The sequence below is a fragment of the Amia ocellicauda genome, chromosome 7, assembly GCF_036373705.1.
Source record: "Amia ocellicauda isolate fAmiCal2 chromosome 7, fAmiCal2.hap1, whole genome shotgun sequence".
NCBI lineage: Eukaryota > Metazoa > Chordata > Actinopteri > Amiiformes > Amiidae > Amia > Amia ocellicauda.
The window spans coordinates 14895355-15016082 of NC_089856.1; the positions used below are offsets into that span (position 1 = coordinate 14895355).

General features: G+C 45.3%; 4 protein-coding genes across 6 annotated transcripts; 1 reads left to right on the forward strand and 3 right to left on the reverse strand.

Moving 5' to 3' along the window:
• Positions 1-15808: 15808 nt before the first annotated feature.
• Positions 15809-71427, reverse strand: LOC136752928 (electroneutral sodium bicarbonate exchanger 1). The gene is made up of 24 exons (XM_066708657.1): positions 71077-71427; positions 60812-60893; positions 57945-58091; positions 37433-37568; positions 37158-37318; positions 32929-33117; positions 32475-32563; positions 31743-31900; positions 31177-31264; positions 30841-30987; positions 27528-27628; positions 27040-27214; positions 26631-26764; positions 26202-26447; positions 25966-26071; positions 25524-25685; positions 25299-25412; positions 24972-25133; positions 24570-24821; positions 24398-24466; positions 23583-23756; positions 21606-21743; positions 21325-21425; positions 15809-19844 (listed from the first exon to the last, which is right to left on the reverse strand). Exons 1-24 carry the CDS (start codon positions 71119-71121, stop codon positions 19829-19831), a joined length of 3192 nt encoding a protein of 1063 aa, XP_066564754.1. The 5' UTR covers positions 71122-71427; the 3' UTR covers positions 15809-19828.
• Positions 71428-76138: 4711 nt separating this feature from the next.
• On the forward strand, positions 76139-101024 carry stat6 (signal transducer and activator of transcription 6, interleukin-4 induced). Of its 3 annotated transcripts, none has more exons than XM_066708658.1 (21): positions 76139-76241; positions 89237-89367; positions 89643-89787; positions 89891-89974; positions 90927-91209; positions 91392-91498; positions 91584-91732; positions 92965-93096; positions 93302-93478; positions 93806-93893; positions 94048-94170; positions 94262-94354; positions 94611-94814; positions 94937-95031; positions 95234-95367; positions 95623-95769; positions 97470-97530; positions 97654-97806; positions 98018-98083; positions 98305-98415; positions 99188-101024. In XM_066708658.1, exons 1-21 carry the CDS (start codon positions 76239-76241, stop codon positions 99264-99266), a joined length of 2565 nt encoding a protein of 854 aa, XP_066564755.1. In that variant the 5' UTR covers positions 76139-76238; the 3' UTR covers positions 99267-101024. The 3 variants fall into 3 exon arrangements, with proteins under 3 accessions (XP_066564755.1, XP_066564757.1, XP_066564756.1); XM_066708659.1 differs by lacking the exon at positions 76139-76241 and adding an exon at positions 78475-78826; XM_066708660.1 differs by lacking the exon at positions 97654-97806.
• A 1130-nt stretch (positions 101025-102154) lies between these two features.
• Positions 102155-111497, reverse strand: mipa (major intrinsic protein of lens fiber a). Its single transcript, XM_066708661.1, has 4 exons — positions 110683-111497; positions 108093-108257; positions 107896-107976; positions 102155-104714 (listed from the first exon to the last, which is right to left on the reverse strand). The coding sequence occupies exons 1-4, from the start codon at positions 111040-111042 to the stop codon at positions 104529-104531; spliced, it is 792 nt and encodes a 263-aa protein (XP_066564758.1). The 5' UTR covers positions 111043-111497; the 3' UTR covers positions 102155-104528.
• A 2548-nt stretch (positions 111498-114045) lies between these two features.
• Positions 114046-119603, reverse strand: LOC136754049 (aquaporin AQPAe.a). The gene is made up of 5 exons (XM_066710397.1): positions 119592-119603; positions 116756-117121; positions 116276-116440; positions 115839-115919; positions 114046-115404 (listed from the first exon to the last, which is right to left on the reverse strand). Exons 1-5 carry the CDS (start codon positions 119601-119603, stop codon positions 115189-115191), a joined length of 840 nt encoding a protein of 279 aa, XP_066566494.1. The 3' UTR covers positions 114046-115188.
• Between the last annotated feature and the right edge of the window lie 1125 nt (positions 119604-120728).

The window sequence follows — 120728 nt, forward strand, 5'->3', positions numbered from 1 at the left end:
AAACACAACAATATCGCACACAAACTACACCTCACCATAAAGACACAAAAGCAAAATGCACGGTTCATCATTATACTGTTTATTTGAAAGTGCAAATCTTTGTAAATAATGTAAGTCACATTTGTGTTGTTTAGCACAGATAAACCAGACATGTCTACATCAATAATGTTACCTACTACTTGCTGAAAGCTGCCGGTTGCAAAAACCTCAACGCTAAACACTGCAGTTTCAAACGTGTGGGTCTGAATGACTGTGCTCCGATGTTGGTCCCACTAAAGGATCAATAATGTCTATGAGGTTTAATATGCTTCATGGTGTTAATCTGTAACGCTTTCATACACCTTCCTCACCAACAACCTCTAAAGCAGTGATTCCCAACCTGTGGGCCGTAGAGGTACCGCAGGTGGGCCACAAACATATATTTTTAAATCCTGTTAAAATAGGAATATGGGGTTTATGAAGGGAAGCAGAAACTGGGAAGGCAGGTGCAGGGCCAATGAGAGCAGAGGAAAGGAACAGAAGTGCACAAGGGTGTGGAGGAATGTTAATTGGAAGAGTAACTGATGAGAACAGTGAAGGGAGAAAGAAAAGGCAGGGTAAAATTGGCGGCCTCTAGTGGGGATAGAGGGTAATGGATAGGGAACCCTGACAATGCGGTTTCAAATACAGCCTTTGACTTCAGATGTCACTCGTAGTCTATCTACATTAAAATATTTGATTTGTATAATGCCCATTACTTAAATAAAGGTTGTGGAATTAACAAAGTTAAAAACCGTTGTGTCAGCAGGTATTGGACCAGATTAAATTTAAACAATGTATTTTGAAAATGTACGATTACACTGATAATTTAACTATTTTTTTTCTTCTGAAAGAGTACTATCTATCAGCATGCATGTGGATCACTGTGTTATTCTGCATTATTGTTTCTTTATCTGCTACCGTGCAAAATGTTGTGCAATATAATGCAGATGTAAAAAAACTAAACAAATGTCTCGGAAAACATCTGCTGTTTGGGATTTTTTGCTAAATGCACAGAAGACACCCGATTAGTTGAATGTAAGCTGTGCAACTGAAAAGTGGTATATCACAGAGAAACCAATCTCCGGGATCATTTAATCAATGTAAATTTAAATTAGTATGCATAATTTATTAGGATTAATGGGTCAATTGCAAACTAACTGAAAGAAGCCACTAACTGGAGATGATCGCATGGTTAGTAAGCAGCTCTGTACTCCGTACAAGTTCATTGAAATTTACCCATTATTATTATTATTATTATTATTATATAATATAATAATAATAATAATAATAATAATAATAATAATAATATTATATACTGAAAAATATATAATGTTGACACAAACTGTAGAACATAAGAACATAAGAAAGTTTACAAACGAGAGGAGGCCATTCGACCCATAGTGCTCGTTTGGTGTCCATTAATAACTAAGTGATCCAAGGATCCTATCCAGTCTATTTTTAAATGTTCCCAAATTTTCAGCATCTACCACATCGCTGGGGAGTTTGTTCCAGATTGTGACGACTCTCTGTGTGAAGAATTGTCTCCTGTTTTCTGTCTTGAATGCCTTGAAGCCCAATTTCCATTTGTGTCCCCGGGTGCGTGTGTCCCTGCTGATCTGGAAAAGCTCCTCTGGTTTGATGTGGTTGATGCCTTTCATGATTTTGAAGACTTGGATCAAGTCCCCACGTAGTCTCTTCTGTTCCAGGGTGAAAAGGTTCAGTTCCTCAGTCTCTCAGTAGGACATTCCCTTCAGACCTGGAATAAGTCTGGTTGCTCTCCTCTGAACTGTCTCTAGAGCAGCGATATCTTTCTTGAAGTGTGGAGCCCAGAACTGTACACAGTATCCAGATGAGCTCTAACTAGTGCAGTACAGTCTGAACATTACTGCCCTTGTTTTAAATTCTACACTTTTGACAATATACCCTAGCATTCTGTTTGCCTTTTTTATTGCTTCCCCACATTGTTTGGATGGAGAAAGTGAGGAGTCCACGTAGACTCCTAGGTCTTTCTCATGCGATACTTCATCTAGATCTATTCCCCACATAGTGTAATTATAGTGGACATTTTTGTTACGTGCATGTAATACCTTGCACTTGTCCACATTGAATTTAATCTGCCAGGTGTCGGCCCACAACTGAATGTTATCCAAGTCCCTTTGAATAGCCTGTGCTGCCGAGATTGTATCTGCTGAGCCACCTATTTTAGTATCATCGGCAAATTTGACAAGTTTGCTAACTATCCCAGAGTCCAGATCATTAATATAGATTAGAAAAAGCAAAGGCCCTAGTACTGATCCCTGTGGAACTCCACTAACAACCTCACTCCAGTTAGAAGCAACTCCTCTAATTGACACCCTCTGTTTCCTATACCTCAACCAGTTCATAATCCATCTACTTACATTACCCTGAATGCCTACAGCTTCCAATTTGAGGATCAGTCTTTAGTGTGGAACCTTATCAAAAGCTTTCTGAAAATCTAATTATATCATATCATTTGCTTTCACATGATCTATAGCTGCAGTTGTGTGTTGAAAAAATTATAATAAATTAGTAAGACATGATCTGCCTCATCTAAACCCATGTTGACTATCTCCAAGAATATGGTTTTCATTAAGATGCTCCTCTATTTTCTAATATTTTCTAATAATATATGTCTAATATTTTTTTCCTACATTTTACAGGTGATGCAGGTGAGACTGATTGGTCTGTAATTTCCTGGCTCAGTTTTGTCCCCTTTCTTGTGGATTGGTATGACAGTTGCTGTCTTCCAGTCAGTTGGCACATCCCCTGTTCTAAGTGTCATTTGGAATATTTGAGTTAGCGGCCTATAAATAATTTCCCTAATTTCTTTAAGTACTGTTGGAAATATACCATCTGGCCCAGGTGATTTGTTTGTTTTTAATTCTGCTAGTCCCTTTAGTACCTCCTCCTCATTTATCCTGATCTCTCTTAGGATTTGCCTGGACTGATTGTTAACCTGTGGCATGTTATCTGTCTTTTCTTTTGTAAAAACCTCTGTGAAATACTCATTTAGAATATTTGCCACATCTTGTTCGTTTTCCAAGATACCTCCATTTTTGCCCTTTATCTGTTTCACCTCCTCCTTTATTGACCACTTGCTGTTGTAATATTGAAAAAAGCTCTTTGCATTGGTTTTAGCTCCAAGAGCTATGTTTCTTTCTATTTCCCTCTTTGATTTCCTGATCCCTTTCTTAAGGTCTCTTTGCAGCTCAACATATTCTACATGTATTTTGTTTCGTCACCATCCCTTTTGTATGCACTATACAACATTTTCTTTCTCTTGATATTTTTTTGCATACCTCTATTAAACCATTTTGGCCAGTGTTTTTTGGTCCTCAATTTGCTAAGTTTTGGTACAAATTGCTGCTGAGCCTCAAGTAGTATATTCCTAAAATATACCCATCCATTTTCAACTGACTCTGTATCCAATGTGCTCCAGTCTACCTCTTCTAAGTGCCATCTCATAACTTCAAGGTTTGCTTTTCTAAAACTGTAGACCATTGATTTAGACTTGGACCTTGTTTTTTGAAAGAATGCCTCAAAGCTAACCATATTGTGATCACAATTTGCCATTGTTTCTCTAACTACTGTCCCCCTGACTATCTTGGTCATTTGACCAAACTGGGATGGTTTTTTGTTTTGTTTTGTTTTCTTGGACACATTGTCTAAAATCCGTTTACTGTAAAATATGTTGTCGACTTGCACATATCCAAACTACAATCATAATAATCATAAACATATAATATTACTATTATAATTATAATTAGCCCTACTGTTATAATGATGATGATAATAATATTATTGTAGCGTTCCTTGCTGGCGGGTGTCTGTATGTGCTCGCATGAGAAAGGTACCATGAAAAGTCCCTGCCAGGACTTGGACATCAGCTCATTCTGATTCTCCGTGAGGAATTGAATTACTATTGGCTCTCATTCCCACCCTGCTATTGGCTGCTTGAATCACCACCTGTTTTAAATGTTTTTGGTGATTCTACTAAATCATTAGACTGCTAGCGGGTAGATGAAGATTATAAATGGCCGTTTTAGACAAAAGTGCTTAATTATATTAAGCGCTCAAGTCGACGCAGCTAAGTATCGCTTTTTCTCTCGCGTTTCCTCGTTTAGTTAAGTTACATAGACTGTTTACGTGGTTTGTTGTTTAACTACGAATTGTATATCTTGCACCTGTTTTGTAGGAAGAGCTGCAACTGTTTGTTAGTGAATTTAGCCAGTAACTTGGCCCACTCAACACGCCCTGTCTGCAATCAGAAGCGTTACACTGTAGGCTGTGATTATTTAGCATTTGTTTAACATTACTACGAGCTGTTGTTCAATGTAACTGCATGTGTCTGGCACTGTCTTTGTCTGTATTCACATATTAAGTGGCCATTAATTGTGCTATTAGCAGTCCTGCGTGGGAGGGAGGGCCATCCTGACCAGCCTTGTGTCATTCAACTCAACACAGGTGTTTCTGTCCTAATTAGTTACAGGTGTCGTTTTAACCGTCCTCCACACCTCTGTGCCAGCAGTCTTCAGTGCCCCACTTACAAAGGGCAGGGACTCTAGCTGCGGGTACTCCAGCGAGGAGAAGACTGCGAGGAGACGGCACACAGCAACAGCAACAACAGGCAACCATGACGATCTCTCCGATTCCTTTCCTGCTCTCTCCTTCCTCTCGGCATGCACCTGCGCGTCATTGTTTCCCTAATCCCTCCAACCTCATCTCTCTGCCTCTCCCCTCCTTCTCCCTCCCCGCTACTCCACTCTCTGGGGGCCTGTGGAACTGCCACTCAGCTTCCAACAAAGCCGACTTCATCTCCGCCTTCGCCTCCCACCAGTCTCTGGATTTCCTCGCTCTCACCGAGACATGGATCTCCCCGAACAACTCTACCACCCCTGCTGCCTTATCCTCTCTCTTTGTCCTGTTGCACTCCCCTCGTCTTACCAGGCGGGGAGGAGGAACAGGGCTCCTGCTCTCCCCTTCTCTCCTCTTCTCTGTCCCCCCCTCTCTCTCCTCTATCTCAACCCACAGCTTTGAATTCCATGCAGTGGAAATCACCTCTCCCTCTCACCTCTTCCTTCTAGTTCTCTATCGTCCTCCTGGTCACTCACCTCCTTCCTGGATGAACCTGACTTTCTTCTCTCCTCTCTCCCCTCGCTGTCCTCACCTACCATCCTCCTGGGAGACTTCAACATCCACCTCTCCAGCCCTTCCCACTGTGCCGGATTTCTTCCTCTCCTTCACTCCTTTAACTTCTCTCTCTCCCCATCTCCCCCCACTTGCAGGGCTGGCCGCCAGCTAGACCTCATCTTCTCTAGAGGCTGCTCCCCTTCAACACTCTCCGTGACACCCATGGACATCTTGGACCACCACTTCATTTCCTTCTCCCTTTCCCTCCCCTCCCTCCCCACTCCACCCACTCCCTCTGTCACCTTCCGCCATAATCTCCACTCTGTTTCCCCCTCCACCCTTGCCTCCACTGCCCTCACTCTCTTACCTTCCATTGACTGTTTTTCCCATCTATCTGTCAACTGTGCTACCTCCTCTTTGTTCTCCTCCCTCACCTCCTCCCTTGACTGTCCTCTCACGTCTCGTCCTGCCCGTCCTCAGCCTTGGCTCTCTCCTGTTCTCAGTTCAACCCGAACTAGTCTGCGTGCCGCCGAACAGAAGTGGAAAAGGACCAAACTCCTAGCTGCCCTCGAACTCTACCACTCTCTACTGTCCACATTGTCGTCCTCTCTCACCTCAGCCAAGAAGTCTTACTTCCAATCTCTCTTTGAATCCACTGTCAACAACCCCCGCAAACTCTTCTCCTCCCTCCTTGCCCCCCCTCCCCCTCCTCCTCCCCCATCTCTCACTGCTGATGATTTTGCCTCCTTCTTCTCCTCCAAGATTGCAGACATCCGCAGGCTCTTCAATACTCCACCCTCATCTCCCATCACACCGAAACCTCCCACCGATCAAGCTTCCTTTTCTTCATTCTCACCTCTCTCAGATGCTGAAGTTTCTGCTCTCCTCCTATGTCACAAACCCACAACGTGTGTCCTGGACCCTCTCCCTTCTCGCCTCTTCCAAGCAACCACTCCTGATCTTCTCCCCTTCATCTCCTCCCTCCTCAACTCCTCACTCCTCTCTGGCTGTTTCCCCTCATTAAACAAGCTGCTGTCATCCCACTGCTCAAGAAACCAACCCTTGATGCCACCTCTCAGAACTACCGCCTTGTCTCCCTACTCCCCTTCCTCTCCAAGACTTTCGAGCAGGCGGTCCACCATCAGCTCTCGGACTTTCTGTCCCAACACTCACTCCTTGATCCTCTGCAATCCGGCTTCCGCACAGCTCACTCCACTGAGACAGTTCTCCTGGCTGTCACTGACTCCCTCAGCCGTGTTCGGGCGGCCTCCCTCTCCTCAGTCCTCATCCTCCTTGACCTCTCCACAGCATTTGACACCGTTGATCACTCCATCCTCATCTCCTGCCTCGCTGACCTCGGGATCTCTGGGACTGCTCTCACCTGGTTCTCCTCCTACCTCAGCGAACGGACCTACCAAGTGACATGGCGAGGCTCCTCATCCACCCCCCAACCTCTCCTCACAGGCGTTCCCCAAGGCTCCATCCTGGGCCTGCTCCTGTTCTCTCTCTACACTCGCTCCCTGGGCCCCATCATCGCTTCCCATGGTTTCTCCTACCACTTCTACGCTGATGATGCCCAGATCTTCCTGTCTTTTCCCTCTTCTGACCCTCTCATCCCCTCTCGCATCTCTTCCTGCTTGTCTGCTATTTCCGCCTGGATGCACTCGCACCACCTCAAGCTCAACCTCTCCAAATCGGATCTCTTGTTTTTCCCCCACTCTTCCTCACCTTCTGCTGACCTCCCCATCTCGATCCCCTTGGAATCCACCACACTCTCTCCTTCTTCCGCTAAAAATCTAGGAGTCACCCTCGATCCTGCGCTCTCCTACACCCAGCACATCACCACGCTGACACGCACCTGTAGATTCTTCCTGAGCAACACACGCCGGATCCGTCCCTTCCTCACCGACTACTCGACTCAGCTGCTCGTCCAGTCAGTGGTCCTCTCCCACCTGGACTACTGCAACTCCCTCCTGGCCGGCCTGCCTGCATCTACTACCAGTCGCTCCAGCTCATCCAGAACTCTGCGGCTCGTCTGATATTCTCTCTGCCACGATTCGCACACACTGCTCCGCTCCCTCCACTGGCACCCGATACCGGCACGCATTCAGTTCAAGACTTTGACCCTCACCTACCGGTGTCTCGACCACACTGCACCGAGTAACCTTCAGACCACTGCACTCCTCCAGTGCCAGAAGACTAACTCTGCCTCCTCTCCACTCTCCTTCCTCCAGAGCCGCTCCTTCTCATCCCTGGCCCCTAAATAGTGGAAAGACCCGCCCACCGAAGTCAAAACAGCAGAGTCCTTGACCTCATTCCGGCGCTTACTCAAGACGCATCTTTTCCGACAGTACTTGTAATATTAGTTCTCTATCCCTGCTAGATAGCACTTCACAGTTCATATTATGCTTCTCGCGTTCTTGATTGTTTTCCTCCTTGCTCCCTTTCCCGTAGCCCCTGACTGTGACCCTACATCTTGACAGCACTTAGCTTTCACCGTCCAGGATGTAGGAAGTCACTTACTGTACTTGTGTAAATTGTAAATTGGAATTTGTAAAATGTATTATTTTGAATTGCTGTTTTAGCTAAATTGAATTTGTAATGATTGATGCCTTGTACTTCTCTGTATTTTTGCACTTTGTTTGCACTTATGTTGTAAGTCGCCCTGGATAAGGGCATCTGCCAAGAAATAAAAATACTACTAATAATAGTATACATTTGTAATCATGCTAAAATCACTAGCATGATTACACACAGTAACATCCACTTTGTATATTATCCTTCATTAAACTACATCGAATATTACTGCTTTAATACTGAATGCAAAATTAATTTGAAGTGGGTTAAAATATCCCTGTCAGGACAAGATGTGTTACAATATCCCTGTCAGGACAAGGTGGGTTACAGATATAGACGTGTGTGTACATGATACACACACATACACATATTGTGAATATGGTGTTAATATCTGATTTAGTATTGCACATTTACATTGTCCAGCTGCTTTGAACAGTGTGAGGAAAACGGACGAACGGGTGAAAACACAGGGAGAACATGCAGACTCCACACAGACATGTACAAGTCATGTTAAACACACGGAATAGCAGTTCACAACATTAGGTATCGGTTACTTTCCAAAAGACCTGCAGAAAATATTGCAAACTGCAAGTTGTTGTTTCTTGTTAAAAGCTCTGGTTGAAAGCTTCCATCCGAAACAAGTCAAAATTATATTATAATTAATCTGAGAAATTTTGGATGTTACATTCCCCAGATGATAGCTAATCGCTGTTTATTTTTAGCAGTAATATTCAATGTAGTTTAATGAACGATAATATACAAAGTGTATGTTGTTGTGTGTAATCATGCTAATTTTAGCATGATTACAAATATATATAATTACGCACTTTTGTCTAAAACAGCCATTTATAATCTTCATCTACCCGCTATCAGTCTAATGATGTAGCAGAATCACCAAAAACATTTTTAACAGGAGGTGATTCAATCAGCCAATAGCAGAGCGGGAATGAGAGCCAATAGTAATTCAATTCCTCACGGCCAATCAGAATGAGCTGATGTCCGAGTCCTGGCAGGGACTTTTCATGGTACCTTTCTCATGCAAGCTGTGTACGTGCCAGTAGGGCAGCCCAAAGGTGGGGGGAGGATGTAAAAGTGTGTATGCAGGGTGGGTGGGTGTGTCAGGTCGTGGAACCTGTCTGTGTGTGTGTGAGAGAGTTTGAATGAGTGTTATATGTGGGGTGTTATTGTGTTGGGTTAAGGAGGGATGTTTGTGGATGTTTGTGTCTGTGTGGCTTCCCCCGTCTCCGGGTGGTACAGCCGAGAGCGGTGATTGGACGGGAGGGAGTCCCAGATAGGGGAATATATAAGGGCGTGGTGACGCACCGGGAGTCGTGTTGGACTTAATGTGAAGCATAGGTATGTGTGGCTTTTACGCGAGGGGGAGTGGACAGTTGTGGCGGGGAAGAGGAGAAGGATGGAGAAGAGGAGCATGGGTGGGGGGGGTGCGAAGAGCAAGAGGTTCAATTCTGCTGGCTCTCCCCCCCCCGCCAGCTCCCCCCCCGCTGCAGAGACCTCCCCCTCTCAGTTTTACACGCCCCACTCCGAGTCCGGAGCGGAGAGTTGTGGGCCTTCTCCACCCCCCCCCAGTGGGCAGCCTGGTGGAGGACAGGCCCCAAAATAGTAACATCCCTCCAGCCCCACAACCGAGACTCTCTCAGGGGAGGGGACAGGTATGCCCTCCCGGCAGTAGTGGGAGAGCCGCAGGTCCTCAGGAGAGGAGAGTCGTGCTGACTCTCCTCTCCAGTGTCTTCTGCCAAGAAGACCTCAGGGCCGCAATGGCAGAGTCACTGGCGCTGAGGGAGGAGGCCTGCGGCAACAGAAAACCACCCCCTCCCCCACCCTTAGTTAAAAGAACGACTAGTGGGGTCTATCCAGTCCTCTCCTCAGTCGCACACAAGGCCTCTGCCCTGCCATCTGGTCGTCGGGCCTCGGCTACAAGGGAACCATTGAGAACCTCCAGCACCGCGGGCCCTGAGCCCAGTGGAGTTTCGCCAGCCTTACCGGGTGGTGGGAGCTGAGCCCCCCACATAGTCTTCCTAGAGGATCAAGCGGTGAGGCAAATGGTTGAAATTATGGGTGCGAGCGAAGGAGGGTTTCTTTACATGATTGTTACGGAGCGGGTAATTGCCCTCAATGCCATTATGGCTTTAACAATTATATCTATAAATGTGAGGTGAAAAAGAGGGCCGATGTTTTAAGCTCTCTGGCTGGAATGAAAGCAGACATCATCTGTTTACAGGAGTCCGGCATCCCGTTCCAAAAAGAATATAAAGATCTCCGGGACACTTGGACCCTAGGTGATTCCTTCTGGTCGGGGTCCAATGTGTCCCGAGCGGACGGGATTGCCGTACTCCTGAAAAACCCATTCATAGAAGTTAAAAAATTTAGGGTGATAGAGGCAGGCAGGTTGGCCAGCCTCGACCTTAAATACAAGGGGGCTGTATTGAGGCTGGTCATGGCTGGTATTGAGAGAGTCCTCTTTCTCCCTCAGCTACGCCCGCTCCTGATCGGCACCTTACCGGTTATCATTTCAGGTGATTTCAACTGTGCTCTGAGGGATGTAGACCGGAGTAAGCCCCGCAACGATAGATCCAGACCTGGCTGCGTTCGTGGAGGACTTTGAACTCTGCGACGCAGGTCGGGACCTAGTCCCCTTGTTCACCTGGGTGAGTTCTTCTGGCTCCTCCTTCTCCAGGATAGATCTCGTCCTCCTCAGTAAGCCACTGGAGAGGACCGCCATGTCTTCGGAGGCGGTCTTCTTTTCAGACCACAGGCTCCTGACGACAGAGGTGCTCATTCCGAGCACACGGGAGTCGGGGCCTGGGGTCTGGAAGCTCAACACCTCTCTGCTCGATGACCCTCGTATTATTAAGACCTTTAGCAGACGCCTCGAGGAGTGGAGGACCCTGAAGGACCTTTTTGATTCTCCCATAGAGTGGTGGGAGATGGTGAAGAAAAGGACCAAGGGCTACTTCATTCAGCTGGGGAAACGGAAAGCTCGCGAGAGGCGGGCGAGATATTCCCACCTAAACGCTGCCTCCAGCGCCTGAGTCTTTTACAACTCAGAGGCTTCGACCTAGCTGAGGAGGTGACCCGGGTCAAACTGAGTCTCTCCGCCCTCTATCGGGAGGAGCAAGAAAAGATCAAGGTCCTTTCCAGGGTCCGCATCATGGAGGATGACGAGAAGTGCAGCCACTTCTTCTTCAAGAAAACGAAGGAGAGGCGGCCTGCAATGTCCTCCATGATCGACTCCTCGGGGCAGGAGGTGGAGGGCAGAGAGGCTGTTGAGACAGTGGTGCGGGACTTCTACAGGGAGTTGTACGATCAGAAGGTGGTGGATCAAAATCTGATCCATCACTTTCTGTCCCTGTTGGAGTCCCGCAACGAGGGGAACGAGGAGGATCCAGAGATCACCACCACTGAACTCTCCCAGGTGATAAAGAGTCTTAACTCTGGAAGGACACCGGGTCCCGATGGGATCCCTGCTGAATTCTATAAGATCTTTTAGGAGGTGCTTAAGGAAGATCTGGCTCAGGTCTTGGGATCGATGTACAGAGAGGGTAGACTGGCCCCTTCTATGAAGAGGAGTATCCTCTCTCTTCTTCATAAGAAGGGAGATCCATAGGATCTGAGGAACTGGCGGCCGGTCAGCCTCCTGTGCACCGACTACAAGATACTGGCCAAAGCACTGACGCTCCGTCTGCAGCGGCCACTCCCTCAAGTTGTGGGTCCCGACCAGGTCTGCGGTGCCCGGGGGAGATCGGCGGCCGACAACACCATGCTGCTCAGGGATGTCTTGGCCTACTCGAACGAGAGAGGGCTTCCCCTGGTCCTAATCAGCCTGGACCAGGAGAAAGCCTTCGACAGAGTGGGCCACGAATACCTGCAGCTCGTTATGGAGAGGATGGGACCAGTAAGGTGCTGGTCGTAAAGGCCATCCTCTTCCCGATACTCCTCTACGTAGGAATGATCTTCCCCCCAGACAAGGTCGTCGCAAAACTAGTGACCAGGATTATATTTCGGTTTGTCTGGGGGAGCAAAATGGAGAGGCTGAAGAGAGTGCAAATGGTGAAGGGTACCCTGGATGGAGGCAGGGGGGTCCCGGACGTTGTGCGGCTGATAAAGGCGCAGGGGCTAGCCTACATGGTCAAGAACATCCAGGCTGCTGGCAAGAAAGTGAGTTTTATGAACCGCTTCTACTTTGCCAGCAGCCTGAGACCATTCGGCCTCTGCGCCATGGACAACACCAGGCCGCACTCGTGGGATCCCCCGCCGTTCTACAGGGCGCTCCGAGCCTTTGCGCTCGAAGTAGGCCTCCATAAAGTCATGCTGGCCTCCTGGGATTATAAGACCATCTGTAGCCAGATGAGATCTACCCAGGAGACCAGCCGGATAGAAAATTTCCCTCCCGAAACCTGCCGGTTTATCTGAGCTAACGCTACGCACGTTTGCCTCACAAATACGCAGAAAGATGTCTCCTGGATGGCTGTGAGTCGGTGTCTCCCCACCCGAGTGTTCATGCACAGAAGGGGCCTAGCCCCATATGACATCTGCCCCTATAAGGGTTGCCTGGGGAAGGAGACGGAGGCTCACATCTTTAGAGATTGCCCCTCCGCCTGCAGGGTCTGGCTCCTGTTTTCTCCGTTCCTCCACAGGTTTGCCATTCCTGCACGGGCGACCGCCCAGCAGATCTTATATGGTCCAGCCAGGGGATTAACATCTTCCAACCTGAGGTGCTGGTGGCGTGTCGTCTGCGCAGTGAAGCAGGCCCTGTGGGAGGGACGGAATATCTGTCTATTCAATAAGCAGGAGCTGGACCTGATTGTCATCGCGCGGAGGGGTATGGTACTCGTGAGGGACTATATCAATCTGGAGGTCCATCAGAGGGGCAAGGAGGAAGCCTATAAGAACTGGCATATACAAGATCTGGGGGAGCTCAGGATCCCATGATGGGACCCACCTCCGGGGACGGTCATCTCCCCCTGCTGGAGCCCGAGTCCAAGATCTTTTAACTATTTTATGAATGATTGTCTTTTAAAATGACTTTTAAAAATGAATTTTAACTGTTTTTAAAGATTTAGTTGTTTTTAAAACACTAGTTGTTGTTTTTTTTTTTTTTGGTTTAGTTTTGTTCTATTTATTTGTCAAATATATTGACCGTTTTGGATTAATTTTAAATGCATTGGACCGTTTTTGTTTGTTTTTTATTTTTACCATTTTAATTGTTTCTTTATTTTGTCCGGTGCATTTTCAGTTATTTTCAATGTATTTGACTTTTATGTTGGTAGCAGTTTGCTTTAATCACGTTTGTTTTGTTGTTTTGTGCACTTATTTATTTGAAGTTCATTTATTTTGTTTACGTTAAATCACAAAGATTTAAAAAATTTTAAGTGATTTTAAGAATTGATTTTTAAAATTTTAATCACAAGTATTAAAATTTGTAATGATTGTTTTTTAATTTGAAATGTAAAATACTTCACCAAATAAAACAGTATTTTATGCGAATCTTAGCGCGAAAGGGGGAAGTGGATGTACCTCTTTGAAAAGATCAATAAACACCACTTTTGTTTTGGACCACTTCTGCTTCTTTTGCTTTTATTTCAAAAGCGACCATTAAAAGGTTAGGTCGCTACAATAATAATGTGTTTACTGTTATAACGGGAAAGGGATTAGGTATGCTAACCACTAAGTAGCCTATATAGGTATGTCTTATAAAATAAATAATAATAATAATAATAATAATAATAAAACAGATAAACAAAATCAAAAAGTGCTCGTTTGCACAGTTCCGCTGTGCACCGGACCTCGGCCTGCTCGAGTGTGACGCGTGATTGACGATCGTCACACTTCAGTCACTGGACTGCCGCATTGTCCACCTTCGTGCTGAACAGCAGCTCGTTTGTAGCCGCTCGCTGATTTTTGATTTTTTGATCTTATGTATCAGACAATTGCAGGTAGCTGTGCTAAGTTACATGGCGCAAACTTCGTCATTCTGAATGAAATTATTCAAGTTATTAATTTCTGCTCATTATGTTTGAAGAGAAAATAATGCTTAGACACTAATCTTTAATTTAATGTCAGCCTATTTGCACGTGGTCTGTTCGCGCTCTGCAAATACATCTTTTTCCAACTTTTTTTTTGTTATTGTCGCCTAAACCATATCTTCCTTATTTTATCACTGTGAGATCTAGTAACATTAAAAACAAACATATGTTGTTTTGTTTATGTATGGTTGTAATTGTAACATTGTAATAGTTGTTATTTTAAAGAGAGATTATAAGATATTTATTAATGTATTTATGCCAGTAGTCTTTTCTTGACGGATAATGTCATTAGGAAGAAGATAAAATCCCCCCCAGGATTACGGGACCCCCCATAAAATCTAACCCCATTCGAACAGTCTAGAACCGCCACTGCATTTGTGAAACAACTATAGGGGAGTACTTCTATCTTTATTAGGTTCATAATATCTTACAAAAAACATTTTGATTAGGATTATATATATGGATATTTAGAGTTAGGGTTACTTTAAGATTCTTAAAACATCACTAACCCCAACATTCATATATAAACTTTATATTATGAATTATATGTTTCAAAATAAACGCGAATGGGATGTGAAGAGCCGATGCCCGCGAATAGAAACGGGGGCACTTGAGCATTTTAAAGACGGTGCGGGTATTAATGCTACAACACTCAACAAATGCAAATACAAATATTTCCTTCAGTTTAGGGTGGAGAGGAATTGTCAGCGACAGGATATCTGTCACCATACAGTGGAAATGAACCCCCTGCCAATCTCTGAGCGCATCACAGACACGTCACAGGCTTTTATGATTTATTTATTTTTAAGTTTAATTATTCTGAAAGTCTGGTGCTCTACATTTTATTACTTTCGTTTCAATTATGTACTGTACCACATTATAATATACTAGTACATAATATATTAGACAATACAAAAACCTTTAGATAAAGATAGATAGGTATTGTCTCCATATATCCCGACACAGTGTTACGTAGCCAGTCCCTCCCAGCTGCTCAGCAGTTTTGAGGAAGGTTCTCGAAGTTAATTATAGTTGAGCTGTATTCTTACTGAATTAATTCTCGTAGTTTGTCTATTGTATTATTCATCCAAAAGCTCAACAGTTTTACGCCAGTGCTTCTAAATCAACACACAGCCTACCTTTCCCGTCAGGTCTCGGTCTCATATCGCCCCCTCGTGGCGTAAATGCTGATTCACACGCAAAATATCTTCCTCCTGGACTATAATAATAATAATAATAATAATAATAATAATAATAATAATAATAATAATAATAACAACAACAACAACCTTGAAGATACTTCGTCTGAATGTGACAATGTGATATTGGATAGGTTCATCAGTGATAGTTTGTCATCGAATAATTAGTACTAGCATAATTTAGGTTATGAGTAGTATGCATCATTATTAGTATGTAAAAGTAAGTAGGTTTGTAGCTGAAGTATAACAGCAGGTGTGTTCATGTTCATAGTAGCATGTCAGTAAGTATAAGTATATGTTAACATTATTAATAATATTATTATTATTGCTCATAAAATGGAAATAGCCCCACGAGTAAAAGCTGTTTTTAGGGAAAGACAAAGTTTTAGAAGGCAGCTTAAATGTGTCATAAGGGAAAAAGAAATGTCATATGGGCCCATGGGTGAAATATGAGGCTGTGACACTTTTGACCCATATATAATTATATATTAAAATATATTGAAATAAACACATTTGCGATCATTCATTTTGTATCATTGCAGTCTGATGTCAGCACAGATTGTGGTCACTAAGGGATCTTAAGCAGAGAAGAAGCCGTTTAAAGGCGGAAATGAGAACCAGAATGATCCGATAATGACACAATACAATTTGACATAATGTGACGCAGACATAATAATATCAGCTAACGCCATACTTTCTGAATAAAGTTATTATAAAATTATTATTTAATTTGAATTAAAACCATTTGAAAACAGTTTGCAATCCTTCAACAAAAAAAAGGTGGATAAACTGAATTGAATCATAAAAATGTAGTAATTCAGTTTTATACATTTTAATTTAACATTTTTTCACATTTGTATAATCAAAAATTACAATATGCCTATAAATAAGACGTATTAATTTAATTAAAAGTCAGTTAAAGAGACAAGTCATTTTCTGTTCATCGGCTTTTCTGCTTGTAGTGATTGTGTAGTTCACAAATGTGTCACTCAGCAGTTTCTTGCCTTGGCTGGGGTCCACACACACTCTGGAGCCTGTGGTCACACAGAGGGAGCCAGAGAAGCAGGCCTGGCTGAGGAACAGGAGGCAGACCCACACCGGCCTGCTCCTATAGCCAGAATCTTTAATTAAACCAATCCATAACTTAATTGGCCATGATTTATAATCCATGGCTGGATGGACATGGGATGGTTGAACATATACCCAGAGTCCCACAGAATGCAAAGCTGTGCCGTGACAATCGAGAGTGTATAAACTGCCCGTGTTAGCCATGGAACACTATGCACTGTGCACTGCAACACAACTAATACACACCGTTACACAATAACGTCTTGATTAATGTAATCCAATTGCAGAGGTCTGCAGAGGCCCAGGCTGCTCCCTGCTCTGCCACAGCTGGGAGAGTGTGGGCCAAGCCCAAAAGAGAGCCAAGGCCCCTGGTTGGCCTGCGAGGACCACAGCCACTACAACCTGCACTGCCGATAGACAGCACCTGCACTGTGACGTCAACACTGATGCACTGATTAATGGTAATAAAATGACTCTGGCACAAACACAGTCATGTCTGACACCCCTCAGGCTTTCAAAACAAACAAACAAACAAATAAATAAATAAATGACCTTGTCCCTTTAATCACAGACACAAACATTGAGCTGACATTGTTTCACAGTGGAATATAGACTGCTCAACATTCAGTATCACCTGTGCACTGCAGGAAATTCAAAATTGAAATACTGCTACAGAGAGAAAAAGAGAGAGAGAGAGAGAGAGAGAGAGAGAGAGAGAGAGAGAGAGAGAACTAAAAGGACCTGATATATATAGTCATATACATGTATAGGTATATTATGTAGTGACAGTTGTGTGTCAGGGTGGCTGTTTCCACAGACATGCTGTGACAGCGCCCCACAGTGGGGGACTGCTATAAGACACATCGAATAAAAAGTGTGCTATACAGAGCATTGGCAGAAACCAAACTCCAGACTGTGTGACATCATGTTTGTCTCTATGAACCAGGTTTGCCCAAACATGGTCCTAAAGAGCCCCTATCAGTAAGGATTGTCAGTCACACTAAAACTGCTAATTTCAAAAGACTGGGAACGTTATTGATCAAGTAAGCACATAACTTGTTCAATAAAGTGAACTCTGGTCATCGAGGCCTGAAAGGGGTCGTGAATTGTCTATATCAAATGATCTTTAAAAAAATTAATTTAACAAATCACCTGCTCAATTGATTAGAATTATGTTTTTCCAGGTGTTAAGAAATTGATGATTAAAGGTTAATTATTAAACCTACTGGAGAGGGGCTCTTGAGGACTAGGTTTGGACAGCACTATGATAAAGCACATAAAACCAATTACATGAACAGGTCAGGTATTAAATCAGTAAATAAATGATTGGCAGGGTGATGTCTGGGAGTTCCAGCAGTATTTCCACTGGAGTTGAATCTGCTGCTGTCACATGGTCACAGAAAGATCACGATTCACTGCACACACTCACATGGCACCAGGAACACGCCACGCCAAAACACGCACACTATACAAGACAGCCCACCCGCAACACACAGGATAAACTCAGGTTTTAAATGAGAATCAGATTCTCATTTACATCCATTAAACATTGCTTATTTGTTTATTGATTTGTGTCTGTGTGTGTTTATTGGAGAGGTGTACATGTCGTATTCGTTTAATTCCTCCCACCTCTCTGCCGACACCTGTTAATTCAGAGCTTAAGTAACTTAATTTCTGGAGTTAGAGATCAGTTGACCAATGTGTGTAATGTGTCAGTGAGGGGAGCTGGGAGAGCATGGTGCTCTGTGCCTGGGAATGTTCAATTAGCACATGTTACATAAATATTATTCATATTAAAATGATTACAACAACTCCCTCAGACAGGCTGAACCCAGCCTGGACAGAGTCTGAAAGCAGACAGGGCAGGTGTGTGTGAGTGGCAGCTAAATGCATTCTGGGTAATGTATTCTGGGATTGTAAATATGTACATCTGCTTTAACAATAAAATAAATCGATATCTACATATTTTATTATAGGTGTATTTATATATATATTTTATTCTCTTAAAAAAATAAAATAATATAGTCTACACATAACACAACTACAAATGCATCTCTCCATCAGAAAAATGTGCCAGCACTTTTCCTTGCCTCTCAGCTAAAGCTGTGAGCGCTGTAGAGTGGTACAGCGGTACAGTAATATGATCTATTGTCTCAGGGTGTAGCTGTACTGCAGTGACGTGCTGTGTGAGAGTGATTACAGTACACAGCAGAAAGTCACTTTGATTTTACTAATCAAACTATTTCTGGAGGCAAAGGTCAAGCCACAGTGGGAAGTCTGACCCCTCCAAAAAACAATGCGCAGCAAGAGACGCATCTCAATATCTGTGTTATTCATCAGAGGTAATTATCGCATCTTCCAATTTATTGATCACCTGGTCAAGGGTCTTTGGAGCGAAGTGAAGCCCCATAAGCCAGTTCCATTTCAGAGTGATGACATGACAGTAAACTGTTCAACAGTTTACTTATTGCTTTGCTAATATCTTCTAGCTGGAGAGCCTTCCCTGTCTCCTGAGTCCTCCCCAGGCCCAGTCCCAGAGGGACAGGAGACTTGGGCTCAAAACAGATGTAATGTAATGGGCATGGGTTCAGCGACCTTGAACCTGCCAGCCCAGAGCTGCCATCCAACCAGGGTCTTATTTACTTAATAGGTTCATAATTGCTTAATTAGCCCTGCTGCAGATTGTTACTGAAAATCATTAAGGATAAACTGGAACACCACCTGGCAATGGAACAGAAAGGAGCGGAACACAAGATGCAAGGTGAATTATTTTGCCGTGAAACCTGTTCTAATGCCAGCAACATTTCACCTAAGAACAAGACTCTGCTGAAGGTGCCAAATTTGACGTCTTAAATGTATAATATTAAAAATAAAGAGAATGGTTCACTCTTGAACAGAGAATTCGCTTTTCCTATTTTGGTTTTACCACACAGTATATAACACACACAGCCTAGGTTACATTACTGGTTTACATTTCAGAAAACTGACAACATTGATTGTTAAATCCCATGGTAAATATTACAACATTTCTTTAGATATTCTATTCTATTCTATTCTATTATTTGTTTATTTCATGTATTACTGATTTTGTTTGAAAAATGAAACACTTTAAATAAAATAAATAAAAACAACTCACCAACCATTAACTCACTAACAATGACCACAATGACAAGAAATAATAATAATAAATCAATCAATCAATCATCATCATCATATTAATAACAAGTTGTCTTCTTAAAAAATAAAGATCAGTTACTACTAATAATAAATATAAATATATATTTATATTTCAAAAACAAGACACATAATTCCTGGACGGTCATACCTCTTCTCTCCCTTTCTTTTGCTCATGATCAGAGTGGCTCTTCCTGTGTGCAGATGAAGCTGTAGTTGTAGATGCTGTAGCTGTTCTTGTTGTAGTTGTTGTGTTGTTGCCATGTGAAGAGCTAGGGGACAGCGCGAAGTGCCTGTCCTGGTGTCCGGCTCCGTGATCAAAGGTCAGGGAGGATCAGGGTGCACTCCCACTTGGAGGTTCCGACTGAGAGAGTGGAGCGGCTGGGTAGGTCTTTAGGGGGTTGTAGGGTAAGTGGGTAGTTGTTGGGGCGCAGCTGGGGGAGGCAGAGGGGTAGCTGTGGTTGTGGGCTGTGGCTATGGGGCAGTCTGGGGGATAGGTGCCACCCATGCAGTTGAGCAGTTGGATGAGACCGCCTGAGCTGAGCTCTTGTCCCTGAGACCCCAAGACTGGCGGGGGATCCTTCACAACTCCGCTCAGTTACTGTCATTCCTGCAGAGAGACACAGAGACACACGCAGACGCATACAGAGACACACGCAGACGCACACAGAGACACACGCAGACGCACACAGAGACACACGCAGACGCACACAAAAGTTCACAGACATGGACATACACACACACAGATGCACACAAATGCACGCATGGACAAACAGGGACACAGGGACATACACAAGCACATACAGACACACACACACACACACATAGAGTTAATACACCATCTGAGAGATCAAACATTAGGAAAACTAAAGAATCCCTCACAGAAGGTGATGTTTCTTTAGCCTTCGGCAGGCTATGTGAATGGTTGTAGGAGTGACTGTGCTCTGTGTGTCAGAGGGTCTCAGCACAGTGTGAGGGCCTGAGCCACTCATGCACTAACAGTCTCATAGTCTGTCCATATAAGTTCATAATGTAATGATTTCATCTGCACTGAATATTTTCTGTACCTGTGTGTCCAGAAGAGTCGGTGAAGCTGCTCATCGCTGTAATACTTTGATTTCACTTTACCTGTGACCAGAGCTTAGCTCATTCACTGCCCAACTGCTTTAAAACACCATAAATGAGCTTAAGGAAGCACACACTTGTGTATAAAGCAGAAAGCTGGAAACAGCTGGGACATTTACCATGTCTGTGTATGTCTGTGCATGTTTGCGTGCATGCATATATGTGTGTGTAGGGGGGGGGGTTCAAATTGCAGTCACACCTGGAATATCACATTTCCATTTATTTTATTCTGGTTGGTTTGTCCCCCCTCCCCCTTATATAGTTTTTTTCCTGCCGTGTTGCGCTGCGTTACTGAGTTTCTCCCCTCTGAGAAACCCGCAGTGAGCTTCCAAGAGGCAGATTGGTAGAAGTAAAGAAAACAAAATCCCTGAAATAAATAAATAAACAAAAAAAAGAAAGAAAACAGGAGATGAAGGAAAAGGGTGAGGTATAAAAACGGGGTGACAGAACGGAAACTTGCCAGTTGAGACTGAGAACTATTACACAGTGAAGGAGTGAGTTAGTGCCCTTGCCTTTTTAGTAGAAACAGGGTTGTCCTTGAGATTTGAGTTGTCAGGTTTCATACTGAGTGCTTTCCATACTGTAGTTTTAGACATTTCGTCAGAGATATTAATGTCTGATGGGTCACACCTAGAACAGAACGTCACAATTTAACACCAGGAAACAGGCCATGCATGGCAGAGCAGAGGAGGGAGGTAGAGGGGGGGGAAGAGAGAGACACACACACAGAGGGAGGGGGTCAGGGGGTGTCAGTTGTTGCCAGTGCAGCAGTCTGCGGTCCCGTCTTTGTAGGCTGGGTGATGGGGGGCACTCAGTCCAGCAGCCGCAGCAGCAGCAGAGTTTGTTACCTGCATCTCTGTTAATCAGGTGTTCATGTCACAGGGATGTGTGTACTGTTACTGTGTACTGTGTGTATGTGTGTGTGTGTTTGAGTATGACAGTGTGTACATGGCAGCCCAGCTCACCTGGACTTGCTGTTCTTGGCGGGGCTGTGCAGCAGCTTGCTGCTCTCCAGAGGGATGTGTGGTACCCTCTCCTCCCCCTGTGCCAGCATGTTCTCCGACTCCTGCAACACAGACAGAGTGAGGGGGCGGGGCATCACTGCCGCAATAATAATAGTAATAATAATAATAATAATAATAATAATAATAATAATAGTGATAGTATAAAGTTTCCATGGGCTACAGCCTGCTGCGTGTGTTTGACATATACTGGGAGTAGCAAGCCCCTTCCACACGTGCTCTACCTCCACAGTCTTGGCTTGCTGCGAGGCGTCATCCAGTTTCTTCTTCTTGCTCTCAGGCATCAGGTCGTCCAGCCAACTGAGCTCCCGCTTGGAGAAGCACAGGTCCATCAGCTTCCGCACGAACACCAGCGCCAGCACCTGGGGGCAGGACAGCGGCACAATGGTGCTGAGTGTTGCCCCCACCCCCAGCTCACCCCCAATGCACTGCCTGTACCAGGTTAGGGTATCATCTGGCAGGATGATTATATTGAGTTAGATTATATTCACTAGTAATCTACAGTTAGTACCATAAATATTTGGACAGTGACACAATTGTCATCATTTTGGCTCTGTACGCCACCACAATGGATTTGAAAGGAAACAATCAAGATGTGCTTTAAGTGTAGACTTTCATCTTTAATTTGAGTTTCAATACTTGGTTTGCAAATCCTTTGCAGTCAATGACTGCCTGAAGTCTGGAACCCATAGACATCACCAGATGCTGGGTTTCTTCCCTGGTGATGCTCTGCCAGGCCTGCACTGCAGCTGTCTTTAGTTCCTGCTTGTTCTTGAGGTTTTTTGCCTTCACTTTTGCCTTCAGCAAGTGAAATGCACACTCAATTGGATTCAGGTCAGATTGACATGGCCATTACATAACAATCCACTTCTTCGCCTTATAAAAGTTATTATCGCAGTATACTTTGGGTCATTGTCCATCTGCACTGTGAAGCACAATCCAATGAGTTTTGAAGCATTTGGCTGAATCTGAGCAGATAATATTAGCCCTAAACACTTCAGAATTCATCCTGCTGCTTTTGTCAGCAGTCACATCATCAATAAATACATGGGAACCAGTTCCATTTGCAGCCATAAATGCCCATGCCATAACAGGCTTCAAAGATGAGGTGGTATGCTTTGGATCATGAGCAGTTCCTTCCCTTCTCCATATTCTTCTCTTCCCATCATTCTGGTACAAGTTGATCTTTGTCTCATCTGTCCATAGGATGTTGTTCCAGAACTGTACAGGGTTCTTTCAATGTTTTTTTGGCAAACTCTAATCTGGTCTTCCCGTTTCCTGTTTACATCTTGTGGTAAACTCTCTGTATTTACTATGATGACGTCTTCTCTTGATTGTTGACTTTGACACAGATACGCCTACCTCCTGGAGGGTGTTCTTGATCTGGCCAACTGTTGTGAAGGGGTTTTTCTTCACCAGGGAAATAATTATTCTGTCATCCACCACAGTTGTTTTCCTTGGTCTTCTTGGCCTTTTGGTGTTCCTGATTATTTTTAAGAATGTACCAAATAGTTGATTTGACCACACCTAATGTTTTTCCTATCTCTCTGATTGGTTTGTTTTGATTTCTAAAGCAAAACTGAAGGTAAAACACCTCAAGAACAAGCAGGAACTAAAGACAGCTGCATTACAAGCCTGGCAGAGCATCACCAGGGAAGAAACCCAGCATCTGGTGATGTCTATGGCTTCCAGACTTCAGGCAGTCATTGCCTGCAAAGGATTTGCAACCAAGTATTGAAACTTTAATTCATGATTATGTTAATTAATCCAATTACTTTTGAGACCCTTAATTTGGGGGGACCACATATAAAATTGGGTGTAATTCCTACACCGTTCACCCAATTTGGATGTAACTACCCTCAAATTAAAGAGGAAAGTCTACACTTATTGTTTCCTTTCAAATCCATTGTGGTGGTGTACAGAGCCACAGTGATGACAATTGTGTCACTGTCCAAATATTTATGGACCTAACTGTAAATCAATCCCATCTGACTGTCCTGTCAGCCCTTCTATCTCCAGCCCACTCCCCCTCCCTGTCCACTTTCTTTTCTTCTCCTCCAACCAGGGGTTCCTTAATGTTAATCTCCTGTTCCTCACCTGCCCATCTGTCCTCCTATCCCCCTGCCCCTCCCTCTGTCCTATATTCCCCATGTTCCTTCCCTGCTTCCCCCCGCTCCCATCCCTCCCTCAGGCTGCTGTACCATCATGGGGAAGACGATGGCAGCGGGCGATGTCTTGATAACCCAGAGCAGCACCAGACAGGTGAGTTGGATCACGGTGAAGAGGTGCACCTTGCGCAGAGGGACGTGGCGCAGGTAGATGAAGTCGGGCTGGTGCTTTGCTGGCATCCCAAACAGCTTCAGTCGGTCAAAGAACTGAGCAATAGAGGGAGACAGGGGAGAGAGGAAGAAAGAGAGACAGAGGGAGGGAGAGGAAGTGAGCAATAAACAATAATAATATTAATATTGTGACACAGTGCTGGGCTGGGCAAGTGACTGCTGCCCTGCCCGGCACTACATCTCCCAGATGCCCCAGGAGAAGCATCAGGAAGTGGAAGTACATGATGTGCAGGACTGTTCCCAATTGGCAGGCTTATGCATAAAAGCAGGAAACCAGCAGCCTTTGTTGTTGGTGAGGCAGGAGGTGAGTCTGGGAAGAACAAAATGAACAACCTGGTAATGAATGCTAGCTTTGAAATTAACTACTCTTTTGGATCATGGACTCCGGCTTGGCTGCTGTTTGTCATGCTTGTGTTTCATTAGTTACATGTGTAGGTTAGGGATCTGTGATCACGTTTAGTTTAGGCTCAACAAGGAGCTAGGTGTTTGTTTATGGTTTTTGTACGTCTCTGTTTTGTTCACTGTAAATAAAGCTGCACTTTCTTCACCCTACCCCTCTTGCCTTTGAGTTGCTATTTACTCGAGAGACACCACACCGATAGAACCCCGGCATCTTGTTCACCCCACACTGCCACAAAATTAATAAATATAAAAAACAACAAGAAGAAGAATATTACCTGAATGCCCTTGAGAGATGAGGCACCCATGTACAGAAACACACCATACAGCACCGGCATGGGGATGAACTGCACAAAACAAAACAACAAAAACATCAGGGTGTGAGAGTGAATGTGAGTTTGTGAATGTTAGTGTACGATTGTGAGTGAGTGTGAGAAGACAGGCCCTGACCTGCAGTGCTCCGGTCATGAACACAGAACAGCCCATCAGTACAAAGATTAGCAAGCCGGTCAGCCTCTGCTCACGGATGCCCAGGAATTTGGGCTGCTCCCCGGGGGCCGAGCTCTCTGACTCCAACTTCAGGCTGTTGACGTGAGAGATGGAGAGCACAGTCGCAGCCACGAACCATGGCAGCCCCATGATCGAACACACTCCCAGCATCACCCCCACCATCAGCAGGTCCAAGTGGTACCCACAGCCCTTCTGCAGGAGCACAGGGAGAGAAATGCACCTCAGGGGTCTCTAGAAAACTGGTTGCATTTGTTCATGTCTGTTGTCTCTGCAATGTGTTTTGTCTTTAAATTGTTCTACTACTATATACAGCAACCTCCTTGCAGACAGTATCAGGCTCACCAGCAGCTTGTGCTCCTTGCGGTTGATGATGACAGCAGTGATCTGCTGGTCCATGAAGATAAGGATGGTGCAGAGCAGTGCGGGAATGATCGCTACCAGGGCCGTCCACCAGGGGTTCCGGCCAATCGGGTAAATGAACCAGCCACGGTCATCACGTGTGGGCTATGGACACACACACACACACACACACACAGATGCACACACACACACACACACACACAGTGATTAGTTTGTAAATAAAATTAAACACTATAGGCTGTCTGTGTTTCTATGTCAGCAGTGTGTGTAGATCCACTGTGGTGTGGTTCTCACAGCTGTGGATCCTACCTTGAATTTGTCGGGCACCCGCAGCTTCTGGGAGGGGATGCCCATGGTGTAGTCGATGAGGACCAAGATGAGAATGGTAAGGAACACAGCAAAGTCACTGATGGTGGAGCGCACCTGGAAGAGAGTGCAGTGAGCACAGTGTCTTCAACACGCCACACACACACCACTCACAAGCCCCACTCACTCACCCCCCATCCACTCACACAAGTGGGGGCAGGCACTCACCCGTGTGGGGAAGTAGCGGCTGGTTTTGAACTGTTTGAGGAAGCTGGATAGGGCAACAGTGGAGAAGAACAGGATGGCCGACCAGAACAATACGTCGGGGGTGTAGGGGCCATGGTGACCGCACGCTGGGCCCACAAACTGACCATGCAGCTCTGCACATTCCTGAAGATAAACAGCAGCACACACACAAACAAACACATGTAAATACACACAAACACATACACACACAGGTACATATACACACAAACAAACACACACGCACACACAGAATTACACAGGCCATAAGGGAGGCATATAACTATGAATCTGTCGGTGAATCTGTCAGTAAAGCAGTCAAGTAAATAGTTAATCAATCACTCAGTCAGTGTATAAGTCAGACAGACAGAGAGACAGTCAGAAAGACACACAGATATAGAGACATAGAGACAGGAGCCAGACTCACAGTGACAGTTAGGTTGCTCCAGGACACTGTGACTGCAGAGATGTTCTTCTGGCTCCAGAACTCCAGAGTCTTATTGCTGGGGCTGTCTGGCATGGTGCACTTACAGCTGCACAAGAGAAAACACAGACATTGAGCAAAGGAACAAAGAAAGAGATGCATGTAATTCTTTGTGTGTGCAGTTTGCAGGGTGTGCAGTGTGATTTTCAGTGTGCAGTGTGTGCCATCTCAGTTCTCACTAGTAGAGTGTGAGCTGGTCCAGGTCAGAGTGCATGTGGATGGGATACAGCTCCCCCAGGTGCAGCAGCTTCTCCAGAGCCTCGTAGATGAAAATCAGGCAGATCAGCGATGCGAAGGCCTCCTCCGTGAAGCGTGTGATGTAGCACACCAGAGAGCTGGCATCCGTGGCAACCAGCACCAGGCAAAGGAACGCTGTCCACAGCCCGATACAGGTTCGCAGAGACAGGTAGGACAGGTTATAGTCCCTGCCAGAGAGAGAGGGAGGGAGTGACAGAGAGAGAGCGAGAGAAGAGAAGAGGAAAGCAGAGAAAAAAAGTGGAGATAGAGGAAGGAGAGTGTTGGACAGCTTCAACCAGCAGAAAGTTCAAACACTACCAGAACCAGAAACACTCATTCAGAGGGAGCTCAAAGAAGACAGAGAGACTGACTTGCAGAACTTGAAGAGGATCTTCTCGAAGACCAGCACGGGCCCGGTGCTGCCAAGGATGGTGAGGGGCTGCCCGGCGAACAGCGAGTATGCAATGCCCGTCATTGAGGCGCCCAGCAGTGACTCGATGGCACTCTGGCAAAGACAGGGTCACGCAGGCAATGTAAAGCAGTGCAGCGCAATGTAACACAGTGCAATTTCTGTGTACACAAGAGTTTGTGCACGTGTCAGTGTGGTGTGTGCAGCAGATGTGTTAGTGTAAGAGTGGGCGTGCCAGTATGTTGTGGGTGTGTCAGTGTGTTGTGGGCATGTCAGTATGTTGTGGGTGTGTCAGTCTGCAGTGGGTGTGTCAGTCTGCAGTGGGTGTGTCTATTTGTGCGTTTCAGTATGGTAAGTATGATATGTCTTACGATGCGGCCCTCGGTCGCCTCCCCCAGCAGCCCCCCGAAGGTGATGACAGGTGACATGCAGGCGCAGTACAGGAACAGGAAGGAGGCCACACACTGCAGGTTCAGCCCATCCCGGTAGTCACTCAGGTAGAACGGAACCTTTCTCTTCACATCCATTAGCAGGCCCCCGAACAGCCTGGGTGGCAGGGTAACCAAGGGACAGAGGGACAGAGGGGGCAGGAGGACAGGAACATGGGGCAGGAGAATGGAGTCAAGGGGATAGGGGGAGAGAGAGATGAGTGCACAGAGGGACAAGGTCAGCAGCTGAGACATAATCAGTAACAGTGTCACTGTCTGTGTTTATGCATCCATGTGCCTGTGTCCATATTTCTGTGTCTGTGTGTCCATGTGTCTGCATCCCGGTGCATTCCTGTGTGTTCGTGTGTCTGTATGTCCATGTGTGCATGTCTGTGTGTTTGTGTCCAATGTGCGTGCCCTGTGTGTCTGACCTGCCAGTCCTCTGCAGCTCAGGGCCATGGTGTTCCCCTTGGGGCTCCAGCTCCACTTGGCACACTGCCCCATTCGGCATGCCCGGCATCTTCCGCTTCTCCTGCACACAACAGTACCGGGTCAGCACCAGGTCAACACTGGGTCAGTACATACAGTGGGGGGAAATAAGTATTTGATCCCCTGCTGATTTTGTACGTTTGACCACTGACAAAGAAATGATCAGTCTATAATTTTAATGGTAGATGTATTTTAACAGTGAGAGACAGAATAACAACAAAAAAATCCAGAAAAACACATTTCAAAAAAGTTATAAATTGATTTGCATGTTAATGAGGGAAATAAGTATTTGATCCCCTATCAATCAGCAAGATTTCTGGCTCCCAGTTGTCTTTTATACAGGTAACGAGCTGAGATTAGGAGCACTCTCTTAAAGGGAGTGCTCCTAATCTCAGCTCATTACCTGTATAAAAGACACCTGTCCACAGAAGCAATCAATCAATCAGATTCCAAACTCTCCACCATTGCCAAGACCAAAGAGCTGTCCAAGGATGTCAGGGACAAGATTGTAGACCTACACAAGGCTGGAATGGGCTACAAGACCATCGCCAAGCAGCTTGGTGAGAAGGTGACAACAGTTGGTGCGATTCGCAAATGGAAGAAACACAAAATAACTGTCAGTCTCCCTCGGTCTGGGGCTCCATGCAAAATCTCACCTCGTGGAGTTTCAATGATCATGAAAATGGTGAGGAATCAGCCCAGAACTACACGGGAGGATCTTGTTAATGATCTCAAGGCAGCTGGGACCATAGTCACCAAGAAAACAATTGGTAATACACTACGCCGTGAAGGACTGAAATCCTGCAGCGCCCGCAAGGTCACCCTGCTCAAGAAAGCACATGTACAGGCCCATCTGAAGTTTGCCAATGAACATCTGAATGATTCAGAGGAGAACTGGGTGAAAGTGTTGTGGTCAGATGAGACCAAAATCGAGCTCTTTGGCATCAACTCAACTCGCCGTGTTTGGAGGAGGAGGAATGACCCCAAGAACACCATCCCCACCGTCAAACATGGAGGTGGAAACATTATGCTTTGGGGGTGTTTTTCTGCTAAGGGGACAGGACAACTGCACCTCATCAAAGGGACAATGGACGGGGCCATGTACCTTCAAATCTTGGGTGAGAACCTCCTTCCCTCAGCCAGGGCATTGAAAATGGGTCGTGGATGGGTATTCCAGCATGACAATTAACCAAAACACACAGCCAAGGCAACAAAGGAGTGGCTCAAGAAGAAGCACATTAAGGTCCTGGAGTGGCCTAGCCAGTCTCCAGACCTTAATCCCATAGAAAATCTGTGGAGGGAGCTGAAGGTTCGAGTTGCCAAACGTCAGCCTCAAAACCTTAATGACTTGGAGAGGATCTGCAAAGAGGAGTGAGACAAAATCCCTCCTGAGATGTGTGCAAACCTGGTGGCCAACTACAAGAAACGTCTGACCTCTGTGATTGCCAACAAGGGTTTTGCCACCAAGTACTAAGTCGAAGGGGTCAAATACTTATTTCCCTCATTAACATGCAAATCAATGTATAACTTTTTTTAAATGCGTTTTTCTGGATTTTTTGTGTTATTCTGTCACTGTTAAAATACAGCTACCATTAAAATTATAGACTGATCATTTCTTTGTCAGTGGGCAAATGTACAAAATCAGCAGGGGATGAAATACTTTTTTCCCTCACTGTACACTCACCTAAAGGATTATTAGGAACACCATACTAATACTGTGTTTGACCCCCTTTCGCCTTCAGAACTGCCTTAATTCTACGTGGCATTGATTCAACAAGGTGCTGAAAGCATTCTTTAGAAATGTTGGCCCATATTGATAGGATAGCATCTTGCAGTTGATGGAGATTTGTGGGATGCACATCCAGGGCACGAAGCTCCCGTTCCACCACATCCCAAAGATGCTCTATTGGGTTGAGATCTGGTGACTGTGGGGGCCAGTTTAGTACCGTGAACTCATTGTCATGTTCAAGAAACCAATTTAAAATGATTCGACCTTTGTGACATGGTGCATTATCCTGCTGGAAGTAGCCATCAGAGGATGGGTACATGGTGGTCATAAAGGGATGGACATGGTCAGAAACAATGCTCAGGTAGGCCATGGCATTTAAACGATGCCCAATTGGCACTAAGGGGCCTAAAGTGTGCCAAGAAAACATCCCCCACACCATTACACCACCACCACCAGCCTGCACAGTGGTAACAAGGCATGATGGATCCATGTTCTCATTCTGTTTACACCAAATTCTGACTCTACCATCTGAATGTCTCAACAGAAATCGAGACTCATCAGACCAGGCAACATTTTTCCAGTCTTCAACTGTCCAATTTTGGTGCGCTTGTGCAAATTGTAGCCTCTTTTTCCTATTTGTAGTGGAGATGAGTGGTACCCAGTGGGGTCTTCTGCTGTTGTAGCCCATCCGCCTCAAGGTTGTACGTGTTGTGGCTTCACAAATGCTTTGCTAACGAGTGCTTATTTCAGTCAAAGTTGCTCTTCTATCAGCTTGAATCAGTCGGCCCATTCTCCTCTGACCTCTAGCATCAACAAGGCATTTTCGCCCACAGGACTGCCGCATACTGGATGTTTTTCCCTTTTCACACCATTCTTTGTAAACCCTAGAAATGGTTGTGCGTGAAAATCCCAGTAACTGAGCAGATTGTGAAATACTCAGACCGGCCCGTCTGGCACCAACAACCATGCCACGCTCAAAATTGCTTAAATCACCTTTCTTTCCCATTCAGACATTCAGTTTGGAGTTCAGGAGATTGTCTTGACCAGGACCACACCCCTAAATGCATTGAAGCAACTGCCATGTGATTGGTTGGTTAGATAATTGCATTAATGAGAAATTGAACAGGTGTTCCTAATAATCCTTTAGGTGAGTGTATATATATATATATATATATATATACGGAACAGGACGGGACGGGAAAAATTCTGACGGGGCAGAATGGGACGGGATTGAAAAATTAATGTCTGTCATGGGATTGGATTGGATGGGATGGGACATTTTTACACGGGACAAAATGGGACAGGACTCGAGAATCATTCCCATGTCACTCTCTACCCCACGGCACAATTTTACAATAGTACAGGACAGAACTACACAGCACAGCAAAGTACAGCATAATACTGCATGGTATAGTACTGAGCAGCACAGTGCAGTACAGTACAGAAGAGTATCAAACAAGCTGCAGTCCAACATTTCTTGCTCCTCCCCTCCCCACTCCACCCCACCCTGCTCTGCCCCCCCTCACCTGTGAGGGTACATTTTTGGGTGGCTCAATGCGGATCGAAGGGTCCCATTCCCCAGGGGGCAGCACGGTCACCTGGTCCAGGAACTCATCAATCCCTGCCAAGAGGTCACTGCGGTCCTTTGCCTTGTACGCCACATCATGGAAGATCTGAGGTGGGGGGTGGAAGAAAGAAGGAATGACATGGGAAGAGTGAGAGAAGGGAGAGTTTAACAGGGAGAGAGAGAGTGAGAGTGGGGAAATTAAAGAATGAGTCTTGTAAACTAAAGGTAATTGCTGAGCGCAGTACAATGCCAGAGTGCAGCTCTGCAGTTTGTGTGAGGGGGGGTGGGGCATTACTTCATCAGTCATGATGGTTGCCATGGAGCGCCCAATCTCGTGGTACTGCTGTGCCTTCCCATCTGGGCCCAGCAGGATAAACAGGAACCTAGGAGGAACCAAGACAATTAAGACCAATTAAGACCAATTAAGGCAAATTAACAGCAATTCATTGTGAATAATTTTCTGTTTCCTCTTCACAGGGCCCTTACAGCTGCTCACACAAGATGAAACAATAGAAGTGCAATGTAATTGGAGGACTTCTTGCTCTTTTCTGCAAGGAATTGAAATGTCTTGTGAAGGGTTTGATGAGTCTCAGTCTTCACAGCCTGTTCATTACTCTCTCCTCAAGGACAAGCTCACTATTGAAAAGGATAAGAATAAAAGAGAGATAGGAAGGGGTGGAGGAAGGTCTCAGAGCGAGAGTGAGAGAGAAGGAGAGCGAAGGGGAGCGATAGGGAAAGAAGTAGAGGTAGAGATAGAGGTGTGAGGAAAGTGTGAGGAAAGAGGGAGTGAAGTAAAGATATAGAGCTGAAAAAGAAAGAAAAAAGGGAAGAGGAAAAGAAAGACAGAGGGAGGGGGCGGACCTGGTGGGGATGGGGACCTCGGTAAGCCCGGTCAATAAGACAGCTGGAGACAGCCGGACAAAAGCCACCACCGGCCGCTGCAAGAAGTCCAGCTCCCCCACCAGCACGTTGGACGCCTCTGCACCACTGGGAATCTTCTTCATAAAGTGCAGATCAACCTGGAGGGAGAGAGATGAAGGGCGAGAGAGACAGGGAGGAAGGGAAAGAGAAAGAGGGTGTAAGTGTACCTATATTCACAATACAAACACTGTGGGGCTATAATACCACTATTCCCTGGTAGAGGGCACTGTGTAACACCACACCAGAGCTGAAGCTGCATTCCCATGGCTGACAGCCCGGCTGGGAATGAATCATTGCCCCATTGTTTATAAATATACACAGGCTATATAAATACTTCTGTGGTTCCCCCTTTTGTTTAATATTTGAACATCCCCACATTCTTCCTTCAGAAGTAGAAGAAGAAGTAGAAATAGAAGTCCCTTCAAAACCTTCAGTCCAGCGACAGTTAAACACAGTAATTTCTCTACCTCAATTGAATCCCCTACTTTAATCTATAATATCCTCCATCCCTCTCCCCTCTCTCTCTCTGTTGTGTATCATGTCTTCGTACTCCCAGACAATGGCCCTCCATTACAAGACAGTGAGTCACCAATGCAGCTCCCTGCAACACACCCACACAATGAGTTCATACACACACACACACTGAGTACACAAAAACATACATGCACATACCTTGCTCATGTCCACCTGTCCGTTGTCCTGGTTGAATCCGTTCTTGACCTCTAAGTTGACTGGGGGTGCCACGGGGGACACAGTCTGACCTGGAGGGGAGGTGAGATCTGGGGTCATCAGTCTAGATTGAACACACTGAGCCGCAGGCTGCACACACAAGCAGAGTACAGGGACACTCTGACCCCAGCACTCATACAGCTGAGCACCACTCTCTCTTTATCTCTCTCTCTCTCTGTCCACTCTCTTTTCTTTCCCACTCTATCCCTTTCCTCTGCTCTCCACCACCTGCCTTGTTAGTACCCTGGTCCAGGTGCATGGCGTTAGCAGGTTTAGCCTCCCTCTCAGCCTCTCCTCATCTCTTTCTCTTTCTTCCTGCTCTCCTCTCTCCCTTTCCCCCCTCTCTCTCTCCAACCCTCTCTCCCAACCGCTCCCCTTCCTTCTCCCCCTCTCTCACCACCCTTGTCCATGCTGTGTGGCTCTGACTGTTTGCGTCCGGCCTCAGCGAAGGAGCGCACGATGGGTAACAGGTTGTTCCTCTTCCTCTCTCGCTGGTGATGGTGCTTCTTCAGCAGAGCTTCCCGTACCCTGACACGCACGCTCTCGTCCAGCTCCTGCGAAGCCTCTTGCTGGTCCAGAACCATGTCTGCACCGGGAGAAGCAGAGAGCCACACAAAGATACAGACGCACACAGGGAAACACAGAGAGACAGACACACAGGATGATGGTTATGGTTAAAGCTAGGAACAGGGCTAAATTAGTGAACTGAAAATGGAGTCCAGCCAGAGCAATCATATAATATATTCACAAATAACAATGGAGTGCCATCAGGGCCTTCAGGCCTTAACTGAAGGCCTGGGATAAATCAAATTAAATGTTGCATAATACATTAATGTAAATAATATTATATAATATTGACATTATTATTAGCGAATTGTAAATTAATCCTCCCCTTGTCATTGCTGTGTATTTTTGAAAGGGAACAATAATAAAAGGGCATTATCCAATCAAAAATGCTCAAATACAGTTACTAGGTGAAAATGGTGTGGGCTCCTCATACAAGGGCCTTCAACAAAAAGCTGCTATATGGCTGTATGGAGTGATTGTATGACTAACCAATCATATTTTGACGTGTTGTGCCTGAGTTTTTATTTTCAGTGTCATTCTGGGTCTTCAATGAGTTCCTATCATTAACCACAGCGCCAGGGGATGGCGTTATATTTGAACAGAACCTTTCCGATTAGGAGGAGGGTTAACTAGCTAGCTTGCTAACTTACATCAGAAAAATGGCGACAGGTGGGGAATTTTCCTCCAGGAAATGGATCAAGACGAATGGAATACAATAGGACAAACCTGGCTATAATCTCTATCCATATTTGCTATCGAGAGAGAGCTTCTCACAGTCTTCAAAGTAGGCAATAGATCAATCTGTTCAAAAGGATGGTAGACTGTTTTTCATCTTCAAATAATCTGGTGATTGTTATGGAGGTTTTAAATGGCAACCAGCTGGCTTCTGGGGCCGGTTGTACTAACAGGATCAGAAAACAGGATCGGATCCGGGCTCACTGGATCCGGATCATGAAAAGGCGTGGCTGATCCGATTTTTTGATCCGATTATTAAGCGGCGCGGGCGGTGACTCAGCAGTTTCCTATTGACAGGAACAGTCAATAGTATTGTCTCTATATTGTTTGAATGTCATATCGATCCTTAAATGTACTGATACATTTCACTAGCTCACATCTTTGTATATATTAAAAAGTCTAGAGTAATGAGTTATAATGTAAACAGTTCAAACTACTCGGTCGATTGAAATAAAAGTGTGTAGCTGGTAAACTTGCTATTGTTTGTTCTTGTACTAAGTATGATTGAAGTCTGAAATTTAACTATGCATTTTACACGTGGAAATTGCATTGTGAAATTGTGAACGGGACCATAACTTATCCGAATTTTGCATTAAAACGATATAAATTTAACCGAAGCAGGTTTCCATTCAAATCAGTGCATTTTAATACGAGACCAGCTGTTTACTATGCAATCCGAAATGCGATTATATTGAGCTGAGCAGTACAATCACAAATGCCAGCGTTAGAGGTAAAAACTGGGCCGATGCAGAAATGAAAGCGCTGTTTACAATGTGAATGAAGATGAAGTTAAAACAGAAACCGCAGAAGTGCGCAGCGCTGCTGTCTGAGGATATACAACTACAAACGCATCACAGGCTGCTTTCAATGCACACGACTTCTTGTGATTTAATGCAGATGTCCTAATAAAGGTGCTTCGCTTTCGGGTGTATAACAGCACTTTTAGACTTGCAGAACCGAAGATAGACATTTGAAAAGGGAAACATATTAATTAGATTCCCCATTGAACCAGCATATTTTAGAAAGCTTCGGCTGCAAAGGGTTAAGATTACTTTCAAATAAAATATAGAACCGAACAATAGCCAATCGATATTAATAAGTTGTGATTATGAATACAGCGCATACACCTGTAAGCAGACGTAATGTCATACGTCACTGGTTTGTTTAAGCAGATTTGTTTATTCCCGGCATGCATTTCGTTTAAGCCGGTTTTTCGCCCGCATATGGGAACGCACTGAGGCTCCTAAAACCGCAAGTGTCAACAGGGTGTCTGTAAAAATCCGGATTAAATTTGAGGCGGCCCAGAGCCGGCCTAATAAGTGTGAACGGGGTCTTAGATATTCTCGCTAATTATTTAGCTGTGGCAGAATGAACTGCATTATTAAATACAGTGCGCTGGGTTTAAATCTGTCCCGTGTAGCCGCTACATATCTATATCATGAAAAATACAGTATGACAGTCACAGTTTCTTAAGCAGAACTCATACATGTGTGTATAAATACGGCTACAACACTCTGGCATCCATAACTTACTGGAACAGTTTTCACAAATTCAGTGTTAGCATGTTTTCTCTGTATACCTGCAGCTTTATCAATGTGCAAAATAAAAGAGTCACATCAATAACATAGCGGGGCATCAGCTTTTAATTGAATGGGACTCCTTAAAAAAAAACTGACACCGTAATGAATGGAGCAGTTGTATTAATCGCTAAATTTTGTAGGGTTTGTATTTCTGCAGTCGGTAAAGCGTCTATATTTGGATTAACATTAACATATAGTTATAGCGATACTAGGGATTACAAATATAATTAAAATATACGATTCTTCATGCGATTGATCACATAAAAATTAGCTTCTGTTTTAAACATTTTAATAGTTTTAAGATAGTGTAAACAGGGGGAGCTAAAAACCGTGTCATTTAAATAATTTTGAGATAATTTACAAGACATCGGGACATTTAATTAAAATCCAGGACGAATATTTCATGTTTGCGTGTATTTATAACAAAAAAAAGCAATGTATTTCGTCAGGGCACATTGTATTGTATTGCAGTCCTTTCTCCGGCATGATTTTCGAGATCTTTTCAAACACTCTTAAATATCTTTCTGTGTCAAGCAATTAATCCTGTGTGTCACTTTTCCAGCGTGCATTAATAACTGCTCCAGATTAATTGTTTTCACACGGTAAACACACATATTCCTTCTTTGGAAAAGTTTCTACCGCATCTCTCGCATCGAGGGCGGCCGCCATTACTGTAGTTACAATTTCAGAATGCAGGCGCGCTGCGTCATGACGTCACAGTACGTGCCTCGGACCAGTTTGGGACTCAGACGATACGATGTGCGAAACTGCCGTCTGAAACTAGTCCAGCACAGGCGGAGGTGCAGCTGAGCCCTAGTGGAAACCCCCCGGCACGCACGGCACGGCCACGCTGAGGTGCAGATAAACGGGGCTAGTGGAAAAGGGGCATCAGCCGATACGATGTGCGAAACTTAGGGGCTCAAATTAGCGCCATAAGTAACGAATTCAAAATATATATATATTGTAAACAAAAAAAGTTGAGAAAAAATTGATGTTGAGATAAAAAATCGAAAGCAAAATGTATAGAATTGTAAACAAAACAAAAATACATCGAAAGCAAAAAAAAAAAACAACAACCTTGAAAGCAAATAATGTTAAATCGAGAACTCGCCTGCAGTCCATGTCTGTGGTTGCGATGCTGCGATCTTTGCTTTCGGTTCTTTTTTTTTCGTTTACGAGTTTTGGCGCTGTTTTGCCGTGAGGGCGGGATTTACAGGGAGGCGTGGATCCTGGGTCTCCATTGGTCCAGTAGGTTTGAGTGACGGTTCTTCCTAAGTCAATCAGTGAGACAGGGACTCCAGGCGAGCGCGTCAGTGAAATGGACTCAATCAGTTCGAGTTTGCTCTCGATTTAAAAAAGTTTTTTTTTTTTGCTTTCGATATAATTATTTTTGTTTACAATTCTATACATTTTGCTTTCGATTGTTTTATTTTTGATCTCAACATCAATTTTTTCTCAACTTTCTTATTTTGAATTTGTTACTTATGGCGCTAATTTGAGCCCATACTATTTTTCAATGTCAGCAGTGCTCGCTCACTGCTCTCCACAGTCCACTACACCCACAGCCAGCCTGTCAGATGCCCTGCGTAGCATTACACATAGACAGTGCAGCGTGAGTGGGCATCAGTGTGTGAGTGAGCGAGAGTGAGAGACAGAGTGTGTGAGAGAGTGAGTGTGAATGTGTGAGGGTGTTTTTCTGTGTGTGCTCAGTATGTGCTTGGCTGTTTCTCGGAGCGTCACTGACCTGCAATCTCCTCGATGCTGCTGGCATGCATGTCGAGCAGGACGCTACCATTGATGATGCAGCTGCGCAACTCGAACAAGCTGTGCAGGGACAATGTGGCCACGTAGGGCTTGCTCCAACGCTCCCCCCCGTCCTCCACATCCTCCTCGAACTTCAGCCACCTGCACACAGCGCCACACAGTGCTCAGCCTGGAACTGACCTCTCTCGCCCTTCCCCTTCCCCTTCCCCTTCCCCTTCCCCTTCCCCTCTCTCTCTCTCTCTCTCTCTCTCTCACCTGGCTGTCTCCTTCCACTCGGCATCCTTCCCTTCCCGCACACAGATCTCGTCCAGCTCAGTGAAGAGGTCATGGGCGACATGCTCCTCGTCCTCCTCCGTCCCCAGGATGAACTGAACGCGCTGGGATGGGGTGTCTGCGGAGAGGGAGAGAGAGTGGAAGAGAGGGAGAGAGGTTGAGAGTAGGGGAGAGAGGGGAGAGAGAGTTGGAGAGTTGGATGGGAGAGAGAGGGAGGGAGGAGAGAGAGAACAGTCACTGAAATTATGAGCTCCTAAATTATTTAAAATATATAGTTTCTTGGTGAAATTAAATGTCAAAAATTAACAATAAAGACATGAAGTAATAACACTAAAGAATAAAGAAAAAGAAAATATTGGAGAAATATTATAAAAACATCCCGAAGACAAGAATCAGAAGAATAAAGAAAGGAAAGGAAAGAATGACAAAACTAAATTAGAAGGAAGAAAGACAATAACCGAGGCAGAGGTAATTACTAATAATATATAATATTAATATAATATCAAACTAAAGTTAAAGTTTAGTAGTCAGTTTATATTAAAAAAGTGGCAGTTGGAAATTCAGTTGGTAAACTGCAACAACACGTCTCAAAACTTCTGGTTGTCATGGAGACCAGTCAGCATGCAGAGAGCAGGGAGATCCAGTACCCTGCTGAGGCCAGCAATGCAAAAACAAGGAAGGAGCACAAACTGGAGGGGCTGAAGAGCAACCCGGGACTGTGCTGATCCAGGGCAGCGAGGCCAGCCTGACCTCCTTTTAAAAAACAGAGAAGGAGAAATAATTCACAACGCTTGCCTCCCCCAAGAGGACCAACCTTTAGGATCCAGCTCCAAGTCAAGAGAGCACGACACCTGATCCCAACCAACCCCTCGCTTCTATCACCACCATACCCAGAGACATCGAGCACTTGCCGGAGTGTCTGTCCCTGGTGGAGCTGGAGTTTGTGGAGTTCAGGGAGCTCACACTGTCACAACCCACAGAGAGCAGCCTCACCCAGTAACTCAGAGACGAGGTGACTCAGCTCAAGAGAGAGAGCAGGTCGGCCATCAAGGAGCTGAGGAGCGAGATGAGCACCCTGCAGCAGGAGAACAACAGCCTGAGGACCCAGCTGGGCTGCATTAGGGAGGAGATGCAGCACAAAGAGAAGACCATCAGTAAAGAGCTGCAGGGACTGAGGGAGCAGCTCCACAGACCCACAGCCACCCCCGCTGTCCGGACCACCGCTGTTGCCCCGACCATGCAGACCATCGCCACTGCCCCAACCACCCCGAACATGTCAACCAACAGGCAGTTGGGCGCTGAGGTGGTGCTACTCATCGACAGCAATGTAAAATACCTGGCAGTTTCCCCGGCGGCATGTCAGCGGTCTGCACTGCAGGGACACAGAGGGAGCCCTGCAGCTGCTGCACCGCCATGCCACACACTGGGGAGCCCAGCCTGCATCATCATCCACACCGGCACCAACGACCTTGGGCTCTCTGCAGCAGCGCCACCAGGGCTGTGTGGAGGGTGGCAGAGAGAGCCACGAAGGAGTTTCCCCCCCTCCAAAATAATAATTTCCACACTGCTGCCTCGAGCTGACACCCCCCGACACACACATCATCAGTGCTCTGAACACTGAGATCACCCCAGGGGCCGGTTGTACTAACAGGATCAGAAAACAGGATCGGATCCAGGCTCACTGGATCCGGATCATGAAAAAGCGTTGTACGAAGCAGATCAAGATCCGTTGATCCAATTATTGAGCAGCGCGGGCGGTGACTCAGCAGTTTCCTATTGACGTAAACTGGCTCGTCCGTCTCTGTGCGGCTGTTTGGACATCTCAATACAATCATACACCTTTCAGAAAACGATACTGTGCTGTATTGCTGACAGATTTATTAATTAAACATTCAATTAATTAGTCCGTAATCCGTAAAGTTGTCCGTCGAGGACATTGCCCATTGGATCGGTTAAAACCTCACTAAGTACACAACCTTTCCAGTTTCTTGCTCTGGTGTACGTCTCACAAGCTACGCCACTCTTTCTTTAACTCCTCAACTATAAAAATAATAGGCTAATATAATAATAATAGTTTGCCAATAATCAATTGTATTTATAACATGCTTTTCTCATACCCAATAGCGCTACAATTCAGTAAAAACAGACAAGATCAAACAGGCAACACCGCAGTAGCAACTCAAGTGTATTTAAAAAAACTTGCAACTAAGAGAGATCCTTAACAGCTTTTTAAAAACGATGGAGTGGGCGCTTCTCAAAGCGTTGCGCAGCCGTGGAGCTGCTATGTAGGCTCGATCACCTTTCGTCTTCAGTTTGCAATGGGGTGCTGGAGAAATACGAGCTTTTACATTATGTTTTACAATAATGTAAATAAATAAAAACCTAATCGCACACAAACTACACCTCAACATAAAGACACAAAAGTAGAAACATTAGATCAGTGGTGTCAAACTCAAGGCCTGCGGGCCGAATACGGCCCCCCCAATGGTTTTAATCCGGCCCCTGCAAAGGTGGTGTATCATTACGTAATTAGGCCCATGACAGCTTGTGAATGCAGAAATTGCGTGTGAAAACTATAATTCCCATCAGCCATTGCGAGTGTCATTGGCGCGAGGTAGGGTTTTAACAGCCAATCACAGGCTGAGTTACTCTCCGTGCTCCTGCTCTTTCAGTAATCTCCAATAAACTCAACTCAAAATGTCTGGGAAAATAAAAATCGACAAGGAAGGTAGAGTGTTTCAGGAAAGCTGGGAGTGGGAATATCTGTTTGTGGAGCAGAGTTTAAAACCTGTATGCCTCGTTTGTAAGGAGAGTTTAGACGTAATGAAATAATTCAATATACGGCGGCACTACAAGACTAAACACAAAGAGAAGTACTGGGTGTTTGGAGAGAGAGCAGAGGCTGCACAAAGTGGCTGAATTAAAAACATAAATTACAACAAACCATGTGTAACAGGTGGCTACAATTTATGACTAATGGGGTTTCTCAGTTTGATGCATTGTTCCCTAATTTCAACCGGTGTCCTAATTGACTAATTGTCAAGTTATTGTATCACTATACACAGGGCCTCTAGCAGTGCTGGTTTCTGCTGTTGTTAGTAAGCCTGGCTGCATCGCCAAAGTATTGTATTATATTCTGTTAAATCACATCTATATACTAGTATCGTAATTATGTCTATTTATAGGGCAAGATTTGGTGGCGCATTTCGCATCCTGGCTGTGGCTACCCGAGGTAAATGTTTTATTCTCTTTTAGTGATGTTAAGCAGTTGCATTTGAGATCTGAATGTATTCAATTGTTAATTGCCCGTGTTTTTATTCTAGCGAGCATCAATCGCTGTTTTCACACTATTGGGTTGTTTCTATTATTGGGTTTGTTTTTTACTTTGCACTATTTCGTTGTTCTCTTGTATTTGTACTGGTGTTTGTTTTCATGTATGGTTATATTTTACGGTCTTATACTGAGATTAGTTTGTTCTGTTTAAACTCCTATTTTCGATTATTCTTTTGGTTTGATGAAGATTGCTGCTCGCTGCGCAATTACAAAAGGAGAACTTGCATGCTCTTAACAAGACCTTTGGAGATGACGCAGTGTGCAAGTGGTTTTTAATTATACAGTCCTGCATCAATGACACAATTAGGCGCAGAGCCCTTATTACAGCGCCGGTACCACAGACCCGCCTGCGCGCTGCACAAGTCCTCTGTGTTTGAAGCGCAGACCTGTGCGGACAGCTGTTTCACGGATGAAGCTCAACAAATCCCCCCAAACCTCACAATGACATCTACACTGCATACTGAAGATCGCTTCAGCACAACACATTACACCGGACATTGACAAGCTAGTCTCACGAAAAAGGTGTCAGGTCTCCTAAACCAGTGGTTCCCAACCCTGGTCCTGGAGTACCCCCTACCTTGCTGGTTTTTGTTCCAGCTGAGCTCTTAATTACTTAATTACCATTAATTGATGTAATGATTTGGTTACATTTTACTTTTTAAAAGAAAGTTGGTTCTTTAATAAGATAATACTTTACTTATACAATGTTATACTGAACTTAATCCCCATACTGTTTAAAATAATTAAAAGGCTCTGATTTAATACATGATTACTTCAATTAAGGGCTCAATTAAGTAACTGAGAGCTCGGTTGGAACAAAAACCAGCAGGGTGGGCGTACTCCAGGACCAGGGTTGGGAACCACTGTCCTAAACAAATTAACCCCCTCAGAGCAGCGATTAGGTCAAATGTGTGTTTTGAATAATCATAAAAGTAAAAAAAAGTATAAATCTAACTATGAGTGTTGCCAATTTTTCAATTGACAGTGAATTATAAATAGGGATGAGCAAATATTTATGTGGCCCTCGAATGAAATTTGAAATGATCATATGGCCCGTGGTAAAATTGAGTTTGACACCCCTGTACTAAACGGATCAGGGTTCAAGCTGAGCTCAGATCTGAGCTCAAAAAAGATCCTGCTTTTGACCAGGATCAGAGCTTGATCCGACTTTTTAAAATGCAGGAACTCTGTATACTTCATATACTTGTATAGTTCGCGGGCGTCAAACACGCAGACCGCGGGTATTTAAAGACAGGCAAAAATCTTTAGAGGTTTTTCGGGAGGAAGACGTATGAAAGCAGTATAGATTAACAGCATGAAGCAAATTTAACCTCGCAGACATAACTGATCGTGTTTTAGGACCTACATCGAAGTGCAGCCATAATTACCAAAACGTCTGAAGCTGCGTTTAGCATTGAGAGATTTTGCAACCGGCAGATTTCAGCAAATAGGTAACATTATCGATGTAGACAAGTCTGGTTAAGCATAGATAAACAATGAAAATGTGACTTACATTATTTACAAAGATTTGTACTTTCAAATAAACAATATAATGTTTCTACTTTTGCGTCTTTATGTTGAGGTGTAGTTTGTGTGCGATTAGGTTTTTATTTATTTACATTATTGTAAAACATAATGTAAAAGCTCGTATTTCTCCAGCACCCCATTGCAAACTGAAGACGAAAGGTGATCGAGCCTACATAGCAGCTCCACGGCTGCGCAACGCTTTGAGAAGTGCCCACTCCATCGTTTTTAAAAAGCTGTTAAGGATCTCTCTTAGTTGCAAGTTTTTTTAAATACACTTGAGTTGCTACTGCGGTGTTGCCTGTTTGATCTTGTCTGTTTTTACTGAATTGTAGCGCTATTGGGTATGAGAAAAGCATGTTATAAATACAATTGATTATTGGCAAACTATTATTATTATATTAGCCTATTATTTTTATAGTTGAGGAGTTAAAGAAAGAGTGGCGTAGCTTGTGAGACGTACACCAGAGCAAGAAACTGGAAAGGTTGTGTACTTAGTGAGGTTTTAACCGATCCAATGGGCAATGTCCTCGACGGACAACTTTACGGATTACGGACTAATTAATTGAATGTTTAATTAATAAATCTGTCAGCAATACAGCACAGTATCGTTTTCTGAAAGGTGTATGATTGTATTGAGATGTCCAAACAGCCGCACAGAGACGGACGAGCCAGTTTACGTCAATAGGAAACTGCTGAGTCACCGCCCGCGCTGCTCAATAATTGGATCAACGGATCTTGATCTGCTTCGTACAACGCTTTTTCATGATCCGGATCCAGTGAGCCTGGATCCGATCCTGTTTTCTGATCCTGTTAGTACAACCGGCCCCAGTGGCTTTTAAGACCATTTTTTAGGTGTTAGACTTAAATTTATCCCAAAAATAATAGGCTTGTTGCACAAACAAAATTAGAATCAGTTTGGTCTTAAATTTGTCATTTTTTAAGTCTACCCTACACCAGGCTTAAATGGAAAAAGGTATAGAAAACTATAGAAAACTATAGAAACTATAGAAAACTTGCTATAGAAACTGACATGAAACCAACATGGCAGCACATATGCCAGGTATTTTAGATTTTTTATATGAAAGGGCATTTCATCAAGAGAGGATATTTAAGGAAAGACAAAACCCTTCTCATACAAATAAGTCAGAAATAGCACAGGAGAATCCAAAAGCTCTAAAAAATAAATAAATAAATACTTAACTACATACAAAGTAATGGAAGTTTAACTAATAATAGTTGCAACTAATTTGACACTGAAATGTTTAATTTAATTAATAAAAACTGTATTAATACTTTAGGTGAACTATTACAATATGAATTCAAATATGTTATCTAGTATCTATTATAACGAATGACAACTGTATTAACAACCAACAACTCAATAAATTACAATAATACTTTTCTCCTTCCCCTTTTAACTCAAATCTTGCCATTTTTAACTTTAACACTTTGATTTCTAGATCAAGTTTTTCCCTTTACATCAAAAGATTTCCCTTCTGTAGTTCCAACAATTCAATGTAAAGGTCCTCTCTTTGAACCTAGTTTTTCTTTTTTTAATTTGAATGGGGCTGATATCTCCAGAATCTGGAATTAAATAAGTAAATGTCCTGTTGTTATGTAGTCAGTAAAACAGCTGTAAAATAAGCAATATATATTAATAATTGTAACTATACAAATAGGCATACGTTAAAATTAGTATTTGCATTTAACATCACTCCAAAACAATATGCATATTATGTGATGCATTTATATATTTTTAATATAACAAGTGTTTCAACTATTATATCAGATGATGCGATCACAGTGAGGTTTGTCTCTCTGTGTAGATTTGCACAAGCTGTCACAGTATCTAGAGGGTTAAGAAATGTAATGAGCAAAAGCAGGAAGTGTTCGCCCCCCTCAACGTGCTTATTAAATGTAGATGTCAGCGAGATGTATGTATAAAAACCACTCGTTGAACTCGTAATTACGTAGTATTCACTTTCTATTATTGATTGTACTGTATTGATTGTATTTAAAGATAACATGAACAGTGACGTGAAACGAAGTGCTTTTAAAAAACGATTTTAAAAATACATTTACAGTGCGCACTACAGCAGGATTGATGGCATTTGCGTTTTGTGTTATTTTATTCCAGGCTTTATTTTTGTCAGCATTTCCCCCAAAATGTACCCCTTTTCTTATGATTAGTTGCTCAACTATTGCAAGTTTTTCATCTTCTGTGAAATTTGTATTTTTTACTTTACACGCAGCTATTTTTTTATTTTTTATTAAGTTCTTCACAAAAATAATGAGATCATACTTTGTTGCTTAGCAACATCAGGTAAGCCAGGGCTAATGTAAGACCTGCAGGGGTTTTGTTTCGTGCAACGGTCTTATTGTGAGGTCTTACGCAAGTCCAATTTAACAGGACTTAGACTAAGGCTAAGACTTAAAAGTAAGACCTTTTTAGTGCAACTGGCCCCAGTTCTGGAAAGCTGACAACTTGTAAGTATATTGGGGTGCCACAGCAATCCCTCCGCTTGGCTCAGTAAGTCCCATTGAATCGGAAGCTGCCATGGATCTGCGATGATCATCTGTGCCTGTGTTGCGAACCGTTGATCACTCCATCCTCCTCTCCTGCCTCGCTGACCTTGGGATCTCTGGGACTGCTCTCACCTGGTTCTCCTCCTACCTCAGCGACCGGTCTAACCAAGTGACATGGCGAGGCTCCTCATCCACCCCTCAACCTCTCCTCACAGGTGTTCCCCAAGGCTCCGTCCTGGGCCCGCTCCTGTTCTCTCTCTACACTCGCTCCCTGGGCCCCCTCATCGCTTCCCATGGTTTCTCCTACCACTTCTACGCTGATGATGCCCAGATCTACCTGTCTTTTCCCTCTTCTGACCCTCTCATCCCCTCACGCATCTCTTCCTGCTTGTCTGCCATTTCCGCCTGGATGCACTCGCACCACCTCAAGCTCAACCTCTCCAAATCAGATCTCCTCTTTTTCCCCCACTCTTCCTCACCTTCTGCTGACCTCCCCATCTCGATCCCCTTGGAATCCACCACATTCCTTCTTCTTCCGCTAAAAATCTAGAAGTCACCCTCGATCCTGCGCTCTCCTACTCCCAGTACATCACCACGCTGACGCGCACCTGCAGATTCTTCCTGAGCAACATACGCCGGATCCGTCCCTTCCTCACCGACTACTCAACTCAGCTACTCATCCAGTCACTGGTCCTCTCCCGCCTGGACTACTGCAACTCCCTCCTGGCCGGCCTGCCTGCATCCACTACCCACCCACTCCAGCTCATCCAGAGCTCTGACATCCCTGGCCCCTAAGTGTTGGAACGACCTGCCCACCGAAGTCAAAACAGCAGAGCCCTTGACCTCATTCCGGCGCTTACTCAAGACGCATCTCTTCCGACAGCCCTTGTAATATTAGTCCTCTATCCCTGCTAGATAGCACTTATTATGCTCCTCGCGTTCTTGATTGTTTTCCTCCTTGCTCCCTTTCCCTTAGCCCTCGTCTGTAACCCTACATCTTGACAGCACTTAGCTTTCACCGTCCAGGATGTACGAAGTCTCTTACTGTACTTGTGTAAATTGTAAATTGTAATTTGTAAAATGTATTATTTTGAATTGCTATGTTTTAGCTAAGTTGAATTGTAATGCTTGATGCCTTGTACTTCTCTGTATTTTTCACTTTGTTTGCACTTATGTTGTAAGTCGCCCTGGATAAGGGCATCTGCCAAGAAATAAAAATAATAATAATAATAATAAATATTAATAATAATTGTCTCGGCCACCGGGGGGCGATCAGGAGAACTTGAGCTCCTTCCTGGCGAATCTTCTCCGGTGTCAGTGGAAGAAGTGGCAGTGGGGGAAAGGCATACAGCAGTTCCTGCGGCTATGAGTGAACAAAGGCGTCCACACCCAGGGGGCCGCCTCCCGTCTCCAGGGAGAACCACAGAGGACAGTGGGTCGTTGCCTGTGTTGCAAAGAGGTCGACCCGAGCTCGTCCCAGCCTCTTACAGATCTGTCTCCACTCTTGAGCTGTACGGACCTTCCCTGGATAGAATGTCCACCTCTGTATTGGACACGCCCGGCAGGTATATTGCCTGTATGGAGCGAATATTGTCTTGCGCCTACCGGAGAAGTCTGCACACCACACAATGTAGTCTGGGGGTGTGTAGGCCTCTGTGGTGGTTGATGTAGGCCACCACTGACGTGTTGTCTGTCCGAACCAGCATGTGTCTTCCTGCCAGACCATGGCAAAAGTGGTGCAGGGCAAGTCACACCGCTTGCAGCTCCTGTATGTTGATGTGTGGAGGAGCAAGAGAAGATCAAGGTCCTTTCCAGGGTCCGCATCATGGAGGACGATGAGAAATGCAGCCGCTTCTTCTTCAAGAAAACGAAGGAGAGGCGGCCTGCAATGTCCTCCATGATCGACTCCTCGGGGCAAGAGGTGGAGGGCAGAGAGGCTGTTGAGACAGTGGTGCGGGATTTCTACAGGGAGTTGTATGATCAGAAGGTGGTGGATCAAAATCTGATCCATCACATTCTGTCCCTGTTGGAGTCCCGCAATGAGGGGGACGAGGAGGAGGAGGAGGATCCAGAGATCACCACCACTGAACTCTCCCAGGTGATAAAGAGTCTTAACTCTGGAAGGACACCGGGTCCCGACGGGATCCCTGCTGAGTTCTATAAGATCTTTTGGGAGGTGCTTAAAGAAGATCTGGCCCAGGTCTTGGGGTCGATGTATAGAGAGGGCAGATTGGCCCCTTCTATGAAGAAGAGTATCCTCTCCCTTCTTCACAAGAAGGGAGACCAAAAAGATCTGAGGAACTGGCGGCCGGTCAGCCTCCTGTGCACCGACTACAAGATACTGGCCAAAGCACTGACGCTCCGGCTGCAGCGGCCACTCCCTCAAGTCGTGGGTCCCGACCAGGTCTGTGGTGCCCGGGGGAGATCGGCGGCCGACAACGCCATGCTGCTCAGGGATGTCGTGGCCTACTCGAACGAGAGAGGGCTTCCCCTGGTCCTAATCAGCTTGGACCAGGAGAAAGCCTTCGATAGAGTGGGCCACGAATACCTGCAGCTCGTCATGGAGAGGATGGGTCTCGCTCTTGGCCTGAGGAAATGGGTTAAGATCATTTACAGCGGTCTAAGCAGCAGGGTCCTTGTGAACCGCCACCTGACCGAACCATTTCCGGTCAGGTCGGGGGTCCGGCAGGGTTGTCCCCTGTCGGCCCTGCTGTACGTCCTCTGTCTGGAGCCGTTCATGCAGGCGATCCGCCGGGACGTCCGGGTGACAGGTTTCCATCTCCCGGGTTCCGGCGGAGAGCAACTGAAGGCCCTGGCCTATATGGACGACGTGGCCGTGGTTTGCACGGCGACGGGGGCCGCTGTCAACAAGGCCAAGAGCGAGGTCTACCTCTCCAGGGCATGGCCTGTCGGCCGGGGCCCGCCGACCGTGTTCCCTGTGAAGCCGTTTATCAAGGTTCTGGGGATCACGATCGACGGGACCAACACGGGCACCCGGAGCTGGGAGGAGGCCATATCTAAGGTCCAAAAGAAGATCCACGGCTGGAGCACAAGGACCTTGACGATGGCTGGTAAGGTGCTGGTCGTAAAGGCCATCCTCTTCCCGATACTCCTCTACGTAGGAATGATCTTCCCCCCAGACAAGGTCATCGCAAAATTAGTGACCCGAATTATATTTCGGTTTGTCTGGGGGAGCAAAATGGAGAGGCTGAAAAGAGTGCAGATGGTGAAGGGTACCCTGGATGGAGGCAGGGGGGTCCCAGACGTTGTGCGGCTGATAAAGGCGCAGGGGCTGGCCTATGTGGTCAAGAACATCCAGGCTGCTGGCAAGAAAGTGAGTTTTATGAACCGCTTTTATTTTGTCAGCAGCCTGAGACCATTCGGCCTCTGCGCCATGGATAACACCAGGCCGCACTCGTGGGATCCCCCGCCATTCTACAGGGCGCTCCGAGCCTTTGCGCTCGAAGTAGGCCTTCATAAAGTCGTGCTGGCCTCCTGGGATTACAAGACCATCTGTAGCCAGATGAGATCTACCCAGGAGACCAGCCGGATAGAAGATTTCCCTCCCGAAACCTGCCGGTTTATCTGGGCTGACGCTACGCACGTTTGCCTCACGAATACACAGAAAGATGTCTCCTGGATGGCTGTGAGTCGGTGTCTCCCCACCCGAGTGTTCATGCACAGAAGGGGCATAGCTCCTTATGACACCTGCCCCTATAAGGGTTGCCTGGGGAAGGAGACGGAGGCTCACATCTTTAGAGATTGCCCCTCCGCCTGCAGGGTCTGGCTCCTGTTTTCTCCGTTCCTCCACAGGTTTGCCGTTCCTGCGCGGGCGACCGCCCAGCAGATCTTATACGGTCCTGCCAGGGGACTAACATCTTCCACCCTGAGGTGCTGGTGGCGTGTCGTCTGCGCAGTGAAGCAGGCCCTGTGGGAGGGACGGAATATCTGTCTATTCAATAAGCAGGAGCTGGACCTGATTGTCATCGCGCGGAGGGGCATGGTGCTAGTGAGAGACTACGTCAATCTGGAGGTCCATCAGAGGGGCAAGGAGGAAGCCTATAAGAACTGGCATATACAAGATCTGGGGGAGCTCAGGATCCCATGATGATCACCTCCGGGGATGGTCAGTTCCCCCTGCTGGAGCCCGAGTCCAAGATCTTTTAACCATTTTATGAATGATTGTTTTTAAAATGACTTTTAAGAATGAATTTTTAACTGTTTTTAAAGATTTAGTTGGTTTTAAAACACAAATTGTTTAGGGGTTTTTTGGTTTAGTTTTGTTATATTTTTTTGTCAAATACATTGTCCGTTTTGGATTTAATTTTAAATGCATTGGACCTTTTTTGTTTGTTTTTTATTTTTACCTTTTTAATTGTTTCTTTATTTTGTCCAATGCATTTTCAGTTATTTTCAATGTATTTGACTTTTATGTTGGTTAGCAGTTTTGCTTTAATCACGTTTGTTTTGTTGTTTTGTGCACTTGTTTATTTAAAGTTAAGTTTTTTTTTTTTTTTGTTAAATCACAAAGATTTTAAAAATGTTATGTGATCTTAAGAATTGTATTTTAAAAGTTTTTAATCATAAGTATTAAAAAATTGAATTGTTTTTATATGTAATGTAAAATACTATAAACAATAAAACAGTATGTTGATGTGTGCAGTTGACCAGAGGCTGCTCTACACTCCTTGGACTCCCATCCCATTCCAGACAGCACCCCAGCCTGTTTCGGAGGCGTCTGTGGTGATGACTTCCCGTCTCTGCGGGCATCCGAGGGGGGAGCCGAGGTGCAGATTGTTCCGATTTCTCCACCAGGACAGTGTCTGCCGGAGGTCATTGTCAGTGGGTGGTGTTTGGGTCTCGCTGGGTGTAGCTTGTGGGCGTTTACCCAGTGTTGCAATGGGCGCATGTGCATAAGGCCCAAAGGAAGAATATTTGACGCGGCCACCATCAGCCCCAACAGTTTTTGAAAATTGACCAGCCAGAGAGTCGATGCCCTTCTGAATGACGCCAGGCATTTCTCCAACGACTCGATTCTGTCTCTCGACAGGTAGGCAAGCAGTTTTTGAGAGTCCAGCTTCATTCCCAAGAAGCCCACTGTCTGTGCAGGTTCAAGGGCATTTTTCTCTATGTGAACTGCGAGACCCAGTGCAGTCACGTGACATATGACCTCTGCTGTATGTTCCTCCACCTGAACCCTGGAGTCTGCGCACACAAGCAAGTCATCCAGGTTGTTCAGGATCCTTATCCCCTTTGTCCTGAGGGGGGCCAAGGCTGCGTCCATGCACTTCGAGAATGTGTGGGGAGCCAGTGAAAGGCCGAACAGCAGCACATTGAACTTGTGCGCCTGGCCCTGGAAGGCAAAGCGCAGGTATTTCCTTTGCGCCAGGAAGATGGGTACGTGGAAGTAAGTGTCCCTGAGGTCTATTGACGTAAACCAGGCGCCTGGCCAAACGGACTGGAGGATACACTGCACCATCAAAATGCGGAAGGGTCTTTTCTTCAGAAACATGTTGAGGCCCCTCAGATCGAGAATGGGTCTGAAGCCTCCACCTTCTTTGGCACCAGGAAGTACCCCGAGTAGAAGTCTGCACGACAGTCTTTGTCGGCCACTAGTCATATCGATCGTTTCTACCGCATCACAGCAATCTCCTGAGAGAGAGCTTCAGCCCTTTCGGGACATCTGGGGGGGGCCAGAGTGGAATTGGAGGGCATAACCGTGGGTCATCGTCGTTCGCACCCAGGAGTCGTGGGTGCAGGCTTGTCATTGGTCGAGTCCCGTGGTCTGTTGGGTGGGGGGGGAGGGGGGGTTGATCCTGTGGCTCCGCAGGGGGCTGTTGGGCGTCTGCCTTGCCCTTAGGCTTCCAGCCGGAGAGCCTGTTCTTCCCTCTCGCCTGCGGCAGGCTTCTGCGGCACTGCTCAGGCTGCGAGCCACTGGACTGTTGTGGCCTGGGTTGAGGCCTCCCCTGCCTCAGCCACGGCCTGTTGGGAGCTCCATAGGCACTGCTGTGGCTGCCATCTAGCCTGTTGGATTTCAGCATATCTCCTTCACGGATCGTTCAATAGAGATATCCACCGTCTCTCCGAACATCTGACCTGGGGTGATGGGAGCATCGAGGAGGACAGACTTCTCCTTGTCCTGGAGCTTTGCCTGCATCAACCACAGATGGCGTCTGGTTGCTACCATAGCTGCGAGGGATCTCCCCATGGCCTTCGCCCCTTCTCGCAGCAAGTCAGTCATGTAAGCATTGACCAGCTCCATCTCCTCCACATCTGCCATAGACTGGCGCTCCCTCAGGCGTCCCATCAGGTGACCCATGTATAGCATCAGAATGGCTTGTGCGTTATTGACCCGGACCGCTGACGTCTATGCAGAATACGCTTTTTTCAGCATGGCGTCTGTGGTTCTGCATTGTTTATTACGGCAAAGTGTTTTTTTGCCTAATAGTGCATTCACCTGCACCAGCCTGGACACCCGAGTCCCCTATCGGTGGGAAAGATCCCAGTCCCTTCTTTTCTGCCCCCACTGTTGCGTACATAGCATCCGCCTGCCTAGAAGTCGCAGGAGCAGAAGCCGGCCATCTCCATGGGGATTGCACAATGTCCATGTAATCGTCAAGGAGGGGAAGGGTCTCCACAGGTTTAGCAGTCTTCTCCCTCACAAGCCGATTTTTCGGTACCTCTTCCTGGGGGCACCACAGAACATCCACTGGCACAGCCACAGTCTCATCAGGGTCTTAAACTCCATGCTTGGCCCTTGAAAGTGCTCCGACACCAAACTCGCCACCTCGGTCTCCTCTGTGAAGGTGGAGGATCAAATATGTCTGAGCGCGACTCCACATGGGACAGCGCTTCTTCCAGTGGCGGTGGAAGTGGTGGTGGCAGCTGAGGGAGATGGTGAGCGTCCTCTTCCGGCGGAAGTCGCGCCACCACAGTGTTTAGTATCTGCTGCTGGGTGTCCAGCCTGTGACTCATCTCCCCGAACTGCAGTGTTGCAATTCCTTCCGCTTCCTGTCTCCTGCGGCATGGAGGAGTCCGCGGAGTGGAACATCTGGATGATCTGAAGCGGGAGAGTCTCGCTCTCGGGGACCTTCGGCTACGGGAGCATGCTCTCCTACCGGGAGAATAAAAATAATAAAAAGACCGTAGTCTGAGCTCCGAAGAGGCAACAAATTTGAAATAACACTCCGTAGAGGATTAGGAAAAATTTTACCAAACTCCGAAGAGCAGGTGAGCACACTTCTCAAAGCTTTAAGGCGATTGAAAGCAAAAACACAATAAAGCACAATCACAGGCAGGTGAAAGAAGAAATGGCAGGGAGCTGCAGTCAGGAGGAGACAGATGCTGGGGGTGGGTCTTCCCCCTGCCAGCAGGGCCCCTACTGGACAGCTTTGGTACATGCTTTCAATGATTGGCAAGTTAGAAGTCTCTTCCCATTAGGTACTGGCTGTATTTCCAATTGAAATGGAACCTGATTATTACACTATTGCACTTCAAACAAGAAACACACAAACTAAATTGCACAACTGCCATCTAAACCCTGACTTTTCTTGCCTTCCTTGATGCAAAGTCATCAATTACATCATCATAAGAAATCTGCCCAGCAATTGCATGGTTAATTCTGATGACAGCAAGGCCACTAAGGCATTCCTGTGACATGGTGGACCTCAGGTAGGATTTGGATACATTTCAGAGAGCTCCCTTTCATGTATAAATATCAGCAGCTCAAGCAGGGGTCATGGTCTTCGAAGGCAAGTCAGGAAAGTTCTTCATTTCTTGTGCAAGCTCTTTGCCATCCAAGTCTGAGTGTTCTTTATAGTGCAGTGTCATACTAAGGACCTCATATTGTTCTGTCAGCTCCTCATTTGAGAGACTTTGGAAGGTTGACAGCACTCCAAACTTCTCTCCCACATTTTCCAATGTGGAAAACCTTTCCTGAAGGGCTGAGGATGTAGCATCAACAACGACATTGAAAAATGTCACCTCCAGTTTCTTCAGGGATCACTCAAAGGCTCATCAAATGATACACATGAAAAGTGCCGCTGTGGACCTCAGCCTTTTTTGTTGTAGAAGGGCCTCTACATTCATACGCTCGCAAATATCCTTGGCTGACGTTTTGTGCAGTCATAAAGCCTGTTGCCCTGTAGTTGCCAAGACCTCTCTCTGTCTTTCTGAGAAGACTGACTGCAAATATCTGCATGCATACTGGGAGACTGCATCAACTTGCTCACATGTTGGATCTGGCTCAAGATGTCATACCACACCACTGTATAGATGATGAAGCGGTATGATCCCACCGCCTCTGACAAGGACTAGGCCTCAATTTTTATTTGTCTTAATTGGTCTTTGGTTTGATCCCTCACCTCTCTCACCACTGCTGCCTGATACCTCAGTGACTCAACACTCTTAACTTTACTCTCCCACCTTGTCTCAGTCCACATCTTCAAAGTGATGTCCACATGTTTTTTCAGGATGGCCCATCGCTGTGTGGAGGCTGAGAACAAGGTGTACAGTTTGTGTGAGATGCCAAAGTAACCTGTGGCATCGACAGAACTTTTAGCAGCATCAGCCACAACCAGGTTCAATGTGTGAGCCCCACATGGCACAAATAGAGCTCTTGGATTCATTTCCAGGAGTCTGGCTTGGACACCTTTGTTTTTGCCTCTCATGGTGTCCCCATTATCATAAGACTGTCCTCTAATCTTCTGAGAATCAAAAACCTCCAAAAACCCATAAAATGTTCCTTTATGTGGGGCTCCTCCTTCAGTGACACAATTCTAATCTCAACTGACAACTGTTCAGTGTGGCTGACATCTGAGGTGCAATCTAGAATGATAGAGAATTTTGCCAGCTTGATGTCACTCACCATTATTGAAATTACCTTGCTGCTCAACAAATCAATGAGTTAATTCTGTATTTGGTGGCCAAGGTAGCTGGTGGTGTGACTCGAGGTCCCTTTTTGGACACGGTTAAGGTGCTCTTTCATGACTGGATCAAATTGTGCCATCAGTTCAACCTCTTTGAGGAAAATTCCATTTTATGGAGAGTACAGTGTTTCTGTCTGTCCCATTAGTGCCAGATTTCTAATTGCCAGAGACTGCACAATGCCTCCATAAGTGCCATATCATGCTTATAAATTGTTTCCCCTTTTGTGATCCTCATGTTTTCATGCAGTTTTGGTGTTCTGGACCGCTGTCTTGTGAAGTCAGCAAAGAACTTGCATGTTTCCAGTCTGTCAGTCCTGAGTTTGCTAAATTAATTTTCTTCTTAGAAAAGAGTTTGGAGCAGAAGCAGAAGAGGCTGTTGTTTCTTTCAGAATACACCAACCAACTTCTAGGGATTTTTTCACCATTCACCAAGGTCTTCTTGAAATACTGGCGAACTCTCATTCCTTGGGAAAACAAAGTTAGGTGGTACCTCACTTGGTCCTCTGCAAACTAGTTGTGTCCAAATTCTGTCAGTCAGAACTGAAGGCCAGTCAGCAGGGTCTGTAGACAGTGGTTCATCCTCAGCAGCAGGATTTGGTGGGAATGCTGCTACAGGCATTTCTAACGGGGAGCACATGAACATTAGTTTACACACGTTATTCACAGCATTTATAGTGGTGGAACATCCCACATACATACCTAGTAATAATACAATCATCATTGTTACCTACAATATGGAAACTTAAAACTTTGCAAAAGGGAAATTATTTATTTTGTTTATGTTATGCAGGGATGCACACATAAACACATGTGCATGTACACACACACACATGTGCGGGTGCGCACAAACACACCTGAAGAATCCTGCTTGGGAGAAGTGGAAGCAAATGGGTCTTCATCCTCATCCTCAGGCTCAGACAACATTTCTGAAGAGACCTGTGTGTCTGAGGAGGTAGATGGCTCCTCATCCTGAGGCTGCATACCTTTATCTTTTGCACATTTCTCCTCTTCTTCTTTCCTCTTTTTCTTAAACTGGGCACCTGATGTCTTTTTTTATCCATTTGTGTTGATTTGGCACTCAAGCATCAATACATTACCCATGTAATGAGACCTGAGGTCAACCTACCCCCTCCCCATCTCGTACTTCTGAATGGGAGACCTTCCCAGGCAGTAGCATGCCTAGCTCACAAACTAGAATCAGGGCGCACACTCCGACAAGGTTAGTTGACCCACAGTCCCCCGCGGTGACATGATATCATTGACGTGACGTGCAAATGAGCGATAGAAAACCAATTGCGCAAATGTCACCATTCCAATTTTTTTTGTGCAGGCACCCCTGGCAAGATACCGCCCTGGGCAGCTGCCCATGTTGCCTATACCTAAATCTGCCACTGACAGTGACACACGAGCACCGTCTGTAGAGGAAGTGTAAATACTCGTTTGTAATGTATGTCCTTGTATTCTGTTTGAAAAACAAAACAAAAACGTATCTGTAAATAGTAAATCTATTTTCTTTTTTTTTCTATGTGTACATTTTATAAGGTATTGTGATTTTTAATTACATTATTTATTATTTATTTTCCATACATGTACAGTGGGGGAAAAAAGTATTTGATCCCCTGCTGATTTTGTACATTTGCCCACTGACAAAGAAATGATCAGTCTATAATTTTAATGGTAGGTGTATTTTAACAGTGAGAGACAGAATAACAACAAATAAATCCAGAAGAACGCATTTCAAAAAAGTTATAAATTGATTTGCATGTTAATGAGGGAAATAAGTATTTGACCCCTTCGACTTAGTACTTGGTGGCAAAACCCTTGTTGGCAATCACAGAGGTCAGATGATTCTTGTAGTTGGCCACCAGGTTTGCACACATCTCAGGAGGGATTTTGTCCCACTCCTCTTTGCAGATCCTCTCCAAGTCATTAAGGTTTCGAGGCTGACATTTGGCAACTCGAACCTTCAGCTCCCTCCACAGATTTTCTATGGGATTAGGGTCTGGAGACTGGCTAGGCCACTCCAGCACCTTCATGTGCTTCTTCTTGAGCCACTCCTTTGTTGCCTTGGCTGTGTGTTTTGGGTCATTGTCATGCTGGAATACCCATCCACGACCCATTTTCAATGCCCTGGCTGAGGGAAGGAGGTTCTCACCCAAGATTTGACGGTACATGGCCCCGTCCATCATCCCTTTGATGCGGTGCAGTTGTCCTGTCCCCTTAGCAGAAAAACACCCCCAAAGCATAATGTTTCCACCTCCATGTTTGACGGTGGGGATGGTGTTCTTGGGGTCATTCCTCCTCCTCCAAACACGGCGAGTTGAGTTGATGCCAAAGAGCTCGATTTTGGTCTCATCTGACCACAACACTTTCACCCAGTTCTCCCCTGAATCATTCAGATGTTCACTGGCAAACTTCAGACGGGCCTGTACATGTGCTTTCTTGAGCAGGGGATTTCAGTCCTTCACGGCGTAGTGTGTTACCAATTGTTTTCTTGGTGACTATGGTCCCAGCTGCCTTGAGATCATTAACAAGATCCTCCCGTGTAGTTCTGGGCTGATTCCTCACCGTTCTCATGATCATTGAAACTCCATGAGGTGAGATCTTGCATGGAGCCCCAGACCGAGGGAGACTGACAGTTATTTTGTGTTTCTTCCATTTGCGAATAATCGCAACAACTGTTGTCACCTTCTCACCAAGCTGCTTGGCAATGGTCTTGTAGCCCATTCCAGCCTTGTGTAGGTCTACAATCTTGTCCCTGACATCCTTGGACAGCTCTTTGGTCTTGGCCATGGTGGAGAGTTTGGAATCTGATTGATTGATTGCTTCTGTGGACAGGTGTCTTTTATACAGGTAATGAGCTGAGATTAGGAGCACTCCCTTTAAGAGAGTGCTCCTAATCTCAGCTCGTTACCTGTATAAAAGACACCTGGGAGCCAGAAATCTTGCTGATTGATAGGGGATCAAATACTTATTTCCCTCATTAACATGCAAATCAATTTATAACTTTTTTGAAATGCGTTTTTCTTGATTTTTTTGTTGTTATTCTGTTAAAATACACCTACCATTAAAATTATAGACTGATCATTTCTTTGTCAGTGGTCAAACGTACAAAATCAGCAGGGGATCAAATACTTTTTTCCCTCATGTATGTATGTAATTGCTTTGGCAATATACATTTGTTTGTCATGCCAATAAAGCACCTTATATTGAAACTGAAAATTGAAAGAGAGAGATAGAGAGACAGAGGGAGAAATCAGATTGCCTGATTCAGGACTGATTCAGGAGTCTTATAATACCATTTCCTGGACAGTTCTGGGCCTGCTTTGCTGCAAAACAATGCACATTTTTTAATTAATTTATGGATGGCATGCATGAATAATGTCTTGTCAGGTAATTAGGCTGACCTTTCAGTTTGGATCAACATGGACACAGTTTGTTATCTTATGTGATTTTAATTAGCTGAGTAGTCGATTGCTGCTGCAGGCCTGTCAGGTCCCATCAGCCTGGCTGGGCGGGGCTGCTGTCAGTCAGCCTGCTGCCAGCCCTGGGCCTGCCGGGGTTTCTGCCCTACACTGCTGGACTATGCCCTCATTCTCCAGACAGTCCAGCCAGGACAGACACTGGGTAGCACACACACACACACACACACACACACACACACACACACACACACACACGCACGCCCATACACATACATACACTTTGAATACTCAATAGCAGCAGTTACAGCGCTGAGTCCATCATAAAAGCAGATATTGATGTTTGTGTGCATGTTAATCTGAGAGTGAAAGAGCAGACAGGTGAATTCAGCCCAAAAACATTGGTCTGTGTCTAACATGTGTGTCTGTCTGCCTGTCGGCCTGTGTGTTTGTCTATTTGTTTGCCCATGTGTTTGTCTAGCTGTCTGCCTGTGTATCTGTATGTCTAATCTGAGCCTGTATGTCTGCCTGCCTGCCTGCACATCTGTGTGTCTAAATGAGTGTCTGTCTGTCTGTCTGTGAGTGTATCCAACCTGTCTGGCTGTCTTCCTGCCCTTCCTACCTGAATGGGGCTGTCTGTCTGTCTGTGAGTGTATCCAACCTGTCTGGCTGTCTTCCCGCCCTTCCTACCTGAATGGGGCTGTCTGTCTGTGTTTCCTGCTTGTGAGTCCGTCAGTCCTGTTCGTGAGTCAGTCTCACCATGCGTGGACCCTCCCTCCTCTGCCGCCGCCGCCGTCTCCCCCCTCATCCTCTCGCGCTTCCTGTGCCGCTGGCCATGGGGGCGGTGGTGCCGGTGGCTCTGTCTGTCCATGGGCATCCGAACCCCCACATACAGAGTCCTGTGACCTGGGGGAGGGAGGGAATGGGGGCAGGGGAGAGGTAGGGACATTTTTTTAAATCACTGAATCAAAATCCACCAGCCCCGCCGCCCCTGTAAAGCATACATTTCGTGTATGAAGTGTTAAACTGATTCTCACTGCTTTCTAAGCTAGCAGATGAGCTACATGGAAGTCTAACAGCTCATCAGGGGTCTGGTTTGCGGCGGCTGTCCCCCCCTACCCCCCTACCCCCTGCCTGAGCTACAAATACTTATTATTATCATTATTGATAATAAGTTATTTGCAGGTGCCTTGAATAAAAAAGTCAATACAAAATACAATTTAAGCATTACAATAGTGCAATAGTATTATCAATACAACATTTAATAAGCATACAGTGGCTCTCAAAAGTATTCACCCCCCTTGGACTTTTCCAAATTTAATTGTGTTAAAACATGAAATCAGAATGGATTTAATCAGGAGTTTTTGCCACTGATCTACACAGAACATTTCCATAATGTCAAAGTTAAAACTATAATCTTCAAATTGTTCTAAATTAATTACAAATACAAAACAGAAAATAATTGAGTGCATAAGTAATCACCACTGATTGAGCTGTGGTGAAACCAGTTGTCTTTAGAAGTCACATAATTAGTCCACCTCTGTGCAATGAAGGTGTGTCACATCACATGATTTCAGGTTAAATACACCTGTCTCTGGGAGGTTCCACAGTTGGTTAGTACAATTCCTAACAAAAACTACATCATGAATGCAGCAAAGTACAGAGAAATCCTGGAAGAAAACCTGCTGAAGTCTGCAAGGGACCTGGGAGAACATTAATCTTCCAGCAGGACAAATACCCCAAACATACAGCCAAAGCCACACTGGAGTGGCTTAAAAACAAAAAGGTCAATGTCCTGGAGTGGCCCAGTCACAGCCCGGACCTCTCCAAGTGAGAATATGTGGAAAGAGTTGAAAATTGCTGTTCACCAAAGGTCCCCATCCAACTTGACGGAGTTTGAGCGATATTGCAAAGAAGAATGGGCAAAGATTGCTGTGTCCAGATATGCAAAGCTGGTAGAGACTTATCCACAGACTCATGGCTGTAATTGCTGCCAAAGGAACCTCTACAATATATTGACTGAAGGGGTGATTACTTATGCATTCAATTATTTTCTGTTTTGTATTTGTATTAATTTAGAACAATTTCCAGATTATATTTTTAACTTTGACATGTTCTGTGTTGATCAGTGGCAAAAACTCCTGATTAAATCCATTCTGATTTAATGTTGGAACACAATGAAATGTTGAAACGTTCAAGGGGGGTGAATACTTTTGAGAGCCACGGTACATCTGAGCTGAATGAGGTGCAGACATAATACAGCTGAGTCCCAGGTATGTGCAAAAGGGATGCGGGGCATTGGAGAAACACAATAGGATTGCTAACGGTACATAAGTAAGCAGGAGCTTAAAAATGCAGAGTTTAATAAAGTGCATAAGAGCAAAAGTGCTGAGCAGCCCAGGGGATCAGGCTGCTGTTTACAGGTACAGTCTCAGCAGGAGTGTCTTGAGTAAATCGCCAGAAAGTGGTCAGGGGCTCTGCAATCCTTAATATATTATGACTTTACTAAATACTAAAGAAAACAGTTCTGCAGGACGGCTGACGTGAACAGGCTGCTGGTTAAATCGGCAGCAACTGTACTGTTAACAGCTGTACCTTTCAAACAAATAATGAAGGATAATCACTAAAGAGAGTATTCGTTCCATAGCGCATTGAGAGGGGCTCTATGTTACCAAATCTGACACACGTACAGGAGGAGAGTCTAGGCTCAGAGCTCTGTGGGAGGTGTCTCATTACTGCCTCAGAACTGGAATTATTATCTCTATGTTTCTGTTTGTTTACCTAATGAAGTATTTATTATCCTCTCTCTCTCTCCCCGATGCGTAACAAACTCACAGGGAATAAATCTGCAGCCCATTGTATGCTGACACAGGTGCCATGACTCACTGGCACAAGACAAAAGGACGGCCTGCTTGTGTCAAAGGGAAGCCACTTTTTAAAGAACCGCCTAACCTGAGGCTAGCAGTGCACCGTGCCAGTCCTGGCATCAATAACGCAGTGCTGTGGCCCGGGGGGCTGGGCCGGTGCCAACTGGGCTCAGTGGGACATGGATTAGTTCCTACCAGCTCCCCAGCTTGCTGGCCCAGATTAATAATGCACAGGAATGAAACATTCAAACAGGTTAAACTCTACACCCCTCTGCATCTGCTATGCTAGGAATAAACACAATGCACTGTTAAAACATTAATGAACCAATAAATAAATAAATAGGAAATAAACTAAAAGAGCACACGTTTCTCAAGTCTCATGCAGTGTAGAGCACAACTGCACTCCCTGCCTTGCAATCCTGGACACTGTTATCACCAGCACAGTGCCATACAGCACCACACAGCACCGCACCGCACAGCACCGCACAATACTGCACAGCACAGTACAGGCTCCTGTTAACATGCTTGCTAGTCATGCACAACTAATTTCCCATAGCACTATGTTTTCTGTATTGCGTTGTGTGCTTTTTTGCCTAGGAGGGTTGCACAGGTGTGAGATGTTGGTGGGCACCTGGCTGTGTCACCATGCCCAGTAACTGGAGACAATAGAGTGTGGCAACGCGACGCAACAGAGAAGCAGTGCATCAGTGCGTTGGTGTCTCATTGTGTCAGTGTGTAACAGAGTAGACGGTCGCTTACCTTCTAGCTCCTCCTTCTCATAATGGATGTTGAGGATGGAGCTGGTCCCCCCCTGGTCAACCACTACCTCCTCATCCGGCCTCTGTAGGGACAGCAACACAGCACACTCTGAGACCCCTCTACACAGCTCACACTGACACCTCCACACAGTTCACACTGATCCCCCTCCACACAGCACACACAGACCCTTCTATATAACACACACTGACCCCTCTCCACACACAGCACACACTGACCCCTCTCCACACAGCCCCGCTATCCCAGCCAACGCTGCTGCAGAGCCTGCAGAGCAGAGTGCACACAGAGTCCCTTTCACCACGCTGCCCAGCTGGCAGCTCCCGGCCGCCCACTGCGGTGCAGTAATTAAGAGATGGCTGTTCTGTTAACACAGTCAGACACAGAGAAAATTACAGCCACTGTAGTTAGCCAGGACTGACTACTGCAGCCCTGACAGGGGGAGGATATTTAAAATAAGTGACATGTCACTCACACAATGTAAATAAACAAGCCACATGCACACACACACAAACACGCTCTCATACACGCAGACAAACACATGCACAAACAAGCTCTCATACATGCAGACAAACACACGCACACACAAACACAGACGGACACACACACACGTACAATACACACACATATATGCACAACACACACAGCACATCACAGGGACAGGAGGACACTGTAGCGTTGCTGATAAGGTTTCTCTGTAATAATCTATTTACAGCAGAACAGAGAAAGGCAGTAATGTCGTTATAGTGACTTATCAGTGCTGTAGTCACACTGGGGCAAGGGGTAGGGTGGGGTAGGGTGGGGCAGGGTGGGGTGGGGTTTAGTGTGTGACAGGAGGTCGGGGACTCGAATCCCAGACCCCAAGTGCCAAGGACAGGTTGGCATGGTAAGGGTGGCAGTGAGGAAGCAAGGGAATAAACTAGAGAGGGAGGGAGAGAGAGAAAAGGAGTTAAGGAGTGAGAGAGGGAGGGAGGGAGGGAGGGAGGAAGCGAGGGAGGGAGAGCAAGTCCCTTATCTCCTGAGTGACAATGCCCAGGGAGACATTAACCTACTTAGCAATCAAACACAATTTCCATTAAAACACTGATGGAGGATCAGCAGCCTCTAAATACATCAGTGAAGGGGGGTAGCCTAGGCAGCAGCGCCCTAGTGTAGAACGAGCTGCTCGAGTCCCTTGTGAGCGATGTAGGCAGGATGAGTCACAGTAAGAATCACAGCTCTCCACAATGCCCCCTACGGCCCTCTGCCCTCACTACACCACAGGCACTGAGTCTGCTCTCCACTGATTAGTAGAGTCTTTCAGAGGCCTGCAGTTTCTCTTTCTCTCTCTGTCCCCCACCCCACTCCACTAGAGCTCCTGTAACCTGCCCTCCACACTGACTTAACATTGAACTTACTGTCCTTGGGTTTTTGCAGTGGCAGCCACCCAGTTCAAACCCACAGAGCCAGGATGAGCATCACAGAGGTGTTGCCCCCAGCTGCAAGCTGTCAGAGCTGTGCTGCTGGAGAACACAGCATCCCAGAGCTGCGCACATCAAAGCAGGCGGCTCTGCCCGCACTAGAAATAGGTCCTCATTTCTATTTTAATTTATTTATGTTGTATTTTTTTTCCGGTATCGTCAGTATCCATGACAGTTTCCCTGGAGAACCACAGACCCTACGATAAAGGGATGAGAGGCAGACGAGAGCGTGGTGTCTGGGTTGTTGACAGAAGTGTCTGGCACACTCACTGATGCATTCCCAAAATATACCGTCCATTTAACCCCACAGAGCAGGTTAACAAAGCGTTTTTTAAAAGCCCCAGGCAGAACACGCAGCCTGGCTGGAGCTTTAGAGGCCTGGTTTTAAAGGACACATCAGATCCGTAATCACCTATTTTCATTGCTTAATATTTAATCAAATAGGAGAAGGTTGTGAGTCAAAATCTGAAAAGTGCCACCTAGAAAAAGACCTGACTTAGACATTTTCACCTTTTTTATTTGCACTAACTCTCACACACACATTCACTCACTCACTCTACCATTTTCACACACTCTAACATTCTCGGACACACAGGTACAAACATCTTACCGTTCTAAAGGTGATCTAATACAGTACCCGCTGTGTGACCCACTGATGTACCTGTTGGCAGAATGGCTCAGGATTCTCACTGCCAGTGACCTATACATCTCACCCTCTCCTCCCTGTTCCCTCCTTGGGGAGATCATTATCCTGTTACAAAGAGCACAGGTGTTGTGCCAAGTCCCTTCTGTCCCTCAGCATCACAAATGTATAGCACACACAATCACACGCCCAATAACGTGTTTCTGTGGGCTTCCATTCGTCTCATCAACACCTCCAGCCAGTTGAGTGAAACCACTTAAGTGACGTTTTCCCTGAGATTTCCTCACTGTTCCTCCAATCTAACACCTTCAGGGTGTTTGCACAGTCCCTCCTCTGTGCCACACTCACAGCTGACTGGACACTGGAAAAGGGCAGGAACTGAAGGCCTAATGAAGAGGATTGTGGTCGCATGGCACAGTGAAAAGGGGGCAACGTTTCCAGCAGTGCTTCAAATCAATCAATAAATTCCTGCTCCTCCCTATTCCCTATTCTTGACCCCAGCAACACCAGTAAGCAGGAGTCAGTTCTCTGAGGCTGAGCAAGAGAACACGGCTGCTCCATGGTGGGGGACCACTACCCCCCCCCCCCCGTTAATTTCATTCCTCTTTCATCCCACTGTGCGGTACCAGTGCACTCTGGAATGAGCCAGTCCTGCACACCTGAAATGATGAGGGTAATGGCCCCATCGCCGCCCCCTCACACAACCCCCCCCACTGCGTTGGAGCATTCGCTCTAATTAAAAAGCAAACACATTGCCCTGGGCCTCCAGTGTCACCTAGCTACACAGCCATTAGGGCCAATCTCCATCCGTGAATTGATTTTCCATTTCATCCACATCCGAATTATAGCATCTGGCCATCCTGGCAACCCCCCTGCCCTCACAGCCCCTCAGTTCCCGAGACTTGCCAGTGTTGTTGAAGCATTTCAATCTGCCCCCACAACTCAGAACACAGGCTGGATTTCACTGTTTCTGATCTGGGCCCTACAGTCCACACAGCGCAGGGTCTAAGCAGCACAGTAAGTTGCCCAGTGAAGCTGTAATTGGTGCCACAGCACAGAGCCCCTGGTTTCTGTAGATCAAAGTGCTGGTTGAACAGTTCATGAACATCAATAATAACAGTGCACCCACAGGGTCCACATCTGTATGAGCAGCGCTCCTGTGTGCAGACGGACACAGGTTCCACATGTGCAGTTTCTACATGCGTCCTCCGCTTAGCCACTCTGAGCCTGCTGATCAATACACTGAACCGGCAGGGGCAAACTGTCCCCAATCAACTCATGTAAAGGCATATTTAATCCTGCCAGCGTGGCAATGCCAGAGCTGACACAACTGCCATTTTACCCCCTGGTTCTCCAGGTGTTCATTAAAAAAAAAAAAAAAAAAAAAAAAAAAATGTGAGCTCACCACATTAAAGGCTAATGATAAGTATTACAATAAATAAATAATAAAATAAAACATTAGGATTTGCATACATTCCCTCTCTCCCCAGAGCCCTAGCACACAGTGCTATGTAATAAGAAATCTCTCCAGTATAGTGACACTATTTGCATTATCGTGGCCTCACAAACGCTGTTTTGCGTAATAGCTGGGAGCTCGACTCTGGTGTGACAGGGAGGCTGGGAATCAGGCCCTGGTGTGACAGGGAGGCTGGGAGCCACTGCACTGCTAGGACTCTGCTACACACCTCTTTGTAATACTGTGAGCATTTGCCAGGCAGCCTGTACTGAAGAAGCGGGGGTTACACCCAGCTCTGTGATGGGGGGTAAAGTCCTCATTTGCTCTCACACTTTCACACAAACAAGAATGACTCGCACCAGTCACTGATGAGCAACCCTCCAGCCCTCCACTGCACCATAATCATTCTTACTGTGTTATCTTGTTGCCTGAGCTCACAGCCTCAGTACCCCTCGTCACCCTGCTGACCCCACACTCTGCTCAGAATGCCTGGGAAGCCAACACATTTCCTTGACAGCCTGCCATCCCACAGCTGTCAGTGACACAGGGCCTGTCAGTGGCAGTCTGCAGGCAGAGCTACAGTCTACGCTGCTACTGATGCTACTTTGGTGCCGTTCTCACTTAACCAGCACTGCCCTGCAGATTTAAAATGCTGTGTGGCTTGTGAGTGACATACAGTCACAGTCAGCATAGCCACCCCCACCCTAGCACTGCCCTACTGCTGCTTTTAAATACTGCACTGCTCACCTCAACTACTGCATTTGCTTTACAAATGTAATCCAGAAGATCATTTGTCTGCATGTGATAGTGCTTTTTGCAACAATATCTTATTGAAAATGTATTATTGCATATGCTAGTGTGCAGGTTACTATCAGTGCTAGTCTGTAGGTTATACTAAGTACAATTTAGTAGTGTGCATCAGTGAGGTGGTTTGACAGTAAGTAGGTTAGTAGCTGTAGATAAAGAGCAGGTATGTTAGTAAAATGTACCAGGTTCTTTTCATTTTGGATGAGCAGAGCGAAAGTTTAACAGAACAGCAAAGTCAATAAAAAGTGAAATTAAAATCACCCCGGCTCTGAAAAGATCAATACAGTCAACTGGCATTTCTTTGAGCTCATTTGATACACAGTCAAGCAACACTAGAAGCTCACACAGTGTTATATAATCTTACACTCTACTGGCATTTTCATACATCATATTGTGACAATAGAAGCCGATTGAAGCTCACAGTGCACAATCACTCACACAAGGGCCCAGCCCTTTAATTGTAGGTAGGTTTATATACCGAAAGTACCCTGTCTATTCAAATATTATTAAAATAATGCACCATTCACCCTGAAAAGTGTTGAAATTATAATATATTTTGTCATCAATACATGATTGTCTTTGGTTTGCAGTGGAACAAAACAAAAAACTGTGAAAATAACTGAATTCTTGGTTATTCTATAAAGACATTCTAAAATGGCCTGGACAATATTGATACCCTTTAGAAGAAATATAAAAACTTTCTATTGTAGTGATAACTCAGGCAGACCATTCTCTTTTAATTAATCTCACAGGTGTCTTCAATCACATTATCACTCATTCAGCCAGTTTAAATGGAGAAAAGTACTCACTCTGCTGTTTTGTGTCACTGTGTGTATCACACTGAACATGGAAAAGAGAAGGAAAACCAGAGAGTTGTCTGAGGAGGTAAGAAAGAAGGTAATAGCCATGCATGGTGCCATCTCTAAAGAGCTTGATATTTCTATGAGCACTGTTGCCAATATTATTAAGAAGTTTAAGGCCCACATCCAATATCCCTGGACGTGGCCGCAAGAGGAAAACTGTCCCAAGAATGAAGAGACGGATTGTTCGAATGGTGGAGAAAGAACCAAGGAAAACCTCAAAACAGATCCAAGCCGAAGTTCAAGCTCAAGGTGCAACAGTTTCAATTCGCACCATCTGTCGCTCGCTGTCTGAATGAAAATGGGCTCCATGGTAGGAGACCTCTCTCTAAGAGAGAAACGCAAAAAAGCCCAAGTGGAGTTTGCCAAAATGCATGTGGATAAGCCACAGTCCTTCTGGGACAATGTCCATTTTTCCAGACAAAACAAAAGTAAAGCTTTATGGTAAATCATAACAACTCCATGTTTACAGAAAAAAATGAAGCTTTCAAAGAAAAGAACACCATCCCTACTGTGAAACATGGAGGAGGCTCAGTGATGTTTTGGGGTTGCTTTGCTGCCTCTGGCACTGGGTGCCTTGAATCTGTGCAGGACACGATTAAATCAGAAGACTATCAAGGCATTTTGGAGCGAAACGTACAGTCCAGTGTCAGAAAGCTGTGTTTCAGTCGCAGGTCATGGGTCCTCCAGCAGGATAATGACCTAAAACATACCTCAAAAAGCACCCAAGAATGGATGAGAAGAAAACATTAGACCGTTCTGAAGTAGTCTTCTATGAGTCCTGATCTAAATCCCATCGAACATCTGTGGACAGAGCTGTAACTCACAGTTGGGAAAAGGCACCCATCAAACCTGAGAGAACTGGAGCGGTTTGCTCAAGAAGAGTGGGCCAAACTACCAGTTGAAAAGTGTAGAAATCTCATTCAGAGCTACAGACAGCTCTTGATTGCAGTTATTGTCTCTAAAGGCTGTGCAACGAAATATTAGGTTAAGGGTCCCAATATGTTTGTCCGTGCCATTTTCATTTGTTTTACTATTTAAAGTAATATGTTACATCATAAATCAAAAGCAAAGTTTCTGTTCTATTGAATGTGAAATAAAGAATGGTGGATAACAAATACTTTTGTCAATTTCTAAACGTGAGGAATGGTTGGAATGCTACCAATACTTTCGGCGACATCTGTAGCTATAGACTGGCGAGTGCATCATAGTGGCTTTAAAAAAATGACTGGTTTAAGAGGACCTGGGTGAGAAGAATTTAACTTTTAATAATAATAATAATAATAATAATAATAATAATAATAATAATATGTTCCCTTAGCTGGATTTTCACTAGATAGTATAGTGTAGTACAGTACAGCACTATAATTTATTTTCATGTTTACTACACCACAGTAAAATGCATTACAGAACAGTAAATTTGAGCTACACTGTTATGTATTAAGTCAATAGGCTTTTCTAGGGCAAAAGACTAGGCAATAAACAATTACTTCTATATGTATATAATAAAGATGCATCAGGCAATTGGCCAAAACCTTCAACAACTAACTGCAGAAATAGGCATGACCTTTGGCTGTCCACTACATCACTGTTTTAGTCCCATATGACAATTTATGGCAGCGGTGGGCAACCCGTGCCCCGCAGGCCCTATGTGGCCAAAATGCATCCACTTGTGGCCCATGAACCCCCCCCCCCGCCCAAATAAGAATAAAAAATATGAAAAAGGTAAATAGAATATTTATGACAACTTTTTTTAATGAATATGGATTAAAATACATTGCTGATATGTATTTACTGCATTATATTGTGCTTTTTAAATTAAAATGCAGCATTTGTGGCTTGTAATTGTGGTAAAAGGGGTCTTGTGGCCCAGGCAGTTATTTGACAGCTAGACATTTGGCCCACTGGTTAACTTAGGATGCTCACCACTAATTTGAGGTCTTGGATGAGACTTTTTGTTACCATGTGACACTGTTTGGTCTTCCTGTCCAACACTGTCAGTCTATTCCTTATTGGGCTTGTATTTGCATATTGAAGGAATTATGTGGTGGTGCGTGGTTCAATTCCTGAACAGGGAGCTCCAGCCACACTGGCTACATAAGATAAACCATTTCCACTGTATGCTCAGTTATTATATTCAGTTAATAATCATAATAATAATAATAATAATAACCATCATAATCATCATCATAATCATAATTAGAGAAAGAGGGGGAGAGCAGAAGAGAGAGAAGGGGAGACAGGGAGGGAGAGCAGGAGAGAGAAGAGGAAAGAGGGAGGAAGAGCAGGTGAAAGAGAAAGCTGAGAAAGCAGACTTTGCTGGTGGAGTGAGCAAGAGATGGAGGGACAGAGAGAGAGAGAGAATGAGAGGAGAGTGTTTCTTATGAGTGGGAGTGTGAGAAGGAGCTAGGCAGCAGGGACTGAGATCCAGGGAGCCTGACTCACTCCACGCATCCACCCATTGATCCATCCATCTAATTATACACTATCCATGCATCCATCCATCATTCCATCCACGGAGAGGGGAGGGGGAGAGAGCAGCTTTGTTCAGGTAGCCCAATCAGAACATTAAAACAGCAGTAACAGTCTCTCCGCAGGCTGAGTGCTTGGACTCAGGCATCTTGTCTATTTTGCAGCATAAACAGATACATTGCTTTTAAGTGACAACCATGCAATCCTGCAAAATAGAGAAAGAAAGAAAAAAAGAAAGACTGGCAGACAGAACAGCATGTCCAGCAACAAGTGCATCAAAAACCTTGAGAGTGTGTATGTTTGTTTTACATGGTAATTATACAAGCAAGGATATTTTTAGCAGCAGGACAACAAAGTCCAGTCCAGTCAGTGACTCTTCAGCAGTACAGTCCAATGCAGTCTAGTTGTTGATGTTATACCCCCAAAGCATCCATGAAAAGGCAATCTACGCATATAATTTTAATCATACACTTAGAGAGGATGGCAGACTGACAGCACAGAGACACTATGAGAAATCGCTCTCTCTGTGTTTGATGCTGAGAGCCCCAGAGAACCCACAGATTTAAATATGCTAATCCCTGCCTGCCATATTCTCCACTGGATCAAATGGGCAGCTGCTCTCAGACACAACTTCAAAGAGAGAGGGAAAGAGAGACAGAGAGAGGGAGAGGGAGAAGAAGAGGGAGGTAGATTTGAGAAAGAAGAGAAGGAGAGACTGAAGGACTAGACAGAGACAGAGAGAGAGAGGCTAGACAGATTATTGGAGAAAGAGAATAGCCATACTTTTTTCCTTCCGATCATACCTCTGCCCTCCTTTCTCCCTCTCCCACTCTCTAGTTCACTGTCTATTTGATAACCATTTATAATGGTCTACCCTCTTCTCTGTATTATTGTCAGTGTGCAGTCCACATCAACTGATTTTTTAAAAATTTTTATATTTAATTTAGATTTGTTTATGTACCCAGGACTTGTCTTGTGCAGATGTGATTGATTGTTTTCAAAAGGGAGTTAGTCTCAGAAATACTCTAGAAGACGCAAAGCCTTGTCCTGGAGAGAGACAGTACGGGGTCTGCAGCCCTGGTCCTGGAGACAGTACAGCCTACAATACAGAGCAATATTGCTGCATCCTATTAAACCTATATAACAGTGTGTACTTAATACTGTTGGTGACCAAGCAACACTTTTCAAATCATGAAGGATTTGTTCCTCACTACCATCACATCTGGGCTACCTGTAATAATGGCACAATAACACTCAGGCAATTAAAATTCTTTCTGCAAGTCTTAAACTTTACAACAGACCTGATCAAAGCAATACCAGCAATTACAGAAGTAGCAAAGCAAACCCTGCTTATTGACTGCGTGCCAGTCTTTAGACCAGAGCAGAAATCGATCTCCTACCTCGTTCCTGTGAACACGTAGTCAATATAAATTATTATAAAAGCACTGCTGGCAAATATACTGTCAATATCGGGGATTTCAATAATCTCCGTATTTTGAGTGGTGGACGTTGCTATAGTATAGGTGGTGAGACGTCACCGCAGCGGGGTACTCTACTCTACCGTGAGCCTGCAGTCAAGGTCATCTGGCCAACAAACCTCATACGCACAGCAGGAGAGAATTAATAACCTGGACCGGTTCACGTAAATAAAATTAGGAAAAGTCGCTTCTTAAGGACGGGGGTCTTGTGTCTTGTGTGTGGTGCGTTGTTAACATGCTTCCGCACAACATGGTACTGATCTAATACATTACACATCACACCGAACAATAATCTTCACCTCAAACGAAACGGCGTTAATGTGTCCATTGCTGCGGAGTGCTATGCATTTAACACACTCAGCTGCTATATCTCCATCTCTCCATATAGATCAGCCTCTTGGGCTGTGCGTCACATGTGTTGCTGGGTTGAACATAAATACATACATACATGGATGATTGATTGTTTTGCATTTCGAATCCTCCACACACACACACACACACACACACCCTCCCCTTCATTGTCCTTCTCCGCTGCTCTTGCCATCTCTCTGTACATGTCTTTCTCTCAGTCTAATGCAATGTGCACAGTCCATAGGGATCCTGGGGCACTGCCCGCGCGCACGAGCGTACACCGATCTCGAGACACACAAATCAGTGTGAGCCTCGCGCCCTTGGCTGTGAATGCGCGTCTCCGTTCGTGTGCGCCTGTGTAGGATTGGGGCTGCAATCATGTTAAGCTCACACACAAACCAGATTTGAAAACCAACACGCCGAGCACTGCCTCCACCGGGGCGATGCTGTTCCACACGGCGGCCGCGGCGTCACCCTGTTCCGGAAACACGCTCCTATCATAGCAGGTCTGTCAGCTGCAGGACACTCAGACACACGCACCGGGTTCAGAGCTACAGCAATGCATGCATTTCCAGTGACTGCCAGTACCGACGCACAAATATAGGCTACACACAGACAAGATATGCACATAGACAGCAGGGTCAGGGTGCCCCGATTCTCTCAGGGTCACACAGTGAAGGTGCCTACAAACACACAGGTGTAGTAAACACACATGCACTGTACCTGGTAGCTCAAAATGCACTCGGGGTCGTTGCTTCCTGCTGGCATCTCTCCCTTGCTTGGGTTGCTGTGGTGGTTTTAATTGTTGCAGTTGTTATTGCAGATGCTGTTCTAACCTGTAAGTGAGTCAGCCGGACTGGTCAGTCTGTCGGTCAGTCTCCCGGTGTCTACTGAATCAGCGGCTCGGATCTATGTTGTGTGTCCAGCATTCATCATCAGGAAGCGGTACTTTAGTTTTGTAGATGCGGCGACATTTACACCCCCGAGTCCAGCAACAAGACTACTTCTATCCTCCCCTCTGTTTCTCTCTCCCTCTTTCTCTCTGTTTCTCTCTCCAGCTCGGGCTGGGGCGGCTGCACCGGCATCACACCCCGGCCAGCCAATGGGAGCGCCGAGATCCGTGCGAGCTCCGCATTGCTTGTACTTGAAGGGAGAGAGACAGACAGACAGAGAGAGCGAGTGATGTTTCGGTCCATAAATACGGCGGTACCGACCTACACACAACCCAGGACGCAGAAACCATCAGCCAGGTTCTGTGATTCAAGATCCTGGAGTGCTGCAGGGCCTTTACAGTTACTTAATTAAAATATTAAGGGAATGATTATTTTCTCAGTAAATGAAATTATTGTTTTTATCTCTCCCACTTCCCAGGTTTCTAGGTGTAAATGTTTTTATACCTGCAGTAACTGTAACAGAATACTCAGACGTGGCATGGGATTGTATAAGTGTCTGAATCACCAGCAGCTTCAGAACTGATGGATCTTGTTATTTTCATTCAAGCCATAATGACAGTATTTGGCACCTAAGAGCCCACTGATGCCCCGTTTCCACTGGTCACATTTAGGTGCAGCTCGGCCTGGCCGTTTGAGTGCAGGTGTTTCCACTGTTGCTCAGATGGACCTCCGTCTGTGCACAAACAAGTTTCATGAGATTCAGTTTCATACATCAAACCCGCTGAGTCTCAAACTGGTCTAGGTGGTCTACTACCAATTACATAGTCACTGCATGACTATTGAAGTGTAACTACAATAATGGCAGTTGCTCTTGAATCCACCTTTCCCAAGAAAGAATATGTGTGTGTACCTTGGGAAGACGATGGAATTAGAGGACTTATTAATGTATTGTCGGAAAGTGCCATACAGGATCATTTGCTTGGAGCAGTAACTAATTTAAAAGCATTTGGAAAGATGGTTAAAATCCTGCTGGAGAAAGGACTGCATTGGACTGCTAAACTAAAAACACAGTTCAAAAAGGTTAAATATGCGTTGAATGCTGTTTGACCTTTGGTGTCTCACAGTTTCACTTCCTGGTGCAGTTGTACCTAGTGAAAATACAATGCAAACGTAGGCAGCCATGTCATGTACAGGTGCGGCACGGACAGGCCGAGATACACCTAAGCGTGAGCAGGGGAAACAGGGTACCAATAGTCTACCCTTAAAGCGAAATCAATAAATGCCCTAGGCGCCACTGTGATCTGTCATCCAGCTCTTCGGTTCAGAGACAGCCATGTTGGATTTACTGGTGCACAACATCCCCCAGTGACTTAAAGAAAAAGACCAGTAATTGATTCAATTAGATAATTAAGACTTGACCCTGCTGTGGACCTGACTGCAACCCTCGCCTATAAGCCTACGCATCTATCCTCACACTCGGAAACAATGCAGATCCTAAAACGCTGCCACTACACAGTGCAAACAGCAAACCATGCAGGAACTTTAGGGAGAGAGCTCTCTCTGGTGGTGAATGTAGTAAAATAGCAAAATAAATGTCAATGTAGTTCACCAAGGGGACACAAGAGGGCTACATTAAGTGACTAGTGTCTGTTTTGCTAGGAAATACACAATTGACAAAAAACAAAGACGTAATGTACTGAAGATAATGGAAATATGACTGAAGTTCCTGCTGTGTCAAAGTTTCCACTGTTTATTTGTCAGTGTTGCTGTCAAGTGTTTTATTTATATTTTTTAATTACACAATGCTATGAATAACACAGCATGGTCCTGTTGAAGATTAGCAGACAAATGTTCTGTACAAACTTTTCTTGGAACAGCCCTGGTTAAGGCTGAGGGCCCTGCTGCCATCTGGCAGTGGTTAGAGAGTATCTGTAACCACACTTGCACTGCCAGGCATAGGCGCCGAGTTATGAAATTCCAGCGGGGGGGGGGCTGAGTTACTAAGCCGAAACCCCTTATGACCACTGTCAGATAAATAATTAGCAGGAGCTGGGGGCTGACAGTGTTTTTTCTGGTAGGAGTGGGGGGTCTGAGCCCTTGAGCCTCTTGAGCCCTTGAGCGTAGTCGGCACCTATGCTGCCAGGTATAGTCTGCCTCACCTGAACCCAATCCTTACCGCAATCAACCCTGCCATAACACACACAGCAGGTCTGCTGAGTCAGCACCTTGGTTAACAGGGCCTGGCTGTGTCTCGCTGCAGGTGTTTTACACACACTGTAATTGATGATTTACTGAACTAGGCATCAGCACCATTCCTGCCTAGCCTGTAGCAGGAGGCAGGTAAATCAGATCCACAGGTCCAGCCCTGGAGAGCAGCACTGGAGGTCCTCTTAGTTGGGAGCCCTGTTCTGAGGAGCCTCCAGTCAGACAGTGACCCTGTCCACACTTGAGGTTCAGCCGGCCCCAAGGCCACCTAAAGTCCTAAAAGCTGACCCAGGGCTGGCCTATCTGTATGTGAATGCAATGGGCCTTAGGGCCTAAAACACTCCTCTAGAGACTCAAGTACCAAACAGAGCTAGCCTAGTGTTGCTGAGTACACCTGTAGTACAATTAAAAATGTCGGCTTTAAAAGATAGCAACTGGAACGATGCAGAAATTAAAGCACTGTTTACATTTTTGGATAGAAGATAAAGTTAAAAAATAAATGGATGGAAGTATATGAACGCTACTGTCTATAAGGATATAAGTGGATGGCTTATTTCGATGGGTATCGGTCGCTCGCCTGACCAACTTAAAAGTAAAATAAAAATGCTAAGATCAAACTGTGGACCACAATGAACGAAGTGGAGTCCAGAGAAAAATGTGCATGTTTTTGTGCAAACTTTCAGAAATACTGTGCAGCAGATCAGAGATAGACCCACCACAGCTGTTGGATTCCATGAGACATATATCGAACTCCAGCGAAAAATAGCACAGAATACACTGATACTTTTGATGTACTCTATTTTATTATATATATACTGTATGTGTGTGTATCACCAGTGGTTCTAAAACCTGTCCTGGAGTACCACCTACCCTGCTGTTTTTTGTTCCAACTGGGCACTCAATTGCTTAATTGAACCCTTAATTGAAGTAATTTGATTCCATTTGACTCTTTAAATTGTTTAACTGATGAAAAGTTGGTTCCTTAATTAATTTCCTTATACAATTGTATACTTAAAATGGCTACTTTCAAAGTATAGGTATATAGGTCAATATTGATAAGCTGTGATATACATCCATAGCATATACATGTAAGCATAGCTATGTCATGCATAAATGGTTTGTTTTAGCAGAAAATCGTTTTCATTCACAGCATGCATTTCATCGCAACTTTAGGCCTCATTTTCAGCTATGTATGTAAACACACTTATGCCTCCTACAACCTCAACTGTGAATGGGGTCACTGGAAAAAGCAGGACTAAATGGGGTCATAGAAAGAACCAGCGTTACAACACCAGCGAAACTGAGGGGTAACATCCTGTTTCAGGGGAGAATCAGAAATAGCCTGGGCTTGTCAAATTCATTCTTCTGCCCCAGATTTCATCATCATGTCAGGAGCCTTGGTGTTTGCACTGTGTTCTCCTGCCTGTTTCACTGTGAGTCTGTAAGAGAGAACTGAGACACATTCTCTCTCTCTCTCTCTCTCTGATATTATATGCAGAGTTGTGTTATTGCGAGATTCCCGGACACTTAATGAAACTGAGTTTGCGAAACAAACAATACGGAAAAAAAAGCACTTGCACGATGCATCATGTTTTTGCACTGCATCAACAATGTGTGTGTGTGTGTGGGAGGGGTGGGGGTGACTACGGGCGAGACAGAGAGCTCAGTGTAATTCTAACAGCCCCAATGCAGGCCTGGCAGACAGTCCCAGAGTCTCCTGATCTGTATTCCAACTGTTTTAAGAGTCCCAATTATTTGATCAGCTGGACACACCACATTTATTTCTCATCCCATGAGCAAATTCACTACTGCTTCCTAACCATCTAACCAGTTGTTGGGGAGATGTGATAGTGAGTTTTTGTGTGGTGGAGGTGGGGAGCATTGCAGTGTATGAAACAGAGGCTGAATCGTTACAGAGTGGTCTGACAAACAGAGCAGCTGCACAGGGAATCTTATACACAGTAATAGCACAATTCCCCATCTACTACTGTACAGTTTCTAAAACAGTACAGCTAGGTACAGCTGAAGTACTGACTATGCTGTTTACTGTGACATTAGTGGAGGGAAACACTACAGTCAGGTTGCTTCTTACAGTAACTGATATCTACGGATATTTAAATATTGTGATTGTGGACCTTTCTTGTAGAAACTGTATCTCGCACTGCATTGCTTCTATCTTATTGTGATCATTATATTTTCCCTCTCTGTGTATTGTCTTGCATTGCTGAGTTCTACGTTGTTCTTGTGGTTTTCTTTAATATCCCTCGATGAAGCGGCTCTACTGTACTGATACAGTACATCTGGTGTAGAGCATTGCTTCCTGGGGACAGGCTACAGTGTGCTGAGTTGAAAAGTCGCGGTTAGCAGGTGCAGTCACGGGGTAGCCGCTGCACATAAACCGGAAACGCGGCGCTCGATCCAAACCGCCTTTACTGGAAATCACCCGCAGCAACGCCAACTGATCAGAAACTGCGTCACACGCACCCGCCCACTCCCCCCTCTGATTGCCCAGTTTCCACAAAGTCACTCCGCCCACATCCCTGCCTACGCAGGCCATTGGCGGGGAAAGGCGTCGATCAGCCTGTTTGTTTATACTGTGACAATGCTGTCTCACGTCAAGCAGTCTGCATACACCAATCACAGCGCGCCCGCGGGACACTATCGACACACTCACTGACCAATTACAGCACAGTCAAGTACGACATTCGAAATATAGAAATAAAAAAGTGTATATTATTATTATTACTACTTTTATTTGTACCCTTTTCGGATATTGCAGTTGCTGTTATGGTAAGTAAATAAATAAATGTTACATATACAGACAGGAATATATATATATATATATATATATATATATATATATATATATATAGTTTTAAAGACATACATCAATTAACATGAACAAATGATGCATTTGTTTTAACTAGTTAACTAGTTTATTAGTTTATTACTTTGTATTTCCTTGAGTTGTGAAGTGCCACACCTAACAATGCTGTCACGTGCTGTAGTTTGTGCTGCTGGGTGTGACACGGTGCTGTTGACACTGAAGAAGAGGAGAGAGGAAGAGCAGAGCAGAGCTGAGCACAGCAGCATGCCAGCGCAAGAGTTACATGGGAAAAGTAACGTGACTTATAGGAACCAAATGACATTGAAACACACACGCACAGAGGGTGTGAGACAGAGAGAGAGAGAGAGAGAGCAGTGAATGCGCGATAAGAAAAGGCCCAAAGAGATTTTTATGAAATTTAAAGATGGCTATACAAAATTAATATCCCAATTAGAATTTGGCTAAAAACATATGACAGTGCAATGCAACCCACTGTGTGATATGGAGTGAGATATTGGGTTCAGGTACAGGTACAGCGCAAAACACCAATTAGTGTAGGGCTGAATTAGGTCGTTAACCACTGCTCATTAAAAACCAAACAGAGCTCTAAATTCTGGTCAAATCTGAAAAATAGTGACCCCCATTCACTCCAGCACATGGCCCTCTGAACCCCAGAGTTCAGAGTGGAAAAAAGTCCCCTCAGCCAAGTGGTGCTGAAGCTCCCCTCTCTAATCCCAGCTAATACTGACCCGAGCACCAGTAACACAAAACCAATCAGAGTTGTGCGAATTATGACTCAAACAGAAAACTACGTAGTATGTATGTATGTATGTATGTATGTATGTATGTATACTGAATGTAGTATAGACTCAGTGCCCACCGCCTGGGAACTGAGACAGGGACACACAGACAGACCTGGCAGACAGAGTGAGTGTTCGGCTTAATTTAATTGCTGTTGTTAATTGCTTTAATTGCTGTTGCTCCATTATCGTTGCTGTCATTATTGGTCTGGTCACTGATTATATATATATATATACACACACACACACACACACTGTGTGTGTTCAGTTCATTTTTGTTGTATGTTCTGTATAAAACTGCTTTTGGCAACACTGCTCCTGTTGGTCGTGCCAAGAAAGCCACTTTTGAATTTAAATTGAATTGAGAGAGCGCACACCCTTGTGTCATTTATATATTGCCATGTGATTATAATTGTTTATAAAGCGTCTTATTCAATAAATAAACACAAGTATGATAATGATGTATTAGTATTTACAACTACAACTGCTATTATTACTATTCATTCTTTATTTTACACATGTGAGGTGGCTGTAGTTTACTTATTTTTAAATGAATGTGTATGTGTGTGTACCTGTAGCGGGCATCTGTGGTTTGGGTTAGCAGAGCTGGGAAATTTGCATATGCATTATCACTCAGACCAGACACTGATTTACTTTGGCAGGAGAACCAGCTGTCACACCACCACCACTACAACAATAGAACAAAATTACAGCAAAAACAACAGCTACAATACATCATTAATATAACAAAAACAGTGATCATTGGTGTTATGCAGATGCACAATGGGCTGTTTTGGGGGAGATGGTAATTAATTAATTATACTATAGGTAGCCAAGGTTTAACACACATACACACACAGAGATACAGTACAAAAGTCGTTTCACATTTAACAATGCAACAGCCAAGACAGGCGCCATGTCAAAGTGTGATGTCTGTCGTATGAAAGGATTTAGTGTCTCTCTCCAAAAGCCACAACAAGACACATCTGCAATGGAATGCGTTTTTGGTATTTGTTCAGCAGTAATTCCTTATAAAAGTATTTCCCTAATATGTGTGTATATGTTAGGAGGAAACAGTATGGGGCAGACTGGTGAAACATTTGAAGTGAGACCTCAGTGAATTTTTAGTTTTTCTTCATCTTTAGAAATGTATTAAGGCCGCGGCAGCTGAGGAATTATGGGTCCATAAATATATAAGGGGGGTAGGAATTAAGCCAAAACAAAACTTTCACTTGAACACGAGAGAAACATCCAGACGTACGCTGTCTCCAGAAAACGAGATTAAAAACATTTTAAAAAAAATCCGATATCGATGCACTGCACTTGGTACTTTTTAAAAACAGTCTGTGATGTCACGACTTGCTATTCCTCATCCAATCATACAGAAAATGTAATCGAGAGAAGCACAGGAAACGTTTTTTTTTTTTCTGGTCTCGGAGAGAGAGAGAGAGTTGCGGAGCTGATCTTAAGGACACATATTTACTCTTACTGAACACTGTAACTATCTTAGTTTGTTATTAATATTACTTCGGTGTCATTTGCTTTACTGAACAGTGAGAAAAAAACAAATAAAATAACAACTTAGGCGACATGTTGTAACTATCGGACAGAGAGCGAGAGAGAGAGAGAGAGAGAGAGCGAGAGCGAGAGCGAAAGGGACTGGGAGGGTGAAGGAGTGAAAACCGTCTTGAGAAACTGTTCAGATGCGGAGGACGTGAGGCCAAGGGATTCGGCAGAAACTTCGAACGGTAAGTTGTGAAACTTCATTTAATCACATGCTGATGTCTTTGAAACAACAGTCAATTGAATGATTTGTTTTAGATAGGTGCCTGAAACAACCCCGCAGTGGTAACGCAGATGACACAACGTTACAGCGCAGGTATTGATCTCACTGCACAGGCCCGCGTGCTTCTAGGAACGATCTCTGATGATCACCAATTCGCCACGAATAGCGACTATAATTGTTTTAATTGATTGAAAACTGTATTAACGATACTAATTAAAAAAACAAGGGAAACGTGACGAATTCGTTGGATATTTTGACATCAAAGAAACCTTCCTTCTCAGAACCAAGAACCCGTTTCATAAAGAGGAGGTGCGTCAATGATTGATTATTTATTTATTTATTTATTTATTTATATACATGTAATACAGTTACATAGGCTTAGTAACAATAATGAAACAAGAAATAAGTACTGTACAAATCCGCCCAAACCTGGGAGAATGACCTAGGGTCGTAAGACTTATGAACACTATCTGCGTACTTTGAAAAAGGGAATCGGCGCCTGACTGCAGTCGGTAGGTCCCCACCATGCCCAGTGCCCCGGCGCACGAATCACACTGACAGCGGTCCGGGTACACGCTTCTGGGTCACAGAGCAACTCACAATGTAAAAGAGGGCAAACTGTACCCCCCACCACCCACACACACACACACACACACACCTGTCTGCATCTCTTCATAGGTTCATTGATTAACGGCATTGAAACGTAGGCATGGTGATTGCGTTGTTGCTCTTGGTCTCTCGGCATGGACCTGTTCATAATGGGTTCAGACCAATTTAAAAACCCGACAGGCAGAACGTTTCTGTAGATTTCTCGTCCATTAGTGCAATTTTGAATGGTAAGTGTAGGTAAACAGCATCTCTGTGGCGCTGTTTCCTATGTGTTGAATGATTAACGCACAGTGGGGGCTCTTCTGTATTTGAAAGAATTCAGTCACCTGCTCCTCCTTCAGGGCTCCCCCTCTCTGCGCCTGCTCAGTCCTGGGTGTTATGGTTTCACTGAGACCTAAGAAACTTCAGTAGCTGCTAGAAACATTGATGGCAACAAATTGATACATTGGATGTGTTAAATAATAATAATAATAATAATAATAATAATAACCCTCTAGTGAAGTGGTCCCCAACCCTGGTCCTGGATGACCCCCTACCCTGCTAGTTTTTGTTCCAACAGAGCCCTCAATTATTTAATTGAACCCTTAATTGAACTAATAATTTCATAAATCAGAGCCTTTAAATTATTTTAAATAGTAGGGGTTTTAAGTATAGAATTGTATAAAAAACGTATTAAAGAACCGACTCTTTTATTATACAATTTAAAAAGTAAAATCTACACAGATTTGTAACTTCAATTAAGGTTCAATTAAATAATTGAGAGCTCAGTTGGAACAACAACCAGCATGGTAGGGGATCCTCCAGGACCTGGGTTGGGGACCTTGCTCTATAGTGCAGGGGTGGCTAACCCTTGTCCTGGAGAGCCTCAGGGCCTACATGTTTTTGTTAACTGATAAATTGAACCAATTGTAGGTTGCGGAGTTGGGTCAGGGCTCTGGACTCTGCTGTTGGAGGGTTATGGGTTCAATCCCAGGTGGGGGACACTGCTGTTGTACCCTTGAGGAAGGTACATTACCTAGATTGCTCCACTAAATGCCCAGCTGTATAAATGGGTCAAATGTAAAAAATAATATTGTGTTATACTGCAACAATTGTAACTCTGCTAATAAATTGAGTAATACTAATAATTAGGCCAAATGTCCCTGTGTTTGAGGTATCCAATTATTGGTCCAGTATTATTATATGTCCAGTATCATTGGGTGAGCCATCTGTTCAATTGCAATGAACAAACCCTATAAAGATGTACGATAAAGTACAAGAACAAGAATAAATAATCCTGCCCCCCCACCCTCCATGTTGATATTAAACTGCTGGTCCCTTCTCACCCAGCAGGTCAGGCCACACACCTGGACCAAGCACTTAAAAAGTGTGTGAGCATGGCCATAGGCGGACTGGGACCCAAAATCGGCCTGGGAAGTTCGGGTCCACCTGCCCACATTTATGTCAAGCACACGCAGCATGTTGATATGCTGAAACATTGGTAAAATAATTCATTGTTAGGGTAAAACTTATTTTAAATTAAAACATCTTAAATTGTAGGCTATAGCTACCAGGATGTCAAACATAATTTAATTTAGGTGTGGCAAAGTATAGGCTATGTTGCCATACCATGGCTTCATGATCCGGAAGTAAAAAATAATATGCTATCCTATTGAAAATATTGTGGATTTTGCCATATACAAAATATTTTTGTAATCATTATTCTTTGTTACCGCATGTCTCTCTGTCTGCCGCCACTTTGCAGTCAGTGAATGCAACATTGTATCAGCGTGTGTATGACATGTAGCAGTTTAATTGAAAGCAATGTCTACCAGGCAGATTTGTTTGCAGCTGTTTGCCAACGAGGAAGCAGAAACATTCTAAATCAAACTGTTTAATAGCAGGGCAAACCCTTATAAACCTGTGTTTATAAGACATCGCAAACAGCCAATGGAATTAAATAGTTTTTACAACATAACTATAGTAAAACAACAAGCACTTTGTTCATTACATTTTAACATAGCAGCATTTTTAACAGCAATCCAATCTACACTATGAGTGAATGCTGAGTAAATTCAACACAAATCACTCCAGCTAGGAGTAATGTAGAGATTGGACAACAAGCACAAAAAAGACCTTTTCAGGATATTCAAATTTCAGCAATTGTTGGCTATTGTCTCAATTAACAAACTATGTTTTAAAAAACAATATTTAACACTATTTAGAATCACTTCACTGTTTACATGGAACACATCAATGTATTATCACTGTACAGGAAATCTGGCTGACCAATCACTTTCTAAGGAAATCCGGCCAATCAGGGAGTGGATACTCCTCGCTTGCCTCCCCTTAGATTTTGCAGTATTGAATCTGAAGAGAAGACTGGTTTGACAGTAGGCATGTTTAGACTGCAATTTCTGAGCAGGATCAAATGCGTTGGAACATGTCCCATCTATGCTGACATTTGATCAGGATCAACTTTCAGCAGCCACGGGGGTCTTCGCATGCGCACTAGCACCAAACTTAATTATATTAATCTATTAAATTAGCCCTTTTGAACACAGACAAAAAACATCATTTTATCTCATTACAAATTATTCTAACAACTTTGCAACCAACGCATTTCAAATAAAAATACAATTATGTATTTTTGGCTAACATAAACAAACATTTTGTGTTAATTTCAACAATAATTATAATAAGGAAAGTGTTCTCTTATGTGCTCCACTGATGCAAAGGGTGTTGTGCCACCTGCTTTTAAAACAAACACTGCCGCAGTGCATGCTGGAACTTGAGCTGGTCGATCGTCCACACTGCTACCGATGTATTTGATCCTGCTCAGAAATGGCAGTGTCAAATGCACCTGATGTGTGCAAAAGAGCGAGACTAACAGGTTAATAACAGCATCATTCTCAGCATATAATAGTGGAAAAATTAAACATTGACCAGCGGCCGACCATGGATTCTCCCGCACTTTTCGACGGCCAGTCCGCACCTGAGCATGGCCCTGCTCCTCACAGGCCCAGTCCTGCCCTGGTCCCGCCCCAGCCCCATCGGCTCCCACTGTGGTCTCGGGGCTGCTCGGAGTGGGCAGCAGGAATGCAGTGTGTCGAGTCAGCACCTGCCCGGCCGTGCTGTGCTGCTGCAGTGCTGTTGGCGCCATGACTCCTCAGACCTTCAGACTCAGTGCCTGATGGTGACAGTGTTATAACTGGCCTTGTTTGCCTAAAACTTGATACAGCAAGTGCGGGGGGGGGGGGGGCTGACTTGCTGTGGAGGGGAGCCTTGCCACATGAAAACTGATTGTTAGAAATTGAATGTGCACCCCTGCACAGGTACTAGATACCAGCAGACACATGGAGGTGTCAGTGTTGTGCTCATCGTGTGCAACAGTTCTGTTCAATGTCTTAAGATCCACTCCTGTGGACCTGCTCATAGGTCACCCTCAATCACGCTCAGTCTCTGTAAAGCTTGGGTAATGATCAGGTAAGCAGGTTTGGCTGAGGGAACTGTGGCTGTGCAGGGCTGCAGGGTATTCAGTTGTCTGTTGCTCCTGACTTGACCCACACTAGCATATTGGATCAGAAAGAGATGTTTCTGCCTCTTTAGACTCTGGGGTGTGTGATCAGTTATGCATGGTGAGGGCTCTTCAGGGAATCTTGCAATTAAGCAGTGAGTGGCTGTGAGGCTGTGTTTCAATCAGGGTGTGCAAGCCAGGCCCTGCAGGCTGGGGCTATGGTGAATTGCCTGGTCCTGTTGCGCTGACTCCCCTGCTTGTCCTGGCTACCCTCAGCTCTTTGTTTGGCAATGAAGCTGATTAGTCATGCACAGACACAAACACTCACACACGCAGAGACACACACACTCTGCCTACTGGCACACATTCAGACACAGCTGTTGTGCAGACTCTGATCTCTCAGGGGTCAGTCTGTGATGGGGGGATATTGTACCTGAGTTGTCAGTGTTTACCGTCACTGTGCACACAGTTTCAGTTCAGCTGGAGAGCAACAGGCCTGTTATATTTGTAACTTTGCTCTGGCTGTTAATCTGGGTTGCCTAGATATGATTGAAAGATTGAATGCGACAGGTAATTAGAGTAGCCCTCTCTATTCCAGCTCCTGCGCTATCATTTCTGTAACAACAATGTGGACTTCGGCCCCAAGCCGCACCGCCCTGCAGGCCAGCGCTGCAAGGAGGGGCGCAATGTGCGGATCGGGTCAGGGCCACCCTGCAGTGCCGGAGCTGAGCTGCAGAGTAAATTAGGGGGCTTGTGTAGGACCCAGACTACACTGGCCCACCTGCTGTTCACAGCAGCATGCCCCCCCCCCCCCCAGGTTGCTTTTGGTTTGGTGGCAAAATAAATACAGAAAAACCGTGAAAAACGGCATTCCCATGCCTCAAGAGTGTCCGTCTATCATGTGCATGTGTTTAACTCCTGTGTTGCTGTTGTGAAAGTCTGTGTAGGCTCGGTCTGCAGCCCTGCAGTCCAGCTGCCTGAACGGTCTGAAGCGGGGGGTGGGATTAATGTGACTGTTTTAGTGATATTTCCACTGTGTTTCTCTGCTGCTGACTGCCATGTTATATTGCAGAACATTCCTGAATAATGAGAACAAGGTGTAATGGAGACTGGTCGGACAGGTTTGGGGTTGGTTGGCTGGTATTTTCATTCCCGGGGGGAAGTGCAGGGTTACCACATTTTGAACAGACAAAAACAGGACATATTTCAATATTTAGCTAATATTCAGATTGCCATTCACTACCCATTGTTCAGTTTTATTGCACACATTTCTCTGTAAGATACAGGTTTGAAAAGTGATATCACATTATTCACTCTTTACCTAGGCATTGTCACATTTACTTTTTGACGTAAACTTTCATACTCATTACTTCCAGTTGTACTTTACATTTGATTTTGCATCTGTCAGGAGTCTGAAATCTAACCCAGTTTTCCAAGTTGACTTAAGTTTGCTGATATTCGCTTTGTTAGATACATTGAAGTTTGATGATGGGGAGCTGGCTAGCTATATTCTCAGATAATGAACATAAAACAATACAAAAACAAAATACCTAGGTCAGATTGTGTATTAAATTAAACAATGTATTTGTAATATGATACTAGAAATCTTATAAGCAGTCATATTTGGGGATTTGCATACATGTTTTGGGCTTTCCTAATTGGGACCCAGACCCAGAAGCTGAAAACCAGACAGGTGACAACCCTAGTGCGAGGTGTCACTCTGTTTTCAGTTGGCTCAGAGGAAAGTGACACTCTTGAAATACCCATCTGGTCATGTGACAGCCAACCAAGACCTGGAGTGTATCCTGGATGGGATCCCCAGCTTTGGAGCTACACAGCATGACTGGTCAGCCAGCTCCCTTCACTCAGCCCAGGTTATCAACTGTTGCTATTAATTCCAAAGGTTATAAAAATGTATTTAGCTGAAGGTGGCTACTGTAAGGGTCTACAGGCTGCAGGGCCGAGCAGCGCTATCATGTGTCTATATTTGGGGTGGCCGTTGTCCTGTTTCCAATGTTTATAGCAGCGATTGTCCTGTTTTAGAATCTGTGCTTTTGAATTTGAACAGTGCCGGTCAAAAAGGACCAGCTGTGTTTATAACGTTGTAAACAGCACTATGTTTTTGAGGTCCTCAGCTACAGGGACTGCTTTCTGTCCAGCCTGGGAGTAAGGCTCTGACTTCGTATACTCACAATGACACACTGACACTGACCCACTGACAAACACCCTGTCACTGATCCACTGACTCTGACACACTGACATTGACACTGTCACACTGCCTCTAGTGTGTGCCGGTTTCATTCCACACTCGGCTGTACGGAACCAGCCCCCAGCCCCGCCCCAGAATGCCATGTTTATTACTATAAGATTGGATGCCTGGGGGGTTATCATGATCTAAAACTAAAAATATGCAGCATTCTGTTCTCTGAATGTTTTATTGGGTCATAACAATTGTAATCATTGTAATTTGCCATTTATACCCCCAGAGTTTGAATCACTTATCAGTGAATCAGATTGTTCTCACTGTGATGCAGTTTAATTCACTCAGGAAAGTGTCTTCTGAGAAATTGGACAACCTAAAGCCAGCCTAGTCAAACACCCCACATTTATTACAGGCATAACCAGGCTTCAGATATGCACTTCTTGCAGCTGTGGTTCCTGTTGGGCACAGCAGGTCTTTCAGTCCAGGGCCGCTGCTAAAGCTGTCACCCTGGTCACACTCGCTTCTCTGTCATTTTGTCTCTTAACATCTGATGGTGGGAAAGGCAGCATGGGAAGTGGGGTGTTTGTGGAGAAGGGGAAGTGTGCTGCTGAAGTATACTCACAGTGGTTTCACTTCAGTGCTGCGATGGAAAAGGAGCTGGAGCTTTTGAAAAACATCATTTGACCTGATCAGGGGCTTCAGAATGCAGGCTGGCAGGGAAATGGCAGCAATGTTCTCTGGGAACTTGCTCAGTTGCCCAATTAATGTAATGATTTTCTCAGTTTAGGCGTATCTCAGGCTGATTTTCTTATTTTTTCCCTAACAACCTCAAATATGTTGATTTACTAAATGCTGTGCACACAGAGTCTGGAGAGGAAGGTGCAGGTCATCCAGTTAGTGGTTCAGTTAGACCAATGAAGGAGCTGAGTGGTGAGTTGGCAGGAACACAAACCCCAGGACAACTGTGGTGCCTCCAGGGCCAGAGTATGACACCCCTGGTCTAGAAAAAGTGGAGCAGAGGTTTTCTAAAAACAGCAGAAAGGTGGAATGGGGATTTGCAGTGTTCGAGGTTGATAGATAGCTTCTTTGGGGAAACACAGGAGCTGCAGCAGCAGGTGAAGCCACTCCCCGGCACAAGGTTGCTTAAGGGAAGTGTGGCAATGTATGTGTGTGTGCTCTGCTTTCATGTTTGACACCCTGTTCATATGAGAAGGAGGGGGAGTGAGAGGGGGAGAGGGAGTGTGATGGAGAGGGGGAGAGGGAGGTAGAGAGAGGGAAAGGGAGAGGAAAAGGGAGAGGGAGAGTGTGTGACGATTTATGTCCAAGGTGGGTGTGTTTGCTCTACAAGTGCAAACAAGTAGTGGAGCAACACTCCCTGAGAGAGGAAGAGAGAAAGAAAGAGAAAGTAAGAAAGAGAGGGGGATTCTTAGAGTAAGATTATGTGAAAGAGAGACAGGGACTTGGACACTGAGTCAGAGACGGGCAGCCGTTTCAAAGGCAACATACTTCTTAAATGTGCTATAAAAAGAAAGTTTTCTCAGATGATTCTCTTTCCCCCTCCCCTGCGCCAACAGGAGGTCACCATAGCAACAGGCCTATATACCCTGCTGACCCCCCTGTGCCGCTTCATGTTTGTGTGTGTCTTGATACTTTTGTGTTTGTGTGTGTGTGTTTTAGTTGTTTGACAGTGTGTTTGTGCTGTTTGCATGTGTTTTTGCAGTTATAAATATACCAACACTATGGGGGAGGCGATTACAGTAAATGCCGATGTCATGAGTGACCGGGGGGGTGGGGGGGGGGGTGTTGGTGACAGGATAAACAGGGACTCCAGCTGCTGGTTTTAAGGGAGAGAGTTTTTAAAGAGAACTGAGGATGTTTTTTCTCTCTTAAACTCCTCCTCCTCCTGGCCTGGGCGCAGCGCAGTAAGCAGCACAGAGAAACTGCTCTTTTCTGATCACACTGGGACATATTTAGAAAACACAGTCCGCCGTGTTTTTTTTTTCTAAGGAGACAACTCAATGATGTTGCAAAGTGCTGTATAAACCTTCTGAATCAACCCATGGCTAATGGAAAAGTTCATAATGAGTAATTGGACCTTTAAGTTTGTTTCTTCTGCGGAAATCTCCAGGTAGCTGTGCACTGCAAAAGTCGTCTTGTTGCACAAGAGAATTTTTTGCGTAACATGGTATTTGTCCCAAAAACAGCTTTAAATGGATTCTCACGTTCAAGCTCAAGTGTGGGAGCTTTTCAGTGGCATTTTATAAAAACAGAAAAAAAGGTGATTGGACGGTGATTAACCTTCTCTTAACATTAACATTCTCTTTGGCATGAGGGCAGTGGGCACCGAGCTGCGGAGTTGCTGTGTGTGGAGCTCTTGAGGAAAAGAGGCGGTGAGATGCAGCTAGCAGCAGTGACTCCTCAGATGTACTGGAATCTCAATTCAGCCTTCATTTCCTCTGTTGGAAGGGTTACTGTGTTGCTCGCACACAGGCTGGCCACAATCCGTACTCTCCACCCAACACACGCAGCCCACCCCCCCATGTTGCTGTCACTGGGGCCCAGGGAGTGGCAGAGGGAAGTGTTACTCTGGGCTCCAGGACTGCAGAGAGAGCAGTGCAAAGAACAAAGTGCACAGCTCTGCACAATGGTTAAAATTAAAGTTTTATTGTTTAATGTATTGATTTATTTTGCCTGGCTTGAGCTAAAGATAGGTCAACCATAATTAAGTATTTATTTGAGACGCAGACAGATTAAAAAACTGAACTTGCTGTCCTAGTGTCTGTCTCTCTCTGTGTCTGCCTGTCTGCCTGCCTCTCTCCCTGTGTATGTTTGTGTCTTTCTCTCTGTCTGTCTGTCTGCCTCTCTCTCTCTCTCTTTCTGTCTTGTCTGTCTGCCTGCCTGTCTATGTGAGCAATCAGAGCAAAACAGGAAGTTGGGCTGTTTGTACACTGCACAGAACAGGAAGTTTCCAGTGAGTTGCAGAAGCGGAAGCTGCAGCCCTGCGTCCTCTATCAAGAGAGGGCAGAGCCAAGGACTGACACTGAGACAGACTCTGACACACTGGCACACTGGCACAGTGACATCGGCACTGACATGACACTGGCACATATACTGAGGCTGATACTGACACACTGTCAAACAAACACACTGACACCAAGTGTGTACTGATGTGGGAATAATATCAGGACTGTCTGGACCTGGGAAGAATTTGAATTACAAACCCACAATTATACAGTATTTACAATACTGCCTGCTGTGACAGACACAGAGTGAACACCTTCCCCAGCTGAAGGAAGTGGAATGGTCAATTTTAGATCTGAATGTGATCATTGGTTGATGGGTGGTCTCAGCCATTCCCTCAGAGAGGGTTGGTCAGCATGCTGTTGGGGTTGCTGTTGTCAGAGAGCTGCAGCCCTCCCTTGCAGTGCACTCTAAACACATACAGTGTTGTATGCTGGAGTTAACGCCTCACTTCCTGCCGCCCCTTACATATGCTGCCTACAGATAATGCCTACAGGAAGTGCCTCCCACCCCCTCTGCCAGCTTTCCAAAAAACTGACCAAAGTCCAATCAGGAGGCTGCATACCCCGTCCTGGCTCCTCCCCCTCAGGGCATTGATGTGTCCCTGTCTCTCTCTCTCCTCTCCCCAGATCAGGATGTTTTTCTTTTAATTTTAGCTTTTTATTTTTATTTTTTCCCCTGGAATTGCTGTCTGTGAGTGAGGAGCTCTTAGTGGTCTGTGGGGTGGGGTACCTGTCTCTCTCTGACACATTGGAGCCGCTCAGTCCAGCCACAGACACAACCTGGCTGCAGAGGCCTGTCTAGCTGCCAGCCCTCTTTCTAGGGACCTGAGTGGCAGGTCTGTGTCAGTGAGGGTTAGGGTTCAGATCTGGGGAACTGTCTCTCAAATTCAAATTCAAGTTACAACAGTACTGCCAAAGCATTGACATACAGGAGAAAGGCTCAGGACCAGGGTAATCTCTCTCTCTACATTTGTGTTTGCTCTTCAGTGATTTTGGTATTGACTTGCAATATTTCTCTCTCTGCCTCTCTCCCTGTGTCAGCCCGGCCTGAGGATGGCGCAGTGGAAGCAGGTGCAGCTCCTGCCCACGCAGACCCTGAGTGAGCTGTATCCCCCCAGCTTCCCCATTGACGTGCGGCACTACATGGCCAGCTGGATCGAGGAGCAACGCTGGTACGATACAGACACCAAGACACACATACACAAATAGACCAGTATGCAGGTGGACAGACAGACTAGCACAGACAGACATTCATATACAGATACACAGACACACACAGACTGACTGACATAAGACATAGACATAAATGTATACATTTGTATATGTACAGTGGTGTAGTGGTAAAATAATTATAATTAATTTATATCCACACACTGACACACCCTACACTGCAGCCTGGCACGATGACCTCTGACCTTGGTTTCATGCTTCACTCTTTCTGTCACAGGGAGGAGTTTGACCTGGATGACCCCAGCGTGGAGCCTGTGGCCCTGGAGCTGCTGGAGCAGATCACAGCCTACATGCAGCACTTGGCGCATAACAACCTAGATGTGGTGGAGAAGATGAGACTGCAGCAGGTTGTCCGCAACATGGTAAGACCCCATTTCCACCCCCTACCGCTGAATAAGTGGTAGGAGGCCACTGTGCTGTCACTTCACCTGCGAGAGGCGCTGATGCCTGTCTGTGTAATTTCAGGGCGTGTTCCGCACGCAGCCTCTGCAGCTGGTGAGGACCGTGAAGGACATCCTGAGGAAAGAGAGGACGCTGCTGAACCCCCCGGTAACCTCTGACCCTGACAGGATGGGACTCCCCTAGTCACCATGTCTCTGCGTCTTGATGTGCTAAAGGCAGCAGTGACAGAGACTGTAATAAGAGCAGTAGCAGTATTAGCCAGTCCCTCCAGGATTCCACGATTCTGTGATTGCACAATTTAATGCAAAATCAACCAATCGGCACATAATAAGCGAGAGCTTGCAATTTTCACCAATCCCCACACATTTAGCGCATAAAAGTGTCAAAACAATAACGGGCTAATAATTTTGAGCAATTACCGCACTGTTTCCACAGTTTCAACAAACATTTTTCCGACTGGGCTTTTAGTGTATTTATATGCGAAGTTGATGGCTGACAGGCAATAAAATGTAGAGAAATTAATCTCATTAAAAAAAGGCAATGTAGCTATGTGTTTTATTCATCCATATTAACCACATGTTCAGAAAAAGAGCTGTGTTTGTTAAAAAAAAATAAAAAAAATAAAAGAAGAACTTTAAAAATATGTCTTTGTTGCAGATTGGATCACAGGTGTTTTTCTTTAGTTTTTATGGATATATAGTCCTAGTTTAATATTTTGTTAGTACCTACAGATTATGGAGGCTTACATTTTTTGAGCTAGTCTCCACCCTTTTTGTGATCAGAAAAAGAGCCGTTTGTTATGGAAAATAAACAAAACTGAGCACTTTAAATGTTTCTAATTGTTTTGTATTATGTTTTCTGCTTAAAATAAACCTAGAACTGAGCACATATTACTTTTTATTGCTTTATATGAAATTATAAAAAAAAAAAAATATCACAAAATGCATCGCAGAATTTCAGAAAAGCTGCAGCAAAATCAAGCATTTTGGGCCACAGAAATCACAAATAAACATCTCAAAATCCTATAGGGATTAGGTGGTGTTGTCGCAGCTGCATTGTCTGTACCCTAACTCCTACTCTTCTCCTGCTCTCCTCTCAGATGTTCATGCCAGCCTCTCCAGCCCATCACTTCCCCCCTTGCTCCTCCCCGGCTAGGGCCTCCCCCTGCCCCTCCACCTCTTCGCCCCTGCCTGGGGGGACCCCGGGACCTGCCACCACCGCCGCCCCACCTCAGAGTAGCAAGGGGGCGCTGAGGGATGACAGTAAGAGGGAGCTGGACAGGCTGCTGATGAGAGTCCTGGACATCCAGAAGTGCCGACAGAAGATCCACCAGCTGCAGGAGGAGCTGAACTGGGACCGGCAGAACTGCGAGACCCTGCAGAGTGAGGCTGGGTGCAGAGGAAGGGCAGAGGGAGAGGACAGTGCTGGCAATAGTGCAGGACAGTTACAGAGGTCTATGTGCTGTGGTCTCTGCAGCAGGGAGCTATGGAGTACAGTGCAATTCAGTGAGGTCCTGAATACATCTCTCTCTCCTTCCCTCTCTCTCTCCCCTCTCTCTGTGCAGCCCAGCAGAGCTCAGGTGGTGGCTCAGACCCCAAGTTGACAGAGAGCTGCACCAACCTGCAGAACCGCATCCAGCAGCTAGAGTTCAATGGCCAGGCCTTCACCAAGGTACCACAGTGTGTGAGTGTGAGTGCTGTAGTAACACTGTGTGTGAGTGCTGCAGTAACAGTGTGTTTATGTGTGTGTATTGCAGCAACGTCTGCAGCTCCTGCAGGATGCATTGTGCAGTCTGGAGCAGGTGCAGGCCCAGCTGCTGCGCTGGCTGCAGGCCTGGCGGAGGGAGCAGCACCTGGCCTCCATTGGCGCCACCTTTGACGACAACCTGGGTCCCCTGCAGAGCTGGTGAGACCCTGCACACACACACACACACACACACACACACTCACACACATTCTTGCACCCACAGATACTTGCACACACACAAACACTTTGCACACACTCTCACACATGCACACTATGACTGCTCCCACACACCGTGCTGTGAATTGGCTCTGAGATTTGCATGTTTTTGTGTTTCAGCTGATAAAGTGAGTACAGGTATCTGATAATCTGCCCTCTAGATCACCTGTGAAGTGGATTGGATAGAGTGTTGGCCAGTCAGACGATATCAAATAGATAATCACGGTGCACTGTTTCTTAGAAGTAGATATCACCTGACTTCCAGCACCTGTCCATGTGCCCCCCCTCCCCACCCCCCGACGCACAGCAGTAGGGTCTGTCTCATGGGGCTCTTTGGATCACTATCTGAAGGTGATGTGTTTTGTCCCTGAATCTTGTTACACCAGGCCTCCTGATACAGTCCAACAGCTCCATTGTGCCTGGCCACCTGGCACTTTTTGATAAAATTGTATTTGATATGTCCCACCATGGGGGGTTTGTAACCGTCGGACTTGCAGATAGGGGTCTGTGGAAATGGAGCCAGATAGGGTGGAATACAGTACCACAAGATGTGACTTAGTATTTATAGTGTGCTGTAAATGAAACCAAAACAAAAACCCAAGCTCCTACATTCACTTCCTCTGTACCATTTCACTATAAACATAAAACACTAACAAACATACAAACAGCTGTCATAATCATAATTCTTTCTCTGAAACCAAGTCTGTAATCAATTTCTTGTTACCCGTTTCACTGTCAATGGTGCAGCGCCTTGCCCAGATTTTCCTCCCCTGCTTCCTGGTGGCAGATTGTTTCTCACTCTTTCTCCAACTCTCTCTCCGGCTCCAACTTCGCTTACACTCTCCTCTTCCTCCTCTGCTCGTATGTAGTCTGGTATTCATCCATGCAGACAGCCCCTCACAAGAGGGCTGTGCATCATCAGGTGATCTTGTTCTCAACCAGCATTGCCTCCAGGTTTCCAGGTGTCACAGATATTTTAAGTTCACCCTCTTGCTCCTCTCTCAACTTCTGCTTCCTCTCCCCTGTCCCCATGTCTTCCTTGCCCTCTCTCTATCTCTCCTCTCCCCTTGTTCTCTTTTCCCTTATTTCCCTCCTTCACAATCAGTATTCCGTATTGAGCTACAGAGGTCCAATAGTAGCTGCACTAACACTCTGTTCCCACCGTCTCTGCGCAGGTGTGAGCAGCTGCTTGGCGTGAATGTGCAGCTGAGTCAGGAGGTGATCATTGCGGGGAGGGACTGCAGCCTTGAGCTCGTGAGAGAGCTGCAGGACAAGCTCACACTGCTGCTCAAGACACTCATCCAGAAGTATGTGGGAGGAAGGGGTCATGGAGTGGGAGTGGGAGAGGGAGAGGGGGAGGGAGAGGGGGCAGGGAGAGGGAGAGGGAGAGAGGGGTGGGATATAGAGGCGAAATGGCAAGAGGGATGGGGAAAAAGGTGTGCAACCCTGTAACCCTGAGTTTTAAATTGATGTCTACTGTGGCTGACCCTAATCCCCCCCTCACTCTCCCAGCTCTCTCCTGGTGGATAAGCAGCCCCCCCAGGTGATAAAGACCCAGTCCAAGTTTTCCACCACCGTGCGCTACCTGCTGGGGGAGAAGGTGGCGTCAGGGAAGCCAGCAGTGGTGAAGGCCCAGATCATCACAGAGTCACAGGCCAGAAATCTGGGCCAGCCTGGCAGCCTGCTCACGTGAGGACACGCCCCACACATGCTCTGCTCTGTACATGCACTGCAGTTGCACCCTACATGCAATGCAGACACACAATGCACTCATTCTGCACAGGCTCTTCACACACACTGTACACGCACTGCATCACACAAGCACCATACATACCACACACCACACACTGCACTCACACTCTACATGCACTGCACCATACTACTGTCCACACACTGTTACAGACACTCTGAGCACTTATTTCCTGTTCACAGTGTATTCTGTAATTCTGTGTGTAAGACTGTGTGCAGTGCTGAGCAATGTGGAGTGTGACATGCAGTCTCTCTGCGCTGTTGCAGGGAGAATGTGGGCGAGCTCATCAACAATTCTGCCATCTTGGACCACAATGCCTCCACCAAGAGCACCTGTGCCACCTTCAGGAATATGGTGGGTACTGCAGCCCTGAGGCAGCCTGGCCGAAATCTGCACTTGCTCATATAATTATCAATAATAATAATATCAGTGTTAATAATAATAATAATCATCCTTTAAATGTTCCTCCCTCTCCCTTTCCCCCCTCTCCTTCTCTCTCTCTCTACAGTCTATAAAGAAGATAAAGCGCGCAGACAGGAAGGGTTCAGAGTCAGTGACCGAGGAAAAGTTTGCCCTCTTGTTCTCCTCAGAGATCAGCATCATGGGCTGTGACAGCCCCTACAGCGTCCAGGTCTTTCGCTTGCTCCCCCACTCCCTCTCTATCTCTGTTAGTATGTACAAATAGTGCATGGACAGTGTGTGAACAGTGTGTGTATCTGCAGGTGATCTCTCTGCCCATCGTGGTGATCGTCCACGGCAGCCAGGACAACAATGCCCTGGCTACCATCATCTGGGATTGTGCCTTCTCTGAGCCGGTCAGTCTATCTGTCTGCACAGTCTCTGTCTGTATATCCTGTCTGCACTGTGTGTGCTTTCTCTGACTTTCGATGTACAGTGTCTTCATCTGTCTGTCTGAACTGTCTCTGTCCAGCCACCTGTTGGCATCACTGTCAAGCTGCCCGTCTCTGTCACTCTCACACCCTGTCAGTCTGTCTGTCTGTCTGAAGTACTGATTCTGCGTCACTGACTATGTGCCCCTGTGATTGTCTGTTCGTGCCTGTGTGTGTGCAGGACCGTGTGCCGTTCGTGGTGCCGGAGCGTGTGCCCTGGAAGCAGATGTGTGTGACTCTTAACAGTAAGTTCATGTCGGAGGTGCAGACACAGCGTGGCCTCGACTCCTACAACCTGCACTTCCTGGCACAGAAGATTTTCAACAAGCCCGACATCAACGTGGACTTCAGCTGCCAGTTGGTCTCATGGGCACAGTTCAACAAGGTACACTGATATACTGGGACACTGACTTACTGTGACAATTTTACACCAGCACACTGGGACACTGAGACACACAAATAAACAATTGTATACACCGATAGACAAACTGAAACTCTCTCTCTCAGGAGGTTCTGCCAGGCCGGGCTTTCACATTCTGGCAGTGGTTCGATGGGGTGATGGAGCTCACCAAGAAACACCTGAAGAGCTACTGGACCGATGGGTACATCTCCAAATGACTGTCTGATCACATTTAAAATAATCTGCATAAGCATGTTATTACAGACTATACTGACTGACACATTTTCTCTCTCCCACCTCTCTCCCTCTCTCTCTGTCTCTGTCTCCCCCTCTGTCACTTTCTTCCCCCCTCTCTGTCTCTCAAATTCAAAGTCATATTCACATTTCTCTCCCTCTCTCTCCAGGCTGATATTTGGCTTCATAGGGAAGCAGCACCTGCACCTGATCCTGCAGGACCGGCCCAGCGGGACCTTCCTACTGCGCTTCAGTGACTCTGAGATCGGCGGCATTACCATTGCCTACATCACACCCACTGAGAGTGAGCCCCCCTGGCTGACTGACTGTCTGGGTCTCTCCCTTTCAGACTCTGTGTATCTCTCTCTCTTTGAATGTGTCTGTCTCTCTGTCAGTATGTCTCTCTGTCTGCCTCTCTCCCTCTGTCCACCTGCCTGTCTTGCTGTCTCTATCTGAGTATTTCAGGGTCTCCTGCTGGCAGTTTGTGGCTTTGTCTCTCTCTGTTGCTCTCTGTCTGTAGCCCTGTCTGTCTGTCACACATCTCCCTCTCTTTCTCCAGCTGGCCGTAAGATCCAGAACATCCAGCCCTTCACGAAAAAGGACCTGGAGATCCGTTGCCTTGGCGACCGCATCCGGGATATTGAGTTCATCACCCACGTGTACCCAGAATTCCCAAAGGACGATGTCTTCAAGAAATACTACACAGGTGAGCTCTGCCAGTGCCAAGGTCCTGAGTGGCTACACTATTACATACTGCAGCTTTTGACTGCAGCCTGCAGGGAGGTGCTCTCCTGGGGCTCTACTGAGCAGCAATACCACATTCATCAACATTCAAAAACATCATTTACATTTTTTTACAATTGGTTACACGCAATACTGAGTTCACTTTTTCAAAACTCTTCATACAGTTCTCTTTACCAACATGCAGCTTGGTACAACAGTTAATCTCACATCCAAAATGCATTAAAACTACCAAAACAATTCATACATGTCTCAAAATCAACTCATTCTACCATAACACAAGCAAAAGTTCTCTCCCAACAAGAACACTTTGTCACTCGTAACACAATTACCTAAAAAACACTAACACCAAGTAGCATTACAAGATGCATCATTTTGTCTTTGAAGTATCTTTGATATTTTACATAAACCAACATTCCTTAACAAAACAAGTATTGCACCTCTGAACTGTATAGAATGTACTACAGTATATGTTACAGGAATTAATCAGAAATGCTGCAATGTGCTTCAATATGCTTCATTTTTGCAGTTGTTCTGCAGAGTAATTCCAAAATACACACAATGAAGCTACAGTAATTCCAGTACTATAATACAAAAATGTGTACACTATACATAGGATATTTAGCAATCGATACAGATATAGATATATCGCAATACTATTCAACCCTGTCTTCTGCATTTGGCCACAAGTTCTCATCCACATCATACCTTATGTCCTCTCTTGCAATACACCTGGGAAAGAATCTCTTTGCATGCCTGATCCATCCCTGGCAAGGGATTCTGCAGATATCAGCAGGCATCCAGCATTCATTGCATTGGTGGTCATAAACTTTCCACCACCATGAGGTGGGAGGAAAAGTGACACCATGTTGGGATGGGCTGCAAACCACTCTGTGACTGCAAGGAAGTGGTGAAATGCCGCATTGTCAAATACGATTGCAAATTTCACATCACCTGCCCTCCTCACCTGGCACAAGCCTTCCATAGAGCTCATCCAGGCAGAAAATTAGGTGCTCTGCGTTGTATGGCCCAATTAGTGGTTTATGTAACAGCAATCCATCAGAGGATATTGCTGCACACATTGTGATGTTGGCACCCCTCTGGCATGGGACATCCACTGTTGCTCCTTTCCAAATCATATTCCTTTCTCACTAGCATGTTTTGGCCAAGTTGAAACCAGTCTCATTCACAAATATGTGCGGTGTTTGTCTGTCTGATTTCAAGCTCCATGACTCTCTAAAATACATCCTCTGTTGGACACTTCTCTGTCTGTGGTTTGGTCCATGTTTATATTAAAAAAGACATTCCAAAGATGTCACATTTTGTATAGATGGTAATGAAACTGATAAACAAAACACTTTGAGAGGTATTCAGGTAAAATGGGAATCTGTGGTTGTGATTGGTCTTTTTTTTTAGATTTTGAATATATTTCAATTCGGTATTACTGTAAAAATGTAGCAAATTGCAATCTAATTTTATTTTCTGTCATGTTTTGTAAACATGTGCAGAATGGGCTGTAGAATACATACAGTTTTGCTGGTGGTTGAGTTTGAGTGTGAAGAGTTTTGAAAAACTGAACTGGGTATTGAGAAATGCTTTTAACTAATTGTAAAAAAACTGTAAGTATCTCACCCTCCCTCCCTCCCCCCCCTTTTCTTTCTGCAGATGAGCAAACCAACAGGAGCAATGGTTATATTGGAGTGTCCATTCAGACTAAGGTGGCCAGGTGAATAATGTCTGTCTGTCTGTCTGATTGCATGGTTGTCAGTATATGTGTCTCTCTGTGTCTGTGTGTCTCTCTGACTGTGTGTGTGCGTGTGTATGTGTCTTGACTGTATATGTGTTGCAGGGACGACGGATCCCCTTTGCCATTGTTGGGTAACGGGGGCCCCCCAGTGTCGGCCTCACCCCTGCCCTGTGACCTCTCCCAGGACCCACTCCTGAGGCAGCAGGCCAGCTTTTCTGCTTCCTCCTTCAGCGGCAGCAGCCCCCCCTGTACCCTGTGAGTCTGCCCTCACTGCCTTAGCCCCCCACCCTCCTCTCAGGGTCATTAGTGACTCATAAATCCTGGAAATTCATCCCTCTATTTATGTTGTGAATCCATGTATATCAATGTCTGTCAGTCTCACAGTAAGTCTGTCCACTGTTCTGTGGCTCTTTGTGAGTTTCTATGGAAATGGCTTTTGATTGACAGTTGTGCTGTGTTGTTGCAGGGAGCCCACCCCTGTGGCAGATGACAGAGTGAGGATGGATGACAGTGTCTCCATGTTCTACTCCAAGTGAGTAATGGGGGGGGCGCTGTGTGCACTTTGTCCAGTATGTGTTTGACATGTTGCGCAATTGTTAATGTGTGTTACTGTATGTGCTGTATGTTGTGTTACAATTTTGTTTTGCACAGTGACTGCCTGTCTGTCTGTCTGAACATCTGTAGTGTCTATGCTGTGGTGTATTACTGGTGTTCTGTACAGTGACCCCTGTCTCTCTGTCTGCCTGTACCCAGCTCCCCGTTCCAGCACACATACAACTCTGATCCGGGGATGATGCTGTCCTTTGAAACGCTGCCCCCGGTCATGGGGCTGTTCCCAGGACCGGACACACTTGGCAGCAGCCCGTGAGTCTCTGACCACCCGCCACCATCCACCCCACTGTCACTGTGCTTCTCTACTCTTACTGCAGTCTGAACAGGAACATATAGGGTGTAGGGATATAGACACAGGACACCAGGGGGCACCACTTACCTATACTTTGTGTATCTGCATCAGGGGGAGAGAGGGAGATGGAGAGAGGGAGGGAGAGGAGAGCGAGTATAGTTTGGTGAGAGTCTGTACCAGTTCTTCAAAATGTATCAGGGGAGGTGGTGGGGTGCATTACCAAATTGAATTGTCATCTTCACCATTACCATCTTCACAATTATTATTTTGAATTGTATGCGCACGTTACATTTTTAATGTCATGATGAAGTGCCGGAGCTGTGCCTTGTTCACACTGGCAGTTTGAAGTGACTCAAATCCTATTTATAAACCATATCTGACTCAAATCTGCAGTCTGAACAGGCATAAGCCACATGGAGTCAGATATTCCAAGCCACATTTCAAACCATATTCAGAGGTGGTTTAAGTCTGAGTAAAATCTGATTCCTGGCCATGTGCCTTGGGTATGAACGGTCAATATGCCCTGAAGTCAGTCTGAAGTGCTTTTTCCATCACACAGTGATTTAAGCAGCAAGGCCTGCAGTGTGAACAAAGCTTTAGATGTCCCGGAGAGCGGACAGTCTCAAATTCTGAGGTCCCGCACAAATTATGCTCTGGCAACCTGTTCATAAAAGTGAGCCCATCTGTGTGGCTGTGCACAGGACTAACCAATCCTTTCTCTCCCCTACCCAGAATGGCCAATCAGAACCAGTCTCCCTCAGACAACATGGAGTTAGAGAACTTCCTGGATGTCTTCCCCCTCGCACAGTGATATCACTGCCTGCTGGCCAATCACACACCGCAGAGAGCTTCTTTAATGGATTGTGACTCGCCAATCACAGAGCACAGCGGATTGAGAGGGAGGGGCTAAGGAGCCGGCTGTGCAGATCTGCCAGTTTCTCTTTGCTTTGCTTTTCACTCATATCTTTGTTGTTTATCCCATGAGGAGATCCATGTACCATCCTGCAGGTCACATTGATGCCATAAGTGTCTGTATTTTGTTGTTATGTGTTTTTTATTGTGAGTGCTCTAGTGACAGCCTGCGACACACTATGAGGTGCTGATGCGGGGGGCAGCTGGGGACTGTTCTGTGGTCTCTGTGCCCACCTGCTCTGCTATGCGTTGGGCTGTGGCTGCTCAGCTCCACCCCTCTATACTCGTCTGGCTCTTGAGGATGAAGGCAGCTGCACCCTGGAGTAGCAGGTGCTCCCTGCAGGACACGCTCAGCTATGAGAGAACGCTACAGGATCTCCACAACCCCTTAAACCCCACCATCCCACACCCACTGGGGAGCCCCCCACCTGGTTATATTGCAGCTGCTTTACAAACATTGGGCTGGACTGTAGGACATAGACTGAAGTCACAGAAGCAGACAGTCCTGCTCCTAACCTGGGACCTGTGTTTTTTCACTTGGTGATGTTTGTCCGCTGTCTCCGATTCTGCCTGGGGGGCTGTGGTGTTTAGCTCTGTATTTACACTCCTACACAGTCCTGATTCTACAGACACTCAGAGAGATGCCTCCCAGCTGTGGGAGGGGGTGTTACTGACTGCCTCTGGTTCCTGTTTTCAGTTTAGCGCTGACTGAGCTTTCTGTAGTTTTGCTGCACACAGGGCTTTAGGCCTGGCAGTTGGATTGAGTTGGGTCAAGGACACCCAGAACCTCACATCACTAGAGCTGGACTGGACCCTGCGCCCCCCTGAGTGGCTCTGACCTGGAGGAGTGTGCTGGCCAGGGCACATAGGCCAGGCTGGGTTTTGACCCCTTAGGTCTTGGAAGCAATAGGAGGCAGTAGACTGATGCCTGGTGGTCAGGCCAGGGGGGCATCCCTCCTACTTACCCCCAACAAAGCTTGCAGGAAGGCCCAGCCAGACCCAGAGAAGCCGCCCCGCTCACAGTTCCTGCTGGAACTCTGCATCTCAGACATTCACTGCTGGGGAATAACTCTGGCTGTCTGCCCCGCTTCCCCTCTCTGTGTATATCTTGCTGCTTCTTTCTATGTTTTTCTATCTCACAGCCTGTACATTTTGTTTTGTATTTCCTTGCTGTCACAGCATATGTCCCTGTTGTCTGTGGTTTAGTTTTGTTTTTGTTCTGTTGCAGTGTCTGTCTCTCTCTCTTTTTCTGTTGGTATTTAATGTGCTTTGCAGGAAAAAACAAGTTTAGTTTGTAATCTGTATTTACATACATTCCATTAAGACGTGTATATATATATATATACACATTATATTCCTATTGTGTTACTTAAGGTCTGTGCCAGAAAACAATTAAAATGGTGCAGACCCATCCCACGGCAGAGTGACAATGTGCACAGTACACAACACTGACACCAGTCCTCCAGGAGAGTTTATTGCCTGTTTCTTTGTAATTCCCAAGAAGAGTACAAAGGTAAATACTACAAATTAAAGAATAGGCAATAAGATGTGTCAGTAGAAAAACAAGAAAAGATCTGTACTCCTTGAAGGTGGGGGCACAGAAAGTGGAACACAATAAAAAGCACAGGTCATGAATACAATAAAATAAATAAATGTCTCTGGCCAGTATCTGGAGTCTCTTTTTTAAAAGCTCAGTGTCTCTGTGTCATGCACACAGCTCCTGTACTTTGCCTCTGTACAGAGGCCTGTCTCAAGCAGTGTATAGACACTTGTTTGCACTATCTAGGGAGTGTGGGTGAGTGTTTATATGTATGTGTGTTTATTCTTTTGTATAGACATGTTACACATGTTCATAATCTTTATTTAGATTTTTCCCCAACTTGTTTTTTTTAAGATTGATTATTAAAACTAAAATTCAGCTGAAGCAATGAAAACAAAACAAACAAAAAATAAACCCCCTGAATAATAATAAATACAAACAGTAACAACAGGGACTCAAGAAAGTAGTGAACATGAATCCCTCCAAACTGGAGGAGGGAGAGAGCTGTCCATTCCTGCAGCCGGCAAAGGGGAGAGTGACAGAGAGCCACACAGAGCAGCCCTGCACACCCCCCGGCCCCCCGTCCACCTGGATAGCATAGCTCGACCCAGGGCCATCCACAACACTACCAGAGCTGTTGTGCTGGAGCACTGTGGGGTGGGGACACCCTGAGTAGCACCACTCTGACCCTGAGGACCGAGGGGCCCTAATACAGGAACAGCCTGCACTGCTACTACTGTAGGCAGACTCTGTTGCAGTGTGCAGTGTGCAGTGTGTTTCATGTATTTAACACAGACATCAAAATTCTGAGCATTTGTATTTTATTATAATTCTTCATATATCATTTATATATAAAAGTTATTTTGAAGGTTGTGGGGGGGGTTCTAAGAGGGCTTTTCATCTCGCCCTCAACGTGGGGGTGGGTGGGGTCCAAGTTGGAGATTTAAGGAAGTATCAGCTTACTAAAATTAAAAGCCAGGTAGATATATTGGGATTTTTTTTTCCTGCAGGACCATTAAGGTGCAGTAACAGGCATGACCAGTAAATGGCACAGTTCCACAGATAATGCAGCCTGTTTTCAAAGGCATATCAATCCTCTCTCGGTAGGAGGACTCGGTGTCAGGGGGAAGCACGTGGATCTGTTGCACTCTCTTCCTCACAGCTGACAAAAAATAACACGTCCAGACCTGGATGTGGTGTTCATAATAATTAAAAACAAAAACCACAAAAAAAAATCACAATGGCCATGCACTTTCTACATAGATTGTAATGGAAACCAGCAAAGTCTGTCTCAGAGGATCAAAGCAGCTCTAACATGACCGCAGGAACTATGACTAGCCAATGGATCTGACAAAATAAAAATAAATAAAGTAAAATGAAACTTTATGAAGTTTTAATACGTAATTAAGACACAATGGAAAATATTAAGAATTCTAGTAGTGCTAATAAGTCTAATGATCATACTCGTATACCTGTAAATAATAATGATAATGTCAGTAAATAGAAATCTACACATGCATTAATTCTCATCCTGTTATTCTGTAAATCCTCGGGAAGAAGAAGAAGAAGAAGAAGAAGAAGAAATCATGTAAAAATGTATGGAGAATAGTGTAGTAGGGTAGCAGTGAGAAAGGGGTGTGTGATTGAGGGGACCCAGCTGTGGTGTTCAGGAACATTGTGCCCTGCTTTGGGTGTGTGAGGGGGGCTGGAGTACAGCCAGGGGGAATCTTCCCCCAGTGTGGGTGCAAGGGACGGGGGACGGGGTGCTGCAGGGTGGTAAAAGCAGAAGGAAGTTGGAGTTCGAGTCCCGACACCCAGAGCTATGCACTCTGGTCGCTGGAGACAGCGGTGCTGAGCACACTCCCTCAGCTGTGGAAACAGGAGGAGGGAGGGAGGGATGAGGGATACGGAGTCATTTCTGCTACGTTTTTGTTTATGTATAACTATTGTGATAGATAAATGAAATCATTCTTTAACACCCATGCACACACACACACACACACACACACCCACCCACATTTAACTCCTGATTTGTTATCATGTCATTTCCATCTCTCCTGAATTCAATTCAAAAGTAAAACTAAGCTGTTCCTTTTTTTTACTTTTTAAATGTATTTTAAAGTTTTGGAAACCTGAGCTGAGAGGACAAACAGACTCACTTCATTGAAACATGACACCAGCACCCCGCCAACCCACTGCAATTTAACCCCTGACCCTTAACCCCTCCCTACCAAAAAACCCCAGACTCCCTGCTAAATTCCCGAAAGAAGCGCAAAGCCACGGCACCACCATGCACTCAGGCCTTGAAACAAAAACAACAACAAAATAGAACAACAGCAACAACCAATACAGGGGACATATCCATCTGTCCAGAAAGCCAGATTTACTTTTCCAGTCAATCATTTGCTATAGAAAATGCAAATCAATCCGCCTACCACTCACTGTAACATGCAAACTACAACTGCAGATTCCCTTTGGGTGGAGAAAAAAGGAATGAATTCATAAATAATTTTTAAAAATATTTTTAAAAAGGCACAGCAGCCACGTTTCAGCCCAGAACCAACAGCCAAAGTAAAACTGGGTTAGTATTGGCAGGCACTGTGCGTCCGGTCTCAGCTCGGCTGTCAGAGGTGAGGAGCAAGAGGGAGCGCAACACTCTGAAACTATGAGCTATTCTGAGAGGCGCTGAGTAAAATAATCACCATGGGCTGGGTTAGAAGGAGGCTGTGAGGAATTTGAGGTAAGGGAAGGCAGGTGGGGCTGGTCAGAGCATGGCAGTTGTGAGTCTTCTGTATGAAGACCTGTGAGATCAATACTGCTGGATTCTCTGGCACAGCACTGACTGTCACAGCCTGCAGTGTCTGAGCTGGGCTGGGCCGGGCTGGGCTGGGCTGGGCCGCAGTGCTGGGCAAGCGTTGTTGTCATTGGTGATGAACAGGGTGGAAGGACAGCGGGCTCATGAAAAAAGTCAAAGTGAAAGCAAAACCCCCACATGGGAGGAGGGGGGGTGGGGGTTCATCTTGCGAGATGTACAACACAGCGCAGTGAGAGCCAAAAGAAAGCGTCAGTGAAACACACACACACACACACAAAAATAAAATTAAATAAAGTGAAAAGATAAAGGAAAAGAGAAAGTGAAACCCTGGTAAATCCTTCTAGATTAGGTATTTTACATCCCATTGATGTAAGTGCCGGAAAAATAATGATAATAATTATAAGTGAAATTAAACTGGTGATCAAGAAAAGCAGCCAGAAGTCAGTCAGTCACTCCCCTCTGGTCCTTTGAGAGGGCGGCTCCTGTGCTGCCCAGCCACAGCGCCCCTCCCACCTCACGGGGTTCCCAGCACTCCCAGACTGTGTCCTGCAGCCAGGAGGAAGGGGGGGGCGGGGGGTTGGGAAAGGCGCTTGCTTGCAGCTGGGCCACTCTCTCAACATCAGTCCAGACAGTAGAGTGTAGGAAGGAGGGTTGTGGTGGGATGAGGGAGTGGTGGTGTTGGGGGGGGGGCAGAGGGGTTGTAGTGAGAGTGAGTGTGTTTGTGTGCATTAGCTATGTGGGTTTTGGGAGTTCAGAGGTTAGGGCTCAGGGCTGGGAGGTTTGAGGGTGCAGTGTCCTCTCTGTCTTTATAGTGCCTGTGTCTTCAGCTCGATGGGGTCGCCCCGGGTGTCCTGCTGTCCCTCGGTCTCAGGGGGGCGGCTACCCTTCAGCGTGGCCAGTCGCTCTGACAGGCCCCTCATCCGTGGGAACAGCAGGAAGTCGTACACCAGAGCCCCAATAGCGCCCCCTATCATAGGGCCCACCCAGTACACCTGCCAGGAGACACACAAACACATACACACACACACACACACAGCCACAAAAGATAAACAAGATCATTAACAGCATGCTCTTTAGGTTTTTATTAAGAGCAAAACTTTCCTGTTTTCTCAAAGAATAGTAATCATAAAACTTCTAAATGTGCAACGTTTTTTAAGAGTATGCAGAGAAACTCCCCCTGCTGGTCAGATTATCAGCACTATGATCCCAGTTGTAGAGATTTTGAGAATAAATACATAAATAAGCAAATAAATAAATAATACTCAGTTGAAACTGTAACATTATGATATACACACCAGTTACATACATAACAACATGTTACAGGATTAAAACAATTGTTAATGATATTCAGTTGATACAGTTTTATTTTCTCTGTTCAAATATCCCACCAGAAACACGTGATCACTCTCGCTCATGCTGATGAAACTGTGGAATGTACCATTACAAAAGCGCTGTGGGGGCGTTGCATATTCCGTTAAATTATATAGTATTTTCATTTTAAACGTCTTTATTTTCACATATTATTTTTTTATATACACTCTAATCAAAATGAATGTATATTAAGTGTTATGATTATTAACTTACCTCTGAAAGCTATTTACTACTCCCCCTGTAATAAGTAATATTCCCCCGTTCTCGGTCCTTCGTCTACGTAACAACTGGGCGAATTAAACCTTGTCCGTATTTAGCTTATTGTGTTAAAATACTTTATTTCATAGACGATATTACGGAAAGTCCGGAATTTCTTCGGCAGAGATTTGATGTGACTGTAAGTTCATAGCATATGGCCAGTTTGTCAGTGTTTTTTGTGTAAAAGTGAATTTAAAGTGAACGGCGCGCCCGTAGGTAACCCCGCTCGAGACGCGTTATTTGTTTTTCTAACGGTTAGGCCAAACCACGCCCTGTTTCTGCTAGGGGCGTGTTCTGGCCCTATAGGTCCGCATCATTGGTCAAGAGCTTGAGAGCGCTGATTGGATAGACTCAGAGAGACTCACAGAACAGTTACTGGTTCTGGTGTTTTATACCAGTGCCACAGCTTACTGTTGTGGTTTCTCTCATCTTACTGTGCTCAGTGTTTGTCAGATGTGATAAATGGGCTTCAGCTGCCATCCCTTGTTTAAGAACGCCGTTAATATGTTTGTTTCGAGGTCCTTCATATACAGAGTTAGTACGCTTTATCGATTTTACATCTCGTACACTTACTGCTGATGGATCATCAGTATTTGAACATCATATAACCTTTCCTTTCCTTATAAAATCCAGACGCAGACAGACTTATATAAACGTTAGACATTGTCTGGTTAAAACGCAGGTATTGTGTGATCTGGGAGTGTTTATGTTTACAAAATGTAAATCGTGTTCAGGCCTTATGGGTCAACAATTGCAACGAACTGAAAGCAGCACACTAACTGATGATAGTGTGTCTATCCAAACTCAATCAACGATTCACTGACTCTCGAGTCTGTCTGATTCATTCGTCTTAAAAAGAAGCCAAGTTCCCTCTCAAAACTGAAGACTGTATGTCCCATGTTGGTTACAAATTCCTTGCTTAGTGCATAATGAGAAATAACTCTGTATATATACACCGATCAGCCATAACATTATGACCACTGACTGAGTCGAACTGCCCATCACTACTGTACTGTGAGTTTAAGACACGCTCTCAGTCTGCCGAGTCTCTCCGAGTCTATCCAATCAGCGCTCTCAAGCTGTTGACCAATGATGCGGATCTATTAGGCTAGAACACGCCCCTAACAGAAACGCGGCGTGGTTTTGGCATAACTGTTAGAAAAACAAAAAATGCCCCGTTTCCACTGGCCGACGCGTCCGTGTTTTGTGGACGGTTAACGATCTGGTGCTAAACGTGTCCGTAAGCGTCCGTCCCGCCCACTGTGGACGGATATGTGCGCTGGACTGTAGACAGACAGGGAGGAGATCAGATACATTATGTCGGAAGATATAATCTCAAGTGCTGCTCACAATTAATATCCGAGGGCATTAAAAACGTTGATTTCACAGTGCCGTGACTAGTTAAAAATAAATTGAAGGACAATAATAATCGGATCGTAGCAGCCGATGTTATTAATATTTTATGAATAACTGGCCGGTGTTTCAGGCTGTGTTTTGTGAATGGTGTGCAGGACAATCCGCAGACAATCATTATGAAGGCGAACACGATTAAGTTAATGTGTGCCAATTTACAAGTTAAATAAATGAAAAAATAAATACAGCAGATCTGGGTTTCCCTCTAAAACATTAAGGACTGGTTTATTAAATGCGTCCATAATCGCCATGACTGAAACGTGCACACTTTAGTTCAATTAACCTGCTATATTGTAGCTGGATGATTAATCGTGAAACTTGTGTATTTTGTTTCAACTGTAACTTACAGTCTGATAAGTAAATTATAAATAATAATAATAAATAAAAGTATTGTTTGCAGTTACAAATCTGCAGAAAGAGTAATAAATTAAGGGAGTCAGGCTGTGCCGTTTAAAATACATATATACTAGCACAAATGATGACGATAATAATAACAATACATATTTGCTATTTAGTATTATTGTTGCACATGGAAACGTATTGTTATGGGACGTGCTTGTCTGAACATAATGTTGTCTACACGTTTAGCTCTTCCTGATATCTCTTAATAGAAACGTGTATTTATTATCACAAACCAAACCCACAGTCGCTGCTCCTCCCATCAGAGGGGCGGATTCACAGCAGCCTGGTTTTGCAGAAAAAGCTCTGGGACTCCGGCACGGCATGGCACGACACGGACCCATGAGCCGGTGGAACCGAGACATAAGGTGCAGCCGCAATGTTGAAGCATCAGCAATACATCCATTACATAAGTATCGTGTTTATTAGGCTTAGAATCAAGGTCCCTTTGTCTCCGTGTCCAATAAATGCGATGCTGTAGAGTAACACAGTATTCCAGTTGCTACTGTGTTTTTCTGTTGCTGGTTTAAAGCAGTATCTGGGGGTTGTGTCGGTGTGTGTACCATGTATCGTCTGTGAAGAAATTGGTAATAATAGTAATGCACATGCACGCAAGCTTTAAGATGACTTGTGAAATTCAGCTACACAATCTCCTTGTGCCTTAAACCTGTCTGCCTCTATTGTCTGTATGTTGCGTTTTTCTGTGTGGGGCCAGTGTGAGTCCAGTCTTACCCAGTGGTTGACGAAGTTCCTGACGAGCACAGCGGGGGCGAATGACCTGGCAGGATTCATCCCGGCTCCAGTGTAGTACATCTGCAAGACAGACACAGCCTCATTCAGGGGGGGTACTGCTGCGGCCAGACCTGAGAGTCACCCTCCAACATCAGTCTCCAGTCATGGTCCTGGAGCTATAGTGAGCCCTGTCTTACCCCCAGCAAGTGGCCCAGGGTGACAGAGAAGCCGATGGCGAGGGCGGCGGAGCCCAGCCGGCCGTTGCGCCTCTCGTCCGTCACAGCGAAGATGCAAACCACCAGCTGCAGGGTCAGGAAGATCTCCACAGTGGTGGCCATGCCTAGACTCACCCCCGGGTGCAGCTAGGGGAGACACACAGGCAGAGATACACCGAGGGACACAGAGACACAGAGACAGGTGAGAGTTAGTGTCTGTCTTTGAGAAACCAAACCCATTTCCCTCAAGATATCCACACTAAAGACACAACTGCTGACTTCTACTCAGCCTGCTACTTACGTTCCCAAGTAATCACAATTTAAGAGGGGTAGTGAAAATGTATTTTAAAATAATTGGAAAAATGCCAGTCACTATGCTGTGCAAGGTTATTGCATTAATAAGCAACTGGAGTCTGAGCAGGAGGATCTGTCATGGAGATGCGTCAGCCTTTGCTTTGACACAGAAGTTGGAACACAAATCTGAAAAAAGACCAATATCCTGCCGCCCTGATTCTCTGCCCCAAAAGCCTTTCATCTTTCCCTCCTGGATGTTTTACTGAAGAAGCAGAACATTTCTCTAACAGGGTTTCTTAACGGTGGTTTGGAGAGGTTTTTGATCCAACTAGAACCTGATTTATTTTTATGGTAAAGATAAAGACATTTTCTAGATTCTTCCAACACATACATTTCCCCTGCCCTGCGTCTCCCAAGTTTGGACACTGGTGGGCTGAGCGAGGGGTCATCCTCAGTGCTGTTTCACCCTCCAGTGAGAACAAGCAGGAGGAATGACGGACAACCCCCTCTGGCCCCCCAGCGTCCATGCTGAGAGTGCACCTCCTAACAGACACATAATCGTTACAGATTTCAGACACAATATTCATGAAATGTGTCAAAACTTCTGCTTTTAAACAGGCTATCGATCCTCTCTCCTGACACTCCTGTCTGCCGCATGATTACAGCGACACTTGATTAATTATGCCAGTTAGACAGCATGCATTGAATTCATCAGCAGATATTTATAGTATGCTTTTTAATATTGTAGGTAAGCAATAATGAAAACCTCACTATGTTCTGCACCATCAAACATTTTATAATTGACTGATTCATGATTGTGTGATTTCCTTACAGAACAATAGGTGAAGGTTTTACATAAAAACAGCATACTTGTATTTTCCTGTAGTATTTTCTGGAATTCAATCAATTTGTAGATAAAAACTTCATAAATAAATGTTTTAGGTCACTTTTAGCATCATATATGTGTGTTCTGTGAATATGTAGATAAGATGTAGATAAGACCCAGATAAGATGTCTACAGGGCTGTAATTTCACGAGTAACTGTCAAATTATCAAACGATTTTGTCTATTGCCCCTTTCACTGTCAGTTTGTTCAAGACAAATCAAAGACCCACTACAACTTTCTTTTAAAAGCTTTTACTACTTTTTTTCTACTACAAACCAGCCTGTTGAGCGTTTGAAATGCAGTCTGTCCTCTAGGGCTTCTGTGCCCAGAGGCGGCACCTGACAGGGCCTCTTTCACACAGGAAAGCAGCTGATGTGGAGTAAAAAAATGTGAAGTAAAAAAATGTAAAAGTTTTAAGCAAGTGTTCATTTACAATGGTACTTCAGTCCTGAACTGTTAGTCGTGTTATGAAAGTTATTATCAAGATGCAATTAACTAGGCACTTCTCTCCCTGTATTAATGTCTCAAAGTCCCATTGAATGCACCCATTACAGACAATACAGTTTATCCTACACTCCACACCAAAATTTAATTCCCTTCACATTGTCCACAAGGAAAACATAATCAGTCAGCAGAGACTAACAAATATAAAGTCCTGCTGTAAAATCCTGGCTGCAGATAGATGTGAATTAAATGGCTCTGGCATCACAATTCCACTTTGTTCGGACATATTTAATAACTCTGGGCGATTAATAGGTGGTGTACATTTTTCATGAGCCATGCTGAGGAATTATAAGAATAACGAAAATGCATTATTTATGTGTGCATCTAAGCCTGTGCTTGGTTAGCTTTACAGACATGCATGTAGAATGAGCAGTGAGTCTGCGGCACACGGAGAGTGATGGGCTGGGAGTGGCACAGTCAGGAACTGATGTTCGACATCTCAGGCCCAATCAGAGCTCATCATAGAGTAGAGTAGAGACACAGTGCACACCAATCGCTAAACCTTGCCGCTCAGAAAAGAAGCTAGGTTTTTACCACTGGAAAACTGCTTTTATCTTTGACCTCAACCAATCTAATCAACAGTGTTTTTAACAAAAGAACTCAGTGTGACCAAATGCCAGAACATTTCCTCAGAGCTGTCTTTATCTTAAATTGTGGTTTCATTTTTTTTGTATTGATGAACAGCCTTGGCTCCTCCAGTCTATTTAATTGCAGGATTTTAATCAGACTAAGACTTTATTCACCTAACTGGCCCTTAATGACCTAAGGATTACTTACATCAGTAAAGATGAGTCTAAACAAGACTTACAATGCCGTCCTATCCCTCGACTGATGTGAGAAAGAGGGAAAGAGGGCCAGAGCAGCAGTGGGGCTGCAGCCCAGTCTTACCGTGTTGAGCGCCAGGTTTCCCCGCACATTAGTGGGTGTGACGCCATAGAGCACTGCAGCGCCCGCCACAGCACCCAGTAGCTGTGCGGCAATGTAGAAGACAGCTCGGAACAGGGACATCTGGGAGCCGATCAGGTACGCAAAGGTCACAGCTGGGTTGATGTGGCCGCCACTGATGTGGCCAATGGACTGGATCAGAGTGGCGGCAGCCAGTCCGAAGCAGAAGGCGATGTGCAGCACATTGTGTGGGCCGGTAGTCCAGCGCAGAGCCGCGCCCAGCCCAAAGAACACGAAGAACATGGTGCCAAAGAACTCGGCGAACACAGCCCGCCAGAACGACATGGACCGGAACTCCCACATAGTCAGGCCGAGATCAGGATAGCGAGGAGGGGATGAACACAGAAACGAGAGTGTGTGTGAGTGTCACGAGATACCCTTCAGACGTGAAAGAGAACAAAAAAAATGAACTAGGAGAGAATTGGCTAGTTTAGCTTGCTGAAGCTTGGCTTTAGCTTATCTAAGCTGAGCTTTACTTGCTGGAAACAAACCCCCAAAAAATACAAATGTGGAAAGAAATCTAAGCTATGCTAATGATGATGGAGCCGGTCCCTAAACAGATGAGCAGAACTGAAGTTTAGTGTTATTTAGTGTGTCAGCCACCTGTGTTTCTTGACACTGCTCTCTGTCATAGAGACATAGATGTTGCACATGAAGATAAGTTTTTACTTGTTAACAGGATCTATGCATCCATGTAAATTTAGTTAATGTTAGAAAAGAAACATGGAAAAACAAAGGTTGAGCATGTCCTGCAGACTTTCAGCCTCTGACAGAGTGCAGAGGGCCGGCAGGGGGGATTTATAATGGCCCAGGGTGAAAGTGACGAGATAATCCCCGGGGCAGGGCAGTGGGAGGAGGCTCGGAAATAAAATAAATTAACCCTTCCCTCACCCTCTGTCACACCTCGCACTGAACCCTCACCCCGAAACCTCATTGCCTACCTCACCCTAACCCCTGATCCATGTGTACACTCCCTGTTTGCAAAGAGAGGGAAATAGACAGAGGAGGAAGACAGGCAGGAATAGAAAGATTTGAATGCACACCTTGACACATTTCACTTGAAATACATCATGTCCAGTAAAATAACATTCAGTGGTAATTGACTTGTACTATGCCTGTATGCTAAATCTCTCTGATTTCAGTGTTTGGTCACAATTACACTCTAAATGATGTTTACTGTGTGATTTTGATGGTAATGTAGTCTAGATGGAGAGACAGGTGCAGTGGATAGATACTGTACAATAGGTGGTAGGCCAGTCGATAAGTCAGATTAGACTTGGTACACTGGCTTGGAGTCAGGCATGTCCATGGGCACAGAGTTCTGTTAACCAATGGACAGATTGAAAAGCACACAGGGATGTTTTAGGATGAAGATCCAAATGGACTGGCCTGATGAGGAGATTGACAGACGTCTAAGGTACAGAAATAGCCGGCTTGTGTGAAAGAGGTGTAGATGGGTCAGAGGGAGGGCTGTAACCCCCTGGAGTCAATGCTCATCCTCTGCTGGAGCCACAAAGGATTTTGGAAGTTCTGCTGATAAAGAGCATCCCCCCAACAATGGTACTGAAGCTCCCTGTTCTGTGTTTGTCCAGACGTGTGTTTCAGCAGGTGGAAGAAGGGCTTAGCTTTGCTATGGAGAAGGTTATTTTGTGTTAAAAACTAAATATATTCTGAAATTTATATAACAAACAGTTATCTGTCTGAGATCTGAAGGATTGATATGGTTACGTGACTGATGTTGTATAGAAAGCACAACTAACAGGTTTCATTTACATATATCTACATGTCTTAGTACAAGACGTATTCAGTGAGGTGAGCACACCGCTCCTATTTTTAAAAAAATGTCCACCAATATTCTCATTTTCTATTTCATCTCTCTTATCAAACCCAACTCACATCCCAAACCTTTTCTTCAGTGAAAAATAAAACCACCTCTACTTGAGCCTCTGTCCTCTCTTAATGGATTTGCACCTTAAAGCTGTCAGAGAGTCAGAAACAATAATTTCTTTAAAGATAAAAATACCCTGTCAGTGCTGAAAACCCACCTGCCTTCATAGGGCTGATATGCAGGCAGTTCAGACTAGCTTGTTGCTGAGCAGGTACACCCTGTGGAGAAGGAGCTGTGCTAGGACTTCAATAGCAACAGAATATAGTGATGGGATTCCTAATATGGTTGAGTAACTTCTGGAAAGTAGGGAGAATTCATTTGAGGGGCTAAAATTCCTAGATATCTCCAGCCTTGATCCCAGATGGCCACAGTGTCAACTGGCATTCCTTTTCACTGAGTTCTCAGTTGCTCAGTTGAACCAGTTATTTGTGAGTTATTTTTTTAAGCTGATCCAAAATGGTAGAAGCCTCATTCATCTGATGTTTTGTGATGAAAGGTTCAGCAAAGCAGCCGAGAGCACTGTGAATTTAGTGCCAATTGTATTTTGTTTAAATTATTTTTATTATTTTTTGGTTACATTTCATTCTTAATTTGTTCTTATACAAAGGGTTGCTTGGATGTAATAGAGCATATGAAAAACTTTATAAAGCTTCCGACCCCTGTATCTGTGCTACGTCTCATCTCCAGTTAAATTTACTGTGAAACCCTCTCATGGGGCAACATTAACACATGGCATTAATCTCACACTCCACCAGTAGGCTATCTGGTTACCAATCTGTATTTCTCAGTAAGCATTAGATTGTCAAATTTTTTCCCCACAATTAACATCCCCCCCAACCCTCCAATTTTAAATGCTGATTGTTTACACACGCAGCGTGTATCTCTCTCTCCGTTGTTCCAGGGGGCACCGGTTTGTTCAGTGCAGAAGTGATTAGCCAGAGTTTTGCATTGTGTGCACTTGTTGTGCTGCAGGGCTCCAGCCAAGTAAAGCCCTCGCAAATCCCCGGGTGTGGAGGTGCAGGGGAGCTGCGCTTGAGCCATTGAGCTTCTGCCCCACAGAGTCCGCCTGACAGGCACTGTCATAGACCGCGCTGCAGCTCAAAAGATACTGCTGCGTTCAAGTTTTTTTTTTTTTACAGATGTAAAAAAAGAGACAAAACAAAACTGCTGGTAGCACAAGGCTTTGCTTTTGTTTTGTTTTGTTTTGTTTTGTTTTTCAATGTTGTTCCAGTGAGAGAAGTGGAGAGGGAAAGAACAAGGGGGATATAGTATCATTAACTATTTTATATAGATGCATGTTAATGGAATATGAAGTAAAAGATTAAGCACTTGTTTGTATCTATTGCTATTTATTTTTGTAATGAAAACCAACAGTGAGAGTACACAACATTTCCAATAAACATTTTTAGAGACTTTTTTCCATATGAGGTTTACAACTGAAACCCTTTCTTAGGCACTGTGTTCTAAGTATTACATTTACTATGCATATAAATCAATAGCCTGTCAAACCTAAACTCATAACCAGCCAACAAACAAAGATGAAATCCTGCAACTGTGTTAATCCCTGGGTCGTTATGTACAGCAGGGAGGGTACAGCTGGGCCCTCTGTCTGGTTTTACCCCTCTTCTAAAACTCTACTGAAGCAGTTAAATAATCAGTCAGCAAATACTGTGTCAATAAGACACACTGGGGTGCGTGCCGTGTCCAAGGAGGGCCAGGTTTGGCTCACACAGTAGAATTGTATTGCACACAGTCTCTGTGTTTGTATTACAGCAGCACAAACCCTTCATGTGGCATCATGCTGGCTGTTCGTGTGTTGGCATTGTGGCTCCAGATAGTTGTGTCTTATTTGCACAGCACGTAAAGGATGTAAGGGAACCTTATGGGAATTAGTAAATTACCCGTATCCCCTGTGTACTGCTCACTGGGCTTGAGGCCGTTGGTGTTCAGAGCAGAGGAAAGACTTTTCTGTGCCGTAGCTGTGACCAAAACCTCTGATGCCAACTAGTGTATCGCTGACTGCATCAGGTCAGTGAAGTGCAGGTTACTTCCTATTGCGAATCTCATCTAATGTCCTCTAGGATCTGTGTGCTATATAGTGCCCTGGCATTACTCTCTGTGGCTTTTTCTGCTCAGTTGAGTTCAGTCTGTGATCGCTTGGGGTGAGGCACTGGAGACAGTATCCCATGGTCAGTTTGTGGTCTTGGGACTCCTGTGTGGTGACGTCTCTATGGCCAGCAGTGTGTGGCCATCTCGTGGCCAGTGGCATCCATCTCAGGGTGTGGTCAGTGTGTTGAGGTCGTGGTGAGCCAGGGGTCAGTGGATGTCAATCCTTTCAATCCATCTCAATGCCAGTTGGGAGTTTGTTCTCTGTTATGTTGAGTGATTAGGATTATTGTGTAATTAATGGTCATTTACTGAGGGACATCTTCCAGCATTCAGGGGTCCTTTATCTGAGGTCAGACTCTGCTGAACATGTGGGCAGTCAGCCAGGTGGCCAGTGCAGGCAGTCAGTGGGAGCTGTCAGTCGTTTGGTCAGTCGGAGTGGCCAGCCTGTGCTGTCAGTTGTGGTCGTGCTTGTTGGCTTGCTTGGCCCTCATGGCAGTCTGTGTGACAGTGGACAGAGAGGACCGTGACACGCTGGCTGTCTCCACCATCTCAATGTCCTTGCAGGTCAGGCATGCTAGCAGCTTCTGCCGGGAGGCACTGGCAGCAAAGAAGAACTCATGAGACACCCCAGCTAGAACCGAGCCGAGTACCGGCCCAATCCAGTACACCTGAGAGAGAGAGGAGAGAGGGAGGAAGGAGAAAGATGGGTAGAGAGACAGACATAGAGAGGCAGATAAGTTTAATTTCCAAACTACTTTATTTGAGACACTTTCTTCCTGGTGTGACTGAGAGGGATGGATTTCTTTTAATTTTGCATATCTTTATATTTTAAGTCTCATGCTAACGACTCTCAGCAGGTTAAGTGGTTCCTCAAGGGAAGGTGACCTCAGTCTGCTCTCGTCCTCACTTCACTGGCAGACTAAGCGATGCCTCCAGCATTTCCTTGGCTCTGGTCCTCCATGCCCAGAGGTTCTTCCTGTTTGCATTCCAGTTCAGCTCTTAATTAGTTAATTGGACTAGTCATTCACTTCATGGAACCACTGTTCCGGGGTCTAAGGCAATTTGTGATGTGTAAAGAGCACTATAAATGCTGTGGACTAACCCAGTGGTGCTCCCAGATCCCAGTGACGATGGCAGGCCCGAGGGAGCGAGCTGGATTCATACTGCCCCCAGAGAAATGAGCCTGAGAAAGGGAGAGAGAGAGAGAGAGAGAGAGAGAGAGAGAGAGAGAGAGAGAAAAAGATCTTGTTATACAGACATTCATCTTAGTAATTATGTGGTATTATCACAGTCTATTCTGGTGAAACACATAAAGTGAAACTATAAGAAAGTGAAGTGTACTGCAGTGCAGTTAGGTCAGTGTTAACCATTTAGGGAGACCATGGTGAAATAGTGAAATCACCATGAATGTTTATTCCTGGAGTCTTGGTTGTGTGTGCCTTGTACAGAACAGTGTGTGCTGTGGCTTTGGGTGTGTTGAGAGTCTATGGTAGAACAATGTGGTGCATTGTGGTGTGGTTTGAAGCCCAGTGCCCTCACTGCAGTGAGCACGCCAACGCTCAGCGAGAACCCGATTGCCAGGCTGCCCTGGTCGCTCCCCTCACGACGGCGATGATCCTCCACTGAGAAGATGGTGAAGACCAGCTGGAACGTAGCCAGGACCTCCATCCCCAGAGCCTGGCCTGCGTTGCCCTCGGGAGAGACCTGCAGAGCACAGCTGCACTGGTCAAATACAGGACAGGCTACAGGGCATCATTATGATAATTTAACAGCCATAAATTCTTGTTCACTGATTTGAGCTGGGGCCTATATATTTGAGCTGTATTGTTATTGTATCTTATAATAGGTTGTCTTTCTGTGTCATTGCTTTTTAACCCTACTGAACACAGACTCTCGCCAAGCTGTTTCCTCAGCAAAATACAGATGATAACCTGACTGGACTGTGTCTTGGACAAGGACTTCCCCTCTCTCTGTCCCTCCTTCTCCCTTTCTCCATCCCTTCATTCCTCTCCCCATTACCTTGTTGATGTAGCACTTTGCTGTGGATTTCAGTGGCAGGGCGAGGTAGAGCAGCGTGGCCCCAAGTGTGGCCCCCAGGCACTGGCCCAGCACGTAGGTGGCCGCCCGCAGGATGTCCAGCTTGCGTGTGGCCAGGAAGGCCAGTGTGACGGCGGGGTTCACCTGCGCCCCACTGATCTCGCCGAAACACTGGCCCAGCCCCACTGCCACCATCCCTGCTGCCAGCGCTGTCTGCAACGGGCCTCCCCCTGCTGCTCCCCCCTCCCCCGAGCCTGGCACTGATGAGCCCAGTACCGCTGACACGAAGATCAAGGAGCCCAGAACCTCAGCCAGAACTGCGCGCCAGAACTGACGACTGCGTAGCTCCTGAAGGAGAGGGAGAGGGGAGAGAGAGAGGATAGGCCAAGGTGCAACTGCACTTCAGTGCTGGATCACCAGGGATAAATCATTCTAATTCTTATTTTGTCTGGTGTGGATTTGTAAATATAACCAAGCAAATTAGTCTGTTAAAACTGCCAGAGACAGAGGCCGCTGGCTGCCTGAGGAGAGCTGGTTCACAGAGCAGCTCTGGATGAGAGGAGGACAATGGCCCCGTGCAGGTAGTCAAGCCTGTTGCTAAGGAAATGACATCCCTGCTTTTCAGGTCTACCATGGAGAGAGAAGTACTTTGTTCTGAACAGTGCCAGGTGAGGCTGCTTCAATAGGTCAGCCATCACTATCAATAGACAGCTGATTAAATCAGTACCCGCTCCTTGACTTAATTAACACTCTGAGAAGCATAATGAGGACACTCCAAAGCGAAGAGCCCAGGAGAGAAGCCCTGTAGGTTTTTATCTTTATTTTGTCATTCCGTCTTTTTCTATTTTCCTTTTTTGGGGGAAAGGCTGCAATCTGGAAGATTTTATAATAATTTAGCCCAGGCATACATTCTTGTTTACTGCTTTGAGATGATCCCTTTATCTCTGTGCTCTCACATCACAATTGTATTTTTTTACAATAGGTATATCTTTCTGTTTCATTGCTGTTTACGTGTGACTCTTTGCTGCTTAATTGTACAGTATCACCAGTCACTGTAAGATGCTGCCTGATGGTGCACAGTACAGATAACACCTAGTTTTCTGACTCCCACTCCCACTGTGACCAGAGAGCCTCATCCTGCAACAGTGCTCACGGCGTTTGAGTGGACTTTTATCCAAAGCGACTTTGGGTGACCTATGGCATCCACAGCTGTACTGCTGATTCAGAATCACTGACTGGACAACAGGACATTGGTTTGACATGTTGAAGGAAAGACAGACTCACGAGGGGAGTACAGTAGACTAACCTGCTTGGGGGGACAAGCAGTGAGTCAGGAAGTACTTTCTTTTACCGCTTGACCTCCTGTCCCCCAGCCATAAGATGTTTTATATCATGACTTATCCAAGAGCCACAGTCCGTCAGATTCATGGCTTAGAGTATCGTTACCTCTTTCCTGTAGACTGTATTTATATTTTGTTACAATTCACAGAGATAAAGGCTATAGCACTGCACCCCAGCAGTGTAGCATCATGCGCCCTCCTTTCTGCTCTCCATGCTTGGATTGAGAAGAGCTTTTTATTTTGCCCTTTTTTGCCTTCAGCTTCACATTATACAGTTTGTCATAACCACACATTACATACCACTAACCCAAAACATGTCTACAGTAAGTTGATTAATTTAGCAAAGTGTTAGTTCCACTACATTTTGTTGTTAACCTCAAATCTATCTCTAACAAAAGTATTCGTCTACTCAGTCACTTATCAGTCTTTGTAATCTATACATTGTGGTTGGCTATGTGTCTGCCAGTTTGACTGTGACTTAATGTCGAAGGTGTTCAGAGTGCGTAGTTCTGTCTTCTCCAACCCCATCCTCACCAGCTCACAAGCAGCTTAAATTCACAAAACAGACCTTACCTCCCACAGACCCATTGCCCGTCCTGTGTGCGTTCTCTCTCTCACTCTGTCTGTCTGTCTGTCTGTGCGTGTTGGTGCTGCGACAGGTACAGTGTGGTGTTTCTCCGAAAGCCAGGGCTCACTGCTGTCATTTGAAGAGCTTCTAGGAGGTCCTACAACCCCCGGCCCCCCTCCTCTCTCGCTCTCTCACGCACCTTCTCTCTATCCCTCTCCCTCCCTCCCAACTCTCCAGTCCTTATAGATAATAACCCATCCACCGTCTCTCTATGTCCTCCACTTACCTCTTCCCATCTCCTCTTTTCATCAGTCTCTCTTGTTTTCCTGGGGGAATGAGAGGCACTCACACCACCCTTTCCTCTGTTTTTTCCAGTCCTTTAATTTATCATGTCTTTGTTTCCTACTGGAGAGTAAACTCATGCATGGTACTATCTGAACCCCCCACCCCACTCCTCTCAGTCTCGGTAACAAATACACAAAGAACCCAGCTCAGTTTCTCCAAGTACTCTTTGCTGTATTCCTGTCATTAGAGTTAATTCAGGTTGGATTATATGGAGAAACTCAGACCTTGTGTCTCCTGTCAAGGATGGACACTACATCACTCAACGTAACATGGCAAAACCCAGGTATTCACATGGTATTTAATGTGAATATAGCAGAGGCTCACTCTTGGCCTTAATGACACTGTAGTGCAATGCTCTTGGTAGATGACCAGAAGAATACAGGGCTGTACAGGGACATAACTGGTCTGTCGTCTCTTCCTGGTTCAGTGTTACAGCTCTTCTCAGATCTTCTGCCTCGTGGTCTGAGGCCAGGACATATCACACTGTCAAATGCCTGAAGGTGCTGGGGTCCACCTTACTGAAATGATAGAAGCAAAAGAGAGGAGATAAGAGAGACAGTCACACTGACCAGCTCATGGATAGGTAGACAGAAGAGTGGGGTGACAGAGGGGAAAGGGAGAAGCTGATGTTTCTAGCCCTGCCTCTCTCCCTCTCTGCTTTTCTATCTCATTTTAGTACTTTGTTAAAGAGAGGGAGAGAAAGGAAGTCAGTGGCAGGTGCAGAGGGGAAGATGGAGTGGATTGAAGGAGCGAATAGAGAGCTGGGCTTTAGAGAGACAGAGAGAGAGGGATTAGGGAACAGAATGTTGTAGCCTTGGAAAGTGATGTGACAACGTCTTTTAAAAAGCCCCCACAAAATTCTCCTGCCCCCCCTTCTTGAGCCTCCTTGTGTGGTAGGAGCACGTTGCCACGGAAACAGCCTCCATTTGAATCCGAGAGGCTCTTTTTCTCCCAAGTGCTCCTCCTGCATCACTGTTGCCATGGCTCCCATTGTGGGGCTGCATGGCTCTTTACACACACACACTGAACAACAAAGCACAGTATGGACACACACAAACACAAAGTCACTCACACACTGAACAACATTGTGCACCACACTCACACTGAGCAAAACAAACACACACTCACACAAACTGAAAAACACTTTGCACTACACAAACACACACATTGTGCATTACACATGCTTTTAATTTGACCCCTGCTTCATACTAAAATGTTGAGGGTTTAGTTCTGTCCCCAGTTTCAATTTCATATTCCTTGACCCGAATGTGCCCAGGCTTGTGAGTTTCACTTACGCTACACAGGTCCATAGCAGCAGCTGAAGAACTGGGACTTGTTGCGAGATTAGTTGAAATTTTGAACCACTTCCACAATAATGCAGTTAACAGCTCAGGGAATGGACATCTGAACACACTGAACTGAGCCTCTGGTCTGCAGTCTGTCAGCTCAGCCTTGCAGCTCAGCCGTTGTGCTGCAGGGGGCAACACTGGCAGCACTGTCATGGAATCTCTAGTAAAAGCAATGAAGTTGCCACCTCCCACAGTTAAGCAAACCTTAGCTTTAGCATATAAATGAATGATCTCAAGGCATATGGAAAAGAAACCTTTATAATTCAGCTGTCATTGAACTCTGGATAAGCAAGTAATGTGAACAAGGGTCACTGGGGAGCTGTGCTGGACTGCAACACCTGCCGTCCGCACGG

Excerpts from the sequence above, each read along its gene's own strand:
- LOC136752928 (XM_066708657.1), bottom strand. The coding sequence starts at position 71,121 with ATGCCAGCAGGAAGCAACGACCCCGAGTGCATTTTGAGCTACCAG. Across the intron at positions 27,215-27,527 it reads GAGCTGCAGAGGACTGGCAG|GCTGTTCGGGGGCCTGCTAA; the intron begins GTCAGACACACA and ends CCTGCCACCCAG. Across the intron at positions 25,134-25,298 it reads GGGTGCCCGACAAATTCAAG|CCCACACGTGATGACCGTGG; the intron begins GTAGGATCCACA and ends GTGTGTCCATAG.
- stat6 (XM_066708658.1), top strand. Across the intron at positions 93,097-93,301 it reads CTCAAGACACTCATCCAGAA|CTCTCTCCTGGTGGATAAGC; the intron begins GTATGTGGGAGG and ends TCACTCTCCCAG. Across the intron at positions 95,032-95,233 it reads AAGAGCTACTGGACCGATGG|GCTGATATTTGGCTTCATAG; the intron begins GTACATCTCCAA and ends CTCTCTCTCCAG.
- mipa (XM_066708661.1), bottom strand. The coding sequence starts at position 111,042 with ATGTGGGAGTTCCGGTCCATGTCGTTCTGGCGGGCTGTGTTCGCCGAG. Across the intron at positions 108,258-110,682 it reads GAAACCTGGCGCTCAACACG|CTGCACCCGGGGGTGAGTCT; the intron begins GTAAGACTGGGC and ends TGTCTCCCCTAG. Across the intron at positions 107,977-108,092 it reads CCCTGGGCCACTTGCTGGGG|ATGTACTACACTGGAGCCGG; the intron begins GTAAGACAGGGC and ends TCTGTCTTGCAG.
- LOC136754049 (XM_066710397.1), bottom strand. Across the intron at positions 115,920-116,275 it reads GCGTTGGCGTGCTCACTGCA|GCTCATTTCTCTGGGGGCAG; the intron begins GTGAGGGCACTG and ends TCCCTTTCTCAG. Across the intron at positions 115,405-115,838 it reads GGATCTGGGAGCACCACTGG|GTGTACTGGATTGGGCCGGT; the intron begins GTTAGTCCACAG and ends TCTCTCTCTCAG.